The 144,179-nt window shown below is 38.1% G+C and overlaps 2 long non-coding RNA genes across 2 annotated transcripts; one reads left to right on the forward strand and one right to left on the reverse strand.

Annotated features, from left to right (window-relative positions):
* Positions 1–6,084: 6,084 nt before the first annotated feature.
* Positions 6,085–104,805, reverse strand: LOC138067526 (uncharacterized). The gene is made up of 3 exons (XR_011141647.1): positions 104,613–104,805; positions 50,154–50,313; positions 6,085–9,890 (listed from the first exon to the last, which is right to left on the reverse strand). It is a non-coding gene; the product is annotated as an uncharacterized lncRNA (long non-coding RNA).
* LOC138067525 (uncharacterized) lies at positions 78,383–102,606 on the forward strand. Its single transcript, XR_011141646.1, has 5 exons — positions 78,383–79,106; positions 80,331–80,506; positions 82,156–83,310; positions 86,193–86,338; positions 97,638–102,606. It is a non-coding gene; the product is annotated as an uncharacterized lncRNA (long non-coding RNA).
* Positions 104,806–144,179: the final 39,374 nt, after the last annotated feature.

Raw genomic sequence — 144,179 nt, forward strand, 5'->3', positions numbered from 1 at the left:
AGCTGGCCCTAGGAAGGGTGCTCAGCATTTTAGGATCACTGGACCCATTTGGGAGTTTGAATTATTTAAAAGAATGGCTGAGGAGCCATTGCACATCAGTGAGATTTCCACTAGTTCAACAAAACTGATCAAGTCTCTCCCAGTCTGTCCCAAACCCACATAGCAGTCAAGACAGAAGGATGCAAATATATCAGACTCTGCTTTTGAGTCTGACTATGAGGAATAACTTATTATTTGTTTGGATTTTTTTTTTTTTTTGCCATTTTTTGTTCTGTATTGGCTCACAGATCTTTTGTTTTCTTTCTCACACCTCACACTTTGGCATGACAGCCTCAAAGCAATTGCTACCAAGATTACATTAAAAAAAACTCACTCAGCAGTGCAGGTGCAGTAAAACAAAAATGAAAATGAAAACAACAAAAAAAGAGGAGGGAGAAACATGACAGAACTGCTTTGTTTCCCAAATTATCATCATGCAGTCCAGACATGGTGATGCAATGAACAGCTATCACACTGTGGATAATACAGAAAAGCACTTTTTAGAAGAGTATCCTGTATTCAGAATGTGAGCTGCCAGTGAGAATTAATGTTCATCAGATCTCCACGTCACTCAGTGTTTCACTAGCGGACCAAACCAGAAGGTGTGCTCATAAGGCCAAGAGGGAAGGTACAATTATGACACATGCAGTTTAAAGAGAATATTATATTAAGCAAAAAAGGTTATTTTTAACTTCTTCTCTGGGTCTGTAAATGAACCTCGCTCCCTTTTTAATGAATGGAAGTTTTGCCTCTAACAGTAAAATAGATGCTTTAAACTGGTTTTAATTGGCTTTTTAAAATTATTTTTATTTTAAAACCAGCCACTGCATATAAGGTTAAATCTCTGCATGGTGCAATAAAACTAATACTGAAATAGTGTCCCCCTACTGTAGGAGGAATCTGCAATCAGGACTTCCAAGCACATGCAAAAAATAACTCTTGGATCAGTCTTCTTGTCTTCCAGTAGACTTGGCAAGAGAGACAAGCCATATGTGAAGCCAGCCATATATCAGTTATGTGGTCTTAGATTTTTACAATAAAACAAAGGACTTTGCTGTCAGCCCTCTTGATTTCGTGAAGCCTTTACAGTTTGCAGAAACGTCCCTTTATCAGAAGCCACAAAGTTATCCTTAGACATGTGCCTTTCCTAGGGAAAATATCCTCTGAAAAGGCTATTTATGATTAAATCCATCAGGGAAAGAGGAAGACATGAAAGGAACTAATACAGTAGGTTTCAGCCATGCTGAATGCATCCACATATAACAAGTGGGTGTGAAAACAATTAAAAGGAAAAGAAGAAGAAAGGTCGTGGAGGGGAGGGGCAGGGGAAAGAGTAGTAAAATATACATACACCTAACAATAAGATCAAGGGGAAAATCTTTGTGCCAGCAATGTGGATGCCCTGTTAAATTAAGTGGAACTAAGGTTTCATAGCAGAATTTCTCCAGGCCATTCATTTTGGTATTATTAGCTGGCAGTTTCATATAGGGATCGTGTGAGGAGTGGGTTCAGTTTTAGGACGGTGATTTTCCCAGCTGATTTTGGGTGGACAGTCTATATACATGAACTGAGAGGAGGGCTGTGGGAACCGTGAGGGCAGGAGCTAATGGATAGCTGACACCCGGGGTTTGCGATACCATGTGGATGTGAACAGTTCTTTTTGTCGGATTGCTCTTATGTCTGAAGTTCAGCGTTTGCTCAAGCTCAGGATAAGCACTGGTAGTTTCATTTGATGTAGTGGTAAAAGGAGTCAGGGAAAGAATTTAAAAAGTGAAGAGATGTGATTATGGCACTGTTTTTCTGAATTAGCCTTACAGAAAAGACTCAAAGAATGGAATTGTTAAGAAATTAGTAGGGTTTATTATAGGACTGCAGTAGCAGTGTCAGTAAAAAAAAAAAAATATGCAAAATTCTTGACTATAATGAAAAATGCTGATTTTTCTAATCAACTATTATGAACTATTAAATTTTACACAACAGCAAAACTCCCATGAACAGCTTAGATTTCTGTTCTCCATGAAAGACTTTTCCTATAGTGTTATTTTTTGGGCATATCTTGAGTTTTTAAACTGTTCTAGCTTTCTAGGTCCACTCCAGCAACGCCCTTGAGCTAACTTTAAGTATGCGATTTGTTTCATTGGAATTAGTGGCTTATAATCACGTATGTGCCTAAGGACCTAGTCATGCTACAATCTCATCTGGGTTATCATTTTTTTTCCTTAAAAAAAACTTAGGAACAACAAATCCTAAAATTGACTCCCATTCCCCTTCTTTTTTTTAATTGATCTGTATAATATCTTTGCAAATAATCTTTTTTAAGAGGTTAGGGATATTAGATGCTAATGAAATATTTGCTCTAGAATAAGTATCTCTTACTAATGTCCTGCTCAATATCATGTTGTTTCTGTGGACTCAGTACATAAAGCCTAAGGGCTCTTCTTCAGGGATACTGCTATAGCCATGTTTATAACTTATAACTCCAGACAGGGCAACAAATTCTATTATACAAATATTTGAGGCTATCACAAGGAGAGAACTACTTTAAAATAATCCTTCACTCAGAAGTTGCACTTGCAGCTCTTTTCAGTTACTTTTCATTATTTCGCCACAGGGGAATAGTTTCAAGGAATTATCAGGCTAACCACTGTACTAAAAAGGAGCCTTGCAATTCTACCCCAACCCACTAAATATCATTTAACATCCATTGTTGCAGAAATATGTAACAGACAACTCAAGAGCGTTTTTCTTTTCTACTTCTCACAAAGGTATGAAAATATTAGCAAATGTTCAGATCCCCACTACTCAAAATATTATGGGTCAGATCCTAGCAGAGCAGAGAGGTCAGTGCTCCACCATCGCAGCTTTATATCATTATAGGCTTTAGGGAACAATAGCTTGTGAGGAAGCTTGGTTAAAAGATGGGAAGGAAACCCGAAAAAGGTTAATTATGGGACGCACAACACTTGACAGTTTCCTTTCAATCTGATTCAGCCCAGCTGTGAATGCCTTTGTGTCCCCGGTACAAAGATCCCTCTCTCTGCCGCTGTATGGTCTGTTACTCCTGTGGCTGTGGTGATGCTCACACACCAGAATGGATCCCATACCAAAATGCCACGTGTTTTCCAAAAAGCGCACCTGCTTTGCCATGGATCTATGCTTAGAGCTTGCCGTCTGAAGCATGAACACCCAGAAACTTGTTTTGACAGTTTTGGTTATGTTCGTTAGGGAATCCAAGAACTGAATATTTCTTCTGGGCAGCGAGGGGGTGGAAGGAAAGAAGCACAAACAAAACAAAAACTGAAGCCTGTGACTAATTGGATGAAAGGATGTGAGCAGTTCAGCTCCACTTAATTGAATATGCACTCAAATTAAAAAGAAAGAGTAATTGCCTACAAGACTTTGCATTGCAGATTGGTGGCCTCTTCTATACATTAGTGGAAAGCCTTGGAGCACATGTGTCAGTGGTGTTATTGACAGGAACCCAAATATCCTGTTGTATGCACCTTTATTCACAAGACTTCATTCTAGGAGGGATTAGCCTGCGTTATATTGATGGTTTGGTTTACAAGATAAATTTTCTTGAAAAAGGCGTCCTGATTTCGGTTGGAAATTTGAAATTAGGACCATGCCTTTTAACTGCTGGCTGCTTTCCAAACATTTCCAGATCAGAAGACCCCAAAGCAGTACTTTCTTTTGCAATGTGAAAATTGGTAATTTTTGCATTTGGAGCCAAATCTGGTTATACTTGCTTAGATTTTTCTAGTGATTTTAAAATGAGCTTCACCTGAGTAAAGCCTTACCTGAGCTAAGCACAAATAACCAACAAATGGAAAGCCAAGGAATTCACCTATGGAAGCACAGAACTCAGTTATGAGATCATTTTTAGTAAAAATGTTAAATTAAACTGATTTTGTCTGTACATTGCCATTGCTGTTTATTTATATTAAAGCAGCACCCACAACTTCTAGCCCAGTTGCGCTATACAAAAAACACAGAACAAAGGAAATATCCTACCTTTTAAAATAATTTGTTGCAAGAGTAACAAAGCTCCTTTGTTCACTACTTTATGCATGATGGGTGGATATCATCTTTAAGCAGTAGCTCTGAGAATCAGCCTTTTCCATCCACTTCCAAACACACATATACACATTTTTCATATGAGCCTGCTACAGTAAAAGGACTCCCAAATAAAAGAATGGAGCAGAGTAAAAGGAAAATATTACTTTATATTAATAACAAAAGGAGTGCACAATAATTCCATATACAAAGGTTACCCATTTATGGAGGTAGAAGCCAAGGGCATTTTAAAACTTAAAGATCCAATACTTAAATAAACATATTGGTTTAAGTAGGAAGCAAATATTCCTAGCTCAGCAGGTAGTTGGTATCTAAATCAGATTCAGACTTCACATAAATACACATGTCAAAGCATTTATCTAGTAATAAAAAAAAACAACTCTTAAAGAACGCAGTTCAGATAGGGAAGTGTCAGTTATTTTGCACATTTCCTATTTCCAGCTCATTAGTTTCAGCTTTTGACAGGGGTGGAGCTGAAAGAGGGGGTCAGAAATCCTGTGGAGGTTTTTCTCTCCTCCCAATTTCACATGAATAAACAGAGGGAGGGAGTCCCCTGCCTGTCTGCCAGGCTCTTATCTATCATATTTAGATGCTAGATGCTGTCAGATATGAGACAGCAGTGCCTGTAGGTATTGCTGGTTACTGGGAAATTAAACCTGGAATAGAAGATACTTCTTTCCATTCCAAAACTGACTTTACGGTAGGAGTAGGTTTGGACCGCCTTCAAGAACTGTTGATGTCCAGGTAAAGGTGGCAGGATTATATTTTTGTGATTCACCACTTGCAACTAGTTGTTTGTTTTTTTTTTTCTTTTACTCTTTTCCCTCAATCTGTCCATGGTCTCTTAGCAGCACCCCATCTGTATCTTTTATTTCTCCTACTTTCTCATCTTCATTTCAAATCCAGATTCTCCCACTCCAGAAGTGGTAGGTTTATCCTTACACTACTGGCTTTTGATTAGACCCTCTTCTTCTTTTCAAGATTAGAGTCAACAAAAGTGGCCAAAGTACCTCAATTTTCCTCCTAAATATTTCATATAGTGTTGATGTTCCTCTAGGGAAAAGAGGCAGTGAACATTACTGTAAGAGGGATTTCAGTTCTAATTCTGATTCTTGGAAAACGCTCATACGATCACCAACAATCAAGCTAGCAATTGCCACCTCTGCACTAGAAGTTATACTGCTGTAAGCTGCAATAAGATAACCATGTGGGCACGCGTTTCCCTCATGACAGTAAAGCAAACCATCACGAACTGAAAAGTGAAAGTGTGCATGCAGTCAGCCACTGCAGTCACCTTCCTGCACCTCTGTCCCAGCATGTGGCCCGAGCACCCTGGAGTCGTGCTAAGGGGCGTAACTCACACCGAGCGGCTGCAGTGACCCAGAGCTCATCGTACCACGCGACTTCTGTCTTACAACCAGGAGTCTATCTGCTGTGGGTGGTGGAGTATTTCAGGAGGCATGAGTGCCGAAATAGATCCAAGAGTAGACTTATCACTAAGGAAGAAAAAAAGTCTTAGTGACGGAAGTTTCCCTTCATTTGAGGATAAATCTTAGACAGCCGCTCATCAGTCCTACAAGATCATCATTAGGAAAAACAGGGTAAACAGGTATCCCTGCTCATGAAATGAAGACAAAGTACTAAAGCCAAGTTTGACACAAAAACGATTTGATGCCCTCCTTTTTCGAGTTTTCAATTGTCCTGTTCCAATTGTGAAGCTAACAGTAGCTAGTAAGAGAATAAGTGAACCAAATATAAATAATATTCAGTTTAGAGCCCGTAAGATAGCAAATGGGCCATGTCTCGTTGGTGTCATAGAGACTGAATTCAGTGGAGAAGATGCTGACCCAACATTGACAGAATTATAATCCTGCCACTGTTGATCATTTTCCACAAATTCCCAGTTGGTCGTTTGATATGCAACTCCAAAAAGTTATTGTTTTTCCCCCAGTTTTTTTCTTTTCTTTTAGCCAATAAAGTGAAACCATAACATCAGTGTTGTTTGAAAACATATTTATGTTTGTTTTCCCTATAAAAAGAGATAATAATGTTATGTTCCAATAATATTAAGTTGCAATGTTATTTGCAAGATTGCAGAGCTTTTAATTTTCTGATTATTTCCACAGTGGGAGTTTCAGCTCAATTTCTACCAAGACACTTCTATCTGTTTCGGTTATTTTTTTATTACAGCTAGAAGCAACAATAATTGCCTTTAGTGTATGAAAACATGACTGAGGAGACAATTGTCGTCCCTAAAGACTAAAATCATCAGCATACATTTTTGATGTAAAATTTTTGTAAATTAATTGCAAGGTCCTATAAATATTATATTTACTAAAACTGTGTTGTCTGCTGTCTTCAAAGAAATAATCTTTTTTTTCAAAACTATGCTTCATACACAGTACACTTCCTGAGGCAGAAAACAAAAACATAACCTTCTACTTCCGTAATTTTACATTCTGCTACTTTTCTTTCCTAACTCTAGGTGGTTTTTTTTAATATAATTCAGGAAGGATACAGAAAAAATCAATAACACTCTTAGCAATCAGCACCAATTTACAGTTTTTCTCAACTCAGATGATCAAAATATTGAATATTCATCCCAAATGATAAGTCAGGGTTTTTAAATTTGCTTTTGTACCAAATCAAGAAAAAAATCAAAATGCTAAACATTTTATCAAACAGAAATTTTTCCTCAATTCCAGTTTAGAAATGGTAAAATGAAATTTTTTGAATACTATCAAATGAAAACGTTTCAACTGGAAGTGCTCCAGTGATGTACCATCCACAGGTATTCCATAGCCTGGACTTACAGAGGAATTATCCTTTACAGCCCCAAACAGAGGAACCTCACAGACTGTCCAGGACCTTGAAATACAGTTGTCAAAATCTCTGAAATACATTGAGTAAATGCTAACATTAATAATCCCAATTAAAATTATACTACCTTGTTTCAGTTTGTCCTGGTGGAAAAATAAACCACAGTCAGTTTTTCACTTTGGGAAAAAAAATTGATTTTAAAGCCCTATTTTTAAACCAGAGTGTGTTAACAGCGTATTTTCAGTTGTGCTAGCTCCAGTCTGGTGTGTCCTGTGTAACCCAGCTCAATAGAAGTTTCACAAGATTTAAGGGTATATGGCAAAGCTCTCAAGACACCCGGATTATGTCCTTTTCCCACACCTGCATTTGACTACATGAGCTACAAGATATTCAGGAGAAATGAGCTCTCCAAGCTTCTTTGAGGGAGATGAGCATTGTAACAGTTAACATCAAGACTAGTAATTAGTTCCAATAGGTATTTCAGCTGATTTACCCCAATTAGAATGGCAGCTGTTACATTTGAGCAAGCAGTACTTTGCACTTATATCAACTCATATTAGCAAATTTGGTCCTAGAAAAACATAGAAAATCTATGAAAAGTCATTACAGAAAAATATGCATTGATAAGCAGATTTGACCTCCAGAGGAGATCAGGGACCAGACAATGCAAATAACCAGAAATGTCTGAGGACATAGTTTAATAGCTGAGGACAAATTCAGAAGTGGTCAACTTTTCTAGTTAACAGAACTCTTGATCATTTGTTTAAGTCTAGCCTGTGGTTACTGTGGAGGATTTACTTACTTGTTTGTTTTTGCAACCAGAATGCCCCTTTTTTAGTCAGCTGCCTATTTCCTCAACTGACACAGGAGACTAGAGAAGTAAAAGAGCTAAGGTGCACCCGTTACAACCAGCAGGAATGTAAGCATGCTCTAGGATATGTGATAGGAAATATCAAATATCTCTCTGGCTTTCCCTCAGCTGGTCATTGCTGCAGCTAACCTTGGAAAATGACCCTGTTTTGATTCCTGAAATTTTCTATATCCAAAGTTATTTAGAATAAAGTATGATCTGCAGAACCGTCCTTCTACAAGAAATAAAAAAATGTTGGTATCTGGTTTTGCTAGGATTGAATTTGCCTCCAAGTAATACAAATGAGTAACAGTGCTTTTCCCTACCGTAATATCACTGTGATCAAGCTCTCAACATGACTTACAAACACTATGGGATTAACCAATACTATGCTGACTAGCCAGTAACAACTACACAATCTTCTTTCACTTCAGAAAAGCATCACTGCATACAGCCTGGAAAATTTGGCACCACTAGGTTCGAACCACTGCGACTAAACAAAGCACACTGTAGATAAATGATGCACAGTACTTTTGCCCAAAAAGAAGTTTACATAGCTACACTTACATCTATAAAAAATAACTAGGAGCATGAAGAATGACTGAATTCAAAATGATTGTGTATTATTTGCCCACATTCATATTTCAAAAATTAAACATGTTTCAACACCTAGGAATATGGAAAGGGTTAAACAATAACAGATTTCCTGTGGTAGAACTTAATGTAAAACATTCAAAAGGCTTTTTTAGAACAACAGACTCATACTGTAAAATAGTAATCTTTGGTATATCTTTTTTTCACAACAAAAATACAGGCAAGACAGACTTTGCTGTAATTCTTCCTAATTGCTCTAATGCGCTTCATTTTATTTTAGTGTTTTCAGTTTATAAAAACAGTTAGCATCAGTTTGTTTCCAGTTTTAATGGAGATAAACTCCTTTTCCCCCTGAAAAGCTTCACAATATGGTTGGAAATGTCAGCAATAATTAGGCAAGATGCTTGTGAAAATATAAAATGGAAACAATACATCTTTTTATAATGGAATCAGTTTGTCTGATTATCTCAAACAATGTACATTTCCAACTGCCCAGGAGGGTCATTAGAGCTTATGAAAATCAAACTCTGTTTTTTCTGCTTCATACATCATGGACAACAATATTGTCTCCAGGATCATTATATATTGTCTGGCTTTATAAATATATGTTAGATTTCCTTGAGCTACAGTGACCCTGGAGCATGAAATGCATTTAAAAATGAAAACAACAGAAAATACTTCATGTTATTAACTAAATAACTGTTACAGAGAAATTATAGATGGAAAGATAACCTCACTGAATACGGTACTACTGGAGTGGTACTCAAGGGACTTTGGTTCAATTCTATCTTCAGTCACAAATTTCCAGTATAACCTCAGGAAAGTTATTTCTACCCTATGCACAATAAGGGCTATTTCTCCCTTAAAGTGACGGTTGTGACAATGCTCCCTTCTGAGTTCCTGTCTAGGTGTGAAGTATAATTCAGAAGTTTGTGCTATTCCTTTGAGATATGTTCAGAGACTAGATAAGAGTATCACTTCTGCCTTTTTTTCCTTCTATAGAAATGGGACTAATATTTTCATACCCTCAATGGAGAGCTTATGGATAGAATCCATTAGTGTGTGTGAGGCATCCACATACCGTGATGACAAGGGTCATTTAGCGAGTAAATATCTGGATGGAGTAGGAGAAATTCAGCTACTAAAACTACTTTACATCAATAAAAATAGTTTACAGGAAAAAGACAAACACGGCAAGTCTGATAAGTTTGTCATGTGCTCAGATATCCTCATGTAGCTGTTCTGCACTCCAGAAAGCTGGGGAGCTATTTCAAAGATGAAGTTTCTACCAGTTTAGTTTGTTTTCCTAAGCATTGCAATGCACTTGCTCTACACTATGGCTTAAACACCGTGCTTTTGCTCACTGATCATGGGTTTTAAGTCTTCAGTTGTGTGTTCAGATTCAGCGACAATGATAACCAGCAAGATGGAGTTCTAGGAACGGTGCTGCCTCCTTGCAAACAGGATCCCCTCATATCAGCTGCTGAAGCGCCCAAGGAAAGATTGAAACCTGCAGCAAAATTGTAACAACACATAACAATTTCATTAAAAATGACCTGTTCTAAACCTTTTACAAATATAACAAACTACTGAAGAACCTAAGCTGTGTGTGGATAATGTGGTTAAAACAAGCAAATGCATTAAAAAAGTAATCTGCTCTAACCAATGGCAGTTATTTCTCTTCTGTAGTGCAAGTGCGCATATGCTTTCGTTAATAAAACAAATGCTTACCCATAATGAACACTGTATATTGGTTGCAATGTTCCAGGCCAAAGCAGACAAGATGCTACAAATTATTTTTAAAAAGTATGAAGAAATTAATCAGTAAAATCCTTTTGCTACTCCAAATTCACAATGAAATGATTCATATCAGCTAAGCCACCACCACAATGTAAGGCAAATGCAGCACATTTTCCCTGGCTCTCCATGTACTCTAACCCTCGTAGGCTTATTTTAAGGAGGAGGAGGAGGAGAAGGAGGAGGAAGGCTAAAGGAAGGGGGTCTCTCCACCCTCCTTGCACTGCCCGGTATGCAAGTGTTCCATAGCATGACAGGAGGGAGAAGTTGCCCAACCTCCCAATAGCAATATGATTGGATATGCTCCACAATACATAGCATAAAATACTGACAGCTCCGTTATCAATCTCCGACTAGGGTTTCACTCTTAATTAGCGGAAGCTGAACCAAGGGAACAGTATCATAATATTTTTTGTTTTGTTTTGTGCCTTGATTTGCTCCCCAGCAGTGGTTAAACACTTCATTTTAGTCTAGTAATTCCTCAGCTAGTGATGCAGCTCAGTCAGGGTCAGAGTCCCAAACTTTATTCTGCCCCTGTGCTCATATATTTCTTGGCCAGTGAAACATAGCTTCATTTTCAGAATAAGCAAAGATTTTGCAGAGTGCATTGGAATGACAGAGGAGGAGTCACACTTCTCTCATTTGTGTCTTCTACAGTACAACACAGCATAGAATGTAATGCCCAGGGAAAAAAACAAACCAAACTGAGACCCCAAGGTCCTACAGACAATGTTTTCAGGCTTCATCTTCAGAATGAAGATTTGAGAAATCACCAGTCAACAGTTCAAATCCACCAGAAGCAGAAGGCTGAATTTGGGCCAACATAGAGATTCTCACATGAGATTTTCACACAGTGAACAGCTAATGTTAGTAAAGGCACACGAGAAATCATTGGAAGAACAATTAGCTGGGAGGGCAGACCAGTTGTCTTAACTCTGCAGGGCAGATTGAAATGATAGCAAAAGACTCAGAGGAATGGGAGATAAATTTTCACCTTGTATATCGGTGCTGCAACGGGAAAGGAGATAATGCAATACACTGACAAGTCTGCTGTCCTCATACCACTGCATGAAATCTGTGACTATGTCAGAACTTGATCACAGGTCCATGTTTTCTGCCATAAACACTGACCTCCCTCAGTTTATGAGCTCCCTGCTCTGAGTGTTTTATTCTTCTTCTTGGAGAGAGAGCCTCAGGAAGTTCAACTTAAGGATTTTGGTGTTGGCCTCATTTTTCCATGTCATGTACTTGTTTCTGATATTTTCCTGCTTGTGTTATTTGCTTGCGGAAGCTGCTCCATTCATGGAGTTCAATAAATGGTGTTTGCCATCAGAACAATTTGATTCTAGTTCTAATTATAGCAACAAGCTGCTTTCTTCAAACATATTATGGGTGTTTCATTATTTTAAATTGTTATCGTCCATATTAATTACAGAAACAGTTGATCTTTTCTGAGAAGCAAGCAGCTGCAGATTCCTCCCTTTTTAAATGTCTCATTTTAATAGGTGAAACATCCAGGTAAAAATTAAATCAAGTTGTAATATGATTCTCCAGAAAAGAAGATACGTAAGTTATAACACATCGCCTCCACATTCCGTAGGGTTACACTATTCAGATGTACTCAACCATATCCCTTAGTACAGATCATAGTGAGCCAAATACTGCACAGCTCAATTGCAAAAACAAAGGCCCTAAATAAATCATACAGCAATGGCAACATTACTAATGGGACTACTAGAATCAGAGGAACCAGAGTGTTGCATCTGAGAAGAACCTACAGAATTATTCTGCATGATTTGTTTATGGTATTGCTGGCAAGACATGTTAAGAATGGAAACTAAAAGAGGAATAAAACTCCAGACTATGAGTCTTTTGCCTGTGCATCAAAAGACACATAGTCCGACAATCCAAAGGACAGTCGCTCTGGTCCTTATTGCAAAGTATTTTGCTAAACTCGTGCATGAACAGTCATCTTTACTCCGTGGCAGTTCAACAGCTGAATTTCTGTCAGTTTTCAGTTATCACATATTTGTAGCCGCTGTTCTTTGTGATCCCTGAATGGAGCACAATATAGCACACTGAGCAGTTGCTAAGCCTTCTGACACTTGTGTCATACTTTTGGCCATCTTTATTCAAAGGCCTCTGCCTTTAACAAGCAGCAATAGAAATTCACTCCTTTTTTATGAAATGCACAGTAGTGAGAGCTCACAATGGGGGGATGGACTTTTCCTCTGCATTAGAACAGTGAATCTCAGTATGAAATAAGTTGTTAAGAATCAGAGAGGAAAAATTTATGTTGATGGTGAAAAATATGCTAATGACAAAGATAAGTCCCTTGACACTTGTGCCATATTTAAAATGGTTTTGTATGAAACATTAGGAAATTTACTTTTAGAAACAATTCTCTAATGGTGGGATATAAGTTGTACAACTTTAGGTATCTTCAGATCTAATTAACCTCTGACATTGTGTCGAATCCTGCCTTCAGTAAGGTCTTTGGAAGTATTTCCACCACAGCATCTGCACTTTTGTAAACATCAAGTTATTTCTTAACAGTGGTAAGGATTTGGCCAATTATAATCGTGCTTGGAAGACGGAGATTCAGCTTCTCAGATAAAGCATTGACTGCAGATAAAAATATATTTTTTCTTTAAACGATAAGAGTAAAATCTAGAGAACATTGAGATACTTTTGAAAGGGAATTCTCAAAATCCCTGCATTGATCACATCAGACAAGCAAGATAGAAAAAAAAAAAGAAAAAAGAAAAGAAAGTTCTAAAAAGAAGAGTGAGAGAAAAAAATAAAAATAACCAAAACCTAGAGCTCAATCAATCAATTGAACACTCTCCCCCAGGAACCAATGAACCTAGACTAGTATAAATCAAGAGTTTATAATAAAAGACTAATGATCCTTTTCCCAAAAAATCAATAGCATGCCCAAACATGTTTCCACCAATGAAGTAAGATTTTGCAATGATGAGTAGTCCAAAAAAATGCTCAGATCAACCAGATAGTTACAACTGCGGTTTTCTATACTCCCCTTCACTTTCCCTTTAGTACATATCCCTCCTGGTTTGCATCAGACCAATTAATATCTTTGCTTCCCTAACAGCTCTCTAGATAATTCACAGAAGCATTTGTCTATGTGGCCTAGCATTAAACAGAAACTATTAAACAGTCAGCTCCTATCTCTTCTATAGAATTAACGTCATTTTAACTCCTACTATGCCTTGCTGTTTTGTCATACGTAAATAAGGTATTTCAAAGAAGTTGTAAGGTATTTGTCTCTACGCAGGAGCATGTTCTCCTGATCTAAACCAGGATGCAGTAAGCCTATTTTAGTTGTACTTATGGGAACTGTTCTTTTATTTGCTAATTTTAGCCTTACTAATGCTAAGCAGAAATCACAAGGAAAATCCAGTTCTTTATATAATTTATCTCATTATAATTTATCTTTACAATAGAGAAACTGAGCTGAAGTTTTGGTGGTTTTGCTACATTCACATCATTTTATGATTTGCTGTTAAAACACACGTGAAAGAGACCTGAGGAAAAGTTGGCTGGGAGAGGAAGGAGGAGGGGATCAAACTGTGTATCTGATGCTTATGAGTATACTTTGAAGTGATTTAATACTGAATCCTTCCACTTTTACTGGAACAATGTGCTTTTATTCTTGGAGGTCTAATCACATGAGCATTCACTCACCTCTATAAGTAACATTATTCAGTGTCCCACGATATTCTATTACAATGATTAACAGCCTCCAGTAAATTTGTACTAAAGTTATGCAATACATTGGGAACACTTTGATCAAACCACGGCTCATCCTCCATGGTCTCATTAATTACATGACTCCAACCACCATTCAGCATGCTAGTCCTGAGCAGGTGCAGGTGTGGCCAGATCTCCTTTCATCCCAGGGGCTCCATTTTCTATCTATCTAAAACACTGAGGTGACATCAGAAGTGCCTTTTGACATTGTCCTATCACCCCGAGCTAACCTCTGAAAGGGGACGCAGCTGCCGGGATTCCCGATGTGGCCGGTGAGCGTGCTGGACCTGCCTCCGCACTCAGACACAAGAAGCAGTTCAACATGTACAGGACAGTGCTTTGTTTTGTTTTCTTCAGGCCAGGTTTCAAGGAAAGCCGAGATGCTAATGCTATCTCCATGGACCCAAGAGCAGGTTGTCACAGCACTTATTTGAGTCTGTACCTATGCTTTAACCCTAACATGGTTTCCCTTTCCTCTCCCAGGACTCTAGGATTTGTACAGCCCCCTCTATTACTGTTTACGAACTCCAGCTTGCTTGCAGACAACAGAAGGAATAAAACTGCTGTACGCACAGAGAATGCTTTCCTCCTTGTGCGCAAAAACAGCTTTTCCAGAGCTTATTTCACTCAGTCTGCTAAAGTGTTTTTCACCTCACTTTCCCAGATGTAGCCAACATCTGTGTGGTCTGTGCTGACCATGCAGCAGGGTACAGGGCAGACAGGAGGAACGCAGGGATGCTAAGGAGAAAGATTTCCTGCAGCTCGTTTAGTCACATTTGGAGTAACACTGCGGGTGTGATATAAGGTCATCAGGGCATTACCATCCTGCTGCTTTACGAGAAGAAAATCTGAGGTGCTTGTGCATGAGTAATCTTTATTAAAAAAAAAAAAAGTCAAGAGACAACTATCCAAATAATCTGCTGATCTAGAGGATACTGACCTCCAGCTGACAACTAACATGGTGAACTGTACAGCTTTAGCATTAATGAATTCATTATCAAAGTCTTCCCTGCAACTGAAAAAAATTAACATGACTGTTCCACAGATGGGAAATTAGGGCAGAACAATGAAGGAACTTTACGGAGTCCATCACTTCCAAGGCCCAGATGAGAACGAGCTCCTTTTTGTTTCATAGTTTATTCCTTCTCAAAGCAACTACTGACCTGCAGGCAATCAGACTGGAGGAAGGTAGTAGCAGCAATTGTGAGATTAGTTCTGTAGAAACAGGTCTCCACCTCCCAAAGATGAGACTCTGGTGTGTGGAGAAAGCACCATGTGCTGATACACAAAGCCAAAATCAGCCATAGTGCCTTTCAAATTTGGTAATAGATGAGCAAAACCAGCCATGTAGGATTTATTTGTTAGCACTGACAGTTGTTAAAGACCATGTAACAGTCTGTAATGTATATAAAATTATTGACATCATATGTGTTTATATTTAGGTTAAACAACTAGACTGTTTTTATAAGAGAAAACTGTTTCTGGAAACAATAGACCAAATTGCTTTTTCTTGCTAAAAACAATGATGCAATGCTGCCAGTACCAACAATTTTTATTACAGAATCAGCTAACTGAAAACACAAGGCTCTTTAACAACACGCATCTTACAAAGCACTCCAATGCATGCTGATGCTGTTTTGCTTTGTTTGTTAGTCAGGATGGGTAAAAGCAATTTGTATTTTGCATTTTGCTCATTTATTGCACTAAGGTTTCCTCCTGCTTTCCTTTCTCTTTTATGAGGGAAAGTACTGAGTACTGAAAGCCCCACTTCTTGTGATTTTTTCACTATCAGAATCAGTTTGATGAGGTCACTGTCAGCCGAAGGGAGGAAGGCAAATCCTTCTGGGATGTGCAAAGGGCCAGAAAGAAAAGGAAGGGAATTTTAAGGTAAAAGAAATGGAAAATACACTCCTGTCAACAGAAAGAAGCAAGGCTTCCCAAAATTTGGAGATTACACAGTCACAACCACAGTATCAACATGTCCTGAAAAATGCCTTGGACCATCCCATTAAAAAATATTTCAAACATACGACTACAGAATAGGTTGCAGCAGGACTGAATCTGTGAGACCTGTTTCAATAGCTAACGTTATGGCAAGCACAATCAGTTCAGATGTGTTGAACTTGGGACTGTAAAATAGAATAAGAGGAAGGAGGATTGCCATTTGCCATTTAGAGGCAGTTTAAAATAAACAAAGTCTTTGACTTTTCAGTGTAGCTGACAGGTTAGAGATTCTCTAGATGTGGAGAAGATGCAGCATACTGAGAGTATAAATTCATTTTATGTTTAGGTTTTAAATGTATCTGATTGTCACTGAAATGTTAATCCCTCAAAAGAAAAAAAAAGATTTTATAAATGCAAAAATTAGGCTTTCGTGCTCAGCACAATAATGAAATATACAGTATTCCTTGTTGTCCTTACCTTTGAACTGCAGGTAACTGTATAGCAATGTCACAGGACAGAGATACACTTGTGAAATATTCACGAGCTGATGTCTCTGCAGCCCCATGGGACCTGTGAAGAGCTCTTTTTTTCCCCACATCTCTCTCTCAGACTTTAAATAATGAGCAGCAGAAAAGGTATGAGACAACATGTCTGTGTGTCTCCTTTGAAATCTTTTCTTACATTACCTTGTTATCTGTGCTGAAGAGCAGCAGGTATTCCAGCAGTTCAGAGTGTATCCACAGCAAAAACACCCAGCAAAATAGAGTGCCAGAAGACACCTTTCAGTTCCAGATCCAGTAGGCAAAACACATACCGGTGCACGGAGGGAGTGGTGGCAGGGTTGGGTGTTGTGTGGAGATGAAGGGAGAATTTTTACCAAAATAGTGATTTAGGAAAACAGATAGATTGATTACCTATCCTAGAAAAACATCCAATATACTATTTCCTCCTATACACTCACAAAATGCCTCTATATGGAAAGTTACAAAACTTTGTTTATGTTACAGCCTGGGTCAAAACCGGACCACCCGAGACAGATTAGCATGTCAGTCCCTCCACTAGTCAGGAGGATTTGGGTCATTCTTTTCAGTTTAGTCCTTGGTGACAAGCACTGAGAAGCACAGATGAAGATGTGAATTTGCAGTTTTTCCTGTGCTGCCCTACAGTTTACACCAATCTGAACTCAGGATAAGGTCTGCATAGAGTGGAATTCCTTTTGTTTCCACCACATCTGAATCAGTCTTCAGCATGGACAAGAATAAAGTTAGATACAGACCAGATTTATTAGGTGAATCCATCTTGGCGCCAAGGCAAGATATAGTCCTTTTTCAATGGATGCATCATATATTTTATTCCTAGTGCTCTAACTCTTCTAAACATTGTTTTATTCCTCCTGCATTTTAAAGACGCTTATATAACAGGTACTTTCCCACATTGGCCTTAAAAGACCTTATTCCCTTTCTTTTATTATTTCAACAGACTAACAGTCATTGCAACACAGGTGACGGTAAATCAAATCAAGTTGAAATGTGGGCCTGACTCATTCTCAGACGATACATGATTTGTTTGCATTACATTATCTTGGAAACCCATAACCAATGTGCACTAACTACATGTCCGCACATGGCAAGAAGATAAACGCTCTTAGTCAGTACTATAAAATCTAAATAAAATTGCAATCAGGTTTGGATATTAGGGTAGCTTTGTAACACCCTTGGGGCATTTACTCTTATCATTAAAATTATTTGCATTAGAGTAGTGTCCAGAGATCCTTACTATGATCAGGTTCAAATTGTGCTAGGCTCTGGAAAATGTGCAAAGAGACAAAAGTTTTAAATGCTAAATAGATAATCACAGGCAAAGGGCGGGAGAAATAAAGGATCGTTATCATCATTTTGTAGAGAACTGAGGTGTGGAGGTTATATTCTCTTTATATTCTAAGCATAGGCACAAAGCAATGTTTGAGTCCAACTTCACCTTGCATCCAAATAGTTTGGACACAAGCCTATGTTCAGGCATTGGCTTTGTGGGAGAGCTGATAACAATGGGAGAGAAAGCGTGAGTTTGCCTTTCCCGGCCTCACATCTACCTGCAGCACGGGCAGCTGCGAACAAGGATGGCTTGGCTTACTCAGCCTGCGGCAACCACCACGTATCCTGTCATGCTGTCTTGGGACACCATGACGTCAGTGCTGGTCAGACAAGTTTGCATGAATCCTTCCCGTAAGGACTTGACACCACCTACAGCCCTGAACCATGGGACGCACAGGCAGGCAAGCTATAGGAGGGCCAAAGTCAGAGAACGACACCTGAAAACTCAGAAAACTTTTTTTTTCTCTCTCTCTCTCTCTCTCTCTTTCTCTCTCTTTGGGAAGACCATATATTTTTCTCAAGGTCATCAGAAAATAAGAGTGTAGTTAGGAACCAGGTACCTGGTTCCAGTTCAGCATTCAAAAGTTTGTCATTCCTCTAAAGTAAAAGTTACTGGAATTATAGCTGTAACTTCTTGGAAAAGAAGTGGTGGAAGGACTCTTTTGAACTGAAAGGAAGTTTAGTTTCAAGGAACATTTCAATGTATCCTCCGTACACACATAATTTTTAAAACAGTCACAGAAACAACCACCACAGTGCTGGGCTGACTAAAGAGAGGGTGGATGTTTATATGCTGCTACTTCACCCCATGTTGCCAGGAATAAGAATATTACAAGGTGATAGGGAAAGATATGAGAGGGAGGAGCAGACATGAGTGCTTGATTGTTTGCTTAATTAAGCAATGCTGGCCACATCAAATCGTAGTGAAGTGTATATGTATCTGTGGCATGCTTTTAGTCCCAGGCAACACATTGGCTACCTCCCTGTGAATGGACAGTGAGCGGGAGATATTTTTGAAGATACAAATGTTGACTATCCAGGAGAGCTGAATAGCTACCAATTTTTTCCTTTGAAGACTGTATATCATCAGTTAAGATCATGATCTCACTGAGTGATCCAGTCACTCACAGAAATAATTGTATTTAGGTTAAGGAGACAACAGGCAGAAGGAAGGCTGGCAGGCTTAGGCCTAAAACAGAAACTCCAGCACTCCAGAACAGCATGTGATTTCCTCCTGTTTAAGTTCCTTTAATAAAAAATGTAGATTTTTTTTCTTAACCATGACAGGAACCCTAGTCATTATTTTCCAATACTAATGTTATTGTTTTCCTATAACCCCTATTGTTCTGTAATTCTAGCGGCCCATGTCTAATCCCCTAAGTAACATGTTTATTAGATATAATATTTCATCTCTTGGACTCAGTATCTGACACTATCATTTCCTTCCTTATGGTCCTGGCAGGATCTAATGGTTTTCTTTATCGCAATAGAAAGTTAGAAAGGTGCTCCTCCAAAAGACAAAAATGGACTGTATGTATGTATGCCTTAATTCAATTTGTATCATAAACTCCAGGCCAAATAAAGTAACTTTATAATATTAGACATTTCCAGAGTTGAGTGGGATTCTTTTGGTTTGTTGTTTGTTTTTAATATATGGATGTCCAGTCCTAGTAAATCTGTAGCTCATTGGCTTCATTACCTGTATCCTTGTCAACACAGAACGAAATAGTATCAAATGCTCATGTGATTTCTGATTTTCTTTGGGAATTCAATATCTGTGTGTTTTAATCAAGTGATAATAGGCAGGAACCTTTCCAACTTTCAGCTGACAAAAGCACAATATTAGTTGTTTGATGAGAACTCCTGCATGGATACAAATTCCATGTGGATTTTCCTAGGCTTTGTAAATTTATTTAAAAATAATATATTCTATACACAATTAGACTATGAATGTTAAGAGAGTAAGTAAAGTAATTTATTTGGAATGTGAAACCATCTGGAAAATAAAGACATTTTCATATAATTTTACCTAATATATAATAATTTTTAAGACACAAAAGGGGGTTTGAAAACTTTTGTATCCAGACCCAGAATGGATTCCCCTTAGAAGTGCATTCTTTGCAGACCATCTTCTGCAAAAAAGGACATCTATATCTCTTTATAATGTCTGTGCAGATTTCTGCTAAATGGACCTTGGTCAGAGGCCATTGTTGAATGGAAGTTGGAAAATACTCATATTTTTCCATATTCATTTTCCACACCATGTCAACATCTGCATAGCACACCAGTGAATCTGCATTTCATGCAATGCACTCAAAGGTTACAACTTACAGGTCAGGGATAGGAATTTTCACTGTGCAATCACTGGGCAGCTGAGACTACATACATTACTGAGGTGACAGGTATAGTGCGCAATGATGAACTTTCTGTCAGTCAGAAAGAGGTCACATTGGTATCAGTTGCCAGCATGCCTCTCTCCCAGCTTTAAAAAAAAAGAAAATTAAAAAAAGTCTCTTTTTTTTTTCTGCTTGTGGAAAATGGAAAGAGAGTTGATGTTGTTCACTAACGTCAAGTGGCTGGAGATTTAAAGCTCCAGAGCTCAGGAGGTCTCCTTTAACTGTGCTGGCAGTACTCTCTGTACCACCATAAATTGCTGCCTGAACTGAGCCCCTCAGAAGCTATTCCAGAAGGAACTATGACAGCCACATTAATGGGTACTGAGACAATGAGCTGAAGCCCAGTGTCAGGGAAACCGAAATAAGAGCACTTCGCTATCATGTCTCACAGCTTATTTTTTCATAATTAGTATCACTTATACAAAACAACTACAGTACGGCTAGTTTAAAATAGTCACATTAGTGAACTGAAAGATTTTTAGCTTCTTGTAAAGAGGTGGCTGAGTCTCACACGGAACAGTAAACCGTAACATGAATAAAAGCAGGTGCATAGTTGTAGTTTGCTAAAGGTTCCGCTATAACCCCGTAACTTTAGCTACTGTCATGAACAGATTAGAATATCAAAACTATGATCATTAATCACATCTCATTATACCATCTTTGTCTTCTGTATCAAAGAAATGCTGTAACATATCAGATAACAGAATATTAAAGATTGCAAAAGTTAGTTAAAGGATCATAGTGTCTGTAGTTAGCTCAAGGTACTCTGACTACCTGCTATAAGATCTTTATTCAAGACCACCAGAGATTACTGATATTCACAGTCTTTCTATGAGGCCCCAAAAGAGACTTTCCATGTTCTTGCTTTTTCCCAGCCTGCCTGTGGTGCTTGAACACCCTACGTATTTGGTCTGCACAGTCAAAGGCTGGTTTTTAATATACAAGGAGGTTTGGGTGACATACTTTTTGTGTCAAAAAGAAGTCCTTCTTCCTCTCAAATAAAAAAAAAAATCAGCGCTGGCATAAAGCAATGTTAATAGACATGGAAAAAATTGATTTTGCCAAGGCTAAATTTGTCTAGTGGAGCCTATACTTGAGATCACTGGAGTGCTCTCTTAAGTAGTCTCATTGTATCAGTGCTTGCAGGATAGGGCCTTGAATTTGTTTCTGCCACATGAAGTTTATATATAAGAAGAGGGGATGTAATTGAAATATCTCTGAGGAGTCTTCAGTAAGTCCTGTATTTCTTTATCAAAATAAACTTTTTATGAAAGAAGAATCAAAGAGTATAAGGAGCCTTTAGCAGAGATCTTGATATAAAATGCAACTACAGTCTGTAATAAACACTTTTCCATTTTTCTTGGGAAGTTCTTTGAAAGGAAAGTCTTGCTCATTAAAAATAATGTTTATTTTGTATTATGTATTGGATTTTAGAAATAATATTCACATTATGGATTTGAGGCAGCCAAGCCATAAATTAATGCAAAGACTTTGGCTGCAGAGGACCCTCACCTTATTGAGGACCAACTTTTCCAGGGTGCTATCCCCAAGCAAATTAAGGACCATTCCTGCTGAAATAACACAGCATATTAGAACACAAACTGTGGAGATTCATCTAAAGGCAACCTTTTCTGCATGTTCACATCCGCCCTTCCAAAAATATGCAGCTGACTCAAATGTGCCAGTATCTTAGCATAATAGGGACTGAACCCCAAGCTGCCATACAGCAGAGACTGATGTTCAGGTTCTTCCCACCTAACCTTAGCCACTTAACTGAGGAGCCTTCATGAAATTCAAGTTGCTTCAAACCTCTGTTACAGATAAGTAGGAAAGAAAGGCATTTGTATGAAGATTTGAAGACCTAAAATTTGTATCTTCTCTGGACATTTAGATTTCCGCGTATTGAGCTTCCTGACTATATAGGAAGCTCAATACGCGTCTGCATCATCCCATATTCTTTGCTGTCCCTCTTGTAGATCCTCTAACTTCTTCACAATGATTTTACACTTCCGTTTTTGGTGAAGGCACTAAAAGAGTCTCTCTCCTCCGTCTAGCTATCTACTTTCATGAAAATTGTAAGAGTATAGTATTTGGGGCCTTTGTACTTCTCATCATTTTAGGTTAAAATCAGGCAGAAAGATTTAAAAGTTATTTGTGGGAAATACATGTCATTCATATATCCCCTTTCCTTGAGGAATGAGACTACAAACAGCAAGGATGCTAAGGAATCATTCATAATGAATACTTATTGAGATACAGCAATATAAATGAGTAGGATTCATCTCACAGCAGACACTTCTTTTTTTCAGATGTTATTTGCTGGAATGATTTCTTGGCTATTCTCCACCTAAAAAGTCTACTGCCACAGTGACTCTGAGTCTGTTTGAGGCTCAGAGGAAAAAAATTAAAATGACTAAAATGACTAAGCGCTAAATGTCTACAGTAATGATGGAAAACAGTATAAAAACAGGGTTATTCATGCCTTTGTACAGATAGGCCTGATTTCTTGAAGAAAGGAAGATTCTGGAAACCCTAAGTGTCTGCAACTGGCTTTGTGGGTGTTGGAGGCTCTGGTTTTGATTGCAGCCATTCCCATAGGCACAGAAAATTTCTCTTATTTCTGCAGGGCTTAGTCTTTCCTGCCAAGCAATTCCCTGTTTGATAGGGAATATCACTTAGGGAGGAGAGGAATCATTTTGCACGCTCTTTCACAGACGCTAATATAAGTGCACAGTAAGAATATCCTACTGTCCTACACTGCCCCAGGAATCCTGTTTTTGGATTGAAAGTGGTCTCAGCCTCCAGGGCTAGTGAGAAATCCTGATTGCGAGGGTACTTGGGGCTTACACTGCCAGAGAATTGGGGACTGTCAGTGGAAAGAGTTCACCTCGGAAGACTAAGGAAGTAACAAGAAATGGGTCGTCCGAGTTTCCCTATTTCTTTTTTATGTTTTTAAATCTTCCTTTCCTGTCAGGGTAAAGTGCCTTTTTCACCCTTGGTGTACACAGGTCTGCTCCTGATAACAGTTACAGTATCATGAATAAATCCAGTAAAATCAAAGGAGTTAGGGGTATAAAACCAGGGAGAACAAGTCTGGAGTCTGGTCTCAGTAGGTAGGATTGCAGGATAAACTAGTCAAGGCACTGCCTCATTTTCAGATGGCCAATTCAGCTGTCATGTGACAGTCAAAAAATACATTCAGAGAAATCAGTATGAAAATTTCAAAACCCTACAATTTCATTTGTTCATTTTCGAGGAAATCTAACTAAACAGGCACAAGCTTTAAGCTTAATGTCCAGCCCTGTCTTGCAGATTTAGTCCTGATTACATGTGCATAAAGTCCATTCTATCCTTAGTATTTAGCTTTATCAAACTGACTTTCCCCCCCCCAACATGTATACCAGCTAAATTATTGCTCTTCTCCTCTTCCCAGCTTCCCCAAAGATACTATTCATTAAAATGTAGAGAGTAAAATCTCTATATGTGGATTTTTGCTTATTAGATGCGCTCAGCGCCTCATCATTTGCCAAATTCATATTTGTTGCACAAGGAGGGCAGAAACAATGTGAAATCAATCTTTTTTTGCTTGGCCAGATAAACATAAGACACAATGAGAGAAGGAAAGGCACAGAGAGAGTGAGATAGGGAGAAAGAAAATAAAGCAGGAAAACAGAAAACACCATCCCAGTGGTGATGGATAACTGAAGTGAACGTGTCAGGATGGTATTATGTAAATTACCAAAGCAGCTGAGCAGTGCACTGATGATTACAGAGGATGTGAACAATGTTGTGGTCCCCAGGTGCCACCATGCCTTGTTATTTTTTCTTCCCTCCAACTACCCTTGGGGTAGATTCTTCCTGACCTGAGTCCTTGAAAAAAATCCTCCAAGAAATACTTTCCAAAAAACAAGGTTAGAGGACATCTATGACATTTCTCCAAAGCAATAATAACTGTACCCTGTGTGCTTCCAGTTTAACATTCTAAACAGGGCGTTTTACTCATATCACTGACGGACCTGACTTATCAAGCACCTTAATTAGAGGATGGGCTCAAGGTCAACGTGACTTTAAAAAAAAGGAAAACTTAAGGGTGAGGGTTCAATTTGGCATGCACAAAACTATATTTTGAAGTTACTCTATATTTTTAGAAAATAACTTTTCTTCCTTTCATTAGAGATTCTGTGTGTCTGTCTGTGTTTGCATTTGTGTGTTAGTGTGTGTGTGTGTTTACATTCATTCCCATGTATGCCTTTTTGTTTGTGCCTTTGGTGGGTTTGCTTTAATTACTGGTAAATGAAGTTTGTAAAGTGATAATATTAGTCCATATTTGAGCTCTATGTAGGTCCAAAACCAAAGTCCTATAATCCAAGGATATGCTCATAAATTATCAATACATTCAGACCATCTGGATCCTCTGCAGGTGTCTCAGGATCAGATCTTAGAAAATAACAAACCTCTGTTGGCTTAACTTGTGCAAAATAACTCTTCAACATGTCAAGGATTTCACTCTAATACTTTCTTTCAAACTAGCTAGACATGAAACAAAGCCTAAGAAAATATGAGAACAATAGACAAATGTTTTCAAAAAGGTCCTTAGGATTTTTAAAACTAAATTATTTTGGCCATGCTCCTAATTAATTTGCATTCTCTTTTCATGAGCAGTTGAAATTTTATTATTGTATTAGCAAATTTTATTAGCAAGGTGCTTAGAACATCAAGCTACTCGATCTAGGTTGAGCTATACTGATTACACAAAGTGCCCATTACAATAATCAAAGTTAGACGGAGTTTAGGGAATCCATCATCACACCTCCTACCTACAGCAGGTGATGCAGCAGAGCACGATTCATTACTTTGCAGGTTACAGTAGATGATAAAAATTCTTCCAGCTATCCTTAAAATATGGCAGAGACACGGAGCGCTGGTAGATCTTTCTGTTGGCACAGCACCTATTAAATCAGGACCCATTCCTGTGTCTGAGTTGACTGGACAAAGCAGCAATATCAATAAAAAACAAGAATCACTAGTGTTTATTCCTTAAATAGGAGTTTCTTGGACTAACTAATGTAAAGTCTGCACAGCAGCGTACTTTCCAGCACTGCTATGGGCAGCCTTGTGGGACTAAAAGGTGAACTTGATAACTAACTGACACTTGCACAGGTTCAAAATTTGAAATTGCATTTAATTTGTATGTCCTTATGTAACTGAGAACACGGACCTTTAAAGCAAATATACCAGAAAATAGGCATCCTGCTAAAAATATTTGCAATATAATAACTAATTGAATGGGATTCAGATCTCTGGAGATATCGCAAGTTCTTTTCATGGTGGATGTATTTGTTCTGCCTACATGTGTAAGAGGAAGGCAGTTTGTATGTGAGGGTACATGCAAACGTTCAGTTCTGGAGAGGGAATTCCTTTCCAAGGGAGAGGGGCAGCACGAGCAATTGTAAGGTTCCTGTGTTACTCCCACCTAAGTACTTTGGCTTCAGGGTCAATTACTTGTGCATTTCAAACTGTTGACACAGACATATAAGAACTGTCTATAATGGGTATTAATCCATATAAACCATCAGACAAGATTTGAAATAGAAAGAATTCAACTGAGCTTGCTACTTTCATTTACTTTGTCGCAAAGTCAGTGTATTTTGACATTTTACCGTACTAACATTGACTATATGCCTACACCATATCATTTCATCATGGGGGTACAGAGGTCCAGAGGTAGCACCAAAACCAGAGGAATCAGTTCGGCATTAGCCCTTCTTCCCAGCTCCAAACGATATTGCCTTGTGCTTTATCTTGCTAGACTGGAGTTAGGGCTAACTGGAGTTATTGTGTATTGCATCTTGCAGCATAGAGATAATTTTTCAGGCAAAGCAGCCCCATTGTTCTAGCCACACCATAGCTTCCACCCTCAAAGAGGCTAAGGTGTAACAGAGGGCATAGGAAGAAAAGATCGAAGACAGGGAAGTCAAATTTAGAATAACCACTTTAATCCCTGCTGTGAACTTCATTTTTCACCTGTAAAATATCACTTCAGTATCTCTAAGGTGAGAGCCTACGGACCTCTTTCCCGGAGTTTGGAAAGGAAGGATAGTACAGGTAGGAGTTTAATTCACATTTCTTGGTCACCAGGTCAGGGCTTCCTGTTTTCCAAATTAAGATAGTTATACTTACTATTCTGATCATGGGGTGCAATCCTGCAGCTCTTTCAAGGAGGAGATTTATCAGCAAGGTCAGTATGACTTCTTTGTGATGCTTTTCTTGACTACCTGTATTGGGGCCTCTATAATTAGCGCTGAATGTGTAATTTTGTTTAAATTCATGGCAAGAGAAAAATTAAACAAACTTGAGGGGAAAAAAACTTAACTGGACAATTAGAAAAAACTTATGCTGAAGTACATTGCCATTCCTGGTTTCACTGTTTCTATACAGCAGTTCAGTTTCTCAAGACATCCCAAAAATGCCAGGAGTTAGGAATATGTTAATGGAGGAAATTGCTTATATAACTTCTATTCGTTTGAATTTGGTCAAATTGCCTGGCCTCCTTTCTGGCAAGGTGCATTCTAAATTCCTATAGTTGATAAAAAGCAACATAAGCTACAAAATAACAATTGCTTCTTTCCTGGCTCTCTACTCTGTTTAATTCAGATTCTTTTTTTGTATGACTTTAAAAATAACTTATATAGAAAGGATATGGAAACTGAGGTCTCCTTCCTGTGACTTTCTCAGTACTGTATTGTGTAAGATCTCCAAAAACCCTTATGAGCACAAGTCCTGCTAATTGTTAATTGGGACATTCAATGGAACTTGAGCACCCACTTCACTTAATTGCTTTTGAGCAGCCAACACAGCTCTGAGAAGTGGTAGACATTTGTGACCAGATTTACTCCTACATCCTGGGTCCAATTTGTCAAGAGCAAAAGCATCACTTACAAAATGCCATTGACCCTCAGTTGTTCAGCTTTTTTGCAGAACCTAGGATACCTATTGTTGGGGTTGTTTTATTCAGCTTGGCTCTTCTTAAAAAAATAAATAGATACAGAATTTTTAGAGATTAATGTTCTATTATTTCCTTCACTTTAAGCATTTATTTTAATGTGACTTTTCACTGACAAAAAATGGTACTTATGGCACTGTAATAATAACTTGCACTCGTGTTGTACCTTTCATCTCAAGTGATCCCAAAGCACTTTACTAACTTAACAAGCTGAAACACACTATATTAAATACTATACATAGGGATCACTTTGCCCACTACTGAAACAACTACTTATGTGGTGAAATGAGCCAACTGTTTAAGGGCTCAGTTCTGCAAGGTGTTGAGCTCTATTAGCCTGATACAATGCCCACTGAAGTCACTATAAAGACTCCTGAAGCTTTCAGTGGGCTCTGGATTAGGATTTATTACACTCTTCCAGCTAAACACTTAGTAACATGCTTAACTTAAGCACTTGAGCAGTTCAATTGACATTTATAGAACTTTAAGATGCTTAAAGTTGAGTATGTGAGTTTCTGAAGGAGGGCCAGGTGTCTTAGCGGTTTGCAGTACAGACTGCAGCAAATACATCGAAACAACGTAGAGAAGCAGAAAACAAGAACTGAGGAAGAACACTCTTGCCTGCCCCATCCACTGAGGAGATTAGGTAGCCTGGTGTAAACACCTTTATTGAACACGTGATCAAGACAGCATGAGAAAAGAGTTGTTAGTTCAGTGATCAAAACATTTACATATTCACTACATGCTGATAAGTTTACATTATTGACTCTGTGTTTTATTACCAGTGCTTTATTATATGGAGACTGGAAAATTATGAAACTTTCTGTGTTTGCAAATCACAGGTCCTCTTAATGTAACACAGTAATTCATTAATTTTCTTCCTGCACTGCTAGTTGGATTAATAAGCATCTCTTACATTAATTTATTAATTAAAAAAAGATAAGAAGAAAAGGCCCATAAACTAGAGCACAGGAACTGGAGGAAAAAAAAATTGTGGCTGTTCCCTTTAGTATTAGGCAGCTCCAAGGGTGCTACTTTTCAGTCCCAAAGACAGTAAGGTTTTGTGATACTAGAAAAGACAGTAAGTCCAGGTCAGAGCTGGGACAGTAATAACCCTTCTTCATAACCTGACTGCACCCTTCCATGTTAACATACTGTGAACTGAGCACAAGTGACAAAACCAATCCATCACTGCACCGCCAACACAAAGAAGAATAGAGAGGTTAACAGAAATTGATGACATCCCCGCTCGAATTTTACACTGATTCGGCCAGCTCTACGATTGAAACAGACAAAGATTTATAGTCCGAGCCAGGACGCTGGCTCTCCTTGATTGCCTTGATTTTTTTTTTTTTTATGTGCTTCTGCATATTTATTTCCAAGCTCATCATGGGCTTGTAGCATTAGAATGCTGATTTGATTTTACATTCCAAGAGGAGTAGACATTATGCAGCCATTTGCATGATGTGAGAGAAATCACCATAACGGTTTGTGATATCGGCGACCAAAATGATCACTAATGTTCACCTGCATAAGCAGGATTGTGTAATATATATTTTTTTTGAAATTCAGATTTTTTCTTTTTACTCCTCTCTCTGTGAAAAAAATAAAAAGAGGGAATTATTCCATATCCTGTGGATGAGAAATTGTGTTTTGTCATGCCTCCGAGGGCTACAGTGGTATTGAGCTTTTATGAATTCGTTTGATATCAGGGCTGAGCGTTACGAGTTCCAACACAAATTTTTTTCCCCATGACATTATTACTGAAAGCTTTTATCAGTTCATTGTGACAAAAAATTGATTATTATCCTTGACATTTGATGGATAGCTTTCATAAAAGTACTTTTTTTGTGTGTAAGTCTGTAAAGTTTTCTTAGGAAGGCTCTACTTTCTGGAAAGAAAAAAAAACACTTAATCCATGGAGCATTCTTGTACCATTGTGATCTGTGAAAAAGTTTACAGAAAGTGTAGTAACATTCTGGCTTCTGTACAGCTGCTTCCACTTAAACACTGGTAAAGTGTATGTTCACGCAGCTTAGAGGTAAATTTGGATTAGTAATGGAACTATTCCATAGGTCCCTCAAAAAGCGATTTTGAAGTGGTTGTGACAAACGCATTGATAGCTGCTGTATAGTTAAGGTTAATTTAGGCCTTTATCTTTACCAGGTTCTTATACCTCTTTGGAGTTGTTATATTTTAAATAAGCGTACAGCAGGTGTCGGATAGAACAAAGCTGCCTTTAAATAGTTTAACTCTTGTTTATTGCATTCTAGCAACAAAAGGCGATAGGACTCGACTCATTCTACACAATGCCAGGAGCTGAAGCTAATGGTGATTCAATTACAATCCCTCACAAATGGGAATATTCACCTCTGTGGGTGCATTAGTCTTGATGGGAGCTCAGTGCTTGCCTTGGGAGGAGAATGTACTTTAAGAGAATGTGGCAGAACAGTTTGCTTCCGGAGAACTGGGAAATGGCTGGTTTCCCTAATTGCCATTCTCAAGGATGGATTTGTAGGAGTCTTCCCAGGGACCCTCACTGAAATGAAAGGTAGAAGGACAGTGAGTTTTAGAGAAATTTGTGAAGACAGAAAGTCAGACAGGGGCCAGATCAGCCATTCACTAGAGAAAAGGGGCTTTAGAGAAGATACAATTTGTTATAGGAAAAGATTTTAAACTTTTGAAACAAACGCTGTTCAGTTTCAGATCAATTAAGAGATTAAAAAAAAAAAACAGTTTTCTGCACTGTGTGCCAGTTTCAGATATTTGGTGGTTCCTGAGATCAGGGAAGTCAGCAGTGAACGTGAAGAAAAGAATTAAGCCTTGCTGTTGCTTAGACACCTAAGGGATTACAGGTGATGGACTGGCCCAGCGGCAGCTGAAACATGAGGGAGAAGAGGGAGGAGGATACTGCACGGCAAAGAGCATTCAGTCCTGTACCAGGAGGAGTGAATGAACAGCTGTAGTCTTCTTAATTTCCACCCTCAAACTTTCAGCCTCTGTCCACTCCCAATGAGTCTGTCCTGGGGGTAAGTTCTGAGGTAAATTTATCAAATAGGGACAATAAAGTGTCAGTAATGAAGTAGAAATGGAAGAAATCCTCAGTGCATACTTTACATTTCTCTTTAGAAAGAAGGCTGTTGTTTACAACTATAATGAAACAGTTTTTATTCCAGTAGTGCTGATAGGAGAAGAAAAATAAACAATTTTAAGAAAAATGAGTTAACCTTAATTATTATGAAATACATAGAACCGGATAAATTTCAAAAATATTCAAAGGATTGGCAGACTGGTGGGTCTTGGAAGAGTGAACAAAAAATTGGGTCTCTTTGTTGTGTTACTGTATAGGAAGAATGAGTACTTTGACTTCAGTAAACAATAAGCCAGTTAAATGGATATAGAGCAAGTTAATTAAGGTGTTGTGGGGTGAAATTGATGAAGAATTAAAATTATGGCAATATACATACTGTCAATCAACACAGCTAGATGGAAAAAAAATGGAAAAAATCTTTTTCAGGTAAACTTTTTGATGGAGGTTATGATTTCATTGACAAAGATTTCTCTAAGTCATTTGAAATACTACAGATAGTTAATTCATAAAAATCTGTCTAACTGGTAATTTTTAAAGGGAGTTCTAACAAAAAAAAAAAAAAATCCAGCCAGTTTTTTCCAATTGGCTTCCTCCTGTCTTGATTAAAGTCACGTCCTGACCAGCAATGAGAAAAATAACGTAAAATCAGTCTTGTTAAAATTTACAGATACACACAAAAATAAAAACAATATGATAAACAATGAGAAAGATAGATCTGAAGAAACAACCTCAATCTCACAATAAACTGGACTTACTTAAGTCAGATTTATTTTAATGTTCATTGCTAATAGCAATACTGTATACCTAGGAAGCAAGACTGCAAGTCACAATTTCTCTACGGAGGAAAAATCAATCAATCAACTCAATTTAGGCACTAAGAGCACTCAAAAGGTGCTCTTGGGTACCTCAATGCCAATTTGAGGGCCAAAGGCAAATGGAGACAACATCTTCTGAACACTTCTGTATGAATTGCTGTCATTTGTATGTGATATTTCAAAGACTTTTTCATTTGTTTTCTTTTCTCCTTTCTCCTGATAGAACAGAGAATCCACGAGCAGCTTTCAAGCAAGAAGAAAAATCACATTACTTTACCCTGTGTTAAAATAATTTCCAGGCTCTGAAGCAGGTATGTTCTCCTATTGAACATGAAACCTTAGCTCCATTTGCTTATGTACTTGCCACATGTGACAAATACTGACTTTTTTCAGTGATTAGATTTTATACACTATGAAAAAATGCTAGTCTAACAGGTGGTTTGAATTGGTGGAGGGATTGGTTTGAAATGGTGGAGGGATGTCATTTAACTTACTTACCCATTTTTGTTACTCTTACACTTTCTACTAATTTGTAGGAACTACCCTGTCTAATATTCCACAGGAGAAAAGAATCCCCTTGTAACCAAACATGAAGGGTATGATTCCTCTGCTATTTAGATGCTAACATTGAAACACTAATTAAAAACGTCTGGTTGTAGTTTTAAAAAAATAAAATTTGTTTGGATCATTCATTTGGTTTATTTTATCTCTCCCCCACCCCAACAGAATGGGTGATCCCAGTTTTATTTCATTTGTTTCACAACTGCATTTGCAATCAAACTGATATAACAAACAAAACCCAGATACTATTTTATTTCTATATATCATTTTATGTAAACTATTAAATCACTGCTGTATACATTCAAGTGAATATTGCAGAGCATGACACTAGATTCTTGGCTGGATCTTCCTGTCAGCAATCCATTAGTTGTAAGGAATCTAGAAAGAAACTAATGATATCTATATCAAAAACACACAAAGGGTAGAATATCAGTAGTATAAAGACTATTGAGGAATTTTTAAAATTTGTCTTGTGGTGGGAGTGATTTCACAAAAAAAAAAATATGGTAAAGCAAAGGGGAAAATTTTGGGTCATTCAGATATATTGCTTCAGAAAATTAGAAGGATTTGTTTTGATTTCAATGTTTCATTCTTTGTTACATTAGAGCACTTATCATCCTGTTATGATTATAATATGACAAATTATTTCTAATTGAGAAGTCACTTTTAATGAAAAATTGAAACATCTAAAATAATGCAAAAACTAAACATTTCAAAATTGCTAGTTTCCCTACATTTTCAAATTCACATTTCATCAAGCTTTTCTATTTTGAAAGAATTATTTTCCAGTGAACTGTAAATCCAACAGAATTCCTCTGAACATTTCTAGTCTTTTCTTGACAGATTTCGATGTTTTCATTGTTAGTTGCTAATTCAGTTCATTTTGGACACAAAGGACCAAGCTTAACAATTATGTTTTAGAATTAGGCCTGGACATAGCAGCAAACAGAATGCATTCATTATTTCCAAATTAAAGTTGTGTTTTGAGTTGGAAGGCATTTAGACAAGGATAAGTTGTTTGGTAAGATGAATTTAAGGAAGTCATGCATTGACAAAGCAATATTCTTTTATAGCTAATATGATAGCTGTGTGGATCAAATGCAGACAAAGACAGGAAGATCCCAACAGCAGGAGATATTTGTGGTACTTTCAGTGAGAAAAATAATGAAAACATTCTCACAAATAAAAAAATCAGGTTTAAACTGTGGATTTGTAGGATATCCTAAGAAAAAGAATAATAAACTAAATATATATATATATATATGTACATTGTTCTTCATTGTTCGGAATGACGTGACTTATTTACATTATTCCAAACAGATTTTGTCATGGTGATTTAGCCATCATCCACTTTTTTGGTGCTTACTTGTCTAAATTTTGTGTGTCATATATACAAAGACAGATGAAAGTATTTCTGAGATATAAATTTGCATGTGCAAAGACAAATACAGTAAGATTGAATCATCTCTGTATATTCTGTAATGGGAAAATAAAAAGATGACAGTGAGCATCAAATTAACTTATTTTACTAGCTTCTCCCTCAAACACATTTTAAAATGTGCAAAACAATGTAATTTGTTGTGGCATGCTACTCCCTGTGTTGCTATTAAGCTATCCAGGTGACGCTCTCTCGGGAATCCACTCTGAACAGAGGCCTAATTCAAGACTGGATCACAACATCTGCACCAGATAGAATTTGTCATCTTCTGTCTTCGAGCCCATTGGCTGTTGCTTAGCAACTGGCCAATCTCACAGAGTATTTGCCATGACAAATTAGTAGCGTTGTTACCATGACAACCAGCTTTGTTACTTAATTAAATTGATTTGAATCAGAATTGGCTTTCGGGGAAACAAGTGTGTTGTGTGAAGTAGTAAACATGAGCTTGCAGCTAACCATTCATACTTTGATGTAGCATTCCCTAAAATCAACAACGTCAGGAAGAAATCTACAATCAAGTCTTAGAATCACTCTGGCCAGCTTTGCTCAAGATCTTCGTTTCTTTTCCAAATTTTTAGAGTACTTTGGGCACATTTAGCGATGGTCAAAAACAAATTTAAAGAATGACATCTCTCAGCGAAAAAGAAACCCAGGCTGCTCCAATTTCCTGATGAATTGTTTGATAGTGTAGGTAGGGAATGCGCTGCTCTTTAGCGACTGATTGTGGAACACTGTTACAGTGTCACTGGAGACTGCACAGTTTCAGAGGGAAAGGGGAAGGGAATCGGATTATGTCGAGTGAAGATAGGAATGGAAATTCTTGACATTCTTCCTATTTTTACTCAACTGACATTTTGATTACTACCTTGGGAGTCTCGGTGTTCACCATAATTTATGGCTTTTTCTGGCTTGAGGAAGAGAGGGAAATCCCATCTCTTGATACTTAGGGCCGAGGCATCACAGAATTAAAATAAGGCATGCTAGAAATTCAGATTTCACACTGCTGGTAAATTTCTTTTAACAGAAACACCTACACACTTTTTAATTATGTTTTCTACCCTTCTTATCCTCTTTGCAGACTGACAGAGACACAAGATTAACATATTTATATCTTACATATATTTAATGAATGAAACCTACCCGTTTAGTAAGAGTACAGCTGTTGCAGACTTTAGATATGCAATCTCACAGTTTTCCAGTTTCTCTCTCTTTTATCAGCTGGGAATATACGGGTGGCTGCTGTTGCTGTCCTTCCCAATCTTCTTGCAAATTTAACTGCACAACTCAAGTTGTATTTTCCTTATAAAATATTAAATGAATTGCTTGGAATGATTTGAGATTTCTCATTATGTGTGACTGATTTAAAGCTAGAATATGCTGTTTTGCACGGGTGTTCCAAAGCTTAAATCTATGTAAACAATAAACGGGAAACATCAACCAAGTGGTGACTCACATGGGAAACTGCAAAACGTTGACAAATTCTAAATTACAAGGTGCTGTGTGGCCTTGCTACATTGCTTGTGTGCTATCTGTAATTCGCACTGCTATCATTAGAAAATGCAGACAGCCCACTGAATCTCTCTGAAGTAGATTTTTATTTCTTTAGACTTTATTAGCAGAGTCTCACTTTTTTAATGCACTTGTTTTGAAAGTTTGTCTTTGTTCAGAAGCTTCTGGAAATATAAATCATTTAAAGGAGAGAGGAAACATTTACATATGTACCACTTGCAAAAACAGCTAAGATGATCCTGCACACCTCTGAATGAATTCATACAAAGTATTTTTCTCCTTAAATCTTTTTCAGAGAACTTAGAAATTTTGAAACTTGGTTTACAGCAATGCAAAGGAAAGTTCCAAATACTTTGATGTTTTCTCTCTGGTAAATATTATGCATAATATGCATATTATGCTTATATAGTGATTTCTTCTTCAAAAATCCTGTAGAAATGTCATATTGTCCTTCTCATTGTTATAGCAGAATTAATAACAGGACCTGACATCTTTATTATACAGAGGAGGAAACTGTAGAGGAAAAATTAAGTCACTGGCAAAAGTTCAGAGCTCAGAATCACTGTCCAGATGTCAGCCACCGTTGAAACAATAGATCCTTGGAAAAAAAAAATTTCTGAAACATAGATATCAACGTTAATAATAGAAAAGTCTAAAGAAATTAAAGTGGGGAGGAAATGGGGAGTAAAAGTAAATTCAAAGGATAAATACATGTAAATCTGAAACAGTGTGACGAGACCACACATTGGATAGGCAAACGTAAGCAGCTGAAAAGTCATGCAAAACAAGTCAGAAACAGACTAATTGGGGGGGGGGGGGGAAGGAATCAGTGTAGTGGGCAGAGGGGCAATGTCTTGCCTCTTGCATGGCTTCCCACTTGTATTTCAGTCATCAACAGCAATCAGCATCATCCAGTTAATGTATTGTTCTAAGACAGGATAGGGATTTCTCTCCAGATGAGAGGAACAGACTCTTCTGCATTTTTCAGCCATTCAAAAAGGAAAAGGTGGCAACACTGTAAATACTTTGATTCCTTCCTAAATGTATTTGGCCTTCAGAGATCACAAATTAAAGCAAATATCAGGAGATTAGTAAACACACAAATTTAATAGTTGAAGAACCTGCATATATATCATCCACTGCTGTGTGGGGATCTGGGACACTATTATGGAGATGGCATACGTTAAGATGGTGTTTTAAAGCATACATTTTCATTACTGCATCTTCTTCTGCAATATAAACACAGAGGCATTTGTATCAAAGCTCATTTCATTCAGCGATAGGTATGGTCCTGGAAACAGGCCTTACAGCTGAGAAGCAGCTGTACAAAGCTGGCCACATTGCTGAACCTGAGTCCTTCTTTGTCGTGGACAGTTTAACAAGGCAAGGACTTAGGTCAGTCCAAGGGTGAATCACACAAACAAACCATTTGACTGCCCAGCCTGATTAATTATGCTACCTGCCCTCAGGCAAAGTGAGTAGATACTTTCTAGACACTGCCCATTCCCATCTTTGCAGGTTTGTTAAATAGCCAATAAAAACGCTTTTTAACTTGGCTCAGCTGCAACTAATGGATGTCAATGATTTTTATACTGTCCTCCTCCTTTGTTCAAAAGTTTCAGGGCAAAATTAAAGCAGGAATATATAAATATGATGCATTGTTTTCAGTAGTTTGTCATCACTTATTACTCTTCTCAGTCCCTCCAAAGGAATAAAAGGATGGGGGCATATTTTTCTCTTCAGGGTTAATGAGTATTATTACACTAAGGATGAATGCTTCAAAATCCTTCTGTAATGATTAACTTTATATTCCAAGCAAGAAACTTTTCTCTTCTGGAACTATTTTAATATTCTTCCGTGGCTGACTGTCCTCTCTGATTTAGTGTAGGAGATGATGAGTTACTGATATTTTCCCTACCCACACCTTGAGATTAAAGGTACAGTTGAGCAACTGAAAGCATGTCCCCTCTCCGTTCCATGAACATATCTGAACCACATGAATATAAACAGGTGCAGTGGGACTGATTCAGATCTTTCTTAAAGCCAGGTAGCTCTGGTACAATTTCAGAGAATTAGCACTGTTAAACATCAAGGTTCTGATCACGAACATAAACTCTTGTTATACTAGGTACTGTATAAAGCCAGAAAAAAATGTTGTACAGAGTTACAAGTCAAAGATAAGGACGTTGGTCATATATAGAAGGGGAAAACAAGAAAATAACGAGGCAATTTTTTTGTCAATATGCTATGCCTCAACCACGGCACATTACCAGAATAATATTTGGAAAGTAATAAGTCTGAAAGCTGATAAATGATATTAATGGTATATTAAAGAAAATAAATAGGGTAGGAGTAGGTTTGTAAGTAAGGGTATTAAAGTCAAATTTATGGGCTATACAAATACACATTTTAACAGCATCCCTGATGGTTATCGGCAGGGAAGAATGGTAATTTTCAAAGTCAGAGAAAAGGATATAGAAGAACTGGGATAGGGTAACATGAAAGTTGACAACAATTTTAACTGTGAATGGATAAGAAAGGTTGTGTCTCAGACAAATTAAGTACAAAGTATTTGGATGTGAAGACTGCAGATCTGTCAGAGATGAGCCAGGTTACAAGTCTGACCAACACGCAAGATGGTGAAGAACTTGATCAAAAACATTTCTTCCTTTTAGCCCTATGGGGACAGGTAAACCTGAGGGGATAGTTACATCTGTCTATTTGAATGTGGTGACTGATGCCTGTGATTTAGAGAAGAAAAACAGTAGAGAGCAAAATATGTGGAACCATCATAATAAGCTGAAAGTGAGTATGAAGTAGTGATACAGAGAGCAGACGAAAGGGAGAATTAGAGGAAAAAAGTAAACAAGCAAAGCGGAACCCCAGAGGAAACAGGACTTCAAGCATAGGACTGATCATGCTGATAAGATGATGATGGAGTAATAATTCTGTTATTTTACTAAGAATCCTTAAAATCTTCAGTGACAACTGTTTCAGCTGAGAGGAAGAAGATAGTCCAGTGAAGGTGTAAGTAGGAATGAGAATAGAGGAATCCCAGACACATGCTGTGGTTCTCTCTTTAAAAATCAGAGAGAAAGAAAAGAAATACCTAGGCCAGTACTAGAGGAGCAAGAGAGATGGACTTTCTAAGATGAGGAAAATGAAGTCATGTTTGTATGTTGAGAGAAAAACCACGGAGGGGAGTGAGAGAAAATCAGAGAGAATACAATAACAAAAATAAAATGATTCACTGGAAGAAGGTAATCAACAAAAACCTATGGGAGAAGGAAGAGAGAAATCAATATAGGAAAATCATAGAGTTATCCCAGTATTAAATCAGAACTTAGTGACAAGGTTATTGCCTGAAAAGGAATCTCGGACAGGATTTTTAATTGCTTTTCAGTTTTATTCAGACAGAGGGGTTTGGATGACCTCTCTGCATAAAGGAGAAGATATGTGGTCAACTAGTTCATAAAGGAAAAATGACTTCAACTTTGTTGCATCAACGTGCTGGCCTACAAAGAGCTTTCTAGGAGTTTTAAGTGAAAGTCAGATCATAATTAAGCAGGGATTTATTAGAACAAGGTTATTAAGAAGATGTAATAGCATAAGAGAAATGAAGTAAATAATGCCAAGCAGATCTATCATTCCATTTTTATTTATTAATTACAGCTTTTTCTCCATCATGTGATACAAATGAATTAAAGTTTGTGAACTTTTATTCATAATTTTATTCATGAATAAAAGTTTGTGAACTCCATGAACCTCAGGACTATACATCTTTTTCATATTCTTTAGAAAGCACTTAATAAATATTACATTACATCAAGAGAATACATCTGAGGGCATACTTCCTTAATAGAGCAAAACAGAGGACAAAGTCAAAGTTGAATACATGACACCAAACGGAAATAGTGCTGAGTGATGACGGATTATATTGCAGTTAGGAGAGGATGCATGTTTTCATTCACAGAATGACAAGGCTGAAAATGTCAAGAGGTCAGCTAGTCCATCCCTCCTACGGCAAAATCAGCTATATCTATGTTGTTCCTGACGGTTGCTTGTCTAATCTGCTCTTAAAGACCTCTAGTGATGGAGATTCCACAGCTCCCAGATAATCTTTTTCCAACTGTTTCCTTAGGCTTTCTGTCAGAAGACTTTTCATAGAGCCTGAACGTTCCTTGCTCCAATTAAACCTATTGCGTCTTAGTCTAGTCGGAGGGGCATGTGTTCATTTCCATATTTTTTAGAATTCTTTTCTTCTTCAGGAATACGTTTTTTTCAGACATTTCATATGGAGTATTTATTTTTGGTCAGGGCAGGACAGAAAAGATCCATTAAAATATTCTGTGCCACTGCAATTATTTTAATAAATTATTTGGGGGTGGGAGCATAAAGGTGAAGGAGGGATGGTAGATTGATATATAATGCTAATTTTTTCCTTTGTGCTCATTGAAATAAATTTCTTATCAGTTATGTGAACGTAGTGAGTGTACACTCAAAAGGGAGATAATAAAGAGAGTGTAGTTTTATGCAATATGTAGAATTTCAAAGCATCAGTGACAAGGACTTTGTTTTATACTGAGTTCTGAATCCCTGTTTCCAGCTGATAGAGATCACTGCCCACTAGCAACCACAGAGAGCAGAGTACCCTAAGAAAACATTACACTTTACTGTTGCGGTCAACCAAAAGCCGAGTGGTGGTGACCTCATACTTAACTTTTTAGGTTCCTGTGGCTGCAACTAACATCACAGAGTCTTGCAGGTAGCATGTTGCTTCTGAGTGATGGGTTGGGAAACACTGATTTATAAATCATGATGACACTTTGATGACTACTGTAAATGTGGAGGCACTGAAATAATGTAAACATATTTTCTTTCTCTTTTCTTTTTTTTTTTTTTTTTTTGGTCCGGAGACCAACACCATCTAAGCCCTCACCTGCTTCATGATAATCTTGAGAAACGATAAGGAAAAAAAAGGAAAATATTTCTGGCAAACCTTTCCTTCTTTCCATTAAGATAAAACAAAATCAAGTTGTTCTCCAAGGAAAAAGAATTTTTCTTTTTCAATCAGCTCTAATTAAAATATTGTGAGGGAGTTCTTATTGTGCCTATTCTCCTTTAAACTGGCTGACCTAACACTGGCCAAAGATTTTCAGCTAAGTTTTGTATAAAATTATTGTATATTTACTTTGATCCTTCACCCTTGCCTAGATGCAAAAGTCTGTCTATTCCATGCACCTCTAGGTTTGCATCATTTATCAAGGAGGATGCAAAAGCTGATTTTCTCATGCGAACACCTCTGCTTTTGGGTCATTCCTTTCAATTTACTTTTTCTAATTCTTCTAATTCAGATTAAAATAGTGTAAATACAGTGAAACACTATGAAAGTATGTCACTGTTAATGAAAACTAAGTTACAGCTTCAGTTTGATGATCTTAGAACTACAGAGAAAGGACCAGACTGTAGCACCTCTGCCTAAGTAGCAGTGGAAGAGAAACGAGCAATCTGAGATTGTGTCTAAAACTACACTTGTGTCTGGGGAGTGTGATACTTTAGCTAGAGCTGCTGACATCTATTCTCCAAAGAAGCGAGGGTATTACTGAGCTTAGAAAGAGCTCAGAGGGCAGTATTTTCACAGCCCAGTGGGCCCACAAAGCATCCTGACTTTTTTTCCTTCACAATCTGTATACTACAATTTAATCTCGTATAGCCAACAAGTTTTACTGTCATGTCTAGAATGAGTTTTAAATAGTGATTTACCAGCTTTTAAAATAAATGCTATTTGCAGCAGAAAATCTCTAGTTTAGCTTTGTTTTTCCTTTCCGCTATGAGGACTCCTTTTTCCTTTTCCCCTTAGTATGCTGACAACACCGCTCCGTTAAGGCTGGTTGCTTCCATTTGCATTGGACATCTCTTCTGCATATAGATTGATGAGTTTAATCAGCAAATCAGGAGAAAGATTTGGACATCAATCAGTGTCACTTTTCTTTCTTCATAGTTTCTGATTTGCTACTTCCAGTTATCAATGCAATAAAATGATGCCAATTAAAGATAAAATCTTAGATATAATACCAAGTTAGTGTAACATTTTCAGCAGGCCCAGCAGCTCTATTGTATTGTGATCACTGATATTCTGAAAAAGAGATACCATATTTAACAGCAAGGACCAATGATGGATCCATCATTCAGAGTTCAATCAAAAAAAGACAAATCAGTAGTGTACAGATTAGAGTGTATTGTATCCTCTTCTGTCTTCTTAGTAAATAAAAAAACATTCCATGCATTTCCATGGACACCTAAAAAATTGAAAGTCTAGTTTGTTCCTCAAAACTCAGCCACTTTTATTTATAAAACTAATTTACTCAGTGCAGTTCTAGTACTCTAGATCTAAATGACTTGTTGAAGGCCATGTGATGGAAGGGAATCAAACTAGACCCCCAGGCTAATTCCAAGCATTGCACTGTTCTTCCTTTGCTGGAAAATATCATCTAATTTAGAGAGCTTTGCCAATAGCAGATTATCTTCCTGACTGTGGGGGGACTGAGCTAGTACTTCCTAACCACTAGACTACCTTTATTGTCACACTCTGCAATATGGAGAAGTAAATGTATAGGGCACTCCTCCCGTATCTACAGCCTAGAGATGGAGGGATAACGGATCTAGAGAGACAGATCACTGCTCCTCATGCCCTAGCACGGCCATGTAGTTTTGGTCCACAATATAGGCCTAATTAAGGAATTGAACTAGCATCCTTTTTTAAGGGACCTTTGACTGAAAAAATAGTGTAGTTAGACCAATTACGCGTATATCTCATAATATGTAAAAAAAAAAAAAAAAATCAGTGCAAAGGCCAGCCATCCAAGAAGATAAAATGGCTCATATAATTACAGCTCTTGACGAATGTTTTTCCTTTCACAGATGCTACTGTATGTTAATGGAGATTTTTCTTTAGTTTATGGGCTAGGATTCTGTGGTTTTGAAGCAGTAACTCCTAAGATTCCTTCCCTAGCACTGTTTGTTCTTGATTTAGTTGTTTTTTACAGCATTTTTACCATACCTGGCAATCATACACATATTTGCGATGTCAAGTTTATCTTATATTTTTAGTCTATGGCCAAACTGCCTTATTAGAAATATCTCAGCAAATATCCATTTGACTTTAAGTTATTCACAGGCAATCATGGAATCATAGACTAGAATCATAGAATCCATAGTAAGATATGTTTAAAATGGAAACCGTTTGACTCACATTTTGATTCATATTACAGTCTACATTGTGTCACAGACTGAGCATGTACCGTCTTATTTGCCTCACACTGTGGCAAATAATTCTTCAAAATCTACATTCAGTTTTTTGAAAATTCTGACTGATACATCTACTGACAATGATAAAGATAATAATTATGTAACAGTGATGTTCCTGAAGTGATATGGATATCTGCACAAAGCCTGCTGATATTACCCTGTAGATTTCATATATTTATATATGTATATATTCTAATGTATATGTGTAGATGCATGCATCTACACATATGGGTGTATACATACAAAGCATATACATATGAAACAGTCCTAGTACTACATGTATTTAAATACATATATTTCATAGAGATAGTGGGAGATGATCTAACTGGGCCTTATTTATGAGTTATGTGATCATCCTAGTCTGGAAAGAAAATTATATGATTATATAAACCAAAGAGGTAATAACAGAATAACAGATGCAACCCATCTCAGATGACAGAAAATGAGTTGTTTACCCTCAGTGATAATGGTTACTGAGGAATTCTTGCGAATCCAAATGGCAATGCAGCCATTGGCCTGCAGACAGCATTTGGAGCCTTTATCCTCCCAAAAGAGGCCTGAAAATATGCTGAAATGTAGGTACATAGGACCAGTGCTGTCTTTACGGAAAGATTTCTAAGAGTTTCTTTTACCACCTCTGTAGCAAGAGAGGAGTAAAAGGAAGTTGTGAATGCAAAACGATTCGGCAGCAGTTTTTAAATATATATTCAATCATCTGACATCACCACACCACATAACAGAGTGATAGTTCCTCAAGTGCTCTGAATCCTACCGCCTAGCATCTGTCACGGCTTCATGCTTGATGGCCTTCAAGCCACCAAATGATATTTCATCTTTGATATATGCAGGCTGTGCTTTGCTATCTTCCCTCCTCCTTTTCTCACAGAAATAGAGCCAGATAGATGCTTAGGGCTGACTTCCACAGGCACTGAGTGTCACAAAGACATTTAGTGTCATTTGAGATGCCCTAGGATATTCCTGCCCAGCCTCAGCTGCCACTTCAGAAAGACGCAGGTCTCCTGTAGGTGTGGCCTCTTATCTGACAGCTGTATGTGGATGCCTTAGGGCATCATAAGCAATACTAGATGCCAACACATAGAAAACTGAATCAAACCCTCCCAGAGGTACACTGCAATAACAAGCCCTGCCACCTCGGGCAGGTACCTCCAGCAGCAGAATCCAAAAAGTTTCACCTAGAGAGGTGGGGCAGGTGCAGCTGGCTCTCACAGAGCCTGTGACACAGTGACACTTTATCACAGAAGGGAGGCTGCCTGGATCTGCCATGGCTGCGTTGGGAGCTCAGACTGCCACCGCGGGCTCTGTGTTGTAGTAGCCTTTCAGAATGTCTTCGCAGTCAGTGCACTGCTCAAGGGAAAGATTTTCCTTTTTCCCTCATAGCCTACTGTGGAGACATTTGTCACCCAGGCTATTCAAACCAAATGGACCTTTTTAAAAAAACCAATTGAATAACGTATTGGGCTGACTGCGCTTGTACCAATATCTAAGTTTAGAGAGGAAAGAAAGAGAGAGAGATTTCTGAGGAAGCTAAAATTCTTTTTTTTTTTTTGTTCGAGTTCAAATCAAGCAGGCAGGATCAAAATTCCTTGGCTTGTGTGCCCTTATTTACAATTAGCCGTATTCACTGAAGAGAGACAGTTGTCCTACAATCTGATTATGCAGGAACACCTGATCTGGCTAACACCGAAGCTGAAGAAACCTCTAGGGACCTGCACCCAGTTTTCACACCTCCCCGATTAGTGACTGAAGCCAGGCCCTTCTTCTTGTGACAGATTAATCAAACCTTCTCTCAGCCTCTAATTGGACGACAATCAGGTTCTCAGGGTCTGCTGAACAGGGTGGGGGGGGGGGTGAAGGGGGATCCCCCTTCCCTTATCTTTTGTATGTCTTTCATTTCTGGCCTAGCTGTCTTTTTCTACCTTTTTTATATGATGCATTTACTTTGTTACAGTTTCTCCTCCTTTAAATGAGCTGCATATTTTCACCCAGCATTGCTAACTTCCATCAGTTTTCCACCGAAGACACAACCTTTTCTTCTTATTATAACAGCACAGCTTGCAAAGTGATAGTTAGGAATCAGATTGTGTCAGCACTCCCATTACAACCCCCATTTTCATGTAATCTTTTTTAGTGTGGCCACAGAAATATGCTCAGGACTTAACGCTGCCATCTAGGTCTTGTTCAAAGAGTGAATTTCCCTTTTCTCCACATAGCTGAAGAATAAAATATTTGACCACTTTTAAACTCCAGGAATATAAACAAACCAGCACAGGGGAAAATGTGACAGATTTATGAGGCCAAGCTTATTTCAGTGTTTATCTGGCCAATCCTTTTTCTGCCCCACTACTTGCTAATATTAGAGGCTTTATCTTCCCTCATAGTGACTGTGGATCTAGCCAAGAAAGGAGGCTGCTTGAGGTTCCCTAGGGGTACAAGGAACCTCTGAAGGTTCAGTGTGCTCCATATGAGAATTTAAGCCCTTGAATGTTTATCCAAACTTTCTAGGGATCTCCATTTAACTTTTTCCTCCTTGCTCACCAATGTAAGTTGAAGATGAAAGGGTAATTTGACTTTCCATTTCCTGGACTTTGTCTGTTCAATGACTTATACTTAATGACGTTTTTTCCATTGACTGCTAAGGATTTAGATCTGACTTTATATTATTACCTGAATTCAAAGAAAGAATAAAATAAAATAAACCCTCATAAGATCCACCCTCCTCGTTAACTGAATTTTTACAAATATCAGCATTCTTGATTCAAGAGGAAACAGGATGAAGGTATTCCCGAAACTATTTTCAATACTTTAGAATTAATAGTAACTGCACTGAACAAATTGGCTGAATGAATTCTGATTTCACAGTTGTACCAGATCACATCTACTCACTTTCACATTCTACTATAGCTGAGCAAACACTATGAAGAAAAAATGCCTCTAACTGTATGTATGTTACCTATTTTGTCCTAATATATCCTATTTTGTCCTAATTTATCCTAGGACATTTGAGGCATGTAAATTGTAATGGCCCTGACTGTTGAAGTCTGTCTATGTAGAATCTGTAATCTACAGATCTGGGTCATATGCCAAACTCTAGAAATGTTCTCCGTTCGATCGTCCAACATTTTATTCGGTGGAAGCTCCTTGAACCAACTCATGACTCCTTTACTTATGCAGCTTTATACTATGCTTATGCTGTTTCTCTCACTCAGAGGTCTGCTTACAACAACCAAATCATTTAATCTGAATTCTGTTCTCTCTCCAGCACCACTGCATATGTAAACTTCATGTCCTTGTCGTTAAGGCTCACCTAACTGTATGCCTCTCTGTTTTCCTGACCAGCCTTCTTTTAGGTTGTTTCTATATCGATGTTTTAACTAGACACATGTTTCTGCACAACTACAAAGAAAAATCATCCAGCACCTTTTTATCCACTTTGAACTCATGCTCAGCTACTTAACTCTGGATTAATTCTTGCTAGAATTCCCTAGCTAACAGGGAAACTGCAGTGACTGCTTGACTCCTGATTACCTCCCAGGGCTCTTCCCACAATTCCCCCCAAGAACCACATGAATCTTCCCATAAGCTGGCTGTGAAAGAAGTCTGGTGTTTTTCAGCATTAATGGTACACTAACAAGACCAAACTCTTCACCCTATTTTTCTGCTCCACTTGCAACTTCCTCTGAAGTGATTTTCTTGACTGAATCTGTTAAATTATTTCAACTCTATATATTTAATTCCATGGAAGAGGCCATTTCTATTTTGCTCCCTGTGTGCATTAGCTGCTAATTGTTTGCATGGAGATCATCCTACATAAAAATAGATTAATAAACCAATTGTGCTATTAAAACTTATAACTTAATGAGTACAATAATTATCCTGACCACTATCGTTGTATGTTGCACCCATCTAGCCCTCTTTAATTGTTTCAATTGTTGGTGCTATGAGATAAGGATCTTCCTTTTGGATGAGGTGAAAATATATCCAGAAGGCTGTAAGCCATAGTTTACAAACCCTTATTTATCATGACTCATCTTAGTAACAATAGAGAGGTGTTCCTAAACTAAGTTCTCATTCTCAACAGCCCAAAAATTTTTTATCAGAACATCACGGTAGGCTTTTTTCTTGGCTTTATATTTAATACTTGTCTCTCTTCTGAAACAGAGTAAGAAAAGTCAATTTATATTTTCCAATTATCAACGTTTCAGCTAAGTTTGGTTTTTAAATGTCTTAAATATAATGTGGTCTGCTGATCTCAGCTTAATATTTAAATGCATGTGATATTGTTACTATCACTCTTTACAATATTGTTCAGGGATATTTAGCAATAGGTATTATTTTCTGGCTTATGGATACGACTCTTTATTTTAAAATAAAGTGTGAAGTCTGCACACAGACCTACTTTTTTGAATCTGATCAATTTGAGGGGTCTTTGCCCACACTGCTCTCCTCAAAACTCTCCTTGTTGAGTAATGGAAAATAGGAAATAAAGTTGAGTGACAGAAAGATACATGCTCCAATATAAATTTAGTCCTCGTCAGTAACCAGACATTTCTCATAGAACCCAGTATGTCGCTACAGCCTTACTGTTGTATGCATAAGAGCATATATAAGTGATGATACTTATGAGCTGACCTATTCTGGAAAATTATCTTGAAATTTTGATTGTGGTGTAAAGTCTGAGACTAGCAAGCAAATAAGCACATAGCTAAAATTGTCAAAGTTCCTCAGTGTTCCTCAGTGACTAGTGGATAACGGACAGAAAACATGGCAGTTTTCCAGGATCAAAGGATGACCACTGAGTGTCTGTACATTGAGAAAGTTACATGCTCAGCAATTTATATTTTAGTGGTCAGAGGAGCCTTTCACACATCAGATGGTTTACTGAAGGATGAATGGCCAGTTTTTGGCCTCCTGAGATGCCATGGGTCACCTTCCTCTGTTCTTATATTTGCATAATATCGTCTTTGATTCAGAATTATCTAAAGACATAATTTGACTTCAGACTCCTACATTCCCAGGTGTAGCCTTCAGGGTATTTGCCATAGGTTATCCTCATATTATATTCTTGTGCTTCTGAAGTTGACCTTTTAGTCAATTTTCACTCCATCTTCCTTAGCAGCTTTGCACATCTATAACACCTTTCCTCCAAAGGTCTCAAAGTGCATTACAGCCATCAATAAAACAAAGGTGAGATTTTCAAGGGCACAAAGGGCAGTTACAATGCCTCCCCCACTTGATTTTCAATGAGACCTGAGCATTTATCTTTCACTCTTATGTCTCTGAATCTCTCTTTAACATACCTCACAAGCATGTGGAGACACTAAGTATTATTATTCCGATTTTACATAAGAAGGAAACTGAGGCAAAAAAAGAAGTTAATGGGCTAGCTGAGGTTCACGGCTACACTTTCTTGGAAAGGACCTAAGGGAGTCCCAGGCTGCTATATCTTAGCTATTAGAAAATCCTCCTACAGGAACCTTCCCTTTTCCTTCTATTACCTCAGTTCACATTCTGTCCATGACCTGAAAATAAAGCACCCTTCTTTAAAACCATTCCAGCTTCTTCAAGTCCATTCTAGGCTCTTAGATCTATTTTAAAACCAAACTCCATGGAATATACCCCCAGAGCCTGGAGCAAGCTTTTTTCCAGCTGTTCTGGTCTATTGGGTTCATATGTATTCAGGGCTTCAGGCATTTTTTGTAGCCAGTTGATTAAATATATATTTAGAATTTTTTAATATGCATATTAATTACCCAATAGACTGGAATGACTCTTTAGGAGCAATTTCAGCCTATTGTGTAAAAGCATTATAAAAATCCTTATGAAAAATAGTGATTGCATATGCTTAAATGCTCTCTTCCTTTACACCACCCCCTCCCCTGCTCCCTAACATACCACAAACAAGTTGTATCATATCCTGGATTAATCACTGGACGAATCTCCATTATTGTATTACATGGATGCAAAATCTCATCTTAAATTGGAAATTTTTTCCCCCTACACCATAGACAGGCAAATCTCCCCTCGTGAAGATTGCTGCAGAATCAGGACCCTTACAGAGTGGCAAATAGCGTATCTACGATTACTGTTGTTACTGTTCCAGTATTTTTAAAAATAAAGCAATTTTTGCGAGGTCCTGAGCTCATTTCAAACAGCCCATTTCAGTTCTAATATATTCTGTGCTCCCGTATTCATGCGGGGAATGGCGGGTAGATGGAACAGAAGTACTCATGCAGCCGTATGTATATCCAGATGAAAATATCCAAGCAAAGTGGCAGTGGGGGGTGGGTGAAGAGACTAAGAAAGACTTAATGTTATCTTCTTGCTGTCCCAGTCATCTCACTCCTTTCTAAAAGCACTGGACCCTGTGGTGCATGTTCCTGCATCACCTGATATATTCACGACTGTGTGGACATGCAGCGCTTCCTGTCTAACTGCAGGAAGAGCCTTCTGTTGCATCCTTCTTGGCTCTACGTCCCAAATACTGAAATCTTATTTCTTCACACTCCTGATAGCCCTTTAAACAAGTGTTTGGAAATTTGTGCTGACATTTTGGAGAGTGTTTTACAAGCTGAGAACAACAAGATGAGGAAAGGAGGCTGGTCACAGAAAAGCAGCACAGAATTGCTTAGATACCTGCAAACACACATCTCACATAAAATTACTGAAGACTCAACAATGAACAGGATCATCTCATCCAGAAAACAGGAACAAGCGCTCCCTCTGCCCACTTAAAAGATAATCATATGGGGAGAGCATGAAAAGAATCATGGATGATTCAGGACTTACCCCCATTACTTATTAGGCTACATTAGGAGGATCCTACCACTTACGGATCCCACCACTAGCTCTTTCGGATCCAGTTCCTCAGTCTGCTACTCAAACTACACTTTTGCAGATGAAAATAAATTGCTTTAGTGAGATGTGAATAACTTTCAGTCACTTTAAGCTGCAAAATGAGGTGCTGAATAGGTCCTCTTGGGGATCTAGTGAAGCCTGCTGGGTTTTGGTCTCAAACCAGGTTCCTGACATTCGAGAGTTAAAGCCCTGACTGCTAGTTTACACAAGCTTAGAGCAATTCCACCACTGACTGATCTGTTGGAAAAGCCTCAAAATGAATCCTGTGTTGTTTTAAAGTCCCCTGTCTCTTTCCTGAGCGCAATGGGAAGAGCACCACACCATCCCCTAATACTTGCTGTAAAAGCTGAACCCCTGCAAGTCAGGTATCAAGGAAGATAAATGCTCTGTTAGCCTGCTCTTCTGCTATTACAGAAACATAGCTGAAGTGTGCAGTGATGGACCATGAAATCTGAGGAGAGCCACAAGCCACTCAAGGTGAGAAATATGTGCTGGGAGGTCACATAGCATCTTTGATGTTTCCGTGAAATTATCACACCATAAACTGACAGACTAAAATATTAGATTTTGACCTTTTAAGTCAATCATATCACTTTTTATCTTAAAGATCTTTCATTTGCAAGTTGGTCACATATCAGAAAGTTTAACGTCCTTTTCGTGGTAAAAAACAGGTGCAAGCAAACCCTCTGGGAAAGGGTGAGCTATGAAAGCCATTTGTAATCTTGTACACTTGCCACACTATCTCACTTCAAATGTGGTAGGTATGTGTTAAGCTAAAGCATAAATAATACCACTCGTACATCTGCCTGAAAATCTCAGAGAAGATAGTATACACTGTGTTTTCACAGGCATGTTCATACTTGAAGTGCAAACTGAAACCCACAATGAAAGAGGCTGAATCCTCAATAAACAATTGTCAGCACACACTCTCAAGTTAACATGAAATCCAGTAAACTGTTAATCTGAGGACAGAGTAAGAGTAGGCCAGCACCTTCCCTTTTATTTGTCTGGACTCCAGTTACGCTCACTTGTTGGAAAGTATCGGAAACTCCAATTAACACTTCACTTTTTCTCTGATGAACCACAAGACTTTTAACCATCTTCTCCTATGTCCTTAAAGGACAATAGGTTAAAAGTATCTTCAGCATGATTAATTCAGATCTGGAGTATTAGAATTATTGTCACCATGGTGGCCTAAGTTTACAAGCGAAAAAGAAGAAATGTACTTTAAACACAAACATATATTTCACAAAAGAAAAGAATTAGCTCGTTACATAGATGAGATAAAGATCCTAGATCAACGGCAAATAGGGGATGCAAAGTAAAAATTCCTTTAGGGAATAAGTGTCCACCATTACTACAGTATCTTATAAGGAAGGGCCAGTTTCTTTACCTGTGAACACCCAGCAGAAGGAAGACAATCAGCAGGTGGTGAAAGACTTATCAGAATGATACCTCTGTGTGATCATCAGCTCAGCCAGTGATCTGCTCTGTAGCTCTAACCATCTTTTTCCCCTGTTCCTTGACAGAGTGAAGTTGTAAGGCTCCAGTTCCTGTAAAATGGAAATTCTTTGATTATGAAATCAGCCAGAGGTCACTGGCTTAGAATTCACTTACTCTGCGATGAGTCAGTGACTCTGTGGACAAGGAACATTTATCTCAAAACAAACTCTGCTTTCACAACCTGTGTCATAGTGCTATGATGTAACGTTAGGGTAAGAGGAATAATGCTATATGCACTGTTATTTTTCTTAGGCACCATAGCATGCTTAGGACCCTTTAGTGTCTGGCTGAATTCCATGGGAAATTACACAGTTTCAGACCTGGAATAAAATCTCAAATTCTGAGATGAAAGGAAATGATTTTGTGTTGATTGATTTTGTTAACTAAAAGTGAAAAATGTTATTATTGATTTCACTATCTAAAATGTGAATTTGACAGTTACAATTTAATTTTAAATACAGAAAAGTCAGTTCAAAAATCTGCATTCTAGTAAGGTGAAATTGAGACCATACTGAAGATTAGCAAAAAGGGAAAGGAGAAAGGAAAAAAAGAGAGCGGAGGGTAAGTGGAAGTGACTGGAAGGCGAGAGGATAGCAAGAAGAATGGAGCTGAGGAGAGCAGAGAGGAGAGAAGAGATCTGGTGAAAGGAAATGTAGCCCTGAAAAAGGTTCCTAGTAAGCTGATCTTTTTTTGATGAGTGATCTACCTCTGAAAATAACTTCTGACCAACTCTTCTATGAATTATGAAAGTGCTCTTTTCTACTTTTATTTATAGAATAAATAAATATAATAAAATAAAAGTAATATAGCCACTCCAGCTGTTATCTTTCATTCAGAATGAGAAGAAATAATCAATGTGTTGACACCCCTATATATCAGAATATATATCAATCTCTCTGTCTGAGAGATGGGATGAGGTGGGATGAGGTCTGATGAGGTGGGATGGCATATCAGGATCATAGCAGATAATATTTAGTGGACACTTTCATTCACCCTGTCATGCCATCTAATGGAAGTTAGAGATGGGTTGATAGGTAGGGATCCTATAGCACTGCTGAATACTACTAATCAGTCCAGGATCTAAAATGAAATAATTCCATTTGGTTTGGGGTTAGCAGGACTACATACACTGTGTAAGCTTGTTAGCTAATTAGCAGTGCTCTTGTTATTTCAAAACCATTTGAATCAACATTCTTTGATCAGCCCTGCTATATCCACTTTTCGTCATTCTTTCTTCCTTTCTCCAGTTTAAGCCTCCCTCATTTTCTGTGGCTTGTGGGTTGGAAAAAGCATATTATTTAGATGAGTATCTACTTTTCTTAAGCTTCACAAGAAAGATCAATTCCCCCCACTTCCTATCTCCACCTTCTCTGTTTTAACATTAAATGTCTTCTCTCTCATACATGATTCATAGCTGCCCACAGGACAGTCCTTAGTTTTCCCAACTCCTGCTGAGTGATTGCCAGTGTCCTGGGACTGTGTGACAACACAAAGCAGTAGATTTGTCCTTTCACATCAAGTCTGCAGCTCTCTTTCAGCAGCAGCACTTCCGTTGGTCACAGCAGGGGTAAGTGAGAGTTGGCTGCTGTCAAGAAAAAGGCAGCCAGACTGCAGTGGAGTAGGGATGAGTGCACTACCGGACAAAGTACTTCCGTAAGTTACCCATAAGTGCAGAGCAGCCAGGTGGAGACAGTACAGAAAAGCAAAGGAGAAGTCATGGGTGGACGAGCTGAGGGACTAAGTTAGGCACAGGAAAACAAGCAGGAAAGGAAATAGCCAGGAATTAGCCTGGATGGGAACGAAGAGAAGGGGTAGGAGAGGGCGACCGCAGTCCCCAGATTCTTTAGGCCGTTTAGAAAAACAGAGAAATGACTAACATGTTCATTGGCTTCAGTTTTTACATCCTATAAATGCCTTATTTACCTGTAAGTTCAGAGCACACTGAATCATTTCCCTTTAAGACAATTTAAGTTAGCTATGCAAATATTAAATAAGATACACAAAAGTACTAGGTACTTTCGAAAATTGTGGCCAATCAAGCCATTGGTTTGTCCTAGCAGGCTTGACATTGAGGCAAGGCCCTTGGGAGGGCAAGCAGCAACATCTTCCCCTAGCACTGAGTGCATGCAGGACAAGTCAGTCTGACTCAGAATGAGATAAGCTTTGTCACGAGTGAGGAGTGTTGGATGTTCTTCTCATATGTACATGTCTAAGTGTGAAATGAAGTGAATAACGTCACTTTTTCACTTTCAGGCAGCAGCTTTACGCTTTGAGCAAGGAATCATCGTGCATGGAGGAAGCCCAACTCCACTGGCAGAAGAACATTCATACAAACCTGCGTTAAAAAAAATAAAAGAACTCACCCAAACATACCCAACACACACTCAAACATAAAAGAAAAAGTAGTGCTCCCTAACAATTTCCTTCCAATAGCTGAAAAGAAAATTCATTTTCTCCCCCACTCCACAAATGCTGTCTGGTTGGGCATGGAGACTTAAACGCTGGACAGTTGCATTCACCACCTGATGTGAGCTCAGGAACACGGACAGCAAGTGTGAGGCCTTTTTGTTTTGAGTTTGTTTTCGCATCTCAAGAATAGGATCTTAGGTGCTGCAGTCACAGATCCTGGGAAATAAAGCTAGTGATGAAGAAACCTGAAAGCCCATCTGTTACATACAGATGTCACATATTGTACAGAGATGAGAGGCTTTACAGGGTGTACGTCTTTCCTTTAAACTAGCGGGAGGAGTTTTGCATAATTGAGAACAGATGGAAAAAGAAGGGAAAAGCACCCAAATCATCCTCCTTGCTGTCATACTTCAAGAAATGTGGTTTGTTGTTCGTATGTTATTCATGTACCTGGAAGTCTACCTGACAGTGTGTTGTCCAGTGTTTAATAGCATCGTGTTTTCACAGAAGCCCACTATTTTAAGAGATGTGAGGAATTAAAAATACACTGTGTGAAGTGCTTAAGTGTGGTTACAGAGGAAGTGAGCTGTAACACAGACTAGGAAGTGACTGATCCACGCAAAGCAGGCAAACCTTACAAATTATTAATACATTTATTTATTCTTTATGGAATTATCTTAGCTCTTCTAAAGTGGCCCTAGCTTGGTGCAGTGGGCAGTAAGAATGCAATCAAGTTTAGGAAAGAATATCTTGGTTTTCAAGCTGCTTCCTGGTGGACTTCTGTCTCCATTGTAAAACCACAGAAGCCACAATGTCATTTAACATTACCGTGCAAATAATTGTCATTGCACCTGTATCGGATTTCTCATAGATTGCAGAGGCAGTAAAGAAGCTTCTGACTGTGTTCTCAGATACCCCTTCTGTTCAAAAATTTGGGTTCCAGTAAAGATACTCCAACTTCTCATGCGCTACATCAGGCCCCAAAGCTGTCCCCCTCAAGTACTGGAATACTATGTGTTAAGAGCCAAATGCATTAAAGTCAAAGGCTGGGTTAATAGACGTATGAGGCAGTAAGCGCGCAGTAATTCAGGAACGTGCAAACTTCTCTCTCTTTTTTTACCTCCTTCATTTTTTAAATATAGTTTCCCGCCCTCCTCAGAGTGAAATAGCTAAAGCAAATCCATGTCGTCCAAGTAAAATTCACATGTGAAAACTGAGCTGTAAAGTAGCTTTCCAATAGATCAGATGTGTGTTCACACTGAGGTACACAAGAAAAGAGCTATGGGTTCATCACAGAATTATGCAGAGTTAACTGACGGTAGGACATTGGAATAAACTGTCTTTAGCCCCCCTCTCATTGGTACCTGCCTTCTCTAGCTGCAGCAGGGGCCAAGACATGGGTCTTTATGTTCCAAGACATCCTGACGTGCATAGATAGCACCCCGTCACGGCCATACAACAACGAGCCATGCTAGACTTGCTGCTGGAAGTTTCCCTTCACACAGCTGATATCAGCTGAAAATAATCATACTTAATCCAAACAGGAAATGGTTTGCTCACACCACCACAGCCAGCATGCAGGGCAGGGTGTTCCTGTTATCTCGGAGCTCAACAACAAGGTTCAAAATACAGATAGAGGAAAAGATATGGTGCATCACCTCAGGTGCAAATAGATGTGTCAAATAAAAGCAAATGATGAGAAGAGTTAATCATGAAGCCTATCACTTGTGCAATTGTGGCCCTACCCTCTTCATGCTCTTTTTGTTCACCTATTTGCAGCTTTTCAGCCTCTATCCTCTGCTTCTGCAGCAGTGGCCGCTCCACTCCACTCCTTTGCAGAATGGATTCTGAGCTACTTACCATGGGGTGAGGTTGCATAAGTGACCATAGTCAAGGGAATCAGGATTTGATTACTGGCAAAAGAGTCTTAAGTAGTACATCTGGGAGTGGAGGAGCATCCAGAAATTTCTAAGGCTTATCTGAATTTCCCAAACAGTCTTCAGGAGTCACTGACTGCAGACATTCTTCAGGATCCCTACAGCACTTACTACTACATCTTCTTTTCACAGTCACATCACTGTCATGATACAGGCTGACTGGGAGGATGAAGGGCCTAACTCTCAGTTCATTCTAATTTCAGTGGGATTAGGTGCTTCATTAGTCCAGTACTGTATTTAGATATTGTACTGGTGAGCAGAGCAAAGAACCATGTTTTCGAAGAAACGGAGGCCTTTAGATACCTATGCAGGTAGATGCCTAATGAAATTGCCAGTGTGAGGTTTAGGATCCTAATCTACTTGTATACTTTGCAAAACCTACTGAATACATTCTACATCTTTTAACACTGAAAAAAACTTTAAAAATCTGCCTGTAAGCTATTTCAGAATTTAGGAGACCGTAACTTCCTGAATGCACAAACTCCCAAGCTCTTAGATACTCATGAAATTGTATTCCCTCTCACAACTGCAGACTTTCTCATAATCTAAAAGCCAAACATCTCTGCTTACCACTAGACATAACCGAAGTAGTTAAGATCCCTGACCAAGAAACAGTTGTTCCTATTAACAAAGCACTGCCTCAAAGCTTCTCTCTTTCATGCAGTCTCACCAAGTTCGTTGGCGGTTATAGTCACAGAAGAAAGTGAGCTTGAGCTGCACACTTAGGAAGAGAATACAAACATGATGATTCACTGCTTCATCAAAACACTTAAGCTAGCTTTTAAGGCAAACGACATTTTAGATCTTTGTTTTCATGTAGTAATTCAGGGATCTCTGCTTTTGTGTTCTTCAGTTCTATATTTGCAAACATTTAACTCCCTATTAAAAATGTTAAAATATCTTCTAATTCTGTAGTAAATGCTAGTGATAATATTTTTTCTGATTCTAAGCTGTTTTGTCTAATTTTATTATAGCCTCCTCTTTATGCCAGGAAAGATTGGTAACAATGGTTTGGAGTTAAACTTAGATAGCAAACGGATCTACATTTTCCCAGCTAGACCGAAAGCATATACACAGGATGAGAAGAAAGAAAGTCCTTACATGTCAATTCTGCAATTTGCTATTTCATATCTTCTTTCTTTTCCTGCAAAACTTTGCTTTGTTGAAGATGTTTAAAAGTGTTCCTTATACAGCTGGAATGAATCTGTAGGTTTTTTTAAGGAGAGTGAAAAAAAAAAAAAGAAGAAGAAGAAAACCGAAGAAAGCTCAAATTATGCAGAGGACAGCAAGTTACTTGGGTCAGTTTTTCCAGCATTCATGTGAAATACTTTTTTTTTTTCAGTTTTACAGTTTGACTAGAAATTTTGTGGTCTCAGGAAGCAATATATTTGTATGCTTTTTTTACCTATGCTTCAAGGGAATCTTATTTCTGGGAATTTTCCTTTATTCTGGAAATTTTAATCTTTCTCTAATAATTCATCCTGTTCTATGTCCCAGCTGAAAGAACTCTGAAAGTTCCTGGATGAGTACTGATGAACATCGACCTAACTGAAAAATACAGTTTTATTTATACAATTTTATTTACAGTGGTAACTTTTCTATAGTTGGAATTTTATAGGCTTTCTCATTCAGTAGTTGATCTAATTTGTTTATTTATTTAATTATTAATATGTTTTATGATTCTAAATAGCAATTTTATATTAGTTTACTTAATTTGAAGATGAAATTTGGATATCTGGATAGGCATGTTGTGTAGGTATATTTGTTAAATGTTATTTGGGCCTAACTGACTATTTTTTGGCTGAATAATTTGGCTAATGTGAAAATAGTTTTGTCTTAATTCTTGATTTAAAAAAAATCAAAGGTAGAAATAGTAATTTTTCACGTCAGCTGTTTTTTTTTACCCTAAGGATCATTTGTGAATTTTACAGACATTTTAAACTATGTCTTCTATTAGTTTTATACTTTGAATAGAATGTGAAATATACAACAGCAGTAACATAGTTGTAGAAGTGGGCGAAAGTAGCATTTTTTTTGTAATTTTGCCAAAAATTCATTTCATGCTTTTCATCTACATTGACATTCCAATTACACTTTTAGAACACTTCCCAAATTCAGAAAATTCCAATCATCTGTACATATTAGTTAAGACATTAAAAAGCAGAAGTCAAATTTTGCTAGTTTTTGATTTTATGCCATGATATTGTACATATAAATATTTTAAAGATATATGTACTTTACTGTCTTTTAAAATCAGTATTTTGAAATTGCTCACTATTATGTTTGGTAACATTACATGTCTCAGAAGGCATGCTTTCTGAGGTGTCTCCAGGACCATAAGGTCCCTACTTGAGAAATCCAAAACCATGAGACATTTGGGCAACTCTTAGCCGAGCCACTCTTTCAAGTCAAAAATAACATCCTGTAGTTAGATCATTTGTCACATTTCTTCTGAACTTAGTGAATAATGTTTTACTCATTCTACTGTAGACTATTCACCCAGTAAATATCTTTGTCAGAATATGCATATGCACATAGAATTTCTCAGAACTGGCTATTGTTTAAACGTGGAACACCAACTGCAATTTAATTTAGAGCACAGAAAGACATTGAGCAGAATATGACTGAGCATTTCATGATGCAATAAGCAGAGGCTCCAGAATGACATAATGCCAGTGCAAGCTCTAGACATGTGCAAAGCAAGGGCTGGGGGGAGCTGGCTGCTGGAGCAGTATAGCCCCAGCCCTATCCTCTCTTGCACCACCCTCCCTGGCTCAGAGGCCGTGGGAGGAAGGAGGCTGCTGGAGCAGGTAGGGTGGAGTTTCAGGTTGGAAAGGGTGTAAATAATTGCCAGGGGAAAAGGGTCTTGGAGAGGATGTTTGCAGACAAACAGAGGTAGGTAGCTGTGTTGGGTGAAGAGTGGAGGGGAAAAGAGAGGTTGCTGGTTCCTAAGAGAGGAAGAAGGAAGGACTGGATCCTATGCTCTACAAGTTGGTAGAGAAGGAAGGACTGTTAGGATAGGTGAAATTGGAGCAGGTGAAAAGAAAGAAAGAGATAAATCACTGCTGGCACCAACATACCTCCGAAACTTCCATAGCTCTCTAAATTCAAGTAGCCCATTTTAACCAAAATCTTCCTATAACCTCTCTGACATCTTCCATTGCTAAAACTTTACTCACGTACCACAACAGAGTTAATTTTTGCAGCCTAAATATGAAGAAGACAACTGTTATTTTGTCTCAACCTTTGATAAGACAAACTTCATGCAACTTGATACTTGGTGAGCCGCCTGGAACCTTTTTGCTACAGCTCAGTTCCTCCTGTCTCAGACAACTGATGGAGCAGTCACAGAAGCAAAGCTCTATCCATTGAGCAAGGAAAAGTTTGGAAAGAGAAATTACTGATAGATGACTTTGAGAGTAGACAATCTGCAGTTTTCCTGAAGATTTTCTGTCTGTTTTTCTGGGTGAGAACACAGTTCCACCTAAATTGCCTGTATTCCCACCTATCTTCCCTATGTTCCTTAGGATCTCGCACATGGATTTAAAGACATACCAAAGTTTATACAGTAAGCTGACCAAAATTTCCTCTGATACAAGGGTAGATTCAGTAAAGTCTCAGAACCCTGTTTTATAACAGCACATTCACTGATGGATGAAACAGTGAAGTATTGAACAAGACAATCAAATAATTAAAGGAGTCCACATGGACTGAGACTAAGTAAGAAACACAGGATAGTAATTTGAGATTCCTGTTTTCCATCTGCTCATACCAGAAGGATAAACAGAATAAGGTAGGGATTATGTGAACTAAACAGCCAGGCAAAGGCTCAGCTTACTCATATTAAAGCATCTGTGATAAAAAAGAAGAAAAGCCTATTTAGTAGTAAATTGCATTGTAATTATTTTCAACTCAGTGTGGATGTCTTGCTTTGTTTTTATAACTAAAAAGGTATGCCTGTTTGGATAAATAAATGCCTAGTAAAGTTCTGCTGTGTTTTTCTTTATCACTTCAAATGTAATTTTACAAAGGCATATCCAATAACAATTTTAAAAGCGAAAAAGATTTTTAGCCTAACATTAATATTTTTTACACAGAACCTGCTATTTAATTTATCAAAGCACCTCACAAAGGTTCATTAACAGAACACGCTGGAGTTGAAAATCAAGGGGTTGTGGAGATTGGTAACATGAAAATGGCTTTAAAAAATCAAATGTTCATCATGACTGATTTTTTATATTAAGCCTGAACAATGAAAACAGAGAGAGTGGGTATATGTATTATGATGACTAGTCTAAACCTCCATTCTGGTAAAAATTATGCAAAGCTGAAATTTAGTCCTTCTCATTTGCACAATTGCTCTACCTAAATCTAGCTGGGTTAAGCAGTGTGCTATCACCAGCTCGGCTAACATGACTTGAAACAGGGAAAACAGGTGAAAAGACCTAATTTCACCACTCCTTAAGTGAACAGTAATGTACAGTTTAGCTTTGTCAGCTTAAGAAGATGTTCCAGTAAAATAGGACAAGTGAAAAGAAATTAGCATTTTTTTTCTATTAACACTTTGTGTTTTGGGTTAGACCCGAATAAACAGAAGATCTCTCTCCTAGCTTTATAGGTTTCACATTCATGGTTTTGAAGTCAGCCATAGCAATGTTAAAATTCAACATACAATCTTTTCACTACCTCAGGTAAATCCCAGACTGAAAAGATCAGTGAGAAGCAAGATCAAAACTAAATAATATAAATCTTTCCAGCAGTGTGAAGTCAACAGGACAATGGACAAAGTCAATAAAAGTAGTTTGATTTCTCTCTCATAGACAGCTGTTATCAGATATGGGTCTGATAATAAATATGAGATTTGTCAAAGAGCAGATTGACATCCTAACAGTCGTTATTTTCATTTCATGTCCAATGGGGAGCCTCTGGAATACGCAGTTAGCCTTTTTTTCCCATTATCTCTGTCTCTCAGCTGCATCCTCAAATTATTCAGACCCTATGTATGCTTTGTGGGAAAATCTTAGCTTCATCTGTATGGCAGATGACAGAGACTATTCTTTTGTGTGTTTTTTTTAACTAGTTTTAATCCAAACGAATTATAAAATTATTATCTTTCATCAGCAATTGGGATAGTAGCTCAGAATACAGACACATGCTGGAAGTTTGTGTTGCTTTGCAAAAGCTGGGCAGTAATCTAAAGTCTACCTTCTCATCATGGAAACAGATGTATTTCTTCCTCTCCGCATAGCAATAAGCATTGTGCAAAACATAACCCCACGTGTGGGCTTGACAGAAACTCCATCGCTTTCCTCCTGGGCCTCAGGTGCTTGACATGAGTTTGGACTGTTTACCAAAACACAGTGTTTTTACAATTATAGTAATACTACATTCTCAGGTACATCCCCAGTGTTGATTGGAAGGCAATCTGGATTTTTTCTCTGTCTACTACTTTTTCATTTGAATTAAGTTTTACAGATAGTTCTATGTGGTCCATAATAGAGGCTATTTATTAGTGGAAGCCTCAAGTACATACTCAAAGCTAGCAGATCTTTATTTTGTCCAAAAATGACCATAATTTTCTCAAGTATGCACTGATTTTACCTTAAGACTGAGTAAAAACCAATACCTTTTACAACAGGGCAGGAGTCTCTGTATTTAGACAAAAGAGTATTTAAACATTGTTTAGGATCTAAAATAATCCTTTCTGATTTTTTTTTCTGCAAAATTTATTTTATAATTGATAGAAAGCCTAGGTTAAGTTGATTGCTTTAGAATTTAAAATAGGAGTTGCTGTGGAGCCTGGGACTTAATTTTATGAGTGCTCACTGAGGTTTTACAAACCCATTCAGCAAAAGTCTTGGTTGGTGAGTGAAACTGTGCTCCTCTGAGCTTCAACCCACTGCTGAGACATGAGGAGCTCTGCAAGGCACGCAGATGCATTTAGTAGAAATGTTGCTGGTATTAATTAGTACAAGAAAAGCAACTTGCATTTTTTAGGTTAGATCATAAACCCTCCAGCTGCTGAACACATCTATAGGTATCTTCCTACTGCATTTATTTGCCTCTTAAAGTAGAACAATGCTGAGAAAATGGCAAGAATTAAAATGAACTGAAGTAATTTCTTGCATCTGGATGGCAACTGAGAGTCCAGATAAATAAAGTCATGAGGAGTTTTTTAAAGATTCAGCTTCTGCAGCTATTTACTCAGCAGCAGTTTAGGCACCAGGCAAACTAATTGTTTCTCTCTAATGCCTTAAATTAAACTACAGACATCACTGACCTCAGGGTAAGGAAGAGACTTTTACGAAACTTACAGATTCCAGAAGTGAAAAGAATTCCTTACTGCTGCTGTGAAGGAAGCTTTATGTCTGAGTTCCACGCTCAACAGGAGCAAAGGAGAAGGAAAAAACCCGAGAACCTCATTGCTTCTAATTACGGATTAATTCCGCTTAATCAGAAGTAGGCTCAAACCCAAAAGAAAAAAAAAGAAAGAAAGAAAGAGAGAGAGAGAGAGAGAGATTTGCTCAAGGACCCCAAACTTGCCAGAGATCCAGATCTGCACTCTGACCCCCCACTGAGTATTTCAGCCTTCTCCATCCAGCCTTTGAACCAATACAAATGAAAAATCTCTTCATTATCACAAAGCAGAGTTGTTCTCTAGCATCTCCCAGTTACAGCTGGTGTACGTAGCAAATTACACAGGAAGCCCTGCTATTCGGTGAGGGGTAGGGTTTCCTGGACTCCTCTCCTCTGATGAAAATGCAGGATCTGCTGAGTTGGATCTGCTGCTTTTGTGTGAGTGAAGTAGAACATCTGCTTCAGCCATGCAGTTTCCTATGCAGTTCTGTTAAGTGCTCCGTAAAAGAAACCCCTAGAAATCTAGTTATGCCCAAATACTTTATTTCTATAGATGCAAAATAAGTGGGTTTCCAGTGCTTAGTTCAGAAAATAATCTCCTCATTTCTGCTACCCACTTGGTGATCTTACATAAGGCTGATCCTCTCACTTAACAGCGATGAAAATTTCATCAACAAAATTTGCTTTTGCTCTGCCAAGTCATGACAACCTCAATTAACGCTGAGCTGGAGAGGCATTTGGATGATTACATTAGTCCAACTGGATGTCCTCTTCTCACTGTGATGGCTCTTTTTATGCCATTCTCTGGGTATTTGATCTTCCTATCTAGATTAGGGCAGCTGAGAAGTGAGAGCAAATACAGAGTAGCTGAAATATTTCTGAAGAATCTGCCCACAGTCATGATTTTCATTCTTCATTCATTTTTTAAAGCTGTAAGTAAAACACGTTCTAAACCGCATGGTAGTCAGATCCAATTTTGCTAGGTATTTGTTGAAAGCTTGATAATTCTGATGAATGCAACAAAGAAAATGCATTATGTAAGGCCTACCTTCCTCAAAAAGGTCTGTGTTGATGGTCAAGTGATCGTATTTTTCTTTCCTCAAATCTACTAGCAACAACTCGGCTGTAATCTTTTCCTGTGCTTAAATATTACGCTTTGGTTGTTCAGTTTAGAAGTTCCATTTCACAAAGAATTTAACAGTACACAATATTTAGCTTTTAATCAACTGCATATACTGGCTTCTAGTGAAATACTGACACCTGAAAAGAGGGTAACAGAAGGATTAGACCCATTTAGGTCTTTTTTTCTTTCTTGTAAACAAGCCAGAAAAATAATGTGTTTATAATGAAAAATAGTATGAGGTGCTAGTCCCCACTTAACATATATGAAAATTTTAATTTAGCATTGATCTTAAAAATTGTAATTATTTTAAAACTGAGTGAAGTGCAAACCCAAGAAAAAGTATAAATGGTAAATGAAAGAGAGCAAAAGAGAGGAACTGATGGGATTTGCCTCATGTTTCTTTGCATTATTTCCTCATTTATTTCTCCTTTTAGGCCTATTTTCCTAAGAAGATGATGCTAATGTCACCAGCCTGTCTATCAGTTCCTACACAATAGCCTTTCTTTAATATCTAGAGAATTTCAAACAAATTTGAAAGATGAGGTGAAATTTGAAGGACAATTTACGTTTCTACAACTTTTGTGAATACTGCTGGATAGCTAGGGGAAAAAATACAAAAAGAAATGCCTCCACTGAAGAGAGGATGGGCAGAACTCAGCTTTTATGCTTTCCCTTGGCAACAGTCAGCTAGCCAAGGAGTAGACAGTAGTGAAAACCTGCTAGTCAGTTAGTGCATGCAGTTTCATACTGTTGCATTTATTACTTTGTTTCAACAATGGACAGTTGCACTTATTACAAGCAGAACTAGAGAAAATTATAGAGTACAAAGGTCATGAATTCACAGGAAAATAGCTTTCGGTGGTGCAGAGGCTGATAAAGTTATTATTATGTCTTCCCAGCAGTGAATCTGAACATTCTTCTATGTTGATAGAAATTGGATTTTTCTTTTGTCCTAGTGCTTAGGTTTTCATTTGAGCCTCTCTGATGACAAGATCCATTTGTAAACTTGCATCCCCAAATTTAGATTTCTGTTCTTCCTGGAATTCTGTTTTCTCTGGGTTTGATTGTGACCTGAGTAGCATTTATAAGGAAATTACAAAGCCAAATCAGTAAGTGTTGTGTCCTACAAATTATTTGTCATTGTGGACATCTGGATGGAGAAAAGAAAATCTGGTTCTATGATCATTTTCACAAAATATTTTCCTCAGAGAACTCTTTTTTGTAGCCTAGATCTGCACAAATCACACCAAGTACAGCAAAAACTTGAAACCTCTCAAGTTCTGGTGTTTGATGAGCTTATTTTTACAGTTATCTTTAACATAGTTACCTGAAACAGCCATCAACGGCGTGAGGTGACTAGTTAGGTTCATTTTAGGTAAGTTAGAGAGGTTCAGTGAAAAGCTGAGGTAATGGTTAAAGTATTAAAGAATTGGTCTTACAGTGGAAGGTACAAGAAGCTCAGTCTGCTACATCTAGAAAAGGTTAAAGGGTCATTTGTTCCCAATCGGTCATTCCCTTACATGGGAAAAATAATAACAAATTACTTTAAAAAGCAAAAGATGTAACATGATCTAAAGGCTGACTGTTGTAGCTAGATAAATTCAGGCTAGAAATAACAAGTTTTTAAAATATTCAGATAATTAGTCACTTCACCAAAGATTACTAGTGAGGCACCAGATTCTTTCCTGTGCCCAAATTAATAGAACTGCCTGACAGTCAACCCCATTGAACTCATGTGGTAAAATACTGTATGTTTAGCATTACTGTACTATAAAGTCCAGCAAAAGTCTTGAATTTAAACATTCACTTTGCCACTCTCTTCAGAAGTTGTCCACAAGAATCTTCTTTTCACATTTCAGATCCGCTTCAGATCCACTCCTTACAAAAGACACAAAGCTGATCAATTAAAATTTTACCCTTACTTGCTTCTGTCAAACAGATAATCACCAGTTTATTCCCCCTCACATTTTCCCACCTTTCCATCCCAGCAGTATTAAGAGAACATCATGATAGAGTGGGAACTTCTTGCTCATCCAGATCCTCAGTAGGTGAACTGTTACTACTAAAATTCAATTTCATGTCTTCAGGAACAAAAAGAGTAATAGTCCTCTGAACACTAGTTAGCCAAGACATAAAACCCCAAAGGTGTGTCCACCTTATAATGCATTCATATTTTTTTTTTCATGCAGTGATGACCCCAGGACAGACAATGACAAAAAATAATCTGCTATTGCCTCTGCAAATTTACCTCTAAGAGGCAAAATCAAAGTTGGAATTAATGTGTTTGTTGCCTGTATACTTTTTCTCCTTCTCTTCTTTGTCTGAAAAGGCCTTTGGGTTGATTAGTCATCCTTTCCAGATGAAACATTTTCCTCCCCTCCTAACCTCTGAGATATTCCATTATTTAGGAACAAATGCTGACTGGTGAAGCATGGGCCCTGTTCAGAGAGAAAACAAAAACGGACAGAGGCACTTCCCTCTCTCACTTAAGGCAGAATGCTCTACAAACTTATTTGCAGTCTTTAAGTGCAGAGGAGTAGGAAGTAGCTAGTGTTGCTGGTGGCTTCTCCCAGTCAAAATGAAGTTGTTAGGGGACTGAGATACTGGTTATAGGGAGCAGTTCCTTAATTTATAGACAACATATATTTATTTTGTTATCAAAAGGTATTCTTTTCATTCCCACTCCTGCCTGTACCTGCAAGAGTCATCCATCTGCCAGAACATTTCTGCTGCAGGAATAAACTTTTTGGCCTGCAATCCCTCTAGCTCTTAGCACATACCACCATTCTCTAAGATGATGCAGAACACTGGTGCTACATTTTTGCAGCTGCCACAAGCACTATTAGCAACAGAAGACAATTTTTCCCTAAAGGTTAATAATTAGCCTACAGTTTGGCTTATTTTTCCTTCTCTGAAGCTGTCATCACTAAATAAGCAGAAGAAGCAGCTTCCATTTTCCGCTAAAATTCTGAGAGGCTGTGCAAGGCCCAATATGTATGCTGACTTTCTCCACTCTGTCAACTCTCTTCAAGCACAACCTCTGCTTTTTATCCAGCATCATTTCTAATTCAGCTAAAAGCTGGTTGTATAATGTGTGCTTTTATTTAAGCCTATTCTTACTGACAGCACTAAGTTCTATAGGAAATTATTTTAAATCGATATGGAATAAGTTACATGCAAAGAATCAAGGAAGGGATCAGCACAAGGTCTGTACCCTTCATAACTAGTCCACTAATCACTGATTTTTGGAAGTGGAACCTGGATTCTGGAGCCAACATAAGCTATAAAACAACTTACTTTCAGTTTTTAAAACAAGGAGGCAAAGCTGTGACCAACTCCCATTTTCAATCGCTCTGTCAAGCAGAAACATTATACTAAAAGGGAAAGTTAGACTGTTTTGTTAAGTCATGGTAACTGCTGCTAACACTGGCAACATAGTATTTGGGCATCCTAATGCAGAATTACAACAGTTCTAGAAGAAAAAGTAGCAGATCTCTGGCTGCCCTCTACTTGTAAAGCTATCTGCTTCCTCTGGTAAAAACCAAGCTACTTCACAATGCCTAATCAGCTCCAACCCCAAGTCTTTTGCAGATTAAAGGTCCTATACCTGTAAAATGTGCTAACCACCATCCTTCCTGATAAGAGCCCCTAACCAGATGCTTGCCAGATGTCAGGCTCTATATGCAGTAAAAAGAACCCCGACTTATTCTGCTTTCATTCTCTTTCACAAGCAAGCAACCACAAAGAAATGTGTGTTATAGGTATGAAAGTCCAGCTGTGAGGAAGTGGCTCTCAGACCCCCATAATGCTGCTCAAGTGGAAAGACCAGCTTCCCTTTACTACCACGATGAGGAGGACTGGCTCAGTGGAGAAATATTCCTGTACAGTAGTTCTAGGGAATGTGATGAGACAGCACACAAGGAGAACGGCACTCCCAGACACCAAGAAAGGGTACAGGTGCTCATCAAAACATAGGAGCCTTCTCTATAATTTCAAAATAGAACTGGAATTGGTTTTAGAACTATAAATAGCATATGCCTTGGCAGGCCTGCGAAGAAAGATTTCTCCATTTGTTGTTTCTTTTTCTTAACCTAAAGTTACAAGCATAGATGCACCCCTTCCTGTTTTATGCTCCCTGAAAATCTCGGGAGAGCTAGTTTAAATTCTTAACTGTATTATAGATCCCTCTCTAGCCTAGGACTTGGATGGGTCTGACCGCCAAAAATTCCAAAATATTTTAATTTTACTCTTTTGAGAAGCCTCACTAAAGCCACTGTGGTTGCACAAACAATGTCGTGCTTGAAGGAGGTCTGATACTTTTTCCCAATGGTAACCATATACGGTGTATTATGGATCCTAGTAGTAAACTATCATTGTTGTGTTATCTTTTTCAATCAATAGCTCTTTAAGGTCTATCCTTTTTTCTGTTAGGTGTTAGTCAAAGGCTATAAGGCAGAAGTGTGCAACTCAGTTGAGACAATCCTACTTTCCCATAGTACAAGCAGATGATGAGAATAAATTTCTGACTAATCAAAATTTCATGTTCACATTTTTAAGACTAGTACTGTTGACCATCATATTAATCATCTGTAGAAGTTAGAAAATGTTACGATTCAGAAAACTGCACCTTCAAAAGCAAAGAATATGTTCATTTCTGTAGTTTTACACCTGTTTAAAGGAAGATTGCCATCTAAATTTCTAAATGATTAAATAAATGGTTACTGATTGTGTTAATAAAGTAATTTCAAAAGCATAGACTTGATAAAGTATCTTCCATTAAAAATACATTTATATCACATGATAAACACAGAACAAGGAAGGAGTTTCTCACAAATATAACTAAGACTGATGCAACAGTATAAATCTTAGAACATGCTTAATAGTGTCATGGATTTACTGCTCTCTGCTTACAATCTGGCTTCAGCCACATACCCTTCTTCAAGGTCTTCGTTTTGTGAACACGAGCACAAAGAGCAGACATGCTCTGTTCTACTCAAGCAGGGCTTCTGCGGAGATAAAACTACCATTAGACATCCTAATGCACATAGTTTAAATCACAAAACCAAAAGAATAAAGTTCAGCACAACTGTGTAAACTGAGGTCCTTTATTAAAATACAGACACGGGAGGACTCTGGAATGGGTAAAGACTAAATTATTCTCACCAGACGAGTGATCCTTTCAAGTCTAGGTTTAAGTTCACCAATGCAGCAATGGGAGTGAGCCATCCCTGTTCAGTACCTCACCTAAAGACAGATAAATCTTCAGGGCTCTGCAGGGAGCCCAGGTGCCATGGTATATTTTATCATCACTCTATAAACCATGCTCTGCGTCCATGCCTTTATAATGAGCACAAGGACATGAAGATGGAGAGCCTTGCTGCATATGCAAGGCTCTCATTCTCTGTGTTTACAGAGATTTGAAAATTAGCTTTTTGTTGTCTGTCACAGAATTCTATATTCAAATAAGATTTTATGGTCTACTGTGCATTATAATAAACAAGCTTCTAGACAAAAAGTGGGAGGGTTTATATCTACCTTTCTGTTTTCCTTCTCTTTCTCTCTTTCTTTCTTTCTCTCTCTCTCTTTCTCTCTCTCTCTCTTTTTGTAAGGACAGTGGTAGAAAATGCTGCATCCTGTGTGTGTGAATGTAAATGTCTGAATATTTCCTGAGTCTGAATATCCCCTCAGACTTGCTCTCCGTTACATGACCCAATCCCAAACGTGATCCCAGACTGATCAGACAGTGCGAAATGGCTTGCAAGGCAGAAGCATTAACTAAGAGATGCCAGGGAGGATGAGTTAACAAGGCAGTCTAATCTGAGAGGGAAAAATACTAATGAAAAAGATATTATGTCTGTTTGAAAAGACGTGTCACAAGCCCTCTCACACTGGGGTAGACAGGCTGCAGTATCCTGCACAGCATGCCCTGACATCACCTGCAACTGCCACTGACATCCTTAATGTCAAAACTTTTTTAGATTGCTTGTGGAAGGTAGTTGATAACTGTAGTTTTTCCGAAACTAAAGCTACCTGCTCCCCCCCCACCCCCGCCAAATATGAAAAATTGCAAGTTACATTGTTGTCAGTATTTTTATTATCTTTTTGCTTTTAAATTATTACTATTAGTATTGTGATTTGTATGACAGACGTTACCACAGCGCCTAATTATGGCAGGCCGGAATGCTTAATTTCATTTCATGGGGGAGATACGGTTATTGAGATATAAAGAGAGCAATAGATATATATAATCTTTTCCCCCCCAGCTGTTAGAATTTCTTTTCATTCCATATTTGGCAGAAAAAGATCCTTTTCAAAATCTGTCAAGAAGATCTGCTCATGGCGAGAGACCCACTCTAGGGTGTTCAATGGCTTTATTCAAAGCACCACGAACATGTACCAGGCTGGGTGCGGCAGCAGTGTCAGTGCCTGTGTCACTAGCTTGGGCACAGAGCCCCATGCGCGTGGCTGTATCCTTCCACGACCCAGGCTGGTGCCCCTTCAGCACATCCATGAGCACTGTCAGGTTAGGGTTAAGACCCAAAGACTGAAGTCAGGCACCTCTGCGCCCATAATTTAGACACTGGCCCTAGACTCCTAAATCTCGCTGAAAATCTCCTGTTTAGAAGCTTTTAAAAATGTATGCATGTTTTTGGAGGTGGGGTGGAGGAGGATCTTCCTATGACAGGTTTCATTTAATGAGACAGATGAACAGCAGAGGCCTCTAGAAACAGCCTCCTTAGGGTAGCAAGAAATCTTACACTGAAGCTACATTGTATTTTATCATCAGACACAGGATTTTAATTTATTTTACTGTTGCTTAAGTGCCCAGGGTCCCATTCTCAAGGGATTTACTTATTTATTCTAGTCAAGGATAACTGAATTCTTGGCAATATCTTTGCCCTGTGCCCCCTCAGTTAAGTCAAGGTGTTTGCTTTCCTTTGTTTGCTTGTATGTCAGCTGAATACTTTCTGATCTCCATCATCTTAGGTCTTTTTGTTCAAATCTTCCTGAAGTATGACTGCCTTCCCGCTATCTCTGCTCAGAAATAATGGCTACAAGGCCACGTACGAGGTAGCCATATTGAGCGTCTCAGTAAGTGCAATACACCAACGTAAGCATAAACTGACTGCAGTAAAAGCTGCAGCTCTTCAGCCCAAAGCTAAAGGACTGACCAGCTCCTGAGGCGCAGGTGGGAAGGGAGCCCGCTCGCCCTGACCGGAGTGATCCTGTTCCCCAGAGAGAACAGGTCCTTCCAACTAGGGAAACAGGAAGAGGGAGTCACAGGGATTTTTTAGGATGGAAAAGAACAGTATTTGGATGCCATCAGAGAGCTAAGTGCTACCAAAGCACATGACTGGACCCCCTTTGCTTTATCTGAAGTGGCAAGATGAGACAGTGCCTTGAAAATAAGGAATAGTTTTGAGTAGGTGACAGCCTGAGTTAAGATCCGTTTGCTGATTATAATGAGCCTGTGAAGTACACCTAAAAGATCCTTGAGTGTACTCTTTAGTTATATTGGCTCTCTGCAGTGATTATCTGTTTGTCATCTGTGTCTATTTCGGAAAATTATATTTTAGTTACTGCGAGTTAGTCAGCAGCTTGCACAATAAACAGCTAGTCACAATGAGAGTGTCAGACTCCTACTGGGTCCAGTTACAGTAATGTTTCCACCAACAGGATTTATAAATGAAGCACACAAAAAGCCAGCATCTTAAACACAGGGCTGCGGTAAGGCTGTTAGTGCAACAGTGGCAGGAGCAATTGTTGGAAAAGGCCAGACAGAGAGCTGAACTGAACTGGACTTTTCTCAAACCAGCTTGAGTTCTTTCAGTTTGGTAGGGGAGAAGGTGGCAAGAGAGAAGGACCATCAGTTCAGGAACAACAGGAAAGATTAGTTTTACATAACACAGCTCAAGAGAAAGAGAATAGCAAAATATCAAGGGGGTGACAATAGTTCTCAATTCAGTGCTGTTTCCAGGGACGACAATTATTCTGCTCCATATATTACTAGTACTGAATGCCTACAATTCTGATCAATCTTTTAGGAACTACTGTGATACAAATAAATTATAACGATAGAGTCTGGAAAACCTATCAATAAAATGCCTATAATGTTATACTTATCTGCTTATTTAGGTCTGACATGCATTTATGTCTTTGGAAGTGATTCACCTACTGTAGAAGTCCGTGCCACTTATTTGAAAACTAAATACTTTATCAAGGCATTAGGAGGGGGGAGGGAGGGGGAGGAAGAGGAAAGAAGAATGTCCCCATGTGTGTTTGTGCGTTTTGGACAGGGAAGAAGAATTCTCCTAAAAAGGGGTGACCTGAAATAATTTTCAAGCATTCATTTTGTTATTTAACATCCCTCAAAAATGCAAGGTCTTTCTTATAGATTTCATCTGTGCCACATCCTGTTAGTAACACCATCTCATTACCACAATGGTAACAGTCACTTGATGCTCATTTAACAGAAATCTTTCAAAACAACAGTATTAGAATTTCACAGATGACTCTCTATGATACAGGTTAGCAGCTTCTTAACTCTGCTTTCTTAGCATAATTATATAATTTAGAATTAGTCACTCGTGCTGACCTTTAAATAGAATCAAACATTCAATTTAGATAGTTGTTTTGTCATTAGCAAACAGTGAGCAGCTGAGAACATTTCTGTCATTGGCTGACAATGTCTCAGTGAACACGCAAGAGTCAAGAAAGTGTGCAACGTTTATACTAGTTATGCCTATCCTCTGAAAGATTTAGATTCTCATCCAAAGTCATCACAAGCATTTAAGGTTCGGTCTCACCCTAATGAAAGAAGTCGTTTTTATCCTTTCATCAGAGGCGGAATCATCATTTTAACAAAAATAATGACTCATTATATACAGCAGATGATGGGATAAATTCTGTCCTGGAATAGTTCTCATCAGTTCTTGCAGTCACAGTTTGTATATATGGAATGTGGTTAATCTGAGCCCTGCATATTGCAATTCTTTTATCTCAAAAGTTTTCCACAGGCAGAAATCACTTTGACCACCAAGAAAGTTGCCTCACGTCTGGGACGCAACTCAGCAGCTGTTTGCATTTTTACGCTTAGTTACCTGGCTGCACCCTCTTGGAAATCCAAAAGGTTGTTCTGGGGTAACAGAAAGCAGAATGTTGCCTGTAGCTTTTAGCTACTCCAGTCCTCAGTGCACATATCCCACACACAGTGATTTGAGAAAAACAGGAAGAAGTAAGATAAGCCAAAGCCCCGATGACTACAAAATATACCTTAGTAAGTCCCTAACTGATATTGCCTCTTATCAGATGAAATACCTTAGTATTAACTCCTTTTAATTAAATTCATATTTGATTCTCTACTCATCTTTTGTGGATATTTATAGGCACTCTTCACTGTGATACAAAGTATGGTAAAATATGGGAAAAATGTTCAGAACATTTAAATGGCATCAAAATAGTTTTATAAAAAGAGGGATAAGGGTGTATATGTCTGTGTGTAAGTATACACAAACATATTTGTGCACATACAAACACGTCAGCATCATTGTGATTCAAGATTAGACACTGAGGGAGATTTACTGAGTGCTAATTTTACTTTGTCAGAATGCTGTCTTCCTCTTCTAGTTTTGAATGTGTTTTGAGTGCTCTTTTCTGGGAGAGGTCAAATTACATAGTAATTTACTGATAAATTGTGAGGTGCCTGTGATGCAGATAATCTTTACTAATAATTATCAATTTTTGACACACAGCAAACATTAATAAAACATCGTAAGACTAAAGATTGATATGACAGTACTACAGGAACCAGAGCAAAGACTAAGAAACAGACGGAATGTTGAATATATATATATATTTTTAATCCTCTTTCTGTGCAGTTAAGTTCTGCAAAGCATTGCCTGTTTCTTTTTGTCTTCCAGTCAAAATCTAACTTTTCCCAACTGGCAGAATCAGGAAAATTTCTTGCAGATCTGTCTAAAACCTGTGTCCAATGAATCAAAACTTTCTGATAATATACTGTGTATTTTTCACAGTGCAAGGAATGGTGAATAATCAACAAAATTTAAGATGTGTCCTATCAAAAATAAAACTATTTTTAACAGCAAACTGGCTGTTTTCATTTGATTTGTTAAGTAGATGAGGTACAAAACTACCGTTTTATTCACCCTTGTGTTAGCATAGTACATTCTGTTGAATAGATGGACAACCCCGTACCTGGAAAACTTTCAGAGAACTGTCAATCCTTGAGCATTCTTTCTCAGTATACTGCTACTATACTATCTCCTACTACAAGTACAAAAGCCTTACTGCATACTATTACAAATTATAGGAAAGAAAAACCTATTCCTGAGCAGCAATGTGATAAGCAGAGGAATTCCAGTTCTAATAGCTTCAACAATGAGTCAGTGTTATGTAGAAAGGTTAATCATGGTTAAGAACTGTTATTCTGTGGCCAGAAGACCATACTTATCCCCATAATTTGTGGCTGTTTTTAAAAGGGACTCTATGATAGGCCTGGCTGAAGCCTTATCATTGTGGTTTGTGGTCAGATGGGCCAGCTGAGGCACCGACCAGAAGGTATTTACATACTCAAAGCAATTTCTGGTAAGATTTCCTCAAAAACAACAGTTAAACCAGCTGTTAAAGAAGCAAATGATTCCTAAGGTTAAAAATAATATTTGTGAAAATAGCGCTGTCCTTGTTTGGGGACCGGAACAATCTGGATGAATTATGAAAAATATGAAAACATCATCCAATTCTGTTATTCTTTAGCACACTATCAATTCTCTGTAGCAAAGGAATAAATTAGAAATGGAAAATCAGAAATGTGCAGCCAACCTGCAGCCTGTCCTTTCAATTTTTTTTTGACAAAATGCATTTCACTAGAAAATAACAATTTATGAAACTCAGAACTTTCCTCAGCAGTTTGTCAAGTTCAGCAGAACTTTCAACAAAAAAAGGTTTTTCAGGACCAGAAATGAAATTGTTCAATCTGTCCTACATTGATGTAAGAAATAGGTCTTTCATCTTGGATATTGGAAACTTGGTTTTGAGTCCCAAATCATGAAACATAGGGAGTCTTCTGTTGAGGATCACCTGCATCTTGAGCATATGCTCCATTTAGGGGTTATTTGCTAGTACAGGTGGAGACAGAGGTGAAATGACTATTCCTGAGAAATCCTGCAAATTCTTTGGTTTTCACTCTAATGAACTACAAAATAAAGCAAATTTCGCTTGGGTTTTCAATTTTCTAGTCACCTTTAGCATGTACCTCCCAGCAGAGAATTAGCTTGATGTCAAACTAGTCATTTTGAGAAACCTATTCGCACACTTAAGAGACCCTCGCTTTCCTGCTGTGCAAGCAATCAAGCCTGCACATCAATACCTGCAGTATATCTTTCTTCAGGAGTCCTAAAAAGTATTTGTCATCTTTGATAGCTTTTATCAAGTTGCGTGTTTTAACTCAGATTAAGCTCTTAAATTTGCCTGACTCATATTTAGTTGAATACATGTTAATAAATAAATAAATAAATAAATAAAGCCCATCAGCCCGACCTCGTGTTGTATAATTTATCAGAGGAACTCTCTGCGTCTGTGAATGTGCTGGAGACCCATACTTTAGACAAATCAAGGCAATTTCTACCTATCAGTAAATTAGCTCAGCAGTTTTAGGTACCTACTGAGGCTCATTTTGGAGATTTTCTGACATAAATCAAGGTCTCCATAAGTCCATCAAAACAAACACAACTGGTAGGAAGCACTGAAGCAGACTTTTTTGAACACCTATGCTCAACACTGGGGGCAATCAAAGTGGTTTTAGGCAACAGTGTATTCCCAAGTGCCAGGGTAGTTAAAAGAAGTCAAGCCTTGCAGCGAGCATGCCCCAGTTGGCTGATTAGCAATCACAAAGTCTGCTTTTGTGCTTTTATCATGTCATCTCGCAGTGTGTTTTCTGAGGGTGCTGGTCAGTGCTTACCGCACACCATGACACTTGGAAAGCATTTCTTTTCCAGGGATATAATTGTCTATAAATCTCAACTAAATAGTAGGCAAAGAGATTTCTAATAAGCATCTAACAAATTATTTAAGGGATTCCTAGGATCATATTTAAAAATTCACTATATGTGTTTCACATGGCCAGACACAGTTTGGCATAATAATGAAACTCTGAGAAACTCTTCAGCTTTATTTGCCAGAATTCAACAGAACTCTGTTAGTATTATGATTATTATGTACAGAACACCATGGATATGTGCACTGTATTTATATATGTCTGTGAAAGAGAGCACCTTGCTTACGCTTTATGGAAACTGCATTCTGTGAACAAGATAAGAGTCTTTTGTTTCAGCCTTGTGTAATGGTTGGCATGTAGCAGCAGCACTTTAGGAGAAGCCCCGGAGGAATTGTGATGGGACTGTGACTCAGAAAATTCCCATCTCCTCTCTCGTCTCCTAAGGGAGTCATTTATTTTAGTTCTTTACTTATTGCAATTAATTTGCCTCCTACACCCACTTCCTGCTAACCTGCCTGCCTAGTGGACACGTATCAGAAGAATGGGCTCGCAATCCATTGTACATGCTGCCTGCCACTTTTACCTGCGGATGTTCTTGCATCCAGTCCTGGGATCCGCTGTGGGCAATGGCAGTGAAAGATGGTGGAGAGGCTGCCAGTGGGAAAGGATGAGAAAATAGGAGACATTTATTACAGAAAAGGACATATTTTTCATTTAAAGAATCAACACTTCCTATGCTCATACCAGCTCTAGAAACGACACTTTCAAAGGGGATCCTTTCTTAGAAGGAAACAAACATCCCCAAAGAGATGTTGTTATACCCATTTTACAGATGCTTGAACTTCCAGAAAGCTTGAGGTTGCATGCAAAAATGTGCAGTAACATCTCTTCTGATGTTTCTCTTGGTTGGAAATGTAGCGGATGTAAATTCGAAACATGGTCGTTCACATGCTGTCTCATGGTTTTTGATGGGTTACATTTTGAAAAATTGCCCAAGGATGTAAAAACAAAGTCAAAGACAGAGGTAATATTAGGTCTAAGAATCTCTAATCCCAATCCCGCTAATATTAACTGCCACTTAATACTCCCTCTTGTGTCCGTTCATATGCTTCTCATGGCTACATAGGAGGGTTATTTCTCCTGAATATGTTTTAAACTTCTGCGTTTTAATAACATCACAAGAGGTCACTGACTTATTAGATCAAGTAAAACGACCCATTCCCAGTCCCTTTGGTTAACTTCAGAGTCATGAGAAAGTCAGTAAAACAGCTAGTTCCACACTCCTGGGTACAACTACAGAGGCAAGTCATATCTAATAATGACTCTAGGGTTATTATAAGGATGATGTCCAAAAATTGAAAATACATGAATGACAGCACAGGAGGAGGATACTCTTTGCAAGGCTAACTTTTATTGTCTAAATTAGCACAGTAAAGACTATAGAAAGGAAAGAGAATCTAGTATTTTAGGAAATCATTTATGAAATGTAGATGGGCCTTCAGTTGGGAATAGGGCTGGGCAAAATGTTAGTGGTTCTTTGTTCTTGCAGCTGGCCTGTCGAATTACACAGAGCCAGCACAGTAAATAATACTACTATTGTCTGCCTGTGTCAGAGACAGACAGAAGGTACATTTGGACTTGGTCCAAACACCACAAGGGCCACTCATAGCCACAGTGTCCAATTACTGCTTGCTTGACTATAAAATGCACTTTTTTTGCTGAGCTAATTTAAGAATGGCAGCTTTTAATGGGGCTTGTATTAAAAGGGGACTGCTGCTCCTGCTTTTGCCTGCAAAAAAGTTATATACCATGCAGGAATCACCAAACACATCCACAATGAAAATAATAAGAGTATGATAACATTAGCACAGCAATAACAACAGTGATAGCAAAGTCAGTGCTTTGTAGGGAAAAAAAAAAAGAATCAAGCCCTTCTTGAAATAGCCACATGCAAAACATATAGAAAACCAACTAGATACTATCCAAAATCATGAAACAAGTGTACCCACTGTAGGTCTCTGCAGATGTACATATACTGTATAACTTCTTTCAGTCTTTCAAGGAACAGTTGATCACAGATTTCCTGGTCTTTGCACAGGCACATTTCTTCAAATTTGTGTGCATTATGAATCCTACTACCATTCGTCTGAAGAGCAGTAAACTGTGCAATCCATTTTTTAAATGGACAAAATTCATTTGTGTTAGAAATAGCATTTACTTTTGGTACATACTTATAGAAGATTATTTCTACAGGAGGAAAACCACACGGGATTAGGAATCCAGAAGCTCTCCCCCCTACATTAAGTGCATATCAGGGCTTTGATTTTCTTAGCCTATCTATTAGCTAGAGATAAATTTAGGTCTCCTGTTTAGAGCAATCTGCCTACAGTGCACAAGAGATCAGTAGTTGTCAATGATCTATGAAAACTCACTGTGTTTCTCTCCTCTGCCATGCTGACAAGGTGTTAATTTCTTTCTTGGAATAGCAAGCAAAAAAACCCCAGCAAACTGATAAATTTAGGCGAAGCTCAGGAAAGGACCACATCACTTTTTAAGGCTTCATGTTACCACCATTCCATCACAGGAGTTTTACAAGTCTTGCATAACAAAACAGAATATGGTTATTCTCCAACTTAAAAATCCTGTTATTTTCTGTGGATTTTACACACACACACACACACACACATAGAGTGTTCTCAAAAGTAGTTTCACTCACAGTTGTAGAAGAATTTTAAAATATATGTCACAGGCACAGAAGCATTATCAATCAAAATGTTAAAGCCTTCATAAGCTCTGTGTAGGTGAGTTCATTCTCCTTCTCTTTTATCTTTGCATGTCTTGCAGAGTGCTTCATTTGGAGAAAGACCTAAAAGCCACATTGGGTAACAAGAAGGGATAAAAGGGTAAATCTGTCTGTTCCTATTTGCCAGTCTTCAACATGGAGAACACAGCAAGTATTCTGTCAAGGAAAATGGAGATATTCTTTCTGGCTTCCTTCAGTCCTCAAAAGATGCATCTTCTTTGTAACAGAGAGGAAATATCTCAATACTTAAGTCAAAATAGCAAACTTTTCAAAGGCCAGAAACTTGGAGCTGGTCATGCAACTTGTGAATTGTGCATTATAGGGTTGTTTGATATGGCATAAAACAGAGAGAATCTGAAATATTTCCTCTTCAAAATGATGGATATGGCCAGTCCTTTCTCCAAAAAGCTACCTTCAATTATTAACAGTAGGACAGCAGAGTAAAAAAAAATCTTCCCACTATCTAGAGTGAAGCTCTCTCCAAGAGTCATGGTTGAGTCTCTTTCTCTTATCTTATACAGAAACATTAATTCTTCTCTAGCACACATAAAAACTATTCACAAAGAGGGAACTCTTCACCTATAGGGAAATATTCACATTACACACAGAGTCAGATCACTGTTAAAGTCAGGTTAAGGATGTCACTTCCACATACACGCACACAAAAGATTCAGAGTTAAACCACCTGCTTGTTCCTTAATTCATGCGTCTGCAGAAAAACATATTGGTCTATGGATTGCATAACACAACACATAACACTAAGACATTTGAGGTGCTATGACAGAGTACAAAGACTAAGGATAGTATCCTCATAAATGAGGTTAATGGAATTATTCTGATGCAACTAGCTGAGAATCCAGCCATCAGGATTATATGACGTGTTAGTTTATCCTCATATTTCATGTCTTTATGGGCTTAAGAAATAACAGAGGATTTTTGTGTTAATTTTGTTAACTAAAACTCAAGTGAAGATCTTCTTTTCTTTTTCAAATATAATATTCATGAACTCCTGTGTATGGACTGTATGTAATTCCTGTGTATGAACTGCCACTCAGTCTGTACCAAGTCCATGTTCTGTAATGTCAAGGACTATGGTACCAGAGGGGCCCCTTAGTATGCAAATTATTGACACAATAGAACATAGCAACTCTTCTGGAATCATTATGTTTTATTGTGTCAAGGTCTCATTGAAGACTCTTTAATCTAAGGATTCTTGAGGAGATAAAATCTAATAGCTCCTCTGGAGCCATAAAGGTCTCTGATGTCATAGGCTGTTTGGACACTCCTTACTACAGTATGAGGATTATTAATACAAAAAGTATAATGACTTTGCAACTCCTTTGGGGTCTATTGTGACTATCTAGGATTTTGTAATGTTGGTCATCACCATGCTATGTGAGCCTCCACTACAAAAAATAACACAAAGAATTATCTCCCTTTCTCTCCCTCTGCCACTCGCTCTAAGGAAATGCTAACTTTTTACTGGTCTCTAGAGAACAAAATACAGACATAGTGAATTATAGAAACTAGAGTTTTTGAAATGCTTTACAAAAAATTTGAGTCAGATAGATAGATTCACTTTGCATTTAGTTTTGAGACACTGTGGTGACTGAACATATTTCATCTGGCTATGTCAGTGGAAATTTGCCCAGTGTAACACTCTTTCCAGGGAAAGCAACTTCATTCCCTAATTCTTTTTATGGAAATTAACTGCAGTATTGCCCAGGTGTCCGTTTCTGTCCATGTGTGACGCGCCACTAGAGGGGCGTCCGGGATTCTTTCGTATTCTGGGATTAGTTGCACTGCACTCGAGAGATCATCTTTTGTCAGATGTAAGAATTTATTAGATCTAAGCAGTTCTACACATATGACGGACACTGGACAACACTAAACCATTAACAGCAGACAATCTACAAGTATAACAAAGCTAAGAAGTATAGTAAAGAATTAAAAACAGACACATATCAGAGCTCTATGGTTAAGCTACGGAAGCACAGTACAATGACTGCTCTCGGATGCACGGTATAATGACCGCTCTCGCCCTTTCCTTGTCCTTGTGGGCCACCCCTCCGGTAGAGTTTTCCCCGGATTGTTCTCACCACGCTCGAGCTGCACCAAGAGGATTCAGGCTCTCTCTGGCAGTTGGCATCAGGGGCATCCCCGCTGATGGGTGGGTTGTCGGATCCACGGGCCAGCTGACGGTGAGTCCGAGTCCACACCGAGGTATGTGGCTTACTCTCTTTTATCCTTCCCGGGCTTAGTTCATTAATCAGTGCCAGACCATAGCTGGACAATGGAACAGATGGTCTTAGGTGATAAGAGTATGGATGCCAACAGGATGGTCAACAGAATGCTTATCAGTACATTCAGCAGCTATCAGTGCGCACCTTTAACAGCTATTAGTGTGCACAGTCAGCAGCTATCAGTGCGCACATTCAACAGCTATCAGTACGAAATTCCAAGGTATCTAGATGCTTACAGTGTGAGCCTGCGGTGTCACTTCTCCTTTGCTGACTCAGTTTGCTCTGCACTCATGAGGCTACGGCAACCCCACAGTGTGGTGGCTCTGGCCGTGATGCACCCAGGGTTCCTAAACTCTTGGGGAGCACCCCAGAGCAAACCCCTCTTCTACGGGCTGCACCATCCTGAGTCCCACGTTTGCCTGTGTGGCGCCTATCAGCATGTCAACATTCATGTTTTACTACTATTTGCTGCAAGTTTCCCTCCAGATCAGACGTTGAAAAGAGGAATAACTAAAAAAGGAAAACCAAATACAGCAATTTGCATTTCAGACTGATGATCTGCCTTGAAACCAGAAGCTCTGAACTCTGTTCCATCTCATAAGCTCTAGGAGTTCTTGCTGCATTTTCCCAGTGAATGTGGAATTTGCATAGCTATGGTCTCACAACCCTTGGCTTACCCTCTCCTATGTCTCTTTGGGACTGATACTCAGCTGAGAGCCAGGATTATCAGGATTTAAATATATGCGAAAGTGAGGAGGTGCAGGAATTTCTACAGCAGCTACACAGGGTGAGCCTTCATGATGTGTGACAACAGAGCCGCTGCCATTTCTCAGATGGAGAGATATAGGGCAGGATTCCTTTTTCCTTATTGTTGACCCTTACCCAACATATGCTCTGCTTTTTTATTATTATTTAATTTCTATAAAACATGTTTAATTTTGTGATGATTTCTTTACTACTTTTCCCAGGATCCCACCAGAAAACGTTCAGGTATTACTAGTTATTTTTTACTCACATATTACCATGTAAACCCACTGTTCTACGTGCTACCTAAGCAAAGAAACAGAAAGACTGTCTCAGAGATCAAAAACAACAGGACAAAGAGATGAGGCAGTACTGGTCAGCAAGGCAAGAGATGGGGAAAACGTGCCGTCAGCTTCCTTGGTTTCACATTTTTTGTAGGTATTACAGTAAATGCAAGTTTCAAGAAAGAACTTGAATGAGGACAATGTAAATGCCTGAAAGATGATAACCAGGCACGAATGGCACCAGGAAGGATTTGTTTTCAAACTTAAACAGTGACTAATGGATGTGACTGTCTGGGCCAGAGACAACATCCCAGAAGAGAAACCAAGGAGGTAAGGAAAGCTGGGAGGATCCTTGGAAGTAATGAGAAACAGTTTATATTTGTCTGAATAAAGAAGGGAAAGCCATTGTCAGGATCCAAAAAAGAAGGGAGGTAGCCGGTGCATTAGGTTTGAAAATGGTCTTTGAGGAGCATTTTAGGTGGATATTGGCCTTGCAAGACTGAATTTGTCAAAGCCAGAGAAATCTATGCTGTATTAAATCACAATGCAAAAGAATTGGAACATAAATGAGAGCTTCACTGTGTGAACAGCAAGGAGAGGTTATAATCTTAGGACTTTATGCAAAAAGCGTACGTAAGATTTGAACCATACAGCTGGAGGAGGCTGAGTGCTCACTTCTTTTTATGTGCCTGCCCTTGGTGCTCCACAGATAGATTGCAAAAGGTGCTAAACTGAGCTTTTTTTGCGTGACCTGCAAAGCTGCCAGTTTAAAGCTGCTGAATGCCTTTTGTGTAGTACTGAGAATTCAAGGGGACTGTTGCAGCTCCTTCTCAAGAAGTGCAGTGCACAGTTGCTTTCTGAAGCATGTAGTGCAAGTCTGTGTTGCGATTTCAAAAATAAGACACTTTTTAGCTGATAGATGAAGTACAGCAGCAATCTCTTCTCCCATCTTACCATGGGACAATGTATGATAGGTGGAGTCGATGGTTTCAGTAAACATTCCTCAACATGGCCCCTAAACTGATTCTACTTATACCACAACCACTTGAATGCGCACGTGTGCATGTGCATAGATGCACATTTAAAAGCATTAAGAAGTTAGTCTTCAGTAAGGTAGCGGGTTAAATGTTATTGTGAAGAAATTGAGTAAAATCCTTTCAAATCTTTTTCAGGACCTTTAGTAGTACTCGAAGCATTTCAATCCTATTCCCACTTCTGTCCAGAGAGAGCTTTAGTATCCACATAATTTTATTTAATTTGCAAAGGTCAACAGATAGCGTTACATTTTAAAAGACTCAGCATAAGTTGTTTGCATATTTAGTTTGTTATACGTACGTCAAAGTTTTATTGTTTTTAAATATTGCTAAATATATGTTGCATCACTGATGTGAATATCAGTTTCACCTGTCTCTTCTTTCTAAGAGAAGTAATTGTCCTTTAGAGCAGTCCTGTATAAGCTTAGATTCTATCTGTTCATAAAGTGCAGGAGCCAATTTCAGAACAAGGACACTTTAAAGAAAATATTCCCCTTGCATGACCAGCTAAAGAGAAGAAGATTCAGCATTTTCTCAAACTAATTCTCTTGGGTTTGTGCTAGGACTTCACTAATTTTTGTTATTATTGTTGTTAGAATATGAATCTTTTTCAAGATCTGCAGATTCAATGAGTGATAATCCTGCCTTTTCTTTCTTTATTATAAAAAAAAAATCCTTATACCTTTAGCTGAGTGATCACCATTTGCTTTCTCTCAACTTATGCTTACTCCAGTTAAAAGTATATTTCAATGGCAGGCCAATAATTAAAACTAAATGTATATCACCATAAAATCCAGGCGATGCAAAGAAAAGAAACTTCCAGCTCTTTGCCACTTGAAATAAGGAAGATTATCTTTAGTGTTTTTAGTTTGGTGTTGTTTATTTTTTTCTTTCTCTTCTAATTTGTGGCTATTTCAATATTTTATTTCTTTGGTTTAATCTGAGCACAAGTATGGTATGAAATCTGAAGTATCTGAAGGGGGAGTGTCAAGAGGATGAGGCCAGCCTCTTCTCCGTGGTGCCCAGCAACAGGACAAGAGGCAACGGGCACAAACTGAACCACAGGAAGTTCCATCTGAACCTGAGAAAAAACTTCTTCACTGTGAGGGTGACAGAGCATTGGAACAGGTTGCCCAGAGAGGTGGTGGAGTCTCCTTCGCTGGAGATATTCAAAACCCGCCTGGACGCGATCCTGGGCAATATGCTGTAGAGGACCCTGCTTGAGCAGGGAGGTTGGACTAGATGATCTCCAGAGGTCCCATCCAACCTAAACGATTCTGTGATTCTGTGATTCTGTGAAATCATGGATCTTGTCATCACTCAAGGCAATAACTGAAAATGAAGAATGGATGAACCAACCAAACCCAAGACAAACCATTCTAATATCTGACTCCTTCCTGTTTGCTCTTCCTCCACAACTTTCATATAAGACTACAGAACTGGAAGAGACTTTCTGAGTGTTCAGATCTGGTCACCTATTATGCAATGTGAAACCTGAGACAATTCTTTCCATTTATAGCTATGTTTTCCAGTTTCTGCTATAGAAAAAGTACTTATGAAACAATGAGAGAGATGATCCAAAGTATATTTCCATCCCAAACAGACAAATAGAGGACAGAACTCTTACAGGTCCTGAAGGACAGAATTTTTTCTTGCACCACAAATATGATCAAGGGTTTGCTGACACTATATGAGATGCTCTGGTTGAATCAATACCTTGAACTTTATTTGGAAGCCACTTTATTAAGAAACCTCTTCAGTCAATTTAGCAGTAGGAACCATGGATCTGATTCATCTTATCTAATATGAATGTCTATAGTGTAGTCATCTCCACCTAAACTAGCTGCCTAGACACTCTTCACAGTCAATGGAGAAAAATAAGCATTTCTAAGGTGCAACTTTACTTTTTTTTATTTTTATTCTATTTATTTAAGGGCCAATTTTATTTTAAAACAACCATCTCAGACAGACCTGAGAAATCATGCCCTTTCTGATAACTGTAAGGGAACCCTGGAGTAAGCAGTCCAGATTTGGATACCCCCCTCTTAGAGGGCTGAGGCAGAGGAGAAAAACTCTGCTCCACACCACCTCTACAGCAAGGTAAGGCCAACATGAACAAAGCTACTCCCTTATGTGCTGCCTGTTCAGCATCTTAACCATTATAGCCTGATGACCCTCCCAATTTTCAAAATAGTTATGTCTTCTCCTTATTAACAAATCAGAAAGTAGCTTTATATCCTGACCCGTTCCTATTGGCACATATTTCTTCAGATGCATTCAGTGGTCTATTCAACAAGACATTTAACTTTAAGCAAATGATACCACCTATGCCTGTTCATCAGAGCACTTCATGAGGTAGGTGAAGTTAGGCATGTACTGAGTTCTTCACTTAATTAGTGATGTAGGCTGCTAGCATAATGAAAGTCTGTTTTCAATATACCTCTTCATTGACTTGAAATTTCACAAGGTGAATAGAAACATTAAATCTCTGGTGAAAATCAACAAAGATGCCCTTTGTAGTTTTTGAAAGCTCCAGATATGCTGAGACCCAACTCAGTCTCCATTAAAAGAAGAATCTCATTAACTTTCTTAGGAGCGATATCAGGTCCTGGTTACCGAGGTCAGAAATCAATTAAAATAATCTCACAAAGATTTCATATCACAGCCTAATGAGAGGACAGGACAGGACAGGACAGTACAAGAGGGGAGTAAGAGAGGAAGAGGAGAAGCAGAGGAGGAGAGAGGATATAGGAAAGAGAGTAAAAATTTCCATCACTTGCCAGATGCTGACTTATCATGAAGAATGAGAATCCTTTACTACCCCACATTTTCATATGCTGCAGGAGGTGTGGTGTAAACAAAAATGAATCACCAAGAAACCTTTCTTTTCTGGCAATATTACCAAGTAACATAGAACATAGAGAAGATCAACCAGTTAAAAGGCAACTGAAGAAAGAGTGTAATTTCGAATAGTCACCTACATATCAAAACCAAACTTTTGAAATTAATACCCTGGTATATTAATAAGTAATCAAAATATTCTTTAAATAGAATCAATTAATTTAACATAGAATAAAATTAAAATAAAATAAAAAATAAATAATGGAAGATGTGAGGAAATGAATGAAAAACATCCAGTCTTACTTCATTACAGCATATTCTATTTTCAGGAATAAAGCCCACTAACAGACACCGCATGAAGTACCTCATCAACATACAGCTCTCATGAACTCATGCTGCTTCAATGCGTTGCTTCGGATGATAACATAGCTTGCTGGGTCATAGCATGCCTTTTTTCCCAAATCTGTGAAGTCTCGTAACTGCCAGTCTCAGCTGCCAAGTCTCTTTTATTCGTGTTTTATCCTTCCAACCCATGCACTGCTCAGGACAGTCAGAGTTGTTTCTTTTGGGGGGGGGGGGGGTGCAAGGGAACATCCTTAAAGGTTAATTCTTTGCTTTTATAGACAGATATTCTGCTGCATCTTTGAAACCTAGAATATCAGGGAAAAAAAAAAAGATATCTACAGTTTTTGATTGAAAATGGTAACTATGTTGGGGGGGTACAGTCAATGAAAATGGTTTCATCAAATAACATGAAAACAAGAAAAATCTTAACAATTTTCAATCAAATCTATCTTGTAGACACAAAGTAAGACAAACAAGAATGATAGAATAACCAAGCAATTGTGTGGTAGCTATTTTCATACGTGAAAAATGTAAACTTCTGAATCCCCAAACAAAACTTCTAAACAATAAGGTATCCCTGTTCCTCAGCTCTGAATATGTTGTGGATTCTGGTTAATCATGTAGCAATGTAGCAAGTGCTCTGTCCCTTCTGCACAGAGCAAGGGAAGCAGTATGTAAAGATTTGATTAAGAGAAAAAAGGCCCTCTGATGTCTTGTAAAAAACAGTAAGGATGCAGTACGGCAGCTTGTTCAGCCTCTAAAAGTAAAGAAATAGTCTTTCTTCTGCCAGTTTTGAACTCAATTATTCCTATTATTTTTATTTCAGCAACGCCTTGGGGCCCCAAGTGAGATCAGATCCCCTTTGCAAACACAGTGGGAAAGTTCTTGCCTCAAAGATTTTGTAGTCTAAATAGACTAGGTAGACAAAGGATGAAGATGGGAAGAGAAGCACTGTGGTGTGCTCAGAAGTATACAATAGGCAGTAGCAGATCTGCCAACAAATCTCATGTTTCTGTCCCTATGTTTGCAACCTTGACCAGGTTGGCTCAAGAATAATGTTCTCTCACATTGAACTGCAAAAATACATGGCAGTGTAATATTTAATATGAACCATGCTTCCATTTGCTCTGGTGAGAGCCCACATTCATACATATTAGTGATATAAGTTCCACGTGGTCATAGGTATTTTCTCTTAAGGGAAAAAAATACACTGTTACAGACTTTTATCCTTTTAGCATTCAGTCCTCATAGCTTATTTGTAAATGGCTGCTGAATCTCAAAAAGACACGTGGAGCTCAGAGCACCAGTAGCAAGCAGAGATTTGCTTGCAAATAAAGCCAATTGACCCCTAGGAGTTCTCTTTGAGCACTGTGTAAGTCAGTTTTGTTATATGGCAAAAGAGCTTGTATGTTTTCTTGCAAACGGTTAACTCCGTAGCTCCACACTTGATCAGAACGCAGTTCCAAGAGATCACAAGTTTTTCTGCCTAATATGCAGACCCTCTCATAAGGATACAACTATGCCAGGGGTTTTTTTGTTCTTCGTAAAATGCATGGCAATAAGATATAAAGGGTGACATATTTTTCAAATTTTGTATGAAAATTGCTTTGTACAGTACTAAGGCCCAAACTGTGACACTTCCCTCACTGTGGAACTTACTGTCTTGCTGCACAAGTCCTTATGTTAAATTCAGTAGACTATTTTCTGAATATGACTTTATATGAAGCAAATATACTATAACTTGGTCCTAAATTTTCAGATATGCTTTACAGTTAGTGTTATCCTTTCCATTTTAGGAAGACCGGCAAGATGCATTTCTGCAAAGTGTTTGTGGCACAAAAAGCCTTAAGAATGAAGCCTATAAAGTTCTAAAAAGGAACTAAGGAAAGGATTTGCAGGCTTAGAAAATAACCAGTCAGCTTGATCTCACTTGCAGCAAATGGTGAGTTAAAGACCGAAAATGCAAATTAAAAAGGGTGGCGTACCTTGCAAGCAAAGCTTTTTTTCACTTGCTTCCCTAGATTATTGGGTTTAACTAGGTGTCTTTGTTAGCCAGAAAAAGTTACTAGAGTTCATTAAGGAAGTCTCAAAATATTTGGAAAACCAGAAGCAGTGAAAGGTGCAATCTGTCTGAACTAATGCACTGTCAGCTCCCACCGGTTTAAGGAGGTACTCAGAATCAGGAAAAAGATAATCATCACCTCACGCAATTGGGACCTTTTTCACTGGAATGCTGAGATGGCTTTCAAGGAGTCAAACTCTCCACCCAGGTTACTCCCTGAATTCAGCCTACAGTTGAATCTAGAACTGGTTATTCCAAACTCAGCACTGGAGGATAAAGCCTCCCTTTTTCTTATTTCCCCTGTTAAGTACTCCTGTGTACCTTTCCCAGACTAAACAAGCAACCCTGACCTGCGGCCATTTACTCTCATACAAACAATTAACTTAAAGCATATGTCCTAACATGAATTCTGGCTCCACAAGAACCTGGCATTCCTATGGGAAACAGCCCAAATTAATAACAGACTTCTTTCTGCAACACCTGAAGTGCCCTCTCTTAAAAGAGAGAGATAAGAACATAATTTTTTTTTCCTTTTGGACTAAAATATTTGGGTTTAGGCCTAAAATTATCTCCCGAAGAACAGTTAATTATACTTATTGTAAAGAACACAGTCAACATCTATGTCCCTGTATCACATTCCTGTTTACCCTAAGAAAACATGACAGTTAAAGCAGCATTCTACTTTCCAATATAATAACCTATTTTCACACACTCTCACTAGTGAGTACTTTGTTTGGGCTCTGTCCAAAAGAGATGTAAATGTGTTGGGTTTTTTCCCTTCCACCTCCTTGAAAATTTAAGCTAGATCATTTTGCTATTTCAAAGTATATCAAAGTAGAGGGAAAACTTTATATCTGTTCCCATAGTTTTGAAAACAGTTTCAAAATTATTCTGCGCCTCTACATAAGTCCACTGGACTAAACAGATCAGTGGCCTCTCCCAAGCCCTGTGAGACGAGCCTCAGAGACAAAAGCTGCATATCTCAGAGGTGCCATTCTTACTGAGACAGATCTTTTTCTGAACACTCTTAAGATGCACATGAACTAACAGTACAATCTGAGGCTCATCAGCTTTCCAGGGGCATCCGTTTCAGAGAAAGCATGTGCTCTCAATTTCCACAGTCTAAGGGGGAATTAACTCTGTCCTCAGTCTTTTCTTCTTCATTAAAAGGCATTAAAAAATTACAGATATGAGGGAGTCATCTGCCTTCAGTTATCTTCAAATCCCTCTGTGCAGCATCAGCAGTTTGTTCTTTTGTGTTTCTCCTGGAAAAGACACGTCCTGCATACTCAGCACAGACAAAATTCAGATTTCTACCATTCTACTACCTCTCCTAATACTGCCTATAAATAACCCCCAGCATAGAACAATAAGAATGGATAATTTTCCATTTCCGGATGGAACACGTACTTCAGGCTCTCTTTATTCAGCTGTTACCAGTGAAGCTTTTCGTCCTTCAGTTTGTTCAAGTGGGAAGTGCTTGAGAGCTCAGGCCCTGATTCTCTGAACTTTAGGCTGGATTTTTCTTTATTGCGCTCCAAGTTCTGCTGATTTCAAAACCCCACAGATGTCCACATAACATCTACTGCAGCTCTTTGCCAGCAGCTACTATTGTGGTCCGCCACAAATGGTGTTTTCTCTTACTTGTGAGGTAGGTAAACAGAGCTGAAAAAGCACCTGGAGGTCTCTGCTAGGTGCTGGGACATATGCATACCTCCTTCCCTGCACAAGGAACACCAATTAATATCATCCCATTACGCATCTGTGTCATGGAACACAGGCCCATAAAAGATAATTCTCTCTTCTGTAGGTGAAAGGAGTTAGACACTGGAAAGGGAACATAGCAGGAAGTCTTCTCATTGCCTGTAGCTGGACCTTTCTGCCAAGCCCACAGTGTAACAGAGAACGGAATTCACTTGCAAATTAGGACTCTGTTGTTCATAGTACATAATAGAGGCTATGGAACCTCTAACAATGTACATGAAGAAGATTTGAAGTGAAATGGATTGTGTACCTTAGTCACAAATTAGATGAAAAAACTAGATCTAGTCTTGAGTCCCTTGCTCAGAATTGCTCAGGTAAATCCCAGTGAGCATCAGAGGAGCGCAAGGAAGTAAAAGCTTTCTGATTTGGCCTTTTGTTTTAAATGCTACTGCTACAGAGTTATAATAAAAATGTAAAAATTATGACTCCTTTGGTGATGTTAATTCAGTTACTTGCACTTCTAAAATATTTTCCCCTCAGTTTTAAATGTTCCACTTTATATACCCCACAAAATAGGGAGTGTTTCTCTACCTCAAATAAAAGCTGTTTTCCCAGCCTTCACTTTTTTGTCTCCTAATGCCTTTAATTTACCTATACACTCTTAAGTTTGCATTCCTCTTTCTCTCTCTCTCTATATATGTACACATACATACTTTTTTTTAATTCAACATATTAAAATATTGCTCCAGGCTTCTCCTGTGATCATCCTCTTCCCATTTATCTTTCAGACAGCAATAAAAATATGTAAATATTAAGCCACAAAAACTGTATTACTGTAATGTTAAGGATGTGACTAACACCCGCAAAACGCCAGAGGTTTCAAAGTCAAGGCTGCATGTTGAGCCTCACTCTTTCAACACTCATGTTAAGTAAAATTCAATTAAAAAAGCTCTGATGAGTTGTAGATAAGATTATTTTTTCTACCACTACTACTTGTAATAGTTGAATTATGGGAGTGCTCGCAATATTAGCACTGTCCACACACCATGGACCAGAACAGCAGTTTCAGCTGAAATGAATACAGCCTAAGTTTGCAGGAAGCTTCAAAATAATAAGCAAATAACCACCACCCCTTCTCTTTCCTGATGATTCTGTGACTTCTGGGCACAGGGTCAGCCTCTTGGCATAGCAGAAAGCAGCTTAAAGTTGCTCTAATTTATACCAATTGTTAAAATCCCTACCAAAACAGAAGGATCAGTAGAGGGTAGGCGAAAGCTAGTAACATCTTTTTACATACTGAAGCTCTGTACCACTAAGAGATATTCACTGGATTTGAGAACAGCATCCATTAGATAGGATAGGTTAATAGGCAAACTTCCTCAATAAATGTATATACTAAAAGAGCTCTAGATACAGGTAATTAGAGGAGATTAGAAGCACCTGGACTCTTCTGCATGGAAAAGGCTTAGGACTTGCACATCTGAGCATTCATTTACACCCATGCAAAGTAAACCCCCCAAACAAAAAGATCACAATGCTAGTAAGCGTGACTGGTAAAATATTATACTCTCTTTATTGTTGTCTCAAATGCTTTACAATATTAACTGATTAAGCCTCGCACAGAACATTTGCAAATGCATTTCACTATCTGTAATTTGCAAATAGAGTTTTAGGTGATTTGCCTAGGGTTGCAAAACTAGATTGGCCCATTCAAGCACTCTGTCCCGCATAGTTCGTGACAGTCCCTTGCTGGATAGAGTAGACACAATGGAGGGCTAGATTTTGCCATTCTCCTGTGTATTTTCAGTCATCTCTGATTCTCCCTGTGGTAAACAATAGGATTACTTAAGGAATGACATATAAGAAGCTTTCAGAAGCAAACTAAAGGAGAATCTTGCCCAAAACAATAATATTTGAGGCTAGGTTGATAATTAAAGCCTAATTGTCCAAAATGCTACTGATCTAGTAGACTGTTCAATCACGTGTTCAGCTTTAAGTAGGGGAACAACCCCATTCCCTATAAATTGAGCAATGTGGATTTCAATTTTCCTAAGTGTTTTGTAGGCAGGCCGAAAGATGCACTTCCTTCTTTCCTTAAAAACAGCTGTAATCAACACAGAAAAATTGCTAAAAATACCTATAGTTTAGTAAAAAAAAATACAGCTAATGAAAATACATCGTTTCATTTACTCTTACAGGAATTAGCAATATAAGAGGTTAGTACTTATCTATTGTTTGCAATTTACTACAAACTGCCCTCTTCATTGGACGGAAAGCTTTGCAGAATCAAGCTGAAGATAATAATTTATTGCTTTTTATCAACCATATTTGAAAATCAGGCCCCAAAGTCCTAATTAACTAACATTAGCGGTTTAGTACCTCTTGGAGCAAACAGTATCAGATCTGAATTACGAATGGGTATAGCTCTGCCCCAAACCTGTGTTCGATCTCTGATAAAGAGCACAGTTGTAAACACAATAATTAATTAAAGTAAGGTGCTTTCTTTGTAAAGCGTTCCTGTTCTACGAGTATTGAGTGAGAAACAGATATATTATTTTCTCCAAAGGCCAGTGTGAAAACTTTAGGAAAAAGCAAGAAAGAGGGGATTTCAAGTAGGAATAATTATCCCTCCATATTTTATGTGTTCCATTTGACATACGAGCTGTGGAAACACTTCTCACATAAAGAAAAGCTGAACAATGAAAACCAGAAACCAAATAGCGGTTTCTAAGCAGCCATATAGAAGTCTGTGTCTAGTAGTTAGCAAACGTTAGCAGGTTTTGCTGTCAGATACAGAGAGTACCAACATGTTCTGGAAAACTGTTTTACCTACAGAGGAAAAACAGGCAGCAGCACAGATTGGTCTCCAGCTATTACAGTGCTCCTCCGTTCCTTGCTACCCTTCCATTGCCTAACAACCCCCACAATGCACACACTAGCTGGGCCCAATGGCTTTTCAGGGCAGGGCAAAGTAAATGTACCAGGCTTATTCATCTGCCTCTTTATTTACTTATTTATTTTTACATTGCCTCATTTTCAGTAGGAAAACTCATGTGCATATTCTCATTTTGGTACAGCATTACCATTTAAATGTGGAGACATAAATGTAGTGGCAGCCTGATATGGACCAGTAGATGTATAATCGCTGCAATGCAGCGAACAGTATTACAGGAGAAGAACTGCTATTAGAAATTCTTCGATGCTACTGCTATAGGCCTGTTAGCTATATCAAACAGAAGAGTGTTATTCTCTCAGCTACAAACGAAAGCATGTTCATTTGCCTTGGAATATAAACAAAATACATGAGAGGGAGGAGTCAGTTTGCAATGACTTATTTTAAATTCCTTCCCCAACAATCCCACACAATGTTTAGTTATTGGCATTGTAGTGGTTTAATTTTGTCTGTTCTCAAACCGCGATAAATATCTTGGTCATGACCTTAATGAAGTACATAGTTCTGATTTCAATCTTATATTAACTTTTCACAAGTCAGGAGTTCCTCTTGATTGGAGCTGGTATGTTGGGAGATCAGAGTCAGACATATATCTAAAAATCTACTATAGATCTCTCTGGGCATAATTCAGTACTACATAAAGACGCACAGGTTGTTTGGGGATTTTTTTTTGGTTTTTTTTTTTTGTTTTCTTCTGGCAACCATTGTGGTCTCCTTCATAAAAGGTTGTGAGAGGACATAGATTCAGACATGCTGGAATGTAGTCTAATCTTCTTATTTTGATCTCTAGAAAATAAAGATGTCTTTATTTACTTTTCTTTTTTATATACATTGTCTTTCAAAATATAAATACATTAAAAGAAGGAGAGAAAGGTTGGAAAGCGACAAAAAAATAAGACATTGTTTTAATTGTCTAATCAGCTCAACCTTTGGGAGAACAACCCTAACCCTTGGACAGATGCCAACAACTGCCATTTAGGTATTTACATCTGTTTATCCTCTCAGTCAAATGTCTTTTGTCTTAGGCTTGACATGGGAGTACAAATGTTCTGACCCCTACAAGCGGTTCTCAAACATTGGATAAAAGACTTATTTTCCCTTTTTCTGAAAGGATGAACACATACTTTTACCCTCCCCTATTCCTCTTTACCAGTTATATGCTTCTGTGGCAGTTGTTGACAAGACCTGCATAATTCAGTTTGTGCGTGTGACTAGAATTTCTCAAAGGCTCTGCTGGACTTTTCAGCTATGCTAAATTAACCCTCTAGAACTTTCTGAAGTCTTTAATGCTTTTATGCTATTTATGCTTTTTTTAAGCTAGTTATGCTTTTACTTTACAAATCACATCATCAAGCTAATTTTGGCACATATAACAAAATTTAGGGCTCTTGTAGAATTTGAGGGAGGGGGGCTGTAAGAATTAAAAGTCTGTCTGGAGGAAAATTCCGTTTAAGTATGTACACTGGCATTCTCTGTCTCACTTAAAAAAATCACTTTTGTTCTATGTGCATGATTTTTTGTGTCCACACGTAATTCAACAGATAGCAAAGGCAGTAAAATATAATTATCGGAAATGGCAGCCTTTGTTATCCTTCTTTTCCCTGGCATCAAAGCTGGATTTTTCTCAATAGGTACACCACCTTGCCACTAAAAAAGCCATCATTTAAGTACGTAAATAATCATAGCTCTATTGTGGTTTTAAAGAACTCAGTGAATATCATGTTTCAGCAATTGCTGAATGTTTTCTTCAGGTTTGGTATGAAACACAGCAATAAAGTTATCTCTCAGCTTTACAGAACCCAAAATATTTGATGATGTCTTCTAAGATCAAATGGAAATTAAAGTCTGCGGAGGAAGTTCAAATGAAGCTTCCAGCTAGAACGGTAACATAAAAAGCTCCAACTTAATTGATAAACTCCAGGCAGAGAAACGAGCCTCTAGGCTTGGCTTGACTGTTCTCTCAATCTACAGCAGTCCCAACTACTGCTCAGCTTTAATCATGCATATAGTTGGAAGTAGGACCAAGAGGTCTACCTGAGCTCTCTGCTTTTACTGGCTGCCTACAGAGCCCAAGCAGCTTTGATGAGTTTTTAGGACTACCCTCCATGGCCAGTAAGTCATGCAGAGGAGAAACTGACTTTTCTGTCTGGGGAGGAAAGAAACAAGTTTATCTGAAATGAGCTCTTCACAAATTTTGTCAACGTTCTCACAAGGAAACTGCTTGTTTGCCACTTAGTTCTCATAAAAATTCATACCTAGAGCTATGCTAAACATGGAAATTATGATCCTTAGAGAAGATATTTTTTGTTTTTAATTGAGGGGATACTGGAGGATACAGTCCACAGAACAGTAAACTTTCTTTCTCTGAAAGCAGTCTGGAGCTGAGTAAAAATTCTGTAGCAAGAAACTTAACTAGCAGACTTTGAGGTTTTTCTTTTTTTCCTGTTCAAACACTGAAATTTTAGATTTATTACAATATATTTTTTCTCTTTTTTGTTCTCTCCCAGCTGCAATATTGATATATCCCATTTATGCTGAAGATGTCAGCAATAAGCATTGACTGTCCCAAACTTATGAAGCTGGTGTTGTAGTAGAAATATTTTTTCTGAGTTCCAGAACTTTAGAATGGGGCATATATTTCTCCGTGTGCCTGAAACAGGACTGGTATAAAAGAGAACATTACCTCTACCAACATAAGTAATATGGCTGCAATTGGCTTCACTGATAATATGAAAAATAATAGATAGAAAATAAAAAGGGCAGCTAGCAGGATATTCACCTTAAATGACCCTAAGTAAGTGCCCTATAATGTCTTTGTGATCCAAAATATCGTGGAATTTTCATATTCCTGGTTGGGAACTGTTCTCCTCACTGGGTCATTATGAGACACTAGAGCTCTCAGAAGTCTAAGGCAATATGCTGGAGTTTTGTTTGTTTTTTTATTTGAAGCTTCTGCCAGGAAAGGCAAGCTAATTGAAATGAGGAGTTGCTTCTGTCATTTAATAATTAGCAAGCACTCAGAAAATATATTATTCATTTTTAAACATAAATAATTAAGATGTAATAATGACACTTTTATAAATAATATTTCATTCTCTGTGAATACTCTCCAGGATTTCCTTGCATCCTAAACCTACAACTTGCTCCCTGCTAGTAAATGTATTTTCTGCAACATCCACTGACAGCAAATGGGGCAAAGGGATCTCAATTTCCTTCCCATTTAGATATCTATGGGAACATCTCTAAGGGCTTCCCCCCCTATATCTAGAAATTTAGTCCCTTTTAAGCAGCCAGACTCTTAAGCGTTCACATTACGCAACCAGAATGAGTTGCAACCAGAATGCATCTGAAAGTGTTTCTTTTTTTTTTTTAACGTGTAAAAACATGTAAGCATCAAACAACTACAATTTTGGGAGTCCGAAGATTACAAACTAAAGAAATGGGTTAGTACTAAAAGTGAGAGGTCTAAGTTTCAGTTGACTCTGCAGTTTGCTTAGGCTTATTTAGAAATGAATATTATCTAAAGATACAGCTAAACAGAATTCCAGGAAAGCATGTTCTCTTATTATATGATCAAAGAGTGCAGTTCTGTAGACAATAACTGCTGGATAACATCCCAACACGCTTCAATCTCCTCTCTCTTGCACCCATGTAGGGCCACTGGACCTGAAATTATGACCCCTTCACACTGCACTGGTAGCATAAATATACAGTGCTTCAGAGCCCAACAATAAAGCAACAGTATAAATGAAAATAAGCCCAGCCACTTTAATGAACTTATTTCTGATTTATACCAGTGTAAATACAAGCAAGTCAAGCCTAGTTACTTTCTGGGAGCATCTGTGATTGTAAACCCTTTGGAGTTTACTATTCTCTGCTCTAATAGCATGAAGCAGACTTCAAGCCAATGAAAATGTAATTTACATTAAGAAACTTTACACTGTCAGTCTTGTGTAAGCGTATATTAGCATAAATTAGAAGTAAAAGGCAATTGCAAGAGCAAATCTTAACACACTGTGTCATGAATCAATGGTATAATTTTGTTAAGTTCTCTCATTCTTACATTCAAACAATTTTTCAGTACCTAAACTGAATCAAATAAAAGCAATAGGCAAAAACAGGGACTTGCCCAAATACCAAAATGCCTGAATTTGCAAGTGCTGAAGAACAACACTGGGGATTCATGAGAATTCTCCCAGAAAAATGGGAAGAGAGCAGAAGCTAAGTACAGGTAAGAATACAGGTCTCTTCCTGTGAGGCACAAAGGGGACTGAAAAGCTGATGAAAACATGCCCAGGTGACACCAAGACCATTAAGCAAGTAGCAAGTATCAAAACAGACAGTTGGATCACCATAGCTCTGAACCATATTAATGCTTTACAGAAAATAACAGAAGGAGGCACTGGAAAAATCTGTCAATAATCTGGCAGATTAACTGAATGATGACTGCAATCTTGGTGCAGCTGTGTCTAGCCCGACCAAATGGTTTGCCTCAGTGATGCCAGCTATGTTATCAGGTATATCAGTAACCATATCGGTTGTAACATGTACAGAATTGCTGAGATCAACAGAAACTCAGCGCTTGGAAAGAGTTAAAACACATAATTAGACACAGGGCCAAAATGAAAGGGCCTTCACCCATCCTACGGATGGTGCTATCTCAAAGTATAATCACAGCCTGGGGGGGCATAATGCTATTTATCAACTAACTTGCCTATATTTGAGCTGGGCAAGACAGACACTTTTGTTTAGCATGCATTTAAATGCTGCCAAGCAAGAATTGCAGCCGTGACAACAGTCCTGTAAATCTTGCAAATGAGGGGGAGGGAAAAAAAATAAAAAGGAAGGAATCTATGATTACAGGTGTGTGAATGTATGGACACTTTGGGTCATAGACCCACATGCCATAAAGAAACACACAACACTGAACAAAGGTAAGGATAGAGGAGAGAAAGAACAAGGAAAGCTGTAGGAATAGGTAATCTAAAGCCTACTTTTGACTTCTTCCCACTATTTTACATCTATGTTGTTTCCATGGCAAAAGTCTAAAGAACACCTGAACTAATTGGCCTGGCAGTTAGCCCAGCGATACAGAAAAATGCCAGCCATGACCAAGGTACAAAAACAAAACAAAACAAAACAAAAAACAAAAACAAGCAAAAAACCCCACCTAGTTTATTCTCCTTTTATTCTGGCCAGGTCTTCACTAACAAAAAGGGAGGCATATTGTAAGTGTTCCTATGCCTTTACATGCTACCATGAGCCTTTTGCTAGCAGTTATATTGACACTACAGTCAAGTCCAGCAAAAAGGAGAGGAGAGGAGAGGAGAGGAGAGGAGAGGAGAGGAGAGGAGAGGAGAGGAGAGGAGAGGAGAGGAGAGGAGAGGAGAGGAGAGGAAACAGAGGAGGAAGCCAAAGCGCCTTCCTTTGAGCTAAAGGTGGTATACGTAGCACCAAAAAAGGACTTAAGTTTTCACAGTGCATTGCCATACCGTACAATTAAATGCAACAATAGGTCAGTGAGTGAAATATCATAACTGGATTTTTTAAAGGGCTGGGTGTTTCATGACAACTAGCAGCAGTTGAAACTATCTGAACTAAGATAGTGAGGATAATCAAATCTCATGCTTCATTCTATAAAATGATCACATATAGGAATTGAGCAAAGATTTTTCCTCCATGTGCTAAGTGCACAGTTGGTTGGCAGATATATTTCCCCACAAGGAGAGAAGGTTTTCCTTTCCTCTGCTGTGGTGGGTTATTTGCTGTGCTGAGAACAGGATACCAGTTCACTGTGTCAGGTATGCCAAAAACTATTTAAAAATGTGGCTTAGAAGGGAAATCTACTGTATGTCCACATACTGTATGTATGTGGATTTAAGTTAGTGCATTTTATCTTGCAAATGGGGTAGACTAAAAGAGCACAAACAGTTGGTTATAGCAAGTCAGCTGACAGGCACTAACTTGTTAGACTGCTGTAACGCAATCATTTACCATTCTGTGCCTGTATCCTGAGGAGGAGAGGGACAAATAGCTGAGCGTGCTAGGATGTCATGTAGTAAATCCAAGCTTTTTCTCCTCAGAAAGTTCCCCTGTTTAGCTTTTTGGATTTTCACAGGCTGCCTACACTATATAGGCAAGTGCTTTTGTCATTAATTTTTAAAAGCAGACTGCTGTGTAATTTTAGTCTTCCGGTTCTTCCTCTCTGCTTCTCTCTTATAAGAGAGAAACATACACAAATGCACTTCTATATAGATAAATCTTAAATAGCCATATTTGATTCTGAAAGCTGTCTGATGAGCTGAATATTAAAACTCACATGGACATTCTCCTTTGGGTGAGATGGAAATTCTCCTTTGGCTGAATTCTATGCTAGCATTGGAAAATCTTCACGTATGTGTCCAGAACATCCACAACTCTACAGACAGACACAGGTAGGCTGAAAGAGCAATCAGGATACCATCTGTGTTTGGCAGAAGATTTCTAACCACTTTGCTGCTTTCTCTCTCTCATCTCTCTTAGTGTGAAGAGACAGAGGAACCCATGGAGATTCGGTGAGAATTTAAACAGAACATATTGAAGGCTGCACTGACAACTGTGGATTCAAAGCAGATGAAAAATGAGTGCTGGAGCAGCAATGGTACTATGGATTCAAAAGGCATCTCTTATGCAGCTAGCACAAACACCAGCTATAAGGGCTCAGCTTGCTGGTCCCTCTCTCCCCTATCTCTAGCTCTGCTTTTGTATGCAGGGTTTTACTGTTCATAGCAGCAGATTACTGTTGATACTAATTTGAGCAACTCTCCAAAGTACGTGACAAAGCAAACCTCGTGTACCTTGAATGAAGAACATTGAATTCACTTTCTGAAAAGCACCCATTTTTTCTGAATGTTTGCCTTTAAAATAAGATTCTGCCAGCAATGTAGGTAGTAAAGAATTTTTTTTTCCTGTTGCCTATTATGCCAGTGTCTTTCACATGAAATCCCCCCATTTCCCGTAGCCATTCAGGATCAGTTTCCTTTGCATAACTGAAAACTAGGCCATTTGTTTTCTAGCCTAACAGTTTATTCTGGCAGAACTAAGAGTCTTGATCTAGATGGACACAACTGGAACATCTAGTTCCAGTTGTGACTGGAATGATGATCTCTGCTCTCTGATATCTGAATGTGATACCCAGTTAGGAAGATCTCTGCAGAGCTAAAGGTGAGAGACAAAGCACAGTAAGCAGATGGAGAATCTTATTTTCTTTGCAGTTTTCTAGAGATGAACGTGTATGGCATTCCAGTGGGCCATAGGTGTTGAATTCTAAATAGAAATGTTTTATCTAGAAAAGAGAATGGCAAGGAGAGGAAGAATATTGACTTATTTCCTTAATAGATTTATCTTCCACGCTCCTTCCATCAACAGCAAAATATCACACCATATACAAGTTAACATTACAGTATTACTTACCAAAGGTATGCAAGTAACTGGTTTGTGTGCTCTTCTGCCAGGGCTTTTAGGCCTAAAGAAGACCAGAGATTTAAGCAAAATGTCCTGCAACCCAAATGGGTCATGGTACGTCTATTGCTTTAGAGTCCTGTTGAGTTTTTGGACGATATGATCCAATTTGATATTTGGTTGGAAAACACCTAAGGTCTGTGTGATTATGAAAAGAAATGTGACTCTGTAAAAGGAGCTAGAAAACAGTAAGATCAAGCCAGATCTTGTTCTGCCTCCTCAGCAAAAATGTCAAGCAAATTCTGATTGCAACATTTTTTAATGGGCGATGCTTTCTTATTTATTTATGAAACTACTATAGGATAAGTTGAAATGGGCTCTAAAGAAAAACAGTAAAGCTCACAAAACTGGCAATAAAAAAGTCATAAAATGTTGTGGGGGTTTTGGGCTTTACAGTCCAAAGTAATACTTTTTTTTCCAACTAATTTTTAATAACACATAATATCAAAGCTCCTCACTGCCCTTAAGATGGGTGGGGGAAGGAAAGAGAAGAAACAGTAAAGTTTTATATTTGAGATACCTACCTGAGTTTGCAGAATTCATAATTTGAGAACTTCTGTGTTTGCTTATGATCTGTAATTAGCCCAGCCATGTTAGCACTCAGGATGCTGGTAGGTATTTTATAGAAATCCGAAGAGATACATACCATGTCCCAGAGACCATACAGTCTCTGTGAAATGAGTGACCTTAATGTGAAAGTGATTGAAAATGATACGGGCCTCCAAATCACCATTTTCAGAGTGTTTCTTTTTTTCCTTCTGAGATTAATTAAAACATCTGCATACATCAAATTCATATTAAGGGAAAAATTTTGAGGATATAGAGCCCACAAAGTGGAACAGATTTGAAACACTACTCTGTTCTTATTTTATTACTAAATAGATGTAAGCTTCTTAAAAGATACTGCACTTATTTGAAAAACTGGCCCGGAATGCTATAATCAGAAACTACTGAGAGCTAAGTACCTTTGAAAATCTGCTCTTTATTTAAGTGCTTACGTGGGAGTTGAGCTTGTTAAAAATCATTTTGGTTGCTTAGCAGATGCAAAGGACAAAATTTCACTGAGACTTTACAAGATACTCCCTATCAAAGTGGTCTGAATCAGTGGCTTCCAGTCTTTTTTGATTTAGGAACCCCTAAAATCTTCAGAAGAAATGCAGGCTCCATTGTGAACTTAAATTTATGTGCAATAAGCTTTTTTCCCTAGACTCCTCAGAAGCAATCCAGAACTTACCACTAGAAATATTTGGACTACATTCTGAAACAGGTATGAAACAGAAGGCAGGAGTAAATGGCCTGTTCTTGCAGTGCAGGAAGGTCACCAGCAAAATTCTGCAGAAGTCAGTGCTGGCACCTGCATTGCTGAAGGTGGTTCACCTACAGCATTCATGGGTTACATGGGAAAAAGGGGTGAACACTGAGGTGATAAGATGTGATATATATAGATATATGTAAAGTGAAGCACATCAGGAAAACCAATCATGTTTCTTGTGTGTCTTATCTTGTACTGAGCACATCATTATTATTCAGTGGAGAAAGTTTGGTTTTAAAATAGACAATTCCATGAAAAATATCAATTTAGTGGTCAGTAGTCATCAAAAATTAAATTAAGTGTTTGCAATCCTTGAGAAAAGAGTGAAGAATTACACAGAAAACCTCATTACACTGCAGTATAAATCCATGATTTGCCAGCTCTGTGAGTATATGGAGATCAGATCCCATATCATAAAAACAATATCTGAGAACTGGCAAAGATTCAGAGAGAGAACACAAGGATCAAGGGATGGAATAGCTTCCCTACAGGAATGACCGAGGAGGCTAAGCTAAACTCTTCTGCCTGGAAAGGAGAAAATGTAGAGAGGATGAGACAGAAGTCTACAAAATCACAAGTGGCATGGGAAAGGTGCATAAGTATCAGCTATTCTCTATATTTTCCAGTTCAAGTATTAAGGGCCATTAAAGAAACCAAGCTCTAAACAAACAAAAGGAGGTGGTTCTTTATGCAGCAGATAGCAGCCCTGTGGAGCTCCTTGCCAAAGGAAGAGGATTTACACATGTTCAAGAGGTGGAAGAGAGATCCACTGGAGGCTACTAAACAGACAACATCAGGTTCAGGAAATCCTTTGAGCTGAAGACAAAAGGGTGTTTGAGGGGTATTACAGGGAAGGATCATATATCATATATGTTTAGCATGTGTTCTCCTGGTGTGCTCTGACTCCTGCGCTTACTATTACTGTTTGAGACAGGATACTGTGGATGGATGGACCCCAGTCTAGGGGAGTCTTTTTTTTTTTTTGAAACCACTGCACTACATGAAGAGAAATAACTAGCATACACTCTCAGACAGTTTATTAAATTAGCAAGCCTGCACTTAGGACATTCAGTGACAAATGGCCTATTTGACTGTGGTGATGGTGTATGCTGTATGATATCCAAGAGAGTGTTGCAAAACCACATTTGTTGAGAATACTATGGCATGACTTGTGTCAGATTCCAAAATGAAAGTAGTGCAGTGTGAAGCTTTTGTCCAAGCCTAATTTCTTTTGAAAAACAAAGCAGTGGAAGAGTACTGAAAAGAGAGAGAGACGTCTATTGTTAATATAATTTATTATTTGTTGGAACTCCTGTGGTTAGACACTATAGCAGTACCTTTCAACTCACAGACCATCACAGAAGGAGATAATGTGCTATACAGAAGAATAATTAATGAATTAACCATAAGGTGTTGTGTTTTATAATGTTTTTGTACAAAACTTGAAACTTGGCACTTCACACTGAGGGGAATAATTTGTCTTTGTATTTGTTGAGTACTTTAAAAAAGTTGGTCTCAGAAACTCATTGAGGTTTTTCTGTTACCAGTACAGTAGGCAATCAGACAGAATACAACAACAATGTTTCTAAATAATATATTTGTTTGAATAATTTCTCCAATTTACCCACATTTCATGAGTTTAAGTATAGCTACCAAAGTTGAATAGCTATGGGTTTCATGTCATCCTTGTATTCATGCAAAGGCAGCTGCATAATACTGCCTGGTACTGCAGCTTGTAATGGAAATTAGTTCTTAAGAATTTACTAATGCAAGCCTTTGTTTAAGTTCATGGGCCAACTTCACCGCGACGGAAGCCCAACGAAGGCAGTGAATTTGAATAATTTTAACATCATGTGTTGTTTTAAAAATGTTGACAGGAAAGCATTTCAGAGATCAAAATGTCATGGAAGTTTGAGAAAAAGCTCTAGAAATGTCAGAAATGGAGAACTGCCAGTGTTCATTGGATTAATAGCATTTGCAAGCCACCATGCAGCCAACAAGAGGCAATAAGAAAGAAATCTGTGATCAGAAGAAATATCCTGGCTTAATTGGCTAACATCCTGTATGGCTAATGACAGAAGTCATTTTCCATGCACTCAAAAATGCATGATAGGTCTGGGACTGAAAAAGAGTTTCAAGATTATTTGCTTTCATTCTGACTTTAACTTGAAGTAGGTTGTCTGTAGGCTGGGGCAAGAATGACAGAGAAGAGACAAGTTTGAATAGTCTTAAATTTGGAAATATAAAGAAATAAGTGTCGCAAATAACACACCTAGGAGGTATGTGGGAATGTCTTCTGCCCATTCCCTTACAATATTTCAAACATGAGATTCCAGTTTCACAGTAAAACTTGAAAAGTCGAAGGTTGGGATTTCAGCTGGCTCTGATGTTGTTCAGGTTCTAAACTGCTGGCACTTCTCCCTTGTCCTTTTCATTTCTCACTGATCTAGACAGCAGGAAAAAGTTATATCACAAGATTTGAACATACTAGAAAGGGATGCATTTGAAATTTAAATTTCCTTTGAAAATCGGTGGTATAAAGTTAGCAAGCAATTAGAAAACACTGAATGATAAAGGTTGCAGGGCTACATCAGTGTCCAAATACCACTTCTTTTCCCCACAAATGATGGCATAGTGCTGCTAAAACATGCTACTGGAAGTTCTATCAAAGTTGCTGAACTTGGAATTCATAGAAATATTCCAATATCTTGTTATTTCTGTATCAGTTGCTGAAAAACAGTGAAACATTTTCAGTGCTGCAAAGTTGTTCTTTAAAAAAAGAAACAGTCATAACAGAAAAAATATCTGTCTGAATTGCCTCGGTGAGGAAGAATAATATGGTGTGCAGGAGAAAGGGAAGTAACAAACGTGGTGGTTAACCCACACACTAGGAACACTTTGAGTGTTCTGCTTAATTACAGAGAAGCCAATTGTTTCATGTGAAAGATGGCTCATTATTTAAGTACACTCAGAAAATGGTTAATTAGTTTACTTAACCAACTATACTTTTACTTAGTCTTATTCTTTGTCCTCTGAATGATATTAAATGTATTTTACTTAATCCATGCAATTTGATTCATTTCTCTTTAATTCTGTTACAAAGTATCAATATGAATCATTGAATCATCTGACTACGTTTCTCTCTTTGGGGTGAAAAATCAGCAAAGGCAAGAAAAGGAATTTAATTTCGCCTTAATAAGCTGCAGGCTGATGTTTACAATAAATCAGCCACTATTACCATCCTTAATAGTTGTGAATGAGATAGAGCAGATGTGGTTACATCTCTCCTTTTCTTCCCTTTACTCTTAGGGTCTGAATCCCATACTCTTCTAAAATGAACACACTGGGTTCTCAAATCAGTGCAGAAAAGGATCATATTACTAAATAAGAACCAAGGCCAACAGTCTTTTAATTCCTCAAGTTTGTTTTCTTAAAAAAAAGATGGGTGTTCATTTTCCCTGCAACATTTAAACAGATGTGACAGTCCATAAACAGAAGGGAAAGTGAAGAAAAAATCCATACAGGTTAAGTGTCTTTATTCAACTTCTTTTTTGTATATTATCCTTATGTAATATTCCAGCACCCTGGAACAGAATTGTAGCTGTACTAACCCTATTGATTTTAGTTTACAAGTATATATTCTGTTCTTGATTTTCCAAAGGTGTTATTAGGTATTAAAAGAATGTCACTTTTCTGAAAAATCTTTCCAGGAAAACAAACAAGCAAACAAACAAGTATCACCATAACAGTTAATCGTCTAGTCCTACAGCAGGTGCTGCTTGCATTAGCCCAGTATGTCTGTACTGCAGGTATGAGTCATGAAAAAATATAGGAATCTAAATGAGGAATACGTCTTTTTCAAAAAATCCTTCTTACCACCAGCCTCAGAATATTCATAACTTACCTTATATTTTCTACAAGATTGCTTCCTAAGTAGCTTCATGCCTGGAATTATACCCAGGATGAATTACACTCTCAGCATATTTTTAGAAAGTTTATGAGGGTTAGGAAAGAAAAAGAGGAGGAAGAGTACACAGGAAAACCAAAATTGCAAGCAATTAATTCCACAATATAAAAGTCTGAGGAGCTGGAGAGCAAACATGCATGCTAATGCGTACCAACAGTTACAAAATACATAACATTTTTCATCTGAGAATCTTTACAAAAATAGATATTTGTTATCCCCCTTTACAAATACTATGTCTTGCTAAATGTCACTCAGCAAGCTGAAACATGAGCAGAAGTGAAGTCTCCTGTATCTGCATCCTATCCACCACATTACACCATGGCCCAGTTAAGATGAACAGCTGTGAAGAGACTTTTGTCTGATTAATCTTTTGGCCTGTCAGATTCACAACACCCTTTGCAAAGTTGTAATTCAAAGTCCTCTGATGTGTACCTTAGCACCTATTTTTCTGAGGTTTTTATAACTCAGGCATGAAAAGTTTGGTTGGCATGAAAGTGTCTCCACCCAGCAGCACAGTTTTTCAATTTGTTTTGTTTTGTTTTGTTGGGGTTTTTTTACACTAATTTGGGGAAGGGAAAAGAAAAAGGCTAAAGTATTTGCAAGAGCTAGAAAAGCTTGAAACAGCAGCAATGTCATTTACTTAAACCAGTTTACCTAGACCTAACCATATCAACAATCAAACCACGTCTTAACTCAAAGTAACCCAAAGCTTTCTTACCAGCAATGTCCTTTTCTTCATTTGAGTTCAGTAGGACTGGAAAGAAGGTCTAGGATTTGTTTTTTGTTTGGTTGGTTGGTTGGTTTTTAGTATTCCACTGTGCTAAATTACTTATACCAGGAATTTTGTGAGAGAGCTTAAAGTGACTTGAATTCCAGCTCATCATCGTTTGGCTGAACTTCAGATAATGGGGACAAACATTTCACATCTCTCAAATTAACATTTAAGTTAATCTGTAACTGGTAGGCTGCACTGTAGCATTAGGCAGAGTACTGAAATTTGCTCTTGCTCCATATGTGTTCTTATGAAACACACACGTGAAAATCACTTTTTGTGTAGATTCTGCCACTGCTGCTTCTGCCTCCTTCTGCTGGAACACATCATCTCAAGTCTGCTATGCATATCCTGGAGCAACACCACTCTGAGTATCCTTCACAGGAAAGCTTTCAGCTCCTCCATGGGCTGCGTGCTTTGCCCAGACTTAGGACGGAAATACATTTCACTCTGATTCAATTTCCATGTGTTTTTGACTGGGTTGGTGCCCAGGGTACCTCAAATTCACCACCACTGTTACAGGTTTCAGATGCTTTTTCCATATCCCACTTCTCTTACAGATGTACTGTGAATGATAAGAGGCTAACTTTAGATGTGCAAAAGAGAAAAGGGGGGGGTTATTTATTAAAGCTGCTAATATGGAAAATATCCTACACTCTGATGCTTTAGATCACAGATTAAACATGCCCTATATGATTATTAACTCTGCCATGAAAACTGAAGGAGGCACTACCAGAGGAAAAACATGGTCTCTTTACCAGAGAGATTAAAATCTGACCTAACTTCCACAGAATACTGACAGGACAAGTCTGTATTTCAGCCCGAATGTCAGCTATGTAAACATGGAATGTACTCCCACAGCTTTTTATGCACAAAAAGGCTATTTTTCAATGTAGCAAATATGTCTTTACTAAGCATCCAGCAGGCTTCCAAAACTCAGGTCTTCATACCGGGGAAGTCTGGCTTCAATAATAATAACGCTGTAAGGAATTTAAGGTAATGCAAGGGAACATGGATATTTAGGGCTTTGGAAAAAATGGGCTATGTTTCCTTGTTTCTGAGCTGTTTGTTTAGTTTGTCTTATGTTTTCCTAGCCTTCTGTCCTACTAAATTAAGATTCCTGAGAAGAAGAACCCCAAGAAAGCACATTTCATTTAGGAGAACCTTTCAGCTTGTCTAATATGTGGTTCAAGATTTGGCACTGCTAAGTAATGATGCTGTCATAAAATATCTTATTGCCCTCAACAAAATATAAGGGAGCAAGCTCTCTTATATTTAGTGTTCCTGAATAAGAAGTCTAAAGTTTTCCCATTCTTTCACTTTAAATTGTCTTTTGAAAGACCATATAGTGACAGGCCACACCAAAGTGCTGACAGGGACTGCCAATTCTACCTTTTCTTTGGCTGAAGATTACTGCTTTTCTTCATCTTCTTTCCTTCAAATGTCATAGGACTTATCCACCCTTAGCTTGTCACAATGGTTCTAGCAAAAGTTTCTCAGGACCAGATGTTGTCAAGTGAAAGACTATTTACTTAATTCTGGAGGAGGAAGAGGGGGAAATTTTCAAGTAACTTGATATTTACAGGACTGGAGCACCTTCCAGCAACGTTTTGTAAAAATAGTAGGAGTCATAGAGTGGTCTGAAAGAAGAGAAATGATTGGTTACATGTAGATAAAACAGCACAAGTTATAGAGTTTATAACTAGTTATGGACTACTTACGGAGTCATAACACACTGTCCAACAGTGAAAAGCTGCCAGGCAGAGAGATTAAGGAAGCCTATAACGAAGGTGAAATGTTAATTTGTAGGGAGATAGTGAGAGAGATTTTGATCCTTCTCTGAAGATGGTTAAAGCTATTGTAATGTTAAACATGGACAGATTTAGGGTAGCCAATGAGTATTTTGACACTGGCTTCTGCGAAATGAGAATTCACCTAGACTCTTTTTTTTTTCAGCAGGGAGATCTGTGGTTAGTCCCACTTTTACACATTATGAAAATAAAGCTTTGTAATACATATAGTTGTCAACATTAAGATGTGACTAGAAAAGTAATTCTTGGGACGCTGATAGCTTTGCATTGTAAAAGCTTACAGGCTTCCTTATATTTTTCCTCCCTAATAAGTTTAGATAACTTCCTATTTACTGTCAGTACATCTAATGCATGTCAGATTGGTGCAGCACCAGCATGATATATGCACTAGATACATCTTGATAGCAAAGAGAAACTTACTTATTTCTGAATGGACAAGAAAATTACCCACACGTAGTAAAATATAGGGTTTCCATGGGACTATATTCTGCTTCAAAACCATGTATCGCATGGTGATAATATAAGAATTAGTAAAGTAGGAGAGATACCAGAACTGCAAAGACAGTTATCTTGTCCCTTTGCCCGTATGTGTCTTGCGTTAACATGTACACCTACTTTAATCCCATTTATGTACCTATGGGCTGCTGAGTTTTGCTTCATTGTTATTGTGCATTGTTTTCCACCATAGTCAGCCTGATTGCTACACCCCTTGTACGTTGTCTTGTTTCTTTTGCAGCACCAAGTGACTGCACCTTAGATACAATTACTTGTATTTGTATTGACTTTGCTGTTCACCTACACTGCATACACACCTTCCTGTCCCATTGCCTGCACTATCCTAAGTATATGTGCCAGACTAGAAGAGCTGCCATGGTCCAAGGGAAAAGGAGCGGGGTAACAGAGAAGTGGAGAATATTAATAGTTTAGTGTCCTTCCCAGAAAATGTTGGATTGCAGTGAATTAAGACTGAGATTCCTTGCAATGTTGTTGATATTTTAATCACAGATTTGAAACATCAAATTTACCAACTCTATGAAATTAAGGAAAAGCAAAATGTATTATCTACAAAAGAAACAATGCAGTTAAGGTAGCTGGGAGCTATGTCTCTGTGTTTTCTAAGCAAGTCCTGGCATTTTATTTAGTCAATTTGAGGTACTGCAAGGTAAATAATCAGTTAAAAGTCCTAGACATGTATTTTTGCCTTTACTGAGATTTGCATAAATGCCGACTGTGCTACCTGAAAGTGTTCCTGTCCTGATTTATGGGTGTGTTTGTATTGCTCATATCATAAATCTTCTCCTCTAGGACACTTCTGTTCTGGTATTTATTGACCAAAGACAATTTGCGTTAAGAATGTTTTGAGATCTTGCCAGATATGCACTAGGGAATATTTGAGAAAACATTCAGTACTCAAGTGAATGAATCTCGGCAAGTGTATGATCTCACTACCGAGATAAACATTTTGCCATAATATTTTAGTACCTTATTTTATTAAGAGAAACCTATGTCTCCATATGCATCTATTAACCATAGAGTCAATTCATTTAGGCCAAATCAAAATAAGTGCTGTAAGAAGATAATTTAGGCTAGCAGTCTCAGGCTGATGATTATGGTTCAGTGAACAAATGTTCAGGGTCAGATCTTCTTTTCCTAAGCATAGCTCAAGCCTGAGTACTACCCCCTATTGAAACAAAATGTCCAAAGACGCCCTCTGTGTATTGTTTCTAAGTTTTTAAGTAGCTTGGTTCTAGGAGAGTGTTTTGCAATAATTATTATTATCAAAGCTGAAAATACCTTGAAGGCTTAGATTGAAATGGATGCTTTGCAGTGCTGGGTGCTGCATGGCCTCAAGGTAAGAGATTTCTTGCTAATCTGAGAAACTGAGGCACAAGAAGATTAAAGGGTCCCTGCAAGGGAAAGTCAGCTCCATCGACTTTCAGTCAGCACAGACATTCAGAGGCACAGGAGTGCATTTCTCAGTGCCTTTCCTGCGCAGCAGAGTTCACAAGATGTCCCTGACCAGGATTCAGAGCCAGCATTATGTTGAGAGGGGAGGGAAACACCAGGAATGCAGATCCACCCAGCTATGGGGCCTCACATTACTTGCTGGGGCCAAAGTCCACCTTCCCCTGGGATTAGGCACCTTTCCGAGTGCGGAGGGAGGTGGTAGGGATTCCCCACACTGTTTTCCCTTTTTCTCCCCTCCTTTACAGCCTCTTGTCAGGCAGGGTGAGAGCATTCACTTACGAGCTGGGAGATTCAGCGCTCCCTTCTTTCAGAGTCTGTTTAAATTTCTGAGGGGAGTACTCAGCTCTCCAACCACGTATAGCTGGAAAGCAGTTGAAAGAGCTCTCAGTCCCTCCTGTTGAATTTGTTTCACTTTGCAAGAAATGTTTAAAGATTCATTTGGTCAAAGAGAAAAAAGCAAGACCGAGCATGCTTCTCTATCCTACTGGTTAGGGCACTCACCTGGAAGGGAGGAGACCTGGGCTCCAGTCTTTTGTTTCAATGAATGTTTGTGTGGTTTATATTAAACAGTCATTGGATAAAAATACTTAAATAGTCATTAGAGTAGGGACTGCAGCCCAGATCTGCCCCCTCTCCTTCCAGGTGAGGGCCCCAAATCACTAGAGAGTCGTGCTCGGTCTTGCTGTCTCCCTATCTTCCTATCTTTTTCTAATGAATCTGTAATTATTTGATGCAAGGTAGAACAGCAAAGATTAGGAGAGCACTCCTCCCTCACTGCCTTTCCCTGTTTGCTAGAAAGAAAGGAGGTGTGGGTTCAAAGGCTCTCAGAGCAGGAAACTAAATGGAGGTCTCCCCCATCCTGAGCTACTGGTTCACAGCAGCAGTAGTGGCACTGCTTCCTCCAGTAGCTGTGCTGTGAGTAGAGCTGTGAGGCATACTCTGAGATCACCTAGCAGGCTGAGCCCCTAAGGGGACCACACACAAAATAATACCTCATCTGTACATCCCCATCCAGGTAGGCATGAGTCAGGTGCTGAGCTCTCTAGGACTAAGACACTTCTTGACAGGCCCAGAAGCAGAACTTGAGGCCCTTGGAGAATTCTAATATCAGAACTGAGGAACGTTGGCTAGGTGGCAGATGAGCAGGAGTTTTGAATGCAAATTTTCCAGGATGCAGGAGCCTGAGTCCTTTTCAGAATCTAGCCCTGAGTTATTTGCCAAAGACCACACAGACAGTCTGGGGAAGAAGCAAGATCTGAACAGTGATCTCCTGAGGCACATCGCAGGCCCTTAACAACCAGAGCACCTCTTTGTTCCCAAGTAATCCTATGCAATTTCTCATGGACAAAAAAAATAATGTAGTGAGGGTGGACAAGACAGACTGTTCATCACCCAGAAAGATCACAGCTAACAACTACTGCCATTTCCAGTGGATATATGTAATTAGCAAATCATTCAGTAGACAATCCTCTATGAAAAGCACAAATAAAGCTGGTGAGAGTTCCCGGTGTAACGATTTAGTTATCTTTCCAGAGGAAAACAATGTGGCTGTGTGTAACCTTTTAACTCTTTTTTTCTTTTCTCTTTTCAGTCTTATACTGGATAATTATTTATTTTGTAGTTTAATTAGCTAATTATGCATGTGTTATGGTGCTTTTAAGCAGGAAGTCATTTTGTTCGGTCATAGGTGGCATTTGGCTTTTGTTCAGCTTCTGTAATGTTAGTTTACAACATAATCATTTTTACTTGCAGTGGTCTGAGGTGGTAAAGCCTATACCTGATGCTGATATTTTAATTATTGGCATAAAATTTGAAAAAGGGCAGTGACTGACAGGGAACGGCTTCACTTGGGTAGAGAGTAACTGATAAGTTTGCACAAGCCCCAGGTTGCCGTCTGTGAGGCACAATCACACTGTTTCCCTTTAGATGAACGTGTTTTGAGGCTTTCCAGAGAGTATATTAAAAAACATTAACAAGAGCTCATTGAGTCCTGCGCTATTCCACTCAGGAGTTACTTTTCTGGCTATCATTGTTTTTTCAGAAACATAAACAACCTTGAACTGGATCCCCGTTCTTGTCAGCTCAACAGTAGGGCAGGTCTAGGTAGAACAGTCTTTTAGGAAGTGCATGCAAATGATATATGTTGCAGGGAGCTGAAGGAGGTAATCTTGCTGCCTGCTATAACTTCATGCTACAGCACAAGTTCCGCCCACCTTCAAACAAGTACAGGTTTTCCATAGGTGCAGGCCAGATGCAGAACGCCACTGCAAGAGTTGCTGGCCCTACTTCTTATCAAGTGTCCAGTCATAAAAGCAACTACAGCATGGATCAGTGCTTCTTCCCCGCAGCTGTCCAATTCCCTGGTTAGTCTTAGTTCATAGATTCGGCATAGTGTCCTCTCCCAGCTCCAAACACTGTCAGATATCTCTAGTTTACATTCTGTTGTCAGATATATTACATGCAACCGCAGAACTGTGAAATCATTTATTCATTCTTGTACAGAAAAGATGAGTAAGGATCTTTGGCTCACTTCCCCAGTGGTAAACTCTAGCTATCTCAGTTAGGAAACTGGTCTACCTCAATTCCTTTTCTAGTCAGGTGAGATGCTCAAGAGGACTATTCAGTGCATGTGAATTAGTTTCTCCTGAGAATTACCCTTTGAAGAGCCTCTCATACAGGAACACTAGGCTGCTAGCTTACAGTACCCATAACAATGGTTTAAACCCCTTTTATAGCCACAGATTGGCTATATCGGAATGTGTAGCCGCCTCTACACATTTCTATATGTCAATATATTAAGAGATACACATTCCCAAGAATCTATTAATTGTCCACTAGTAGCCATGCCCACTACACGATGAATACAGGAGAAAAAAAGTGTAGTCTTTGAATATGTCCCTTAGAAACCATAACATGTACAACAGTTCCCGCATGATCAGCTTCGAGACTGAAATGTTGCTCTATGTTGTTAAGCTCACTGACAGTTTTATGATTTAAAGGCATTTTTTTCTACCTCTTTCCCACCCTCCCATTCACATCTTCTTCATGGTGGTGCCTGTGCAACAACACTCTGTAATAACCCCTTTCCCTAAGGGATCAAGGAAGGAAATTCGACAAGTCACTGCCTCTCCCCTTCATTTTTTTTTATTTGGTTTGGATGGTCTCTGAAATGGGCTGGAATGCAAATGGAAGATATTTGGCAGGTTGACATTTGTCTGCAAAGCTAGGCACTGAGCCAGAAGCATGGAGCAAGCTGGAGTGGGTTTGCATAAAGTGGGAGCAATGGTGCCAGAGCACTCCAAAACATTTTCCCCTGAGACTCATACACAGCCCACTCAATTCTTCATTAAGGGTGAAATCCAGCACTATCTGAAGAGCCTTAGGAAAGGGCTTGTGCACTTGTGCACCAATTAAGTTCTTGAGGCCTCTGCACTGGTCTGAATTCCACCCAAAATAAGAATTGTTAGCTGAGGAAGAGATGCTATTACACTCATTATAGTCTGCTTTTGTGAGGAAAAGAGTGTTGGCATGTGGTTGGATGCAGCACAAATCTTCTATTGCATAGCTGCATACATGCAGTACATTTGGTGCAAACACAATCTAGTCTGTCCGTAAAGAACACTTGCTGTGTAAGAGAGTTCAGGTAAGCAAGAGGGCAGGATCTCTCCAGAAAAGACCCTAGAATTTGGACCTTCTTAATATGGGAATAGAGGATTCACTTCTGGAGTAAGGGTACGTAACATGTACAGTAGACAGTGCTAACTGTGATGAGGTGTCTCAGAACAGCATCCTGGAACCTTATTTTTAGCCATAGGTATTAGCTTTCCTGAATCTATTTTTGTACAAATGCAGGATGCACAAAGGGATCGTCTTGATATAGCATTTTCTACAGACAGACAAGAACTATCTGCTATCCTTGGGTGGGCTGGAATATAGTTTTAGCTAGCAAAGAGGTTAACCTAAATTTTTCTCCTTTTTATGTATAAAGCAGGAATTTAGTAGCTCTCTACTGCAGTAAGAAGATAGTCTTAGACGGAAGACATCTTTCTATTAACAAGGTCAACACCATTATTTTGTATGGGTTGCACGAATGCTCATTTGTTTGCATGTGGTGCAGGGAATGCTGCATATTTTAATTTCTAAACAATGGGGTGGCACAATGTCAAAGAGGCACAGAGGGACTAGGAGAGTATGGGGATTGCTTGCAATGCCCCAGAGCCTTTTCACAACAAACCAGTGATAATACGAGCTAATGGTTTCTGTAATACGAACAAGCATAAGGTCAGTTTAAGACTGGTTTTTAGCTTCCATCAGCGGACATCTGCTCCACAAATAAATCTCTTCACATTGTGCATTAGACTGAAATGCAGAGCTGAGTACTGAATATTGGAAATATGTTCTTCAATTAAAAACCTCTTCACACCACATAAAGATATCATACAAGCTGAGTGCAGGGATAGGGACTTACCAAACAATTTGTGAGATCAACCCATCAATTGTATATTATCCCCCTGATGCACATGCTTAACTCCCATTAGTGGCACTGGGAGTAACAAGACTGCACCAATGGAAATAATCCACCTCATATTCTTTACTCAAATGCGGATGCTTTCCATTGAAATGAAGGTGCCTCTAAGAATGTGAGGTTAACAAAAATACAGTCTACACAATGAAAAGAATCAAATGTTTACATTATATAATTGCTTTTGCTTGCTTTGACAAGGAAAATTAGCTCTGTAAAGTGCGAGTTCTAAAATGCATACTTGAATATACTTGATGAGCATAAGATCCCTGCACACCTAAGGCTAGACTGATTAAAAAAACTCACATATGCAATTGAGTTAATTTTTTTTTCTCCCTTGCAGTTGCTGTCAGGAGCCTATGGGTTGAGGCAGTAATTCTGTAATTTGAAAAAGTGTCAAATGGAAGCAAGTATGTTTTAGCATGTGAGCAGGGTCCATCCAGCAAGAGCTTTATTGGAGAGGATAATAGAGATGGTTGAGGAAACAGGTGTCGCCCCAGCTCAGCAGTTGCCTGGCGTCCAATCAGGACTTTGGACTTGAAGGTCGGAAGAGATTATTGTGATCTAAGATGACATATGTATCACGGGATTTAGGTCTTCCTCAAATACTTCAAGAAACAGATAAGTCTTTCTTGGATGGAGAATCCATTGCAGTACATCATAATTGCTCTCCTTATTGAAAAACAAAAACAAAAAAAAAACAAACTGGGGCAAAAAACTTTCATCCAAATTTGTCTGCTTTCAATGATTGGATTTTGTTATAAGTAGATCTGAAAAACTGAAGAATTCTTTCATCACAACAGCTGATTTTTTTTTTCCCCCACTATTCTCTAGTCAACAGCAGAGAGAGAGAGAGGACACTCATTTGGAATGTGGAACTCCCAAGTTCAAGTCCCAGTTTGCCTGGACTGGAGTGGAGCGATTTGGGCTATGTTTTCACCGCAAGTTGGTAGGTCACACTAGGTGCTGGAGAGGCATGCAAACTGTAACCCATGCTAGCTGGGTCAGCTGATACATACACTTCCCAATGCAGGGCAGAAGATTTTCTACATGGGTGCTCAAGGAAGTTTGCAAAAAACTCATGTGGAGGTTAACTGGGCAATGGTAGACTTGCACTGTCAGTCGGGCAAGGTTTTATAAGCAAGTAAAGCAGAGGAGAAGTTGAGTCCTTAATGAAGTGGAGCTCCTTAATATTTTCAATCTACAAGGCCACATTTCACTGCGAGGCAGCGGCTTGTTTTGTGGGGCTGCCTACAGACACTGACACAAATGGTGCAAATTGCAAACAATGAGTGGGAGAGGTGTGTGTACAACCTACTGTATTTTCTTCACAGGTTTTGTGTGCGCCTATTTCCTCCACAATGTTTTGTGAAAGCTCTCTCCAAGGTGCCACAACCTGAATATTATTTGTAGCTTTATTTGTAATGCATTTCCTCAGAAAGTAACTAAATGGGGAGAAAACAACAACAACAACAAATTACAGGTCCCAGAACATCAGGAAACTCTATCATTCTTATGAATCAGAATGCAGGCCAGGCCAGAGACCTTTCAAATCTTTTTGGACTCACAGACCCAAAAACTGATTTGTGACATCAGTGCAAACCCATTGCCCTCAGTGGGATCACACAAATGTATATAGAGACATACAATATATAGAGGGCTTGTTTAAGCAGATGGCTTAATTTTGGGGGTGTACTGTTTGCCTAGCACATTATAACTTCAGCAAAAGAGATTCATGTCACTTTTCTATCAAGTTATGACCTATATTTTCAAATGTGGGTGCTTACGGTTAGCAGTTAAATAAGTGCCCTGATTTCCAGAGCCACTGAATACTTGAGGATGCTATTGCCTGGTTTTGGTTTTGGTTTCTTTTCTTCTTCTTCTTCTTCTTCGTCTTCTTCTTCATCATCTTCTTCTTCTTCCTCTTTTTTGTCAGAATGCTTAAAATGCCATTGGATTTCACAGAGATTAATGAATCACCAGGACTCTTCAAGATCACTTTCTGAACCATAATAGCTATTGAAGTTCCATTTTCAGAGTTACTATTAGGAGCAGGTGAACTGGCTAAATGCACCAGTAATCAGTCAAGGGGAAACAGTATGTAAGATCTAATATGCAGGTAGAAATAACATGGCCTACACCTTTACTTTTGTTTTTGCAGAATCCTCACTCTTTTAACTCCAGTTTGATCTGCATCTCTTAAATTAATTACAAGACTTATAGTCACAGAGTTTAGGACAAAACTGTGAGTAACCTGTTCTAACACCAAAGTTAGCCTAACTTTGATCAGTATTTTGGACTAAATGACCTTCTGATGTCTTCCAACCTAAATTATTCTGTGATTCTTCTTCAGCCCTATGGAGTGTTTTTGAGAAAATGAATTGGAGAAAGCCAGAAGTGCTTACTCAGTAATGACAAGACCTAAGCCACCAAAAAACAAATCCCAAGCAGATGAGGCCAACAGGTGCAACAAAAGGACACTCAAGGCCTCAGGTGAACTAGTAATAACAAAGTGAAATAGATGGAAAGATATCATAGGAGAAGGTGAGTGGGAAGAAGAAATGGGAGTAGCCTTCCCCTAGGCACCGCAGTGGCAGCAAGAGCTCCTGTGATAAGAAACATCATAAATTGATCAGGGCAAAATTTTGCAAAGCAGAAAGAGCTAAGTTTCAAATGCATCAGCTGCATTAGAGCTGGAAGTGCATTGAGAGCCATTTGAGATTGCTGCCTCAGTTTGAAAACGAAGGGGGAAAAAAAGCTATAGGGACAAGATAAGCTATAAGGAATGATGAATACCAACTATTCATGCAGAAGTGATGGTTCAAGAAAGTAAATGTCAAAAAGCTTCCCTGAGGTCATCAGTGGTATACGAGCCCAGTAGTACAGCTTCTGAAACACAAACCTCCTTGCTTCCACCATCCTCTAGAAAAAGACTGCTCTCAAACAGCTCTTCTGAAAGTCTCACAAAGCGGCATTTCATTCTTGGCAGGGTTTCAGAACCAAGGTGCTTTTGAAAACCTGGTTAATGCTCTCCCTGCGTCTTAAGGCCCTAAAGCTGAAAAAGAGATGGTAGTTCCTTGCTCTTCCTAATACAAGAACTAGGAACATCGGAGGAAACTGTCTGGAGACTTGTTTGTTCAAAACAGTTAGGCTGTTCTTCACAGAACGCGTAATGAATCTGTAGAACCTCTTTCCAATGACATGTTGCAGATGCTAAAATGTCACCTTGACTCAAAATGGGTGAATATGTCCTTGGAAGAAAAATCTGTTGAAAGTTACTAAACACAAAGACTCTAGACTCCTAGAGTACAAATACTCTAGACTCCTAGACTACAAATTACTGGAATGCCTGCAGAGTATTCTGGGAGGACTTAAACGCATGCCCTTGTCATCAGTTTCGGCTACTGGCCACTATCATAGACTAAAGACTAGGCTAGATGATCTGATCCAGGATGGCCAGTCTGATATTTTGATATATTCTGATAACTACTCCTAAAATGTGACACTGAGAACACTAACATAGTGGCAGGAGCAGACCCACAAGCTTCAGCGTGTGACTTGGTCAGTAAAAGGACAAAGGAAGTGGTCAAGGAAGCCAGCTCAAAGCTCCTGTGATTCTCAATGGTTCAAATCCCTCCATGCAACGGTAGCAGGAGGAGCTAAAATATCAACAGGATTACATCTTGAAAAGGTGGAATATAAGACAAGAAGTGGCAATCCACATTGTAAAAAGGTACAAAATCAACATCAAAGCTTGAACTTGGAATGAAAGATTTGCAGAGTGTTCATTGTTCCATCCGGTCACAGGGAATTCAAGCTCTCTGTCACATATTTTATACTGCTTAATGCGATGGCTATTATTACTGGGAGGACCAATCTCATTCATTTTATTCATGTGAGTTAGCAGGAAGTATTTGTTCTCTTTAGCGATGAATGAAGGTTTTGGCCTCATACATTAGCACAGAGCAAAACAATAGATCTACTTTTCTTATCCATAGCCTGCTTTACAATAGCCCCAGGTCCAGAACTCCTGATCGCAAGTGATGAGAGAATTGAATTGCACAGTCATGTTCCTTCACAAAGAAACACAAGTGTTTTCCTTTGAAAAAATAAGAATCAGTGATATAAATGTTAAGATTTCTACAGTTCTCTTTTCTACCTAGTATTTTACCATTTACACTGATAAACTGTTAACTATATCTAAGTATGATACCTATTTTAGGCTTTTCCTCTTCATATAATTTTACTCCAAAAAACAACAATATTAATACAGATACAGTTTCTCTTTGAGAATTATATGAGCATTAAAACATTATATGTCAGGTTTGTTCTGTTGAAAGATAGGAACTCAACCTTACATTAACCTAGAGCTTTTACAAAGTCCTAGAAGTCATGGCAGGAATCAGACAGATGTAACCTGACTCCTCTTTACTTAGATTTCCATGGAAACCACTTTTCATTACTAGACCAGATCCCAGACTCACTTTCTTTTCCTAAGACACCAAGGTCAAACCACAATTAATGTTTAATCATCATTACTGTTCTTATTATTTTAAATAAAAAACATCTTAAGTCCTCTGCTTAAGAAAGTAAGAGAGTAAGATGTTGACTAACATACATTTATGAGCATTTAATACTTTCAGATCTAATACAATAATGATAATTTCTGTTAGGCAGTGTTATGCATGCTAAGTACCATTACTGATCCAGTCCATGTTGAGACAGCTGACATGTCACAATTATTTCTATATCTAAGCATATTTGAAATTTAAACTCAGAAGAATTGGAAATATTAAGCATGCATAATCAAGGTTTAAATGTACCAGGCATAAGTGGTGGAAGCTCATTTTTCCTCTCCTAACACTCCTGTAATATTCTTACATAAATCTTTTACTGGATATATCTGTTTGGTGACATAAAATTGATGGACACATTTTATTCATAGATACATCTCATTATTTTTTCTCTACAGGTAAGTTGTGCTTGTATGTCTGTTTTCAAAAAATACTAATACAATAGGCATCATTAAATTCAACATTTCTCTTTTTTTTTTTTTTTGGTTCAAAATCTGGGTAGATCTGCCTTCCAAAATAGATATCTCAGTGACAAATATAAATAGTCTCACCCTGTTCTCTTCTGAAGAATCAATTAAAAGTTCAGTTAAACATACTGCAATCAGAGAGAACATGTCAACTCTCTTCAAGGACTTGAAGTAGGAATTTTTTGTTTGTTTGTTTTTCTCTTTACTAGGATTCTAACTTCCAGGGGCATCTGATTTTTAAAATGATACTTCTTTGCCAGATTTAGAAAAAAGAAAGGTGAAGGGGGGGGCAAGATTCTCAGTGGGCGTAAATTAGCGAAATTTAATTAAAAATGATGATAGAGGAATGTCGAATTATATCAACTGTGAATCTGATCAAATTGTATATACTTTAGTGGGAACTCTTCATGACTTTACAAATTATTCAGTCTTACATCTAATGTTTTTCATGATTAACAGAGTTGTCTCATATCGTAAATGTTGCTGTTTCTCTTGGAGAAGGATATATTGGTTAAAGTCAGCACACGGAAAAAGAAACAATATCTTGATATGAAGGAGTTCATTTTATATTCTTCAGGGCTTTTACAGAATCCAGCAGTGATAAGGTATTTGGAAACCACACAGTCCAAATAATATTAATATGCAGAGGTGGGAAATGAACATCAAGTTACTCAAAATCAACACTGTCCAGGCAGAAACTTGCATCTCAAAAAATAAATTACTTGTAAAACTAAATGTCTATATGAAATATTAAAGTTTAAAACCATTCTGTATTACCCATTTTAAATAGAGGCACCCAACTTGCGCTGCTTCTTCTCCAACCATATCTGAAAGTGAGCAGGCACACTGCATCAATCAAAAGAAGACTGCAGTGAGAAAAATAATCCCCCATCAAAGCAAAATACATAAATACATAAATAAGGCCAGTGTTACTTAAAATATCAGCAGCACTGAAAAGTATTTAAATGAGCATTTAAAAACTTATGAGTGTTTTTCTTTCCCTCCTTTTGCTCCCCTCCATCCTGGGCTTGTTTTATTTGGCATTTTAAGAGTCTGGTTTATTAGGCAAATATTTATGAACTTGACTTTAACCAAAATCCTGTTCACAGCTGCACCTGAGAGTTTCTCCAGCCTTGGATTGGAGCAACTCTCAGGGATCAGCAAATTGTTTGCACAGCCACGGAGGGGGAATTAAAAATCTTGTTGAATCAGGATTAGCAGTCCGCATGAGGAGGAGGAGGAGAGCTCATTTCCATAAGCTCTTCATCTCCCAGGCTGCTCTCAACTCTCAGTGGCCTGCAGACATGTGTGACCCAAAAAGAAAAAAAAAAAAGAGCGTAAAGGAGAAAGAGGGAAAAGAGAAAACAAGAAAGAGGGAAACAACTATATCTTTGCTTAATCTGCTGGGAAGGCTCTCAGCCAGCCTTCACCTCCCTTCAGCCTAATCCATATCACCTCCAACACTTGGAAGTGCAGAACAATGATGAGAGAGATCTCAACTTTGTCACTGAACCTTTGTTCATGCCATAAGCAGCATTGCCAAGCAGGTCAAACTTTGTAAGGTCCTATTTGTTTCTGCCTTCTGATTGATAGTAGAAGCGCTGTGTAAGCCGTGTGAAGTTTCACATATCTTATATCTGTTGAGCCACCTACCTACTACCTGTGTCTCTCAAAGTCTCAGCAAGAGGGTGCAAACTTTGCTCTCTGGTTGTTTAGGATCCATATGCATGTATTCCTATTCGCATGTACATGAACGGTGTTTAAACTCTAAACAAAGTACACAAGTTAGCATGTATAGGCTGTCTTCTCTGTTAGATGTCTGAACGAAGCTGGCTGAGGTAAACAGCAAGCAAATCTTTAAATTACATTAGCCTTACTCCAAAATCATGTGGTCTTGTACAGCTGCCTTAAATTTGCTGGACTGTGAAGTCTCCTGTACACTCATGCGGAGAGATTTCAAAGCAGATGCAGCTGAAAGAGAACTACCATTGCAGGGACATGAAATTAGAGTTTCCTCATTAAGCACATGGCTTCTTACTAGACAGAAAGAAGAATAATACCTTCACCCTCGCCCCCAACTCCCAACCAAAGTTTTCAGTGGAAACATGAGGTTGGGATGCTTGTGGAGGGAGTCTACATCACCTACTCAAACTCCTTCAGCACGAAAACCATCATTGCCACAATCTCTTTTCTTTGGTGCAATTAGGATGAATTTTTAAACAAATCAAACTATCACCAAATCTAAATTTATTTATTTATTTACTTACTTACTTACTTACATTCTATTGATTTGGGAAAAAAAAAAAAGAGGCATTACTCAGCAATTATAAGCGTAGTAAAATTGGAGACAAAATTACTGTGGATGTGTGTGAGAAGCCAAAAGACAAAAAGCAGGCCCTGCTTTATACATGCAGATTTTTGTAGTGTTTGTATTTGCTTTTCCAATAGAACCAAGAGTACAATCTTTTAGCATTAATTGGGGGCTATATAGTTAAATTTCTACAGTACAGCATGCCCCAGACCATATCCTTTTCTGTGATAATTCATCCATCAGCAGGTACTCTAACAGCTGCAATTAAGTGCAATCAAAAGTAGAAATCAATTTGTGAAATGCTCAAAAGAAGAGAGAAATTGCATATCCCAACTATGTGGTCACTTCAATCAACCAGAGATGCTTGAGTCTTCAGTTAAAGTTTGAACAGCTTGGGTTTGTTGACTTTGGCAGTCTTGGTTTTACTAAGTAGAACACCTTGAAATTTTTGAATGAAAAATGTGTGCACAAATTTGGCCCATTTTCAAATCCTCATTTTTTTAATACTGCTAAAGCACATTATTATGCTTATGATTTGACAGACAACTAAAATTTTTTCCTGTGAAATCTTCTTTTCCTCTCTCCTGCCCCAGAGAAGCTGCTTTTTCATGACCTTAAATTGCTCATTTGGGGTGATCATTTTCATCACGCAGAACCTGTTGCTGCCAATACTTACATATCTGAAGACCATTGGAAGCTCTCAGGTGTGACTCTGTGTTGTATTCTGATAAATTTTAAGCACTTCTGAAATCATCCTGCTAGACTGTTTCAGGGACTGAAGAAACCCTTAAAGTGACTTGGGCAATCCTCAGCATCTTCTAAACTGCAACAGCACATTCAGGCTGTTTTTAGGTCAAAGTGGCTGTGCAACGTTTACTTAAACTACATCTTGCCAGGAATGGCCTAAACCCAGATACTCCCACATTTGCTCTCCCACATCCAAAGGCTCCTTCTGGTAGGAGACATTGAAACCCTTCTGGAAGGCCTCCATGCCATTTTTTCTGCCCAGCACTGATCATTTCTCATTGCCTCAAGAGTACCAGGACAGATAGTGGCTGTTGGACCAATCACAAAGCACAGGTGCATTCATAAGAGAGTGCTAATGTGCAGAGCACACCCCAAATATCCCTACCAAGGACACTGTTACCAGTCTTCCCTCATTATATGCTGCAGCCCTACCCCTCCTTTCCCCTTCTTCAGCACCTCCTATACCTAAATCCAACAAGGAGTCTCAAAAACTGCTTTCCATAATGTGTCCACTGGAAAATTTTCACCCAACCAACTTTGAGTTTTAGCTCCTCTTTGCATTTTTCTGGCCTTTTTGCTGGCATCATTACGTCTTTTCACTTGGCATGAAGTAGCTGGAATACAAGAAAGGTTGTGATCCCTTTTCTTTTTTTGTACTGTCCTTTTTGTTATCTCGAATTTCCTTCTGAAACCTCACCCATTCAAGCTTACTAACCAACAACCAGCAAGATTCCTCACCACCACCTGCACCACACCAGCCCTCTAGTCCTTCCTCTTTTTCTGGCCTTCACAATGAGAAAGCTCTCGGAAAGAGTCATTTAACCAGCTTTCCCCGCCTCATTCATTGCACAGATGCCTCAGTTTCCAGCTCTGATCTTTGTCTGATGCTGCTCAGGGAACATGCACAGATGATACTTCTGAATGGTTTGTTCACTCCTTCTCCAACCCAAACAATCACTGCTCCTCCAGCCCCTGCAGCCACACAGCAGGGGCAGCTGAGACTTGCTTTCTGTCAGTGTATGCACTGAACCCTAAGAGAGAATGAACCCAAAAGTTGTACAGCAGCCTGTATTGTTTTCTTGGCAGTAGCATCAAGGTAACAGGAAGGTTGCTCTCCCAGATATAACTAAAATAAATAAATTGATAGATAATGCAGAGTAGGTTACATGCCTCGGAGATGTCTTTCGAGATGTTTTGCAGATTTTTTTCTTTTGTTGTCTTTAGGAACACTGCAGTGGCACATTACGTTAGTGCAAACTGGTGCTGATGCTAGGAGGCTGTACCCACTCTGTCAGGATTCAAAATATTACCACAATCAGCAAGTAAGCAATAAGATATGACAAGAAGTGTGATGCTGTAACATAACAATGCGCCTCCAGGGACACCTGTGAGGGAGGAGGTGAAACTGAGTGTATACAACTGCCCAAGGTGTGATTTTTATCTCAAACTATAATGTAATAAGATGTGATAATAAAAAGGCACAGGACTGAAACAAACCATGTCTTTTTTAGAATGTCAACCTGTTTTTACTGTACGCTGTAAAAAATGTTATGTAGTTTCCTGCTTTCTAAACAGAATACTTGTAAAGTTAGCTGATATAATATACATCAATGTATTCCTTTTTTAAAAAGCCATTAGCCAGAGATTGTATATTCCTCATATGAGTTCTGCTTCAAGAATCCCTTTATGCACCCAAAATGGTTTTGCCAATATCAAATGCATGGTAGAACTGGACCCAACGTTTTGTCTCATTTTAAATATCAGGGGTTTAGAAACCTCATAAGAGAAACATAATACACAACCAGTTCTTGCCTTTCCTAAAAACTCCTCTTCTTTCCTGACATTATTTCACAAGTATATTCTTAACGCAGGTACTATACAAGCCCCAAACCCTCTCTCATACTATTAAAGAAAATTAAACTTACTTAAGCCAAACTAAAACATGGTAGCTTGAAAACTCCTTGGGAGTAAGTAAAGGAGTACAGGCTCCCTAATTTTAAATTTTTGTACACCTACAGCACAAGCATTATATATAAAATAATTTTAAAGTATGACACACTCCAAAAGATGCTCTCAGAATACTTGAAAGTAGAAAGCACGTTATGACCTACTACTAAGCAGTCGCAGTTCTCAGTTACTTCAGTCTCAGAAGAGAGATCATGTTATTACATGATCAGGCCATAAAAAACAAATAGCTTGATTAGCAGATCATAGCTCCCGCTATCAGAGCTTTTCTCACAAATCTCTATTCTGTTTATTTTCAGATTTTAATGTAAGAGTCCTCAGGATAATCCATTAGTATTTTGGAAAATATCTATGGATCAAATGAATAAACATGATGGGGACATTGTCACAAACGCCTCTAGAGAACATGCTAGCTTTTATGGCCATTTTTAGTGGGTTACATGACCCTTTCTTTCTCTTTTACCAATACAGCATGCCTCAATTGTTGTTTTCTCTGAAACATGCCATGAATGTATTTCACAAAAAGAAGTCTCAACAGTTTTGACAAATAGTCCAGTTATCATCAGATGAAGAAAAAAAAAAGGCAAGAGGACAAATTGAGGTATAAAAAATAACTACTGTGTGCCTTGCTATGATTATAAGCAATGCCTATGTAAGCTTTAACATCCTGTTGAGATGAAACACCTCAGCTCCACAAGTATTCTGCTCCCGTTATTGGCTGTGCCTCAAGTTATCAGGCCATTTTTAAGCACGTGTCTGATTGTAAGCCCATGAATAGTAAAGTGCAAATGATTTCAGTGGGAGGGCTCACAGCCATAAAGCTTGCAATAGTCTTGCATTGGTGCTGCTGTTATTTCTGCTTGCTATTATTTTATGATGATGGCCTGTTTATTTTAGCTTGTGATCGACTCTTTGGCTCAGCAGCATGGGATCTACTGTCCCCATTGTGCCCTTTACAAATTTCCAACCTATATTGTGCTCTTTGCTCTCTATGATGGGTAAGATGCAGGGTAGCTGTGTAAAGCAAAGTTTAGCTTCTCCATTCCTCTCCCCCTTGCAGGGAATCAATTATCATGACTCGTGAGTCTAGCAAAGCTGGATTCCATCAGTCCTTCAGTGGGAGAGCTACCTGGGGGAAAGCACCCAGAAATGGTTATACTATAGTGAGTGGTATCGTTACTTCCAAGTCAGTACTGAAGTGTGAAGTGGCATTTCTGCCTGGCATTTGGAATTGACTGTGCTATAGGACGTGTCAAAAGAAGACATAAAACTAAGCTTTTGGCTATTTTGCTCCATTAAAGACCTCATAGTAATTTTCACAATAGCATCATCAGCGTTATGGCTGATTTCAAATTGGGATAATTGCATTCTGCTTACCTGAATTTCTGTTCTGGAGTTCAGCTGGATAAACTAACTCTTTTTTGCTGCCAGAATTCAAATGTTGTGTAGAGGCACGATCCATTCTGAAACAATTGTTTTTTTCCTCTCCAGAGAGAGGTTTATGGCAAATCAGATACTGTAGTGGTAAATATTAGAACGATACATATAAATAAATAAAGGAATTCAAGAGTGGTTGAAGTGATTCCTGTACACATGCACATACACAAGCACATGACCCTTCAAGACGAGAGGCAGTAGATGAGACACTATACTGTAAGACATCACAGTGTTATTATGCTTTGTATGAAGGATGCTATATAAAATATTAATGTATTTCATTAAAATGACTCTTAATGTCAATATGTAGTGTGACTGTGCCATGATTTCTTATGTTAGTAGGTGCTTTACTAGAAGTTATAACTTTACATTATTCAACCACAATAGTCTCTGTAGTAAATGTATTGTCTCTGTTATCAACTTACTTATGCCCCATGAAAAACCATTGCTATGGTGATGAGTATTTTATGGCACAGTATTCGCCTAATTATAAAACTGTTTTCTAGCAGAGGCGCTAACATTATTTTCAACAGCAAAATGCATTTTCAAAATTAAAATATATGCAAATAATTGAGCCATAATCCTCAATGGATGGTATTTTTGATTGATACTTATTTCTGTGTATTAAAAATGTAAGTGGTAAATGTAAAAGTTATTGCAATGGGTGTTTAAGTGGGCTTATTTTTATAACTCTAAAGCAATATCTACCTTTGTTATTTGCTGATGGACTGTAGGTTGTTAAAGTGGAAAAGTTACAATGGAAATAAAATTATTCTATTTCTATATGAAGCATACGATCATACAAAAGAAAAACGCAAGATCTGGGTTTATTAAGCATTTATTTGTAAATAGCATCATCCCTTGAAAAATGACATATTTAGTTCTTTGACTTTATTGCCACTTCCATGGAGCTCAATGTTTTTCTTCAAATCATTATGATTATTATACTCGGTCTGAGAATTTGACACCTGCTGTTTCAAAACTTGATCACAAATGTTTCTGAATATGTATCAGATAGTACAGAATAGAGGGGAATACTATAATAATGTAGGAAGACTAAACAAAAAAAGGAAAAAAATGCTATTCCCAGTAAGAAAAATCAGTCAAAATAGTTATCTAGAATCTGGAGAGAACATGTTAGGTGCATTTAAATTAGTAACATGAAATTTATAATGCAGTGCTAAAAAAAAAAAAAAAACCCTGCTATCAGAGGAAGCAATATTGGTTGAATCCCATAACAAACTGTCTGTAGGAAAAGCAACAAGACTAACAGGCCTAGGACTGATAGTGAGATGGTTAAACAGAAAATGCCAGAAACGCTTGAATGAAAAAGAATAGAATGTCATTAGATAATAATGGGTAAGAACAATGTGTGCGATGTTGTGCTTTAATTTTTATTCATTATTTAAGAGGGAAAAGGCAAGGTATCTGATACAGTTTAATATCTACCATGTTATAATGAATATGATTGTGATATTTAAAGTTTTCTGGAAGTCTCTCTCTTTTATTCCCTTTGCTCTTAATTTCTTCTCCTTTGCCTCTTATTTGTAACTGAATGACTGAATATTTGTACTGCTAACTTGGCACAGGATTTTGAGATGCATGTTTGTGAGAGAAGCTGCAAAATATAAATCAAACTAATAAAGAGTATTGTACTGATGATTATTCAAATTGCATCATCCTTTAATAGAACGTGCTTCCTATAGGTTAAGCAGGCTTTCAATTTAATAAAGCATTTAGACATAATCTTAACTTCAAGCACGCGCTGAAGTCTGTCCGCCATCATCCAAATATTTAGGCATTTGCTTCAAGTGGACTGAAGCATGCACTTAGGGTTAAACAGATGCTTTGCTTAACTGAGGCACAGATCCTAAAACTGTGAGCCTGGTGCTTAATCTATTGAAGGCTTTCAACTCTGCTGGATGTTAGTTCTTTTATTATGCGTAAAGCTGTCCAGGCAGGATGAGATACTGACCCTAAAATGAGTAACAGCACATTCAGCCAATGTTTGTGCTCATGTCTATTATGAATAGAGACGGAATAAAATTAATGCCCAAAATCTGCCATATTTGGAAAAAGAAGTAAGGAAGGTCAGCTTTGAGGGGCCTGCATTTGGATATCGTAGCAGTTTCTGTCATTCGTCTAAAGGTTATTCATGTCAGATTACTATAGGTAAGGTTTGATTCCCAGCTGGTTTATTTTCTGTTTAGTTAGGGAGGGTTTTTTTTTAAGCTTTGGTGTATTTGTACAGCACAAATGCTGGTGCTTGCGTCATTACTTCAGGAAATCAGAAGTAGAAGGGAACTCCTATGTAGTCAATGTCCAGCCCACTGCTAATGAAGGCAACCACGTCGTATAATCCTATTAATAAATTTATTAGTTTAAACTAGTTAGATTAGTTTAAACTAGTTAGATTTTTTTCCCTCACTTCATTGCTCCTTTTTGGAAACTGTTCCAGAGCTTCAGTCCTCTGTTGGTTATAAATCATCTCATTTCTATCCCAGATGTGTTTACAACCAGTTTATACCCATTTGATCTTATGCCAACATTGTCTTGGATTTTAACCCCTATCTAGTTGAAGAAGCAGAGTAAAATATTTTAAAGGAGAAAAAGGGATTACATTGTTGAAAATCTATTATACTGACACAATAACAATTTAGAAAAGAAAATATATTCCTACAGCCTAAGTTTTAGACACACTTATTCCCTTTTGCTAGGACCTGTCAAAATCTAAAGCAAAAGTAGCTTTACCTTTGTCTTGAGAAAAAATCGTAGAAATCTGGATCCTCCTGGTGTGAAAAAAGACAGCTCCTATCAAGGAAAAAATTTAGAATCTATCCCTAGAATTAATGAGATCTATACAAAAGGTAACTTTGTCCCCTTGTTTCTGTCCCAGATTAACAGTTATTTTGAAAAGCCACTGGTCAAATCAGCCATCTCTGGGTGATTTGTTTCTCACATTCAGAAAAATCAGGAAATTAGCCTCCAAAATCTTCAAGATTTTTGGACTGAACCAGTTTAAGGTAACTTACACAAAAAACATTGTTCTATGAAGGCAAACACTGTTGTCTCCCTATCATTGAACTGGTCATGTAACAAGGATTTCCTAGTAAAGATGAGGTTTTGTTTTGGTTTTGGTTGCTTTGGTTTGTTTGTTTTTTTTTTTTTTTTTGGAAAGAAGATAATACAGACATCTTCCTGTCCTTGTTATAAGCACTGCATGCCATTCACTGGTCCTACGCCAAGCCTTTATTGCTCTTCTGCCATGTTTAACCTTGACAAAGGATGCTGGAAAACAAGTACAACTATTGGTGGAAGAGGAAAGATTTTCCAAAAGGTGTCGACTTCATCTTTTCAAAAAGAGGGGACAGGCCTCTGCATATGACTACCTCACTTTTGGCCACTCAAACATACACATATAGATAAAAATAATTTTCAATACACTGTATATGTGGTAATCTCAATTTTTGTTTCAGACAGAGTGAAATGAAAACACCTAAGGAATTTTCATTCACACTCAAACTTATAAAGTATTGTAAAGACCTCCTTAAACTGCAGCTCACATTTATAGGTTTTGATTTATGAAATACAAATCTTATAGAAAGGTGAAGTGTTTTTAAAAAAAAGAAATAAACAGAAAGCCTTCCAAATCTTGAACAGAGAAGGCATATAGTGATATTAAAACTAGGCTATTTGTACTTCACTGGTCACATCACAAAATATATAAGGTCATGGAAAAAAGTAATGCAACAAGGGAACTTTAGGCACACACTGAGAACTTGGAGCATCGGTATCACTGCTTCCTGGAAGTGAAGATTTTATGTTGGAAATAAATACACTTGTATCCAACTTTGTTGAAGTGAAGATCAGAGGAAGAAATGTTATAAATGTCTAAAGCCCCTGATAGGACACTGTCAGTCTTTAAGGATATCTTCCAGATAAATAAGCTTGTCACGCTGAACTCTTATCCGTCTTTTCAGGCTAATTAATCCTGTAGAGTTACTTCTACTTTCCAAGTATAGGGAAGAGAGTAAAAATATCCCATAAATAATAAGAATTATAAATGCTAGTGCCCAATCCTATTGATTTCACTTAGAGATGAGGGCACTCAGCACCTTGCAGGAGGCTCTTGCAACGTCAGACGATCAAGCCCTTATGCAGAAAGAAATCTTTCATTGATTGCTCTTAACTGTAAATGGTGTCATTTCAGAGGAAGTAGCACAGATTTTCAAATACTTTAGGACCCACTCTTGCAAACATTTATGCACAGGAGAACATTTACACAGGTGAGTAGATACAGTGGAGCCTACACACAGAGGCAGAAGCCACTCTCCCATGTCTATGTATGGAGAACTGTATTGTCAGGGGACAGACTTTCTCTTCTTCCTCGTTTTCCCTCACTAGCCACTTCCAGGCATGTGAACTGGATGTACACGGTTATTCCCTTACAAATCACTCACAGAAATGTTCCCTCTCCCTTACTTTCTAAGTCATTTCATACACTTTATTTCCTTTTAGTAGTATGAACCTTCCAGTACACCCAGCACCTGTCCCTTTAACACAGCACACAAGGTTCTTTTCCTCCATACTGTACATTATCCTCATTAACACATATCAGTCAAAAGCACTGTTAATTAAACTGGCAAGATGATTACACACGCCTCCATGTGCCCCCTCAGAGCATCCGCTTGCCAAGATTTTTTCCTCCCTCATCTAAAGTGGGTGGAGAAGGCCCTGAGTAAACCAGAATTTAATGCTTAAAAAAATCCCAGTGCATTGTTTTCTTGGAGCAAAATGGCTTACACATCATCACCACTGTCCCAAATAAATAAATGCTACACTGACACCAGTCTGTAGAATTAACATAACTAGCATATTTGATCTGTACAGACATATAAAGATATTTCTTTTCAAAGCTCCTTTTCAGATAGAAAATTCAAAATAGACTTGACTGACCTTGCACTCTGGACTAATGAGGAAGTCATAATGATTAACTTAAGCTGGGTAAAATCCAACAGGTTGGGGGGGTTGGGGAGTTTAATTTTCAATTTTTTTTCTTTGTAAAAATCTGAATAATTTCCCAGATTTCCTATTCACTTCCACTTGTTTATGACATTTTTTGCCAGGAAATTCACTAGCTTCCAGCAAACATTTCCACAGCATTTCAGAAGTTATAACCATTTTTGCCACATTGCCACAAAACTCTCTTAAGAGAGTTTGCAATTTTGTAATGTGCTTTGGATCAAGTTCTCTTCAAGAATACTATTGGAATGACAGGGCTGGAGGGTACAGTAGTGGCTGTTTCAGTGTTGGAGTATAAATAAAAGCAGGCAGTGGTGATCCCTGAAGCAAAGATAATGTACTTTTCTAGTACACATACACAGACCTGATAGCTACAACGTAAGTCATCCAACTGTCTTGCTAGCAGAACACAATTCTATGAAGCTATAAGAAAATGCTGTCTTGCAAGGAAGGAGATGAATCTGCAGAAATCCATCACTGAGACTGAAAATGCTAATTCCTTAACAGAACATAAAGATCTAAGCTCATGGGAAATGGGAGTAGTAGTCAGCTGAGTGCTAACACCCTATTCTCCAACACGAGACATGTCCTTTAATGTTGAAGACACAAATTAGGTGTAGATATGAAAGTGTCTTTCATATCCCATGATACTTTTTCAATTATTTTGTTCCCCATTCTGTATCAGAACAAGTCAAAATTTTGAAAATGTTTGCGAACAAAAGGGAAGTAAGAATGAGAAACCACGAAAATTTGCTGAAATTATTTTGAAGTGTTTTGTTGCAAACTCTATCTTTTGGAAGCCTTGGAAGCCAAAAGGTGACCTCAAATGTAAATATAGGCTCTCATTTGAAAAATTGTGATTTCACAAAAATGATAGTCTTCAATAAACATTTCCTAGTTTGAGCAGTCCAGAGTTTCCAGAAATTGTCAGAAAATTCTAGACTTGTTGCAATGGCAATATTCAAATCAGAATTTGAGAAATGATAGACCTACCTTAACAGAAAGGAAAATATTCTCTCTGCATAAAAGTTTTTCAAGTTGTCAGTAAATATTCATTTCTTTTTTTTGAATTTTGGTCACCTTTTGTTGACGAGAACAAGATTCTCTTAATATGACTTAAGTCAGATTTCCCGTCAATAGGGCCAACATGCACAGTCCAGAGGGGTAGGATCCTACATGCTGGCTCAAATGCTAATAGCAATATCTCTGTAAGTTCCACTCCTATAAATAAGTGATTATCAATTAAAGATGGAAAATGGGCCTAAAAAAAATGATCTTGAACAGCTACCCTAATGCATTTTTAAAATTCAATCGTTAACTTATTTTCTAAAAAATTTGAATTCTGATCATTTAGTTTAGAATTTGTTTGCTAACACTATCTGCTAGCTATGTTCCAAGTGCTGAAATTTAGCCACATTTGAGTAAACCATTTTAGGGAGGAGATGGGAAGAACACTATGTGTCTACATAAACATACACATACACTCACACTCAGATATTGAAAGGCCTTGTCGTATGCATTGAAGATAAGGAAAAACTACTTACAAGGTAGACTACAGCTTTGCATCAATACAGAATTTTTGGCTTGGTGTTTGTGCTACTTTAAACCTACATGGCTGGCTCAAAGGCTCAGTTGTAACGGGGACACCTTCCCAAAGTGACCTTAGGTTATTTTTGGCATGCAGGCAGAGTTCGCTATCCATCCCTTTCAGTACTGCCCTTGAAGTTTCAGTCTTGACATTTTGAACCTATTTGCAGGAAATGAGTATGCACTACAGGCACTACTGGACCTGATTCCATCCTCTTTAGGTCAATAGTAATTTTAACATTGAGTTCAATAGACACCTATGATGGAAAGGGGCTTGATGTTGCAGTTTGGTCAGTGCTGCGACTTGTCGCAAAACCTGGGCCTAAATTTAATAAATGAATTCTCAAGGAGGACAGATAACTTCTAAAGCAAAGCACCTCCCTTTTCTCCTGCATGATCTCCACAAAATGTCTAAAAAATTTGAATTTTACATTTTTTATGCTATGAATTATATTGGATCATTGTGAATCTGTACAATTGTCAGGAAAGCAGATTGATGTCACTAGCATCAATTTTTTAAATGCATTTTTAGAACGTGGATGAAAGAGGTGAGAAAAAGAAAGGATTACAGTTTTTATGTAATCAAAAATTAACTTGTTCTCCAATTTTGTCTCTGCAAAAGTCAGAATTAGGAATTAGAAGCTATTTGGAAAAGGATATTAATCCAAATTTGTTATTCAAATTTTTTCCCTTCCATTAAAAATGTTCACATGTTTTATGTGATTCTTTTCTAGTGTAGCAAAAAGTATTATTCTGAGGAAGTATAAGTTTGGGTTTGTTAGAACTTCCTTTATAGCTGTTCTTTTGAGACTTTTAGACACAAAATACTGAGCACATCCAGCAAGAAAGTATAATAGGGCAGATTCAGCATAGCTAAGTATATCCATACATGCATGTACTTCATAGTCTAAGTAAAATCTATGCAAATATTAACTAGCTAATAAACGGACAAATAACATAGTCCGCAGTTACCCTCAAAGTATGAGTACAAAGTATAGGGGTAAAGTAATTTAGATGAGCTTGACTACCTAGAAAAAGCGCATGCTGTTGTTTAGCTATTATTTCATTATAGACTGAAGATGTTACTCTGTGGAGGCATACAACATACAGTAACACAAGACTCCACAGGCCAGGGAAATTCTCAAAAATAGCTTGTGTTTCGTGCAGTCTTATGTTTGCACATTACAAGGACAAAAATTACTTCTTCAGGAAGACCTTTATGAGTTTGGTAGGAATGTGCTATCAGAAGCAAGAATATGTAGACTCCAAAGTTAAAGAAATAGCTCTTCCTTTCTCATCAGTTTAATTCATGTGCAAGAATCTAGCTTAAAACAATCTTCATAGCGATTTACGTGATGTTTATGAACGCATAGGTTTGCTTTGGTGTTTTTTAACATATAGGCATTTCTACTGATGAAACTGTTTGAAGCAGTCAAACTTTTCTGCTGTTTCTGGACACAAGGTACTTCAACAGGACAGCAACAAATACATACAAATTCATTATGCAGCACTTAAGATGAAACAGAACCAAAATTTTGAATTTAAGCATCTGCCAATGTTGTGAGGATCAAGAAGCAAAATTATTTCCAAAGTTATAATCATAGACTCTTACTTAGAAGAGGATAAAAGAAATTCAAAAATACAATGATCCTAAACTTCGGGCATTTAAAGTACAGATTGGAACATAGATCTGAACTGCACAACTCTGATTATTTAATTCTTAGTGCACAGTCATCATCAAAATACCTTCTGTGGCAGAGCATTCAAATGTACTTCACTGTGATATTTCAGTATACTATAAATGCAGTAGCATGGAGTGACCCTTTGCATCTTTCTGCATTTATACCACAGCCCAGATGTGTAACCTACTGGCCATGAAGGATCTAACTTTCTCCTTGGTAATTACAGAAAGCAATGTGCTAAAAAATTAAAGGCCTGTTTTGATGAAACATCTTTGTGCCATCCAGCTTGTACAAAAATGATCAGTTGTGGCCATGCATGACCAGAAGAAAATTCAAGTAGCTAAGGACAACCCGTAGCTTGAGTGAACACTGATAGAAGGGACTTAGTAAGTGTTGAGTATACTAGGAGCAGAGAGGAACTGACCTCTGTTTCATAAATCCTTCCTAGGCCTAATGTCTATGTTGCATAACAACCCAGTGGCATAAGAAAGAGAGGTCACAATGCTCACATCATTGTGAGATCCAAGCTGACGCAAACAGATACAACTATCTTATCTATGACCCTTTTTTTACCACATGTGCCAGACATATTCTAAGATCAAATTTTTTACCTCAGTGGGCAAAAGAAATCCCTCTGATTATCACCAGCAAGCAACACATAATATATCCGTAATGACTATATTGGACTAGTTAGTGTTCTAGATTAATGTGAATATGCCACAGTTTCAAAACATATAACACGAGTAGGAAAAACAAGCAAAACTATGCAGTGATAGCCTTTGGGAGGTAATAGAATTAGTAGGTTTGATACAAGCTTGGATCACAGTGGACATGATTATCGTTCTCTGAAGTGTACTGCAGGAGATACAAGCTTTAGCCCAACCAGTTATTCTTCCTTCGAAACCTACTATGTTTACACAATGATAAAAGACTCTTAATTTTTCTGAATTACAGCTCAAAAAAAAAAAAAAAAAGGAGATGGAGAGGGAAATGTAATAATGCAACCCAACTGGAATATTCCTATGATTTACAAGGGAAAGCACATTGGAAAGGTAGTTTGGGGAATATGACAGTGATGTGAAGGGACTTTAGGCATGTAGGCCATATCTACCATCTGTTAAATTTTCCATTTTTACAGGGCTTGAAAAAGGCACTCGCCCACTTGCAGTAATGAGTGAGAAACATTTTCTGATGAGTACAGGCAGCAGCAGAGTGAACTTTACAAGTCTCTGTCTGTTTCCTTGAAATGCTTAGAGGCTACCGCAGAAGAAACAGATCAAGTTTAGGTTGGTGAAAGAGACTTCCCACCACTTTAAGTATGAATATCATGTTACTAGTATAAAAGTGACTGTGCAAATAAGCCAACAAATCGAGTTTAAGTAAGAATAGTCCTTATTCTTTTTTTTGAAGCATCTGGTCCCAGGTGATCTTAAAGACAGGACACTAGCATTTCTGGGTCACTACTTTAATTTATTATGGCAGTCACTTTACTCCTGCAATCCAAATGATTTGAGTATTTGTTAATACAAAAGTCACTGCAATAGCAATTATGTTCAGGTTCTGAGCAAGCCATCAATGAACAAAATGTTTCTAGAGACCTGAAGAGACACAGGCTAAGCTGAATTTCTTCATAATCAAAAAGTAATAGGGAAAAAGTGCTTTTCTTTCATTTCTCACAAACCTCATATAAGAAGCATATGACAAACTTCTGCAATGTTAGTCATACACCCTAAGCCAGAATTTAGTGACAAAATCATATCACTCAAAGACAAAAAAGATGTCCACTGTTTGCTTCCCTGACTAATTTTTATTTAGACACTGACTAAACAGTTCTGAACTAGAACTATATAATACTTTCCCTTTAATAGTATTATAGAAAGGAAAGGAAAGGTGCCAAAAGCGATTTCTCATAGAACTAGAAAGCTGCAATATAGAGTACTAATTTTCTTTGAACTTTCCACAAAGGATCAGTTGAAGATCAGTTGGATTAATTTAAACTATTCAAGCTGTGCACTTCAAGTATTTATGATCTTCTCAGCCACAGTTAGGCACATGGTTTGACCAGTGAGTATAACTTACCATTGGAAAATAGGAGATGGGCATAGATAGAATTTCTATCACGTGAACTTCTTCAGTGAGCATAGTTAGTATTTCCCCCACTTCTCACTCAGTCAGAAACTAAAGGTTTGATACAGAACAATCCTTTGGTGAAATTATCCAGTTTATATAAGGTCACAAAGGTTCTTCTGGTCTTGCAATCCATGCCTTGGCTTGCACATTGAACTGCTTGCTAGAGAGTACATTAAGGTCTATCAAGCTGCAGATGAAATCTCTCTCACACCTGTACCTTTCATTTTATGGACAATTGTTTGCTACAAAGTATTAGAACTGAAAAGGACCAGTACAGAGTCACTCCAGGAATAATAAATGGAAATTGAATGTTGAAAATTCATCAAAAGGGATATTTTTATAAAATAGCCCAAAAGTTCACAAACAAGAGATACTGAACAGCGTGTGGGTTTTGACCTCTGCAGGATTTGACCTCTTTGCCACTATTGGTTCTTTCTACGGATATCCTCCCTGTGCTATTTTTCACTCTTATGAGGAGACGTGGGAATGATGCAAAACCACCCACGTGGTCCAAAATATTAGAAATATTGTTATTTTCTGTCTATCTACAAGCGTTATGTTTTACTCCCTGTTCTCCTGATTGACCTTTCCATTATTAAAAATAACAGGCATGTGATGTCATCATTTTGAATGAATTTCTACAACCTCTGCAATTTAAGGGCTGAACCACATCTGGTACAGTGGTTAGGCAAAGTCACTCCTTACTGAACCTGCCAAATCTCAATCTTATACAATTATCTATTACGAAGATAGAGGCACCTATAAACAACCATTCTTTTGCAATGTATGCACACAGCATACATTACTGTTACAATGTTACTGTAGAGTGACTAATATCTCTGGATCATTAAAATATTTTTCAGTCAGTATATTCATAACTATAACAAAATTTGTGCATTAAATTACATTGGGTTGTTCCAGAAAACAGCCTAGCAGTTTTCATGACAGACAGAAATAAAAGGCAATGAAATTATGCTGATTTTTAAACATAATTCTCCAGTAGTTTAAGAAGAATAAGTTTTTCATTTAAAAAAGCCAGCAGGATCAGCAGGCAACTAAGTTCTGTTTTAGTTGAAAATCAGTGGGAGGGAATATAAAGCCATATTTTTTTTCCTAAACGGAACTGGAGCAGCAGCAAAGCTAACAAGTTGTAATCAGCCAAGATTTTTTTTTTTAACATATCGCAAAAGAGGTACTTTTTAAAAATCTATAGCACCCCAGTGCAATATTACAAAGCATATTTGCTTCAAGTAATTATTCTTGCAGTAGAAAATATGAAGAAAGTCATATCTCAGAAAAGGTAGGAGAGAGAATTACAATAGCCATTTACAATTATAATCTACTTTATTCATTTATATTTACAAATTCTGCAATAATCAACTATCTTATGCTGTATCCTTCTCGAAACTGAAATTCAAAGAATTGCCTGTCCACATGTGATGACAGGTGAATACTCACCAGCCTAAAGTCAGGAAAACAACAAAAAATTCCTCCAGCCATCCAGCTTTGAGCTCAATCCTTCTCAATAGAGTGGAAATAGTAAAGTGGACTTTTCAGCTTACTACGAAGGTCAAAAAATCAGATGAATGGTAAACCAACTGTAAGAGAGAGCTCTGGAGAAATCATTACTAAAGACTGTTGTGCTAACCTCCCTTCCACAAATGTCTCCATTGATTCTACTGGGCTTTGGATCATACCCAGGTCGATTTGATGTCCACTGCACTGTTAGCTGAAGAGAGAAGATCTCTCAAATAGGCAAATCCTAGGCCACTAGTGATCTGAGGACTAATGCCAATAATATGAAGTGGCCAGAAATTTACTGCCAGGACACGTCCACAGAAAAATAATTTTTAGCACATATCAACATTCTGCACTGAACATTTGGTTCAGCTTCCACATAGTCTCAAAGGTATACCTACTTTTCTCTTTTACAAGAAAAAAGAGCTGCACTAGCTGGTACAAGTATCAAGAAACTGAAAAAGGGCAGTTGGCTTAGAGTAACTTTTCTGGCATTGTTCACTAGATTCTACCGGTTTCCTAAAGGATTTGGATTTGCTGATGTAAAGGTGAACAAACCTGCAAACATAAATGAAAACTTCTTCTGAAAATAATTCTTTATTTGCTGCTTTCTATCATAAGGATTTTTAAAGTAAAATATGTACATATCATCAGTATAAGGGGAGAGTTATAGTTGTAATCAGAAAATAAACAGCCAAAAATTTCTCTAAAAACACATTGGACTGCAAAAAATTGTAGGCTGAAGAGGAGCTCTAGGAAGAGATGAAACAAGAAAGATGAAAAGAATTGTTTAATATTTTAACAGTAACATTAAAGGGCTACAAATCTCAAATATTAGCAGGATTTTAAGTTTGTAAGGTAATGAACAGTTGTTTGAGACTCTCTTATAAAAGTTCCTTGGAAAACCTATTCTTGAGGTTTAACTTTGCATTACATTACATATTGCTTGGAGCACTCTCTGTGATATAGGTGGGAAATTCCCAATATCCCTATGTCATACATGCCCCTAATGTGCAACTGTATTTACATCCATGGTATCAATGCACAAAACTGATGTATTAAGCATTGTTCCACCATCTGAACCACTGTGTCTTGGGTCACATTGTAATCAACACCAAAATTTTACCATCTCTGATCCCTTTTTTGAAAAGCTGACCGAAGTGCTTGCAAAACCAACAAGTGCCAAAACTGAAAATCTCTCTGATACAGATTAAGTAGTTCAGCTCAGGTCCATCTTAAATTCAAATTAATCTCAAATAATGAGACTTTCTATTGCTCTGTTCCCAAATTTGTCTCTCCCTGGCAAAAACAACTTGACTCTTTGGGACGTCATCTATAAATTTTAGTGCATAATTTCTTTCATAGGAATGGCAAGATTATCAAAGTTTTCTATTGTTAGGTTTCAGTCACAGAGAGGTCAAGTAAGAGACATATGACCTCCAGATTTGATGTTTAATTGACTGCAGCTGTTCTATAGTCTGGGGAATAATTGGCATGTAAAAGAGCTTTAAACTATGGGCACTCTGATTCCCTCACCCTGACAATAGCATTTGACATCATTAAGGCGGAAGGATGACCTGCGTGGCTGACCAAACCAAGCCTCAGGTCACTTTAATAATTAAAAAGATAAGCGTGATCAATAACAGCAAGCTGTAGCAGTTTACAGCACAATAACTGGTTGCATGTAGTATAACTGGCAATAACAACCTCATATTTATTATGACTGGGTGAAAGTAGGAAGAAGGAGGGCAAAAAAAATGTAGCAAAGTGCAACTGTATACATTTGTTTTCTGCTCATCAATATTTAGCTTGTAATGGAATTTCAGTGACCCATTGACTAAATGCATAGCTATAATCAGCACACAGGTTTTATTTAAGCATTGATCTTTCAGTCAAAAGCCCCATAGCACATCTTGAGAAATTCTGACTTGTGAGGCAAAGCAGGAAGTGTTATAATGACCAACAGACTATGCTCCATTCTGTACACATATAGATAATTGCACAGACTTTGAGACATCTTAGGCAAAATACTGCTAGCAGCTCCAAAAGCAAGAAGGTTTTCTGGTACTAAGTAGCAGTGGTATGTATGCATCTAATTTTTGGAAAAATTTGTGAAGGTTTAGAACACAAAACCTTTTTCAGACTATCAAAATTCATAGCACCTCTACTTACTGCAAACTGTCTCTCCTTTAAACTATCACACAGTTGCCTAATTGTGAACTAAGAAACAGTGCTCTGTAAAACTGTAAAACTTGTCAAAAATCAATTGATCCCTCTTGATAATGCAAAAATATTTCTCTGCCATTTTCCTAATGTAACAGAAAACACCTCTAATGGCATAATTTGGTTAAAAAATAAGCCTAACTCTTATAATCTCTTTCCTACTTTGTGAATATTTTGTAATCTTAAAACTAGGTCTCTTTAAATAGAAAAAAAAAAAGAACTATTTGGACAATGTTTAGAATGTAAATGTATTTAAAAAGCAAACTAATTTAACATTCCCACTCAGCTCTCCTAGGCATACATCCACTGCCTATGCATATTGTTTAATTTACATCATTTGGGATAAATTCCAATACTATAACTATTCTGATTTAAACCAGCTGAATCTCTTCTCTCATGTTTGTAAAAGGCAGTTTAGCGGGTAGTGCCAGGAAACTAGAGTCACCAGGAAGCACAGCAATATGCTTGTTCTGAAGGAAGATTTCCACCTGTTACTCTGTTTTCAGAGCCTGTGTTTAACCTGTTGGAGTTGTCATGACAATAACCTTTGCCATCAGTTTAAACTAGGCTTTAAGTTGCTTGTTTCTGAGTAAAAAAACATCATTGTAGGGCTGTAAATGACACCCCTCAAACTTTAGCCTTTGTTGGCTGATAGACCTCTTGAAATACAGTACACAGCAAAACTATATCAAGATTAGAGAGCCTAACCGGTGATAACTTTCAGTGTTATTATCTTAATAAACTTTCTGTACTTGATTAGCCTGGATAAACAAGATATAGATCAGTCATGATAGCTGGAAAGCTACAGATAAGGTGGTCATCATTTCCAGATAAAAATGCCCATCTATTCTAAGATTGTAATCAAGAACCCTGTGCTGATATTTAGTCTATTCTTACATGGCCTCTAGCTAATTAAATACTAACATGAAATCCATTGTTAATGCTTTCTCTTTTCATTTAATTCACTTCATTGTATCTAATCTGTGCCTTGTAAAGATCATAGAATACTGAAAAACCTTATAGAAGGTTATAAAAGCCACTTACACCTAGCTGTCTCATGCAGCTGAAGGTTGGGGAGTAGCGGGGTTTCTAACTCACTGCTCTTTGTTGAGAACTAGAAACATGCCTGTACTGCAAACCCAAATTCGGGTAACTCCATATTTCAGGAAATTCTTTCTGCTGTGCAAATTCCCATCCAATTTTTTTAGTCAGTACCGCTCTTATGATTCCCACTGTGGATTTTTTCTGTTCTACTTTGTGGGGTCTTGTTTTAAAAATTTAGGAGATGTAGGGTTTTATTTGTTTATTTACAAGTTGAGAAAGAGAGATTACCAACACCTTACTTGCTCAGGAGTGTGAATGAATAAGTATTAAGACTGAAAAGGATCAGGTGTGGAAGCAATTCTCTGCCAACCTTCTCTGCTTCTTTGCACAGATATATTTGAATGGATTATAGAAAAGTAGTTACCTCTCCTATTTAAGGCTGCTGGAAGTACTGCTACAGTATTGTTCCTTCACAGCTCCTCTGGCCCAGAGTTATTTCTCAATATGCCCAGATATATAATTTTTCCTTCCTAATTTCTTAGAATACAAACTATCTAGCTGTTTATCTAGAGTGACTTCTAACTTTGCAGCATATGAGCTTGTAGCCTATGTGCCTCTATCTGATCAGTTAGTATATGTGTTGTGCTTTGAACTCGGAAATATTATAAGAGGTATGTCTTTATTATATCAACTATTGTGAGTGCATCTTCTTTCAGTCATTATTCATATAAGTGCTTTATGCTGACAGCTTAACGATACATTACTAGATTGCCTTTTTTAACCTTAAAACATTTGGTCTGTAACTCATTTCCACTTATTTAGGTACCAATAAACAGACTAAATCCTTGTTTTCTCCTGGAGAAAACTAAAATCAAATTATATGTTTCATTTATCACTTGCATTACCACTACTACCTCTACTATTAGTACCATTCTCTTCTTCTGGAATTGACTATTCTGCACTGTGTTCTAGCTTCCATTTCTCAGTTGTCAACTGACTTTGCTGTGTAGTGGTTTTGAGAAAGCTATCTTTAGTGCTCAAGGATGCCTGGCATTGCAGTGTTCTGCCATTTCTAACTTCTCTATATCTAACATAAATGTCTTTCTTTCAAGGTACAGTCTATTAATTAATCTCTTCAAAATTATGCTAGGAACTTCAGTGTTTGTTCCATTTGTTTTATTTCAGTCAATAATGTAATCACAAATGAATTTCACATCCATCTATCGTGCCCATTTTTCAACTCTTTATCAGGTCATACTTCTGAACAGCTGCCTCTACCATGCATTCCAACTTCTAGCTGTGCTTTACTACACTATTTCTCTCTCTTTTCCAGCCCCTGTGGCCTCTCTTTATCTTAGCCCCTGCTATGCCAGGTGTCCTCCCCACATTAGTTCCAGACCTTCTGGGCATACATGTTTCTGTGTCCCCATCTTCCTTTGGAAAAGAAAAAGGAGGGGAAAAAAAGCAATTTCCATGCAAGCCTTTATACCCTATTTTATCTTAGCCCTACAGGCAAACAGACTTCTAACATAGCTTTAGGAGCTTCTTGTATGCACCTGCTTTCAAGAACCTCTCCCTCTCTCTCTGCCGTTAACCCAAGTCCAAGATAAGCATACCTTCTTTGTCTATCCTGATTTCCCCCACTACATATTTTCTTTCATGCTTCTTTTCTTCTTCTACCAATTTTCCTTCTAATTTTAATCCACTGTCTCAAACCCACCAACAAATTTCACACAATATTTCAGATTAATTCATCAGCATCTGTGCAAGCATACTAACATAAATTCATCTTAAAACATCACAAGTGTCTATATTATAGAAACCTCGGTCGTTTCTGAGTTCTAATACAGTATTTATTGTGACATCATTCATGAAGTTTATCTTGACAGAAAAAAGACTGAAGCTATGGTCATACATCATTGCAAATTGCTCTAGTTTGGTAGTGCTCAATTTTCTAAGTATCAAGAAATGTACATGGAAACATGTAATCAGTCAGAATATGACTGTATTTCAAGTACCTAAAGATGATGAGCAAATTTTACTACCAGATGTCTTCAGTTGCCACTGAGTAGCTTAGTCTATTTGAAGTAATAGATGTTAGGTCAGATATTAGAGTACTGAAAATAAATGGGACTGGCTATTACTATTCCTTTGTTATTCTGGTATCAGTATAGAAATATCAGTGGACTCAATGGACTTTTTTCTACAAGGATCAAAGGCTATTCCTTCTTTCCTAAACATGCTTGCATACAGCTTTTTTCCATTGCCTGACAAAAGCCACTATTGGCACCAGTGCCAAGCATTTGTGAATAATCCTGCCTGCAGACACCCAATGTACAAATTCATACTTCTGCTTTTTATAAACACTGTTTCAGCTACACCATCTGAGCATAAGAAATTAGCTTCAATATAACAGAGGGTGTTGTTCAGTTGGACGTACATTCACCAAATCTTTTCAAGATTAGATTTAACTTCATCTCTACTTTCCTTTTCTGATGTTTTTCTTGTGGAGAGAGGTGGATGGAGAGAAGACAGAGTGGGGACAAATTGTTCTCAACCTACAATTAGGATCCACAGGAAAAAATAGACTCTCCTATATAACTTAATATTTGCTTCCCACAAATAAATTCAAATGCACTAGAAAGATGCAGATGACATGCCACTTTCATTTATCTTAAGATGTCAGGCCAGCCAACTCCATTCCTGCTGATGAAACTTTTATCTCATCAATAACCTCTCTGTCATTCCTTAAATGTCTTAGTCTGATTTAGTTTTGAATGCAGATTCCTGTTGGGTGTTTTTTGTTTGTGGGTTTTTTTTTTACGATAATCTATCCTCAACACTAGGTCAGTTTCTAAAGAATACCTTCTTCTTGCAGTATTCATAACTTCATAACTACCCTTTATTTGCCAACGCCTAAAGCAATTTTGCTTTAAGGTAAGGCAGAAAGCAGGACTCTAATCTCAAAGATCTTACAGTTTCAAAGGACAGGTGATGAAATGAAAAAGGATAACGAAAGGAAAATTGGCTGGGGAAAGACTGCTAAGATAGGATTCCCAGTTTAGTAAGGCACCTAGGGAAATGTTTATCTGTGAGCAGATGCTTCAGTGTTTTGACACATACAAGTCATAATGGCTACTCAGTTCAATCATACAGCTTTTAGACACTAATATTGACCCTTTACTAAGCAATAATAGAAATTTCAAAGGATTCAGAGAAGAAATCAGTGATAGAAAATGGCTATATATACTGATTGATTTCCCTTACCTAACTTTAATTCTGAAATGCTAGATGTTTAGTACAATCTGGTTGATCAGGCTTCTCTGTAGCTGTGAGAAAGAGGAGAAGTTCAGAGAGCAATTTGTCCTATTGAAAGGCAGGATGTGTAGACACTGGTTAAATGATTCACCTTTTAGACTTGACATAGGTTCTCCACTGACTTTGGAGAGAGTCTGGAAGACATCTAACTTTTCCCTTGCTAAAGCTACACATTAAGTATAACTCCCTTTATGTATGCACATCTGTCCTAGAGTCCTAGAACCTGTAAAAAACATGCAGACAGTTGTCCTGAAACCTCCCTCTCTGCATCCACATACAGTTTCCTAGAATTTCTGCTAGTAGTTTCAACTCTAGTTACAAGTAATAGGGAAAAGAACAAACTCTCTGACAGCTAACCACAGCATGTCTCTTAAAAAACTATTTGTATAGAGAAATAAACACTACAAGTTTTTCTTTCACCACTTGCACACTAAGAACATTATCACTGTTGTTGAAAGACAGCACCACAGGTTAACACTTGCCATAACCATGCTTGTTACTTGTCATACAGGAGGTGCTAAATTGTGATATCCAGTGATGGGCTGAGTAAGGGGCACTGCAAAACTGTTCAGCTCCTTGGAAAGGTCAGTGACTGCTCAAGACCTAAGGGGAACACATTACCTCAATGACCTGATGCTGAGAAGGGGTATGCAGGTCACCTTACAGCTTCGTGCCCTGACTTGGGTCCTGTGGGCTCCAGGTGACACTTTGGGGATATTCCCTTCTACTGCAAACAAGATGAGACCACGAGCAGGTTGTGCAAAGATCAGGGAATCTTACACAGAAAAGTATACAGTGTGGCACCTTTATAAGTTTCAGAAAAGAAATGGTATAACTCCAGACCCTGGGGACAAGAGAGAAAGTCTGGAGAAAGGAAGACTTTCCCTTAGCCGAGGAGGATCAAGTTAGAGATCATGTGGGTAAACCTGACGTCCACAAATCCATGGGCCCCGATGGGATGCACCCACGAGTGCTGAGGGAGCTGGCGGATGTTATCGCTAGGCCACTCTCCATCATCTTGGAAAGGTCCTGGAGATCAGGAGGGGTGCCTGAGGACTGGAAGAAAGCCAATGTCATGCCAGTCTTCAAAAAGGGCAAGAAGGAGGAGCCAGGAAACTACAGACCTGTCAGCCTCACCTCCATCCCTGGAAAGGTGATGGAACAGCTCCTCCTGAAGGTCATCACTA

This window comes from Struthio camelus, chromosome 5 (genome assembly GCF_040807025.1).
Source record: "Struthio camelus isolate bStrCam1 chromosome 5, bStrCam1.hap1, whole genome shotgun sequence".
Taxonomy (NCBI): domain Eukaryota; kingdom Metazoa; phylum Chordata; class Aves; order Struthioniformes; family Struthionidae; genus Struthio; species Struthio camelus.